This window comes from Rhyacophila brunnea, unplaced genomic scaffold (genome assembly GCF_057557595.1).
Source record: "Rhyacophila brunnea isolate RB1 unplaced genomic scaffold, BYU_Rbru_1.0 scaffold_2, whole genome shotgun sequence".
In the NCBI taxonomy this organism is placed as follows: domain Eukaryota; kingdom Metazoa; phylum Arthropoda; class Insecta; order Trichoptera; family Rhyacophilidae; genus Rhyacophila; species Rhyacophila brunnea.
In genome coordinates, this window is record NW_028232859.1 from 16,587,478 (window position 1) to 16,692,751 (window position 105,274).

The following is a 105,274-nucleotide window of genomic DNA, read 5'->3' on the forward strand; positions in this document are numbered from 1 at the left end:
GTAACCAATGATTGATTATAATCTAAAATGTTATAATGAAAATAACTAGTGGAACTTTTTTATATAATTATATACTTACCATATTATATTGTATACTATTTACGTAGTGGTTATTTTGGTTTCTTTGGCAATTCTTCCAGAATATATTCCTAGAATTGTCAGACTTGAGCAATTATAAAAAGCATTTCTAATCTATGATGCGTTTCAGTATTATACATCTTTTCCTAATATCGTCGCCTTGGAAGTGAATAGAGCTTCACGAATGTCATTTGTGTATTAGATTGTTAAGCAAATTTGATGGAAATACATGTTCCTGTAAAAAAATCAGTTATTTTTCTTCACCATAATAATATTCTTTAGTATTTTAAAAATTGTTTAGTCAAATAAAAAGTTTTTGAATTTTGTGTGGATTAGCTCTATTCACTTCCAAGGTGACGATATTCACCAAGATTTATTTTCAACAAGTCTAGTATTCTCAATACTTTCTATAACCTGAGTCCTAAACCTAAACAATTTTTCACAAACATGTGTTTGGATCCAGCGCGTCTATTCTATACGCAAGAAGCTTCCCGCCGCTATCTAAGGAAGGTTTGTATTGAATTGTTGTAATTGTTACAATAAGTGCTATGTTTTAACAGCACGTTTCTTGGCAAAGCTAAATTTTCGAGCGAGATGACTGTTTAGACCACAGGTTCCCAACCTATCGATCGCAAACCCGAAGGGGGTCGTGACTTGTTTTCTGTGGGGTCGCCAGCTTATACAGTTAACTAAAAAAAATATTCACTATAATACAATTTTTATTTTTAATGGTGTCTTGAAGTTAGAATAATTTCATATATTTTTTTAAAATTAAAATAAGTGGAATCTAGGTACGCTATTCTATCACAGTTGGGTGAAACATGTGTTGAGAGTTTGGGAGTGATGGTGAAAAAAGTAGGCAAGTACTTGTAAAATGGAAAATGTATATGAATTATTATTTGCAACACTGAAGTTTTCAGACAAAATATTTTTTTTACTGACATCTACCAAAGAAGGGCTAAACTTTTTGATGTTGATTTTGGTAAGACTGCATTAAATTTATTAATAGATGGTGTTAACGGTCACATTTCCTCCGTTATTTGAATAAGGACTTCGCCTTAAGGAGCTGGGTGGCATGTATTATTAAACCGACGATTTTTGAGATTAGGTAACTTGTTTCAGCCTTTTTTGAAGTTACAGTGTAGGCACTCGCAATAGGCCAATGTGGGAGTGTGTCATATACCAAGCTAAAATATTGTCAAAAATTTTCTTGATACTTAATGTGGATCGTTTAAAAACATTTCGACCCTAAGCAATAAAATCCGATGGACAGCATGCCGCCGGGTTCGGATTACATTTATGACTTATGATATGATTTATGAGCTCAGTGAACGTACAATATTTTACCTCGATTTGTGCAATGTTCCCCCTGAGAGCTTCCAATCGTGATCGACAGTCAGTTAAGTAAGTTACATCATAAAAATATTAGTGAAAGCCGTGACCTTGGTTAGTAATTAAAGTAGTAGGTACCTACTTTGATTTAATAAAGAAAAACCGATTGCCAAAGTAGCTTGATTTCGAAGAGCGCTGATGAGCAGGTATTAAAAAGGCCAATAGTTAAAATTTGCCACAATTAGTTCGTCGCCTTGTAGCATAGAGGATAATGCGCAGACGGGGCGTAAAACCAGGAGATGCAAGGTTCGATTCCCTGCCGGGGGGGTGTTTTCAAAAAGATTTTTTCTATTGGTAATAATATATTTTCTCAAAATTATGTATGTTATATAATACTTTGTTGAGAAAAGTAATGCAAGTTGTAAGCAAAAGTACTGCTACCATTCGTAACATCATATTTATGCGAAACGGGATTTTCTGCATTAGCTGCAATGAAATCGAAATATCGATACCGTTAAGCAGAAAAAAACAAAAACGTCCATCGCACGAAAAACAAATTAATTTAAAAATGAATACAATATAAGTAGTTTGTTTATTTTTATAATTAACTTTTTTTTCATTTCTATATCAGTACATTTTTAACTATTTAAAACGGTGAAATAAAGGGGGGGGAGGCACCAGGATTAATTTTTTTTTAAAGGGAGGCATAGTAACATAAAGCTTGGAAACCACTGGCTATGTTCTGTGAGTGATATCTAGAACATCATCTTTTTTCTTAAAAACTATTTTTTATCCATGAAAAATTGCTCGGCAAGTCAGAAAGTCGAAAAATAATATTTCGGAAATTTTGACACGCGTACATAAAAAGGTTCGCCATCCCTGGTATATAAGAATTTCTATACGAGTGATATATTATAAACATATTTTTTAAATTTACTTTACAATAGAAGGGTAGTAAAAAATAGGTACCTATTGCATTAGTAATTCTACTAGGGCAGGAGTGTCATAGACGGGATAGGTTTCAAAAAAATGTGTGGGTAATTTATAAAAGTGTTTTTCGTATTAATGGGTGGCATGGCTTGGGGTTATTTTTTAAAATTAGGAACCAAAGAATTTTTAGCTTTGGTCGAGCGGTTTTCCTTTTTTATTAAAAAACCTGTTCAGAGGCTTCAACCGTAATTAATTTTAGGTCTTGAAAAATAATTCAACAAAATATACCTACCAAAAGAATCGCATGGTTCGTATTCTGCCGCTAGATGACCTAATAGGCAAAGAAACCCGCCCGCCCTCAGGAGTGATCATCCTACCTACCTATAGGTAAATAATAATAATATAATACCTATTAATTTTTTTTTTTAACATCGTTAAATCTAAAAATGGTCAGGGCGAGCCTTGGTATAATATTCAAATAACTGACATAAATAAACTGAGGAATCTATTTTGGGGTCATTCATAAAGAATTCCGTATGAAATCAATAAACATCTTCGATGTTTATGGTTAATCCAATCTTTGCAATCTATTTATTGTACGTTTGACTCTAAGATCTCGACCAATAGCATTAGAGGTGTAACACATCAGCCAATGAGAATCGAGAACTTTACTTGTTTAGGTTTGCGAACGACAGAAGAATGAAGCTGATTAAGTTGTCAAAAATTGCTGTTTAGTTAATGTTTGTACTATCAATTTCTATGTCAACGATCAATTTTAACCCTCGTAAATGAACGAGTTTACAATAAAAATAGATGCAATTTGAAGCATAATCGATGATAACTAATACATTTTGAGTGTGAAAATGGCGTCAGGGGGTACAGAGTTATGGAAAGAGTGCGCTTCGTGGTTGACAAGATGTGGTCTGCTGAGGCCTGACCACAAAGCGAACTGGCCCCAGAGCACCATCCAAGATCTTGCCTACACCCTCAGGGACGGGGTGTTGCTGTGCAATTTACTAAATGTTATAGAACCCGGCAGTGTGGACATGAAAGATGTCAACCAAAGGCCGCAGATGGCACAGGTTTGTCAGCTTTTCACTAACTTGTTTTACGTCAAACGAGACCGTATGCAATTCTAATCGTTCCGAAACTTTCTACAATTCATTCTAAAACAATTCTATCATATCGTTTTCGCCAGCTGTACCCCTTTAAAGTTCTCGCTTTTACGATTGTGTTCGTAAGTAGGTACAGTCAAGATTCATTCAATTATATTGTTTGTTGAAAACAGTTCCAAATATTTGGTAACTCTTCGTTTATAAATAAAATAATACAATAGGTAGGTATGTACATTTCATAAATTTTCATTGCGATGTAGTAGGTAGTATGAAAGCAAATTTGACATATTCTATGAAAACATAATCAGTGAAACAGTTACCAAGAAATTGTTGATAAGATTATTGAATATAACATAGGTAATGAAAATTTTTATCTTGACTAGTATATCTCATTCGACCCTACAATCGGGTTATGCGATACTTTCATAAGAAAGGTGTGCATACTATAATATAATAATATAGTACTGCTCTCTATGAGAGCAAAAAAGAATGTGACTTTAATGTTATTTAGTAATGAATTTAATATTACATAAAAGTGGAATATTATTATCGTATAATATTATGTATGTATCACTACTATTAACATACTACATAAGCGTGAAGTTCAATAGTTTCGACAGAAATTATGACCTAGTTAGAATGACGCCGAGCGAGAGAAAAGAGAGAGTAAGAGCATCCGGAAATAATAACGGTAACGATAATTAAATTTACCCTATGTAATTTGTGCTCAGTAGAAGAAATTGCAATTGTGCAATTTCAAGGTTGAGTTGTATTTGACTATATTTGACTATAATAACGAATTTGTAAATAAGTTAATATAATCACTCTCCAAGCAATGTTCAATCTTTGCTGGTTTTGAAAATTTCATCATGGAGTACCTATTACATAGAAATAATTATTTCAAAATTGGAATGTCAGTCAGTGTATGGGTACACAAATTTTTGCAGAATCCAATGTGCCCACAGCGGATCAGAGCTTAAAAATTATATTGTTATGTGTATTATCATTCCAGTCAAGTATACAATATGTTATTTTTTCAAGCAATATAATATCATCGGTGCAAGTGCATTACCGTGAATGAACTATTTATGAAAATCTTGTTACTACCCGAGTTTGTTGTGGCATAATTCTAATATCTAAGGAAACTGATTGAAAATGCAATAGTTACAGCGACTTCTGTGCACGAAGAGTAGGTATCCTCGCTTGTTTATTGTAGACGATTTATAATCATACTTGTATCTTATTTTTAAATATTTCAGTTTCTGTGTCTGCGTAACATCCGCGTGTTTCTGCAAGCGTGTCATGAGCGTCTGCAGATGCGCGAGGTGGATCTCTTCGATCCCTCCATGCTGTTCGAGCTAAGCAACTTCTACCGTGTGCTCTGCACCCTCGCAACACTCAGTCAGTGTCAGAAGGCCTGCGCCAATAATATACAGTGAGATATTGCAATCGCCTTTGTTATTACACTCAGTGATCATTTTTAACTTGATTTAATCATATTTATATTATTTTTAATCTTGTTTAAGAGAGAGCTGAAACAGAACCTCTCAAAGCCATTCATTCTAAACGCATCCCACTATAGCTATGCAGATGATCTGGTAGTGCTTGAGGAATAAGAAGCACGTCATATTATACGGGATATTTTTACTCTTTTTGGAGGATACGGCGAAACGAATAAATTTAAAAGTTAGCATTTAGGATACGAAGGACTTATGAGTGTTGAGAAGAAATATTTTCTTGGGTAATTTAAAATTCGAAAGCATCTCTGTTTTTATCTACTTGGCAGCCCACATCTACGAGATGAACCTCGCTAGCAGATTGAACTGTGAGAATCTAGTGTTCTTTGCACTGAAGAATCTATTTAGGTCTAAGCTGCTGTCCAAGTAGACAAAATTTTGAGTATACAACAAGACTGAAGTTTTGTATGGGTGTGAGACCTGGAGCCTAACGGAAAGACAATAAAGAAAAATCCAAGTACTTGAAAGTAAAATTCTCCGAAGATTACTTGGACCGACCAGTTGAAGAAAACCAAAGGTGACGCATCCGTATAAATGCTGATCCCTGCGAATAATTTAAGCCCAATATAGTTGGGCCGGTCACATTGTTAGATGCGATGACTTTAGAGGTCTGCATGATGTGTATGAAGGAACCTCAGTAGGTACTTGGCCCGGTACGCAGAGAGACTGAGTGACCGACTCTAGAGAGAGAGCTCAGGATAGAGATTTAGCTTAAGTAGTGTGTTTAAATTGGAACTAAAAATAGTGTCAATTATACATTTACCATCTCTTGTTTATTACAAGCCGTTTGCTGTATTTAGCAGAAAGTGGTTTTCTGATAATTAAATAACATTATTATCTTCGGGTAGAGTATCCTCCACGTAACTTTGCAATTATACACGGTGACAAGATTTGTGTGTAATACGCACTGCGTATTAGTGTATTAGTAAATGCCAGGCGCTTGATTGGCTGATTTCATCAAATAATTCAATATAATCTATTCCTAATTGCAAGGTTACGTGGAGGGTAGTAATATAGTCGATGGAAGAAATAAATGTGACCAGTTTCCAAATGTTTCAAATGAAAGTCTCAGATTTTAATGCCCACAGTGGACTAGTGGCAGGGTGTCCATCCACCTCTGAAGCCATGGGTCCCAGATTCGAATCCCACATGTTATTTTTGAAGTTATACTTCTTTTGGCGCGTTTGGGAAAACAGATCCGAGTGTATTTTTGGCGTGTGACCGTTTGCGATGTAACACATAATTTTTATAATTTATATTGCATTTGGGTTGCGTAATACTTTGAAATATTTTTCGTTGTGTTAGGCGGATTCAAATTTGTTTCTGTTAACTTTCTTAACGTGATTCATAAAACTTTATTTATATTGGAGTGTATATTTATTTTTCATTGTGAAGATTGTGTATCAAGATTTGAGGCTATATTTATGTAAGTATTATTTATGAATAAAATTATATATCAATAAATAAATAAATTTTGTGAATGTTGAGTTGGTAAATAATTATTATTATGATTATATTCATTTCGGTCTCAAGGGCACATGTGAAATCAGCGGCGATCCAATAAGCGGCTCTTTTTCTGAGTGTGTAATTTAACAAGATAATTAGAATAGTAATGGTAAATAATATTAATAATTACGGAATGAAACAATAAAATAATTTAAAACCAGCGGCGCTTTTTCTGATTGTGTAACAAGATAATTAAAATAGTAATAATAAATAATATTAATAAATACGGAATGAAGCAACAAGATAATTTTAAACCAGCGGCACTCCATTTCAACTTCCTACCAATAAGAAAAACGAATAATTTGGATAGTTCGATGAACCAAAGAAACACTTTTACTTATTTTGTGAACCTGATTTTAAATCACCACACCAGAGCTAGTCGAAGAATCTAGGTTATCACAAGTTTTGTTTTTGTTTTGTTACGCCAAAGAAGTATAACTTCTAACGCGCATACATAAGTATACACACCGTTTTTTTTTCATTGTATGTTTGATTCAGAGCATGTACCCAATGGGTTGAACGAACGGCAACCATTTCTTATTAAGAAAAAGTCATTATAATAACCTCCAAATCAATGAAAATGTTTTTTTTACCATTTTATTGTTTTGCAATTGAAAATCAATCATACAAAAATACCTATCGAAGTAATTTGATAATTTTTATTTTCATTTAACCTTTTTTGTATGTATTTTTTATATGTTAAATATTTTATTTAAAACTGTATTTTAATTTCAGGAGTTTCTCTGCACATTGTTCACAGTCTCAAGAGGATATCTATAAAGATCTTCAATCTATGTAAGTATTTTTTCTTCATTAAAAGCATTATGTATCCAGGGAACGTAAAAATAACAAGTTTTATACTGAGTGTGGAGTAATATGAGATAAACTAAAAGATATGTTAAAGAATATTACGTTATTTTCAATAGTTTCGTCTGTATCATAGCAATATGTATTAAAGTTTGCGCAGTGTAGTTTGTTTTTTTACCGGCAGGTTCGCCACTATCGTTCTACTGCAAAGCGCAAATATTGCACGGTTCGATTGTCGTGTGAAAATTCAGAAGCTTCTGAATTTTTTTGATCCATGTATGCAATTTTGTAATTTGCACGATAATATGATCATAAATTTACACATGCATTTTTTCGTTATGGCCGCGATACTGACACTACTGCTGACAGTAAGTATTATCGCGGCTATAACAAGAAAATGTATGTGTAAACATGTATTATCCTGCAGTTTCAAGATTGCATGCATGAATCAAAAAAGTTTAGAAGCTTCTGAATTTTCATGTAGCAGTTTTCGATCTGCGCCTGCGCAGTAGAACGATAGTGGCGAACCTGCCGGCAAAAAAAACGAACTACGAACAAATTTTGAGGTTCACTATCTGTCAACTACTACCATAAAATGACAACATCGAGTCTCGCTCACTCTTGAACAATGAGATTGGAGAGACAGTCAGCACTTTTACGTGGAAATAGTTATTGTCACGATAGTTTAAAATACGCACTATTGCTGCCAGTAAATCCATGCACGTGTATAGGCGCTATTACTTTTGAGAAAATTTTAGAAAAAAACAATAAAATTATAAGTAATAAATTATAACTACCAATAATTTTTTTCTCATATATGAAGACAATTAAAATGAAAAATTTATTAGGATTGTCACTAAAAATTTCCACACTTGGGTGCCATACCCAATCCCGATAGCGACTACAGTTTTTATAAACGCTATCAAATGATACTTAATTGAGGTATGAAAACAAAAGTGACGGCGGGGAAGAGGACACGATGGCGCTGTTGCCGACGGAGGAAGATACGTCGGGAAGCGGGGCAAGCGGTGCGGGCGGGGGGTCTTCGGGAAACCTCCCGGGCGACTCGCCCTGGCTGCACTTCAAAATCCCCAACCCTCCCCCCAGCGAGGAGCGAGTGGAAGCCATCTACGAGGACCTGTGCTATGTACATGTGCCCGCCATCCGACCCGAGGTGCCGCCGCCCTCTTATGTCGCTCCCTCATGTAGATTTATGAGTTTCGCAGCTTCACAAATCGAATTGCACTGCTAATTGTCCATCTTGTATTCATTTTATATATTTGTGGTTTTTTATTTTTAATAGAAAGCATGATTTTTTATAAATGTTTAGTAGATTTAAATAGTGTCTGATTAATTGAAGAACCCGCGATAAAATAGTCTCATCTCTCATTTTTGTTAAAATTGAGTTGAGCAATGCCATCTATGAGAATCACCTCTGAGCTATTAGCTATTTGTTAAAAAATCTTGAACATGATTCAAAATTCAGCCGAAATGGATGTTTACGTGTTTATCTTTTTATCCTAAAATATTTTCATGTGTTGATGGCAGTTGATATACCATATAGTGTAGTGTAACAAGATTTGTTAAAGAATCCTACTACTCGTTTTTCAGTTTATCAAATTTGATGGGTTTTGATTCATTAATGAAAAGGAAGTTTAAACTTAATTTTTCTCAAAACCAAGAATGTGAGGGTTGACATTGTTTTTTTACCCGGGCCTTTCAATTATAATTTCTGAACTATGAAACTATCATGTTGTAGCTCATTTGTTAAATGACATTCAAAATGTAGCTATTTCGCTCGTATGAAACGTCTCGCATGTAGTTTTTTTTGCATTCTCATTTGATTTTGTCAGCGGTGCCCCCCCGTTGCGGCCTAAGAAGTGTTCGCTGGCTCGTGGGGCGCACGAGGAGGATGTGGCGGAGTATGCCAGTTACTGCGCGCGCATCCGCGACGAGGAGATCTACCACGACTTGTGTTCCGTGAAGGCATCAGACTCGCGCCAGCCCTCCCACCATCCCCTCTCCCACTCCAAGAGCCGCTTGCGCCAGCGCAACGTCTACCAGCGAGACTCACCCAACGACAACGGTGGCTCCACCTCCGATGTGGTCACTTTTTCCAGCAGGGATGGCGGGGGTCTTCCGGCTGTATGGGTTCTTTTTATTTTACTAATTATATTTTTACTGATTTTTATTGCTATCCATTATTTAAGACTATGTACATTATTTGTACAAAATTTACTGTTCGGATAATTCATAAATTCGGACACAAAAGAAAATTAGAGGGAACATGGTTCCAGACATGAGTCGAAACCGGGAGAAGAACGTTAGTTTTTAATATATTTACCATAACGTAGATGTATGTAGTTTACCATTTGTTAGAGTCCACATTAAAATCATTTTATTTTATGCTTTGTCTGGAGCCGGTTTTAGCTTGGACCATTGAGATATCATATAGAAGACGTTTTTTAGTCAATTTTGCATAGATATTATGTGTTCTTAGTTATTGATAATATATAAAGACATTTTACCGAAGACAATCAGAGCTGGCTATTGTTATGAGGCAATGTGCGGTGAATGAGGTTTTACTGTTTCACTATTGCGCAGCTGACTTTATGTAAGTCTAAACTGGCAGTGGACAATGTACGATTTTTGTGCATAAAGGTGCCTCCATCAGCGGCAGTAAAATCTCTAAAAAAAATCGTAGCCAATTCGTAAAGAAAGCTCAGTCCATAGGTGTCCAGACTTTCGTCTAGTATGATGCAAGTATATTTTTTCAGAGACATGTGAGAGACATGAAATATATGAATAATATACTATATTAATTTAAAGCTTATTTTCCCTTTTTAGAATTGATCCATTTTGATTATTTATTTTATTCAATGTTGCTTCATTTGCTTAACGTGTGTTGATTACAATTAAAATTAGGGATATAATTAAAAAGTAGTAAGACACACTAGGTACAGATACATATTTTCATACGAATTTTTGGTTGTTCCTGCTCAACTATATCATAGGTATCGTTTATTAAATTTTGATGTAGATTGAATGCTTTTATGTTCCTTTATTCGATGTGTAGTGGACATTTGCACAGTATGTACTTACTATTTTATTTGTGGTTATGTATCATCCAGTATTATAATTTTTTAGTTTTATGAATGTATTTTAAATCGTTAAATTGCAACAGTCAATCTGTATTTTTGGAAGAACATTTTCTTTCTAAACAAAGAATTTTGTGAAGGGTTTCTTACTGAAATAAAGTTACAAAGGAATAAGCAAACATCGATCCTTCAGAATAGTAATGACAGAGATATCTTTTCAAGAGATTTAGTGCTCAGTAATTCATGATAATTTATCACTTGGTATTGGTAAAAACATATTATTTTGTTCACATAAACTTTATCAAGCATAATTAAGTACTAACTTTTTTTGTTCGATTTATATAAAGAGAAAGCAAAGCGACAGCTGTTGGTAAATGATATAGATCATAATACAGTGGCACTTATGTGATGCACGGGTGTATTGGAATTGTTTGCTGCAATGCCTGTTTCAATGCTAGCAAACAATGCCTCTACAACTGCAAGCCGCTTTTGCTTTACCAACCAATACGTCATATATATATATTGTATTTTCTACAGCAGTATTCGGGTGCAGTGCAGACGTGAATTTTTTGTATGGTTGTGTGTATGTATGTGTGTATATGTATACCATACCGTGTTCAATTATTATTTTCAATAATACATTTTATAGGAATAAAATGATTCTTCTTCTGTCGTGCTTCTGTGCGAGAGATGTTTGAAGAGAATCTCCATCTGTACATAGATGAATGGCAAACGGGAAAAAGCACTTTTGTTGATATTAATTAGCAAACTGAATGTTTAACAAGATTTATAGATTTTCATTAAAAAGCAGCCGAATACGTATGTTTTTTATTGCTTTTAACAAACGCATCGATGCTGGTAATTTCGAAAATGGATGCATTTTCGCTTATCGCTAGTCACATTTAGATGCACATGCATTTGTTAATAAGCATTTTCTGCCATGGGTTTTAGAAAGACTACATTTTTTTGCGACTGATGAACCTCTGCATGCTTCATGCTGACCTAGATATTAATTGAACCGGTGTTTATTTGGCAGAACTTCATTATAACTTTTTTTGTTATCTCTACGATATTTGAATTATTCATGTTGACTTTTGGTGTTTCGGGTTATAAACTCACCCTATAAACATAATTCCATACATTGGTGATGAAATTTGAATGAAAAATGAACACCAATTCGCAATTTTTAGAAAACTTACTTTTCAGTGTGCAATGATCTATCAGTAAGTCAATATAACAATGAATACTTTCCGACTTTCAATTAGAATTAGACACAATAAAGGTCATTGCGGATACTGTACAACAACAGATCAGGAACACATGGTCTTATTATTATTAAAAACAATACAAAAAATATGTTAACACTAAAGTTCACCTTCAGTTAACATGCCCATCTATTGAAAAATAATAAAGGAGTACCATTATCTTCTATCTAATATTTCAAAAATTTTAAACTTATTGAGTAGGTGTTAAAAGTTTACTATTTAGATAAGATTGATAATTTACTGTACCACTATGCACGCACATCTAGTCAATAATGGCATTGCATTGTATTCTAGCTTTCCTATTGTTAATGCTAATGCGGTTTGATTGCTGTAACAGTTGGCGACAGCAACTCACAGTCTGGAGAAGAGAGACTACGTGATAAGGGAGCTGGTGGACACGGAATCCAACTACGTCGATGTTCTCAGTAAGATCGAGAAATACTTTCTCAACCAGCTGTGCCCCTTCATGAGGCCTCAAGATTTCCAGGCCATATTCTACGGTGTTAAAGTAAGTGGCTGACGATTTTTCTCTCAACCCGCAAAATAAACATATTCCATTTAGATACAAAAAAACATTCTGCATGGCAAGGTCGATTTCGACAAAAACGGATATTCGACAAACCAATCCTATAGCGACATATTGTTACTGTGAATCTTTATAGAACCTTTGATTGAAATTGAGCTAGTGCGATGATGCAATGGTTAGCATTTAGCTGACGGTCACTCGGCCATTCTGTCTGCATTCGTCCTAATATGTAATTAATTGTTAACTAATAAATAATTACCATATGACTTTTTGTGGAACATGAAAAATACTGTAGCCATTTTAGAATAATTATTCATCGCATACATGCAATATGGATATTGGGCAGGTATGCAGCATATGAAATGTTATTACCGATTGAATCATAATCATAGTGTAAATATGGTTATTAAAATGAAGTGACATTGAATCTTGGACATTTTGCAGGAGCTTTGCGAGATCCACTCAGGCTTCTTACTGCTCCTGCGGCAGGCGACCAGCGCGGCCGGCTCCCCTGACGCCCCCCTCGCCCTCAGCGGCCCTCCGCCTCGCTTGGGAGAGGCCTTCCTCGCCTGGCGGGAGAAGTTCCTGGTCTATGGAGACTATTGCAGCAATCTGACAATGGCGCAGGACTGCCTCAAGACGCTCACCAGCCGAGATGACACTTTCGCCGCCAAACTGGCCGTCAGTTTTCCCATATTCAATATTATTCATTAAGAAGTGCATTTCTCAACCGATTCTTCTTATTTTATTTTAATACATATTTGATAACCGATCGATCGTTATGCATGTAAAATTTAAATAATGTGTCATCCTTGTGTGAAACGCATTCAATAAATCCACAGTAATTGATTGTAGGTTTTTATATTATCTATTTAATATGTGAATGGTTTTTGTTATCAATTATAATAACCACAACAATTCACTCAAAATTTTTGCAATAATTATAAACACAAGGTTAGACAAATACATTTGTCTGCTGTTAACACGTTGATCGCCATGGGGGTCACCGGTGACCGGCATCGGATTACGTTCAGGGGGCCATGGGGGTCACCGGTGACCGGCAAAGAAGACCTGCCTTAGAGTTGTTGTACAGCGCCGGCGGGCACGCGCGCAGTGCATTTTTCGATACGCGGTGACCGGCATGGCCCTTCTGTATATTACTGCCACTTGGCCTGAAAATATGTCTTCCCAGTCACAAAATATAGGCTCACTAATGTAAAGAATATACATAATGAAAAAAAAAAGTTTTCCTTTTAAATTGTAAATGTGTTTTTGTTGATATAAAAATAAAAATTAAATAGATGATAAAAATGTAAGTTATAAAAAATATGTAAAAAATAAAAAAATAGAATAAAAAAATGATTATAAGGTATGTATACGTATATTTCCAGTTTATGTGTATCCAGGTATTATACTACCCAATTTGAAAACTTTTATTCCGTATTTGTGCCTTTTCTGTTTATTATACTATCAAAATCTAAATATAATTCGACCGCGAAATGGCACCATGCTCTCGTCAACACATATGGACAGGTGACCGGCGAAGTGGCCGGCCCGGCGCAATAGAATAAATTAACTTGTTGGCGCCGCGACGGACACATGTGGCCGGCACATCATAAAAACCAATATTTACGTAAAAAAATCATCAAAATGAAAAAAAACATTATATTCTTTCATTACCTATCAAATAATACCTTAGAGACAAATAATCATTTTTTAACTATTTTATGTAAAACTAGTTGGCGATCAATGTGTTAATACTTGGTACTTTCTATATAGTAACTTTATAATACACTGATTTTACCTGACAAAATCTGATCAACCGAAAGTACCATGAACATATTTATATTTGAAGGGTTGAATTCTAGCAAACAGAAATGTATGTTTTTATTTAAAACGTTATTAGAAAACCTCTATTAGACAGAGCTAATTATATGAAAGTGGAGCTGAAAAAAGGACTAATGTTTATATTGGCCGCAAGTTATTTTGCATCTGTTAACAAATGCAAGCATTTCAATACAATTTTAGATTCACTCAAAACAGTCTATTCCATACGAGGGGAGTTCCATAAGTTCGCGGAATGGGACAGAAAGAGAAGAATGTATATGTTTTATATTTTAATTTTTCAATATAATCTCCTCGGACATGAATGCACTTCTTAGATCTATCGATTAATTTTTCTAAATCGTGATAAAACTAATTTTCCGATTTGCCTTCAAAATGCTCGTTTACGGCAACCTGTAGGGACTCATCATCATCAAAATGTTTTCCACGTAAGTCTTTCTTAGAAGAACACGCCTTTTGTTTTTTTACCCCTCCTTTTTACTTTAATATAGTACTGTCCTGTGATGTTGGTGCCTTTTGTTTATAATCTATTATTAGGATTCCTTGTGAATCCCAAAACACTGTTGCCATCACCTTCCCAGCCGATGGTACGACCGTAAACTTCTTGGCGACTGAACCACCCTTTTTATGCCACTGCATAGACTCCTGTTTCCTGTCTCAGGGTCATAATGATGAATCTTTCATGAAAGATTCATCTCCTGTAACAATTTTGTTGATAAGTTCTTCTTGATTGACGCCAGACAGTTTTAAAAACTGCCTAAACATTTCACATGGTAACTTTTTTGATGTAGTATACGCATTCGTGGCACCCATCTTGCGGTTACCTTTGACATCCCACGATTTTCATGTATAATTCTGAAAATTGTTGTTTTGGATAGATTGAACCTTTCTGCGATTTCGATTGGTTTTAATTGGAAAATTTTCCATAAGCCATCTTCAATTTTTAATACCATTTCACGTGTAGTGGCGTCACTTGGTCATTCACAAGTCATCTAATGACTCTCTACCTTGTTAAAAAATCGTGACTATTTGTAAATCATGGTTTTACCACAACAAAGAGTGCCATAAACCAATTTCATTTCATTTTGGATGATTTCCACACTTTTTCCCTGTTTTTTGAGAAATTTAATTACTTCACCGAGCTCAATATTTGACATTTTTTAAATTATCATAGACTTGCATTTGTTCTTTTGAATATTGGAAGCGATTTAATGGAACAATCAACTTAAAATTGCACAAGTATACCTAAAAATCTAACAATAAAAAAATAATTTTAACCCCAATACTTGCTACTTTCACCACCATTCCGCGAACCTATGGAACTCTCCTCGTAGATTATTAAATGTGCAGCTGTTGAGAAGAAAGCCAAGATATTATGTATACCCTGAAATGTGAATCTGTTACGAATGGATGTTATTGTTTTATTAATTACCAAACACTACTTCTACGTTGTTTGACTTATGCCGGAATCAAAACATTCACGTTATAATGCTAATCTAGGCTTGTAGCGCGGGACCTCTCACTCACACCGAATACTTTCTCCCTCGCACCGCGGCCGTCGCCTACAGTCCACGCGGGCGCCTCCCATCGAGGCGTTCCCTACCTGCGCGCGCCGGCGTCTCGGCTGGACAGCGAGGAAAGGGTCGCCCGGATGAGAATATAAGGCGCTACGCAGTCCCAAACAAATCAGTTAACCTTGGGCCAGCTTGGCCCTGACTTAGCATAGTAGACTTGCTTACACTGACAACGGTACACACGGCTTTCCGTGACTCTATCAGTGTACAGTGAGCTACTCTTGCAAACTCATCTCAACATAATAGTCTTGCTTATACTGACAACGGTATACACGGCTTTCCGTGACTCTATCAGTGTACAGTGAGCTACTCTTGCAAACTCATCTCAACATAATAGTCTTGCTTATACTGACAACGGTACACACGGCTTTCCGTGACTCTATCAGTGTACAGTGAGCTATTGTGGTGAGGTAGGTACGAGCTCAGGTTTCGCCATAGTTTCGCCTTCATCAACACAACGAACCCTTACGAATTTATTTATTAAAGAAGTACCTACTTATACCCTTATAAATTGGCGCCCAACTAGTGGCTGAAAGTGAAAATGGCGTCCGTAAATCTGACAAGCGATCAGTTTAAGGATTTGATAAAAGAGCTGACAAAAGACGCAAAACATGGAAGTTTTGCGCAGTGTACAGCAAGATATGATGGGACCAACAATAGCAGCCAAGTGGAAGCATTCATCGCAACTGCGACTGTGTTCAGGACGATCGAACACATCAACGAGTATAATTCACTGATTGGATTACAGCTTCTTAAAACTCTTGTACTTAAAAAGGCAACCAAATACACAGTACTATAATTATTTAGAATATTTAGATGAATAACTATAAAAATCGCCTTTCTAAATGTCAACTGCCAAAGTTAGTGGCTATAAACAATGGCCCCATGTTTTAATGCGCCAACTTGGTAAATATAAATTTTTCTATGGCTACCAATTCAACAACACTAAACCATACTCGAAATACTGTCAAGTGCTATAATCCTAAATGTTCGTAAGACTCCTAGGTATAGCCCAAGCACTTTGATGATCACGTCTATTTAAATTGAAGTACATAATACTACAGGTTTATTTTATTTGTGAATAGAAATGCCAAAAGGAGCACAGTGACGGCCGAATACAGCTCCGAGACATCCTCTCCGTTCCGATGCAGCGGATCCTCAAATATCACTTGTTGCTGGAGAAACTTGTCCAGGAAACTCAACCGGTAGGCCTCGCCTTCATTACTATATTATTTACAGGAATGCTTTAATTTAAAAACTGCTGATCTATCTGTATAAATATAAAATTCAAAATATGTTTGTTTGATTTCCTTATTTCCTTTTCTTACTTGGACCCAACTTAACATCTACATATAAAAAGTACAAAGTTTGTTCAAATTACCTTTCTGCCAATTTCAATTTTCAATTTTCACGATAGATAAAATTTGCATATTTTAGATTCGTTTTTAATTTCTCTTGTTTACTTGGCTGTCAGAATTATTTTTATTTTGACATGTAGTATGCCTAGATATAGATATTTTAATATTGATAAATGTATTTATTATTGTTCTATTAAGTAAGTAAGATAAATGTATATCGATTAATGAAGCGAAGTCACATACTTCAGCCAGTATTTTATAAAGTTAGGTTATTACTTGGTATTTACCACATATGTATAAATATGGTTTTTATCTTTAATAATATTATGTGTATACCTGATAGGAGAAGCTGTTTGTTATTTTGTCAATGGTCAGTTAACATGTGAACATATTTGTTTTTCAGAATCATGAGGACTTCCGGAGTTTAGAAAGAGCGAAGGAGGCAATGGTGGATGTAGCACAATACATCAATGAAGTTAAACGAGACAGCGAAGTTCTCGTTTTACTTGGTAATGTACAGGTTGGTGGATTCTACTCCCATTGGAATTATATACATCTTAGGATAATACATATCGTCTCTGTTCTGGCAGAACACACTAACTGGAGAATCCTAGTTTTGAGTAATCTGACTTTGAAGTTGTTAAAATGTTTGAAATAATGGTCTATCATGTGAGTTTATTAAGTAATCGTAAAAAGGATGACTTTAAAATAAAGACTTTTTATTTATTAAGAAGGTTTCCAGACGGTAAAGTTTGAAATAAGGATCATTTTGGTACCAACTCCATTTGTCATTTTTTCGAATTAGTGTTTTCTGCCAGAACAGTGACGATATGCTGTTATCTAATCGTCAGCTGAATGCAGAACTATTCTAACTTCCATTTGATTTTTTTTAGGAGAGTTCTTTGAATCAATTTACTGAAATTATTTATTATTTTTATGGATAAATGTACAAATCATATTTTAGTGGGATTATTGATGAAAAAAAATGTGCATACACTTGTCTATATAAATAATAAATAACTGAAGTAGACTTGTTTCAAAAAACTCTCCTTGAAAATATTTCAAATGTGAGTTAGAATAGTTCTGCATTCAGCTGACGTAATGATTTTATCATAATGGAGTCCATATGCTCCACCCAAAAATGGTAGACAGCTGTGAGGTCTTTGAGTTTTGATATTAAAATAAAATATCCATAATTTATCACTTATAGTATACCTACTAGGTAGGAAAGTATAAGTAGATAAGTACATTGGTTTTTTTAAAGAACCATTACCGAACCTCATTCAATTTTGCCACAGGAACTGAATCTGGAACCGAATTATTAACTTTACCTGTGTTTAGATTGCGCTGATGTGTCATCTTATCTCGCTCGGCGCCCCACCCGTTCTTTCTCGTTTCAACCTTACAGTAATGCAGTTCATTCATATCTATTCTACAGTATAACCATGTTCATTCAAACGTCATTTTCCTCACCCCTTGGTAATCCTGGAGAATTATTTTCTTAACAAAGAGTATTTTATAAATCAATATATTCATCTATATATTTTGGCCAACGATGTGGCGATGTGAGGATCTAAACTCCCCCACTCTTTCATGTAGTGCCACATCCCTCACCTTCATCCTTATACTCTACAATACTCTACATATTTATATAGAAGTCATGCTGTACCTTTTTTTTATTCCACCAAGAATAATGTAAAAGTAATGTGTGCGAATAAAAGAAAATTGATGTTATTAGGAGAGTATCCAAGATTGGGAGCTGCCGGCCGGTGCTCGTCTGGCTGACTACGGCCGTCTTTTGCTGGACGGAGAGTTGCGGGTGAAGGCTCACGAAGATCAGAAAATCAGGAGCAGATACGTCTTCGTCTTCGATAAAGTGATGGTGCTATGCAAAGTTGTCAGGGTGAGATATTTTCTTTTTCATACTTTCATTTGACAGGTATGTAAATCACAATAGCGTTGAAGAAAGTCACCTCTATAATTATATGGATTGAGTCTTAATATTATAATATGATGGTGAAGTTACTAAAAAATTAACTGTTTTATTTGTTAATGCATAGATTTAGTGTCCACAAATTGAACCATAAAGAATTCTGATTGAATCCTCTTTTTTCATAGACGTTTTAACTAGTCTTATTGGCCTATTCCACGGAGATTATACTTCGCATTCCTTCCTTAACTTACGGGATGGCGTTGCCAGTAGAGTTGGTAAATAATAATTAACTACAGTAAAACCTCATAGCTACCTAGTTACATGTTTTCCCAAGCTTTTGCAAATTCTCCCAGAACCCCTGACGCTGACACAGCTCGTGGAACCTAGTTGGGAATCACTTAATTAGAGCATAAGTAAAAAAGAAATTAAATGAATGTATTGCTGCCATTATAGGAGAATCAGTATTCGTTCCGTTCAGTGCTGCGGCTGTGCGAGTGGCGGGTGGAGATGGAGAACAGTGGAAGGCGGAACGAGGGCGTCGGCCGATGGTCGGCGCGCTGGTATCTTGTGCGGCGGATGAGAGACGGAGCACTTACTTTGTACGCACGTACTGATGACGCAAGACGCAGATGGATTGCTGCTGTTGGGGAGGCTTTGTGAGTCAATATTTCAACACTTCACTCAACTTTGAATTTAAAAAATTTATCCTCCAAATTTGTGCCGGAATTGGCGTTTCAACAATATGACTGATCTATATGTTAGGCGAAATTGGTAAGAAAAAAATATCTTAAAACATCAGTGAAATCAAGTCTTTCAGAAGAAATTGCAAGAGAGAAATAAAAAAAAAACACTTTCAATCACTGGAAAGGGTTACCCCCAACCAAATAATAAAATTGAGGTACTGAGGATTAAACGAGTACATAAAGATGAGTAAGGAGCTTTTTTCACATCACCACATACCTATATATGCGAGAAACAGGATCTGAAGGTGTACTTACATAACTTTACTGCTTTGTATGAAAAGTTATAAGCATTTTATTCCCAAACATACCCATGGACATGGTGTATAAAATATCATTAGTATTTTTATGGCAACAGTATATAAGTTGAATATTTTGGCTTGGCTTGTTTTCCTTCAAAATACCAAAAACACTAGAAACTTCAATACACAAGGCACAACGATGATATAAAATTGTGTAAATATAATAAATGTATAATATTAATATTATGTGTATTAAGACAAAGATAACCCACTTTTTGCAGTTTTTGTGTTTACCAGGATGCGTTGGATAAGTGGTTTGGATATATTCTTAGATTGTGATTATAATATCTCTTTACAGAGATAATATGGAACCTGCGGGGTGTCGGAGCACCGATCACAAGTTCATACTGAACACTTTTGATAAACCCGCCTCTTGTCATCACTGCTCCAAATTTCTCAAAGGGAGAATATTTCAAGTGAGATATATTGTCTTTCTATTTTATGATATTGTAATTTTGTATGTATAACCCCCCATTATCCGAGGGTAATTGGTACTGAAAAAATACCTCTTTAAGTGAATCCGCTTAAAAGAGGTTCCAAAATCAAGTAGTAAATGGGGAAACTGGATTTATTTGGGGCACGTTTAGAAAAATGAAATAAATATTTTATTATTCTAGGTTTATTTTTCATTAAAATTATAATATAAACCTATGTTTTTGGTAAAACAAAATAAGAATTGAGAGTTGACTGCTTTTTTTTTGACATTATTTTTGCGTTAAAATTGATTTATAGCATGATTCCACAACCTTAACTTCTCTCTTGACCTTCGCAGAAAGAACGATCACATAGTTTTTCTTGAAATGTTCAAGAGAAGCATTAATTTTTCAACTCATCTTTGTGTTTTCATAATTTTTTTTGCATTATTCTGAAAAAATCATAACTGCGGGGACTCAGATAATGAAGACATCCTGGACTAAAATTTACTCCGGTTAATATTAAAAATATTCGCCCGTAGTTGATTTGGTAAGTTATTAATTTCTACATTAATAAGATTCAAAAATATTCTCTATGAAAATTTATATATCTTGTTGAAAATTCTGCTTACAAATCTTGAATAATCCAAAAAAAAAAAAATACCCTTTTGTGTTTGCCATCCAACTGCAGATACAGATTTGTGACATAAAATGAAGATAAATTTATTCATATAAATTTTATTTTTGAAATAATTTAACATACGGGCCACATATTTTATTGTATGGTGAACCAATCATGGCCTCCACAAAGGGGGCTGACTGGGCTCTAGCCTGGGGGCCCTTCGTGGCGGGTTGAACATTTAACAGGTTCGCTGCCGGCGGCGCCGATCGGAGCCGCGTGACCACTCATAGTCAGTGCTGCCATATCCAATCGGAGCCGCCTGTATAGTAATCACGAAGATGTCATTCTTTCACTGGTACTACCATTGAGTGGCTTATTTCTTAGCTGGCATTGTCGTGGCCTTATTTTACCATTATTATAAAGAAGAAAAAAAAGTAATAAAAGCGATAAAAATTAAAATATAAAAAGAGAACATAATATAAGTTTTGTAACAGTTTTTTTAACGAGAAAAGGATGTTAGCCAAGGGATTCAAACCCAGGAGGAACGACGTAGGCTGACATGTTGCCGCTCGGCCATCGTGGTATTGATTAATTCACACATCCTTAACAGAAGGTGTTAAAAATTAAACTGACAAGTTTGGTATGTTCCTTTTCTGTCATTGATTTTTAAAATTTGAAATCATAGATGATATAGTAATTGCTTTTGCTTATTGTTACAGGGCTACCTGTGTACAGTTTGCGGCAGCAAAGTGCACAAGGCTTGTATCGTGCTGTCAGGCCGCTGCGGCATTCCTCCCCCCGCCCCACCCCACCTGCCGCCCGTCCTTACGCCACTGCCCGACCACGCCCTGCACTACTACATGTGGTAACAATACATTCACATCAAACAACCATTATATAATTGTGATCAGCTTCAAAAATTTGCTTAGCTTGCAGTTTATCCTGCAATTTTATTCATCTAGCTAGCGTCCAAAGCTGTGACATTATCAGGATGGATCTGTGCATCTGTTGAAATATTTGTTGACCACCATGTTTATTAGCAGTTAAACTGTACTTCAAAAGTGGGATCAATACAGGAGGACCTAGACTTTCGCATATAATTGGTTCCTGAAAGTGTGTGCGAATGTTAAATGTTCGAAAGTAGAGGGAAGTAAAAAAATATTTAAATTGTGTGTATTTTAAAATATTTATTTATCAAGTAAATATAAGATGTTTAAGAGGCGTTTAAGAGACATGTTTAACTGGGGTTTGCGGGTGTTTCCCTTAAAAAGTTATCAAGAGTTAACTGTTTGCCACTCTTCTTTTTCTTATTTTAAATGGTAAATTATTAACTTTACAATATTGCTTAACTGCTGGCACGAAATTTAAAGTGAACCAATCTTTAAATATTAACGCAGTAACCCAGGCTTTTTTATTTGATTACCAAATGACTAGAAGAAATTCTTTATCTTTCCCTTTCAATGCTCTGGGATTTTCTGGTTGATAAATTAACATTAGCATCATTTTAAATCACCAGCTAAGTGTCCAATAAGAAGCAATGTCAATCGGTTTTTAGAAGGTTTATGCCCAGGGGCAACTGATTCTTCCTTAGATAAGAATGTACGACTAGGCATTTTTTCCAAAATAAACCTGTCTCATCTACATTAAATATTTGGCTAGAGGAATATTCTCCATCTTCAATAATTTTGGATAATGAGGAAATAAATTATTTTGCAGCATCTTTATCCGCATTAGCTGATTCTCCAGTGAATTTAATATAAACCAACGTGTTAGAATCTTCTTTTAATCTAGCCTTCCAATCTTTGTGCAAACTTAGAGCCTTCGCTTGAATAATTGAAATACTCAGAGGGACATCTTTTTGATGTTGGTTATCGATCCATGATGACAAAGATTTTTCCATTTCATCCATAACTATGCCGTGTCTTTTGGAAACAATCTTTAAATATATATTTCCACAATTATCACAACATATCGTAGACCTGTTTGTATCATACAAACGTCCGATTGATGCAAAAGATTCACCGCTATCAGAACGTCTAATAATTTCCATCTTTGTCTCGATCGTGTGAAGTTTATGAGTCCTTGATTTCTTTTTGTTCGTATCAACACTGCAGTTTTTCCGTTTCTCACTCACTAAACCTATCCTAGCTAGCTCACAAGCAAAGTGACGGGTGTGAGCAGGACGCAAGTGATGCAAGAAATGCACTTGCTTGGGAGCGAGCGAGAGGGGGAATCTATACCCCACAGCGCAACGTTTAAAAAAAAACGATTTTTTAAATGTGCGAAATAGCGAATTGTGCGAAAGTCAAATGTTCAAAAGTCGAGGTCCTCCTGTATAGTTTCTTACCATCTTTGTTTTGTATTCTTTCTTCTTTTCGAGGATGTTCCTTTTCTCTTGAACTGACAATGTTTATCTTTGTTGAGACATTATTTGAATTAGTGTAAACAAAAAAACCCATGAAAATCATTTCATAAAAATTATGTAAAAAATTAGGACAAAAAATGGCAGCAACAAGCCACCATAATATTCAAGCCGAAATGCAGAATGACACACAATAATGTGTATCAATTGGCGATTTTGATCCTTCGATGTCAGATCATTGTGAAGCAGAATTGGAAAGAAGCGTTGGATTATTCATCCATCAGAATTTCCAAGTTATAATTGAGTAGACCTGGAAGTTGGTTATCGTAAATATATCGTAAAATAATTTTTATCTGTCATGTCAATACAAGTTTTAAAAAATTAAAATTATTGTCATTGTTTTATATTATTTTGTGAAGGTTTGTGGGTGAAATGGGGCGAGAGGTGGCCACGTCTCGATTGGAGGGAAGAGTGGACGGAACTTTCTTGTTACGGGTGCGACCACAGCCGACACACGGGCCCCACGACACAAACTATGCTCTCAGTCTCAAGTATGTGAATTGTCATACGTATGTAGTATCTTTCTGGTATCAACAAAAAATGAATGCTTGTAATGTTCGTTTTTATAAATGAGTATAATTCATGTTTGTTTTTTATTTCATTTGTAGAACTGACAATACAGTGAAGCATATGAGACTATGCAGTCGGGCTATAGACGGTCACCAGCACTACTTCCTTTCAGAGTCGAGATTTTTTCGCAGCGTGGTTGAGCTTGTCTCTTATTACGAGAAAACAAGTCTTCAAGAAAACTTTGTCGGGTTAGTGTTCATTACCTATCTTCAATTCACCTGTTATGGTATCTATTTATTTTTTTCAAGTTTCATTAATGTGGTAGTCATTCCACTGCGGAGCGTAATGAATTAACTTTAAACCGGTTTTTATATTTCCCTTGTGTATTTCGCTGTTTTATTTTATGAATATTTCAGATTAAACGTAGTTCTGTTGTTACCTTTCCGTCGAGTGGTCGCCGTAGCCATCCAACAATTTAATCCATCCGACAGCACCCAGCTGGCGCTTCACAGAGGAGACAGGATCCTTGTTCTTAGCAAAGAAGGTGACACCAGAGGATGGTGGAAAGGACGACAACTCAAGGTTGCTTACATGGTTAGTTAGACTTCAATTTACATAGCATGCATTGATTTTTTTCCGTACTTATCTTACAATTAATATTAATATTGTCTAGTGTTTTTTTATCACAACTTATTATTGATCTGATAATACAAAATCAAGAATGACAGTCTTCTGTTGGTGACTAATAAAATACAAGTAACTGTTGATAGCTTGTTGTTGATACATTTTGTACGAGGTCAACAGAGGGTTTGAAAAACAAAATAATTTCAAACAGGCAATTTCCAAGTTTTGTATCTTCTACTTTCTTACAATTCACGATTGAGATAACGCAAAAACGTTCCATGCAGTCGCTCCCTATAATAAATAAAATTTTCAACTACACTTTTTCATGTTTTTGAAGTTATACTTTAGGCGCGTTTGGAAAATCAGATCAGATTGTATTTTTGGCGTGTGACGTGTAACACATAATTTATTTTTTCACACAAAAATAAACGCATTTGATTGGATTCGAACCACCGATTGTTTGGTTATCAGCCGAACGCACTACCTTTACGCCACAGTATGATATTGCAATCGTGACGATTATACACTATAATATTATAGTTTAGAATAATTGTTCCGTTGCCTAGGCAGCGAATTTATTATACGGTATAATATTATAGTTTAGAATTGTTCCGTTGCCTAGGCAGCGAATTTATTATTGTCAGCCATTTGCAATTCCTTACGTAACTATTAAACGTCATAGTGGCAGTTGTTACTTTAAAAATAAAAACAACGATAAATAATTATATAATTTAGTAATATAAGTTAAAGTGTATAGAAATACATCAACGGCGTTCCAATAAGCGGTCCTTTTTCTTAAGTGTGTAATTTAACAAATTAATTGAGAGCTAGTCGAAGAATCTGGGTTATCACAAGTTTTGTTTTTGTTTTGTTACGCCAAAGAAGTATAACTTCTAACGCGTGTACGTAAGTACACATACTGTTTTTTTTTTTACAATGCTGTACTTTTGTACATTCAATATTCGTACACATTTTCAGGAACATATTACATAATATGTACGAAAGTCGAGGATCGCCTGTAGACTCAAGTCATATTTGGACAAAATAACCCCTTACATGGAAATAATAAAGAAATATTTTAATAAGTGGAGACTGTGCAAATCTATAGTGTTAGTGCCCAATAACAACATACCAAAAATTAACACTCGTCATACATGCTACCATTTCTGATTTTTTTGAAACACTATTTTAACCCGATTGCTGCGGATGGGACATAATTTGTTGTTTTAAACATAAGCACTGATACTGGACGGATGTCGCACCACCTGATACCGAAAATTGAAATGTCGGTAAAGTAGGAAATACTTCACGCATAGTATTGATTTTTGTATTGAAAAATGCTCTGATTCGTGTTCGTACCGCCATATCGATAACTTTGTCAAAAATATGTTGTTTTAATTTCATAAACGTCGATCTTTCGAACCCTCTCGATCTATTGAGATTCGCCGGTACGATTGCATCAGTTCAAATCTACGCGGTATTTTACAGCGCCTGCGCACTAGGTATACAAAATATTTTCATTCGAGTTGAGTGTGCGCCGAGTGATTTACCGTGTAAAGTTGAATATTCACCGCGATCTTTACAACACCATGTTTGCGGGAATAAAAGACAACCAAAAAAAAAGAACCGAAAACAGAAATGTGTCGTTGAAATATGTACTTGAACTTGTGTTCTGGATTATGTTATATTACTCATGGTCATATGTCACCCCAATTGTTTGAAAGTCATAAATCGAGCTCATTATTGAAAGTCGTAAATATGTAGTAAAGATGCGTCCACATGGAATGAAAGAATATAATATATTATATTTTAGTTTGGACGATTGCGAGTTTTACCAATAAATTACGAATTACTATGAAGGAATATATAAAACGTATAAATGATTAATTAAAAAAAAACACACACCCCCGTATACCCAATCTATATATATATAAAACAAAGTCGGGTTAGTTACACCATTTATAACTCGAGAACGGCTGGACCGATTTTTATGATCTTTGATTTGTTAGATTTGTCTCCGCCTCGAATAGCAGAATAACTATTAAAATATCGGATAAATCACGGAAAAAATACATTATGAAGACAATTCATTTTCTCATACATTTTGACATTTTGAAAAATGACCTCGCGCATTCGAAAATAAAAGAAAATCACAAAAAATTTAAATCCATATACAACGATACATGACAGAAAGAATAAACAAGAAACAAATGAAAGGCGTTGTGTGCATTATCTATCCTTTGACAGTTGATTCAGTTCAGCCTCAGATAATCCCGAAAGACTTTGTTGTATACTCCGGCGAATTTTAGAGGAAGTTGTCCTGCCTGAATCTTTTTTACTTCTTCGACAGCGTCCAAAAATAAAGCCGAGGATAAAATTACATGATCTCATTGCTGGTATTGCTCATTATTTACCTACCAATTTCAAAAAACCATCATTTGAACTTCATTCGACAATCGATCTACGTGAATAATCGAGCCGATTACCAGCTAGGTGCGCAAATAGCTATTTCGATCGTGATTTTCAAACGGTAAGTTGCCTTCGAAGATGTTCAATTGTGAGATTATCAAATTTGTGATTGTGTGTGCATCGATAACTGCTTCATTATGTAATTTTGAATTATGTGATTAATTTTCCAGTGTTTATCATTTGATGATTCGTCAAAATGCTGACAACTATTTGCTGCGATTTCGTCGATTGCTTAAAATCGAGACGGAGCGCCTCACTTTCATTCGGTTGAACCAAGCCAAACTGCGATCGGAGGAGTATATTCATTTACGCGATGCAATCAGCACCGTAGGAGATGCAGCTAATGTTGGTCGATTGACTATTCTATGTACGGCGATGTACATTGGCAGCCCACGTCATATGCATGAATATGCGCAAGATGCAATGACATTTGTTCGTCATTACGATCGTCCAGATCTATTCATCACCTTTACATGAAATCCGAAATGAATAGAAATTGTTCAACTGCTACTCCCCGGACAAACATCAAGTGATCGGCACGACATCACCGCACGTGTGTTTAAACAAAAAAATCCTGTCGCTGATGAACTACATTATTAATCATCGCGTCTTTGGGGATACTCGATGCTGGATGTATTCGATTGAATGACAAAAACGAAGCTTGCCGCATGCACACATTCTTATTTAGTGAGTCGAAAGAATTCGAACAGACCAAAAAGATGACATCATATGTGCCGAGATTCCTGATCCCGAAACCGATCCAGACCTGCATGATGTTGTAATTACTTACATGATTCATGGACAGTGTGGCGCCATCAACCCCCAATCACCATGCATGGTCGACGGCAAGTGTTCCAAGCGTTATCCATAAAGTTTAACAGCGGAGACTATCACTGCCAATGATGGTTATCCACTGTATCGGCGTTGATCACCCAATGATAACGGTAGAACTATCACAACGAAAATGAAGTGAAATGATATCGTGGTCGACAACACTTGGATTGTTCCGTATTCGTCACTTTTTTCCAAAACATTCAAGGCGCATTGCAACGTGGAGTTTTGCAATTCAGTGAAGTCCATCAAATACATCTGCAAATATGTCACCAAAGGCAGCGATATTGTAGTTTTTGGCGTTCAAACTCCCAATATTAACGATGAAATCACGCACTATCAAGTTGGTCGATATGTGAGCTGCAATGAAGCAATTTGGCGTATTCTCTCATTCTCCATTCATGAACGTCATCTCACTGCTGTACATTTGGCGGTGCATCTGGAGAATGGTCAACAAGTTTATTTTAACGCATCGAATGTTGCCCAACGTGCTGAAATATCTCCAGCGCCAACATTGACCAGTTTCTTTTCGATTTGCCAAAGCGATCCGTTTGCACGAACATTGTTCTACTTTAAGATGCCACGTTATTACACTTGGAACGCTTCATCGAAGAAATTTCAACGTCAGAAGCAAGGCGATGCGGTTCCTGATCATCCGGATGTGCATTCTACTGATGCTCTTGGTCGCATTTACACAGTTCATCCGAAGAATGGCGAATGATTCTACTTGCGGTTGTTGCTGGTAAATGTTCGTGGGCCGACATCATTTGAATCACTTCGAACTGTCAATGGTGTAGTGTGCCCAACATTTTGTGCTGCATGTCAAAAGCTCAATTTGCTTGAAAATGGTACTCATTGGGACATGACAATCACTAAAGCATTTGTTTCTGCATCTCCAAGTCAGATACGCACATTATTTGCTATCATTATTTCGACATGCTTCCCATCAAATCCACCTGAGTTGTGGAACAAGTACAAGGATGACATGTCAGAAGACCGAATTCGTGTCAGTTCAGAGAATCCCGATCTCGAAGTGAATGAGGAAATACATAACCAGGCTTTGCTTTTAAGATCGAAGACATGTGTTATCTCATGTGCGGCAGTTTGTTAGTCAAGTTAGGAATGCCAACGCCTGATCGTGGAATGAATGACGCTTTTAATCGAGAATTGGAACGTGAACGTGAATATGATCAAGATGCATTGAACCTATTGGTTCGATCGAATGTACCAATGTTGAACCCCAAACAGAAGGAAGTGTACGATACGTTAATGAAGGCAATTGATGATGGAAATGGTGGTTTATTTTTCCTCGATGCGCCTGGTGGAACTGGGAAGACATTTCTCATGACATTGATTTTGGCCACTGTTCGTGCGAGATCTGAAATTTCTGTAGTTGCTTCTTCTGGGATAGCGGCCACGTTGTTAGAAGGATGCCGAACGGCTCATTCAGCGTTGAAATTGCCGTTAAACCTTCAAATGACTGAAACACCGACAAGCAGTTTTGCGAAACACTCAGCAATGGCCAAAGTTTTGGTAGCGAGTAAAATCATCACCTGGGATGAATGCACAATGGCGCACAAATGCGCATTGGCAGCACTCAATCGAACTATGAAAGATCTGCGCAATTACTCAAGATGTTTTGGTGGCGCAATGATTCTACTATCTGGCAATTTCTGCCAAACACTACCAGTCATTGCAAGATCGACCGCTGCCGATGAAATGAACGCTTGCCTCAAATCATAGACTCTGTGGCGCTATGTGAAGGAACTTCGGCTGACGACGAACATGCGAGTTGCATTGCTAAACGATCCATCTGCCAACGATTTCTCTAAGCAATTGCTGACTATCGGTAACTGCCGTGTTCCTGTCGACGAATCGAACGGATTGATTTCGTTTCCGCCGAATTTTCGAAATTTCGTCTCAGCGAAGGACGACCTCATCAACAAAGTGTTCCCGAACGTCATTGCTAACCACAAAAATCACAATTGGTTGAGTGAACGAGCAATTTTTGCGGCAAAGAACAAAGATGTGGATCACTTAAACTCCACAATTCAAAATCAAATCGTTGGTCCAATGCATTCCTTCAAATCTATCGACTGTATAATAAACGAAGAAGAAGCAACCAACTATCCAACTGAATTTTTAAACTTATTGGATCTGCCTGGCTTGCCACCGCACAATTTACAACTGAAGATTAACTTGGTAGTTATCATGCTTCGAAATCTGAACCAACCAAAACTATGTAATCTATTTCATTTTGATTTGATTTTTGCACATTTATTGAACTTAATTCATTTTGAGTATTTTAATTCAGCTAATAAGTTAACACAAGATTATTGATTCTGAGGCGGTACGAAGTTCGCCGGGTCAGCTGGTATAATATAAAATATAAATCATGGAATATTGACTTTTCAACTTTATTACATATTATCTTTACATGCAATTTAATGTTTATAAAATTTAAAACCTCACGCAAAAAATGTTTTTATAGCACTTGGAAAAAATTACGTAGATTTTACAAAATATTGTTTTTTTTTTATAAAACATAAAACGACAATCACTAACATAACACAATGCTCAATAAAACTGAAAAGTTTAATCTAGTAAAAATCCAAATTTCACTCAAAAAAGAACAAAAGATATTATTAAAATATTTCAACCAGTGTGGACTCAACTTTACGCGAACCGTAAAACATGTAATAATTAATATGCGACACAATAAAAGCTATTATTTTCAATATTTTTAATGGCATTTTTAAGTGTTTCTAACATGACTAAAATAAAATTAGTCAGTGGTTTATTAATTTTCACGGGCGCACAATCAAAGCGACGCATTTGAACAGAAGTCTACGTCATCAAATATGGCGACATACTTTTTTGATGCGAGGGACTATGGGTGATTTTATTAAAGTAAACACAGCTAAATTCAACAATCGATTCTATTTTTTTTGTGTGGCACTTCGAACCTTATGTATCTAGGTATGATAACAGTTATACTAGCTATTTTTAATTGCCGTATTTATCATAATACAGTGAAGAATAGCATTTAGAAAAACTGTACCGCGGACAAGGCTTCTTACGTATAGAAATGTCCGCGGCAATCGGGTTAATGTTTGTGTGGCATGCAATCGATATTGGTTTATACTTCTTTGAATGGTACATAATATGTCCTCTATTGGATGTCAGCAATCATCCCAGTAATTGAGCTATCTATCGGTTGCCGCCCTGTTCAAGGATGCAGTATTTTCATCCGACCGTCTCTATCGTACTGTTAATATAGTATTTGTAATCTTTTTATAGCATTCAGATTTCCAATCCGGCTACTTTCCCAAGGACTGCGTGCGAGAGGAACCCAGATGCTTTGGGAATTTGGAATGAATTCTCTGAGTCACTTGAAACGAGGCCTAAATACGAAACAACGACAAATTATTTTTCACTTTAAGCGCATCTTTACTGATGCCATTTTGAAGAAGCTTTAAAATTAACTGCCATTTTCCATATGGCAGAATATTGATTGTTGCATTGCATTACCTTTGAAGTTTTATCATCTCCTTTGTTATTATGTATTACAGTTTATAAATAAAAAAAATGAATGTATTCAATTGCATATAGACATTCAATAGATACATATTTATGATTAAAACAATAAGTTCATAATGGTTAATAGTGGGCAGCTCATAATCACCTGTGGGCATTCCTGTTAACAGAGGCAGCAACATAGACATGGATTCTGTGACCGACAATGTATTTGCTTCATTTAAACAAATTTTGTAACGCAGGCCGCTTTTTGTTTATATATTAAATTTTAAATTCTTTTTTTTTTTTAATTAATCAACGGCGGCCGATAAGTATAATGTCAGGAAACTAATTGTATTTTTATTGTATGTATGGAGGTGCTGAAACTGTATATTATTAGGGATTGTATTTACTATTTATTAGAAATGAATTTGAACAGCAAGTAAGAAAACGCTTTCTGTCATTTAACAATGAAATCGATAAATTTATTGACTTGTATTTTTTTATTATCACAATTATTAAGAAAATAATGAGATGAACTACATGATATCAATATCAATATAAAATTAATTGAGAGATTCCAATTTGTTTAGAAATCATGTATCTAATTTTTATTATATTTATATATCAATTTATTGTTATTATTGTGAACAGAAATGTCTATTCTTTTACATTGTTGCATAGGTTTTATTTAGCTTTAAACATAATATTATTTACATTGAAAATATATTTAGGTAATTCTATTTTTGTGTCCGATTTGTCTTTTTCGGGTATAATAACATTCGTTCAATATTAATGTAATATTGCTACACTCATTGACATTAATAATTGTGAATTTATGTATAATAGTTATGTAAACACAAAATTCAATGGTCTTTATTGTTTTTATTAGAATAAAGTTGTGTAGCAATTTTACAGGATTGTACAAAATATTTTTTTAATTAACAATATAGTGACAAATCAGTTATAGTTATATACCCAGTCTTTTGGTTGGTAAATTATTATCGTAATGAAATATCCAGTAGGCATACATTTTAACTGTTTAAAACCGAAAGTGATAAAGCCACCCATTGAAATCAAAAGAATCCCGCCTTTGAATAATGTCGTTCTAGTTTAGATTATTATTGAGATCACTCAACACGTCGACAGTCGATGTTAAGAAAGATATATTTTAGAATTTTGTGTATTTTCGCCGTTTGTGTGCAGTGCGAATAGTATTTATTTATTTTTTATTAATATTTGAATGACTGCAGTGACGCGGTTGCAATGTTAGTTACGCACTGGCGTTGTTAGCGCACATTTTCCTATTGTGCCAGTATCCGTGTGCATTACGTGTATATTTATTCATATTATGATGTGCCAAAAATCGATAAAATATTCTTAACACTCAAACCGGCCAATGATATAATAGGGAGCCGTCTTGTGAAGAATATAAATTAACGTTTTTATTACTCTGCAGCAAAGTCATGTTTCTAATGTTAAAATTTACACTACGCTTGAGGTTATCCTGCTGATAATTTTCTATAAAATAATTATGTCCAGTCTGCTGCAAGTATATTATGAGAAATTCAGTGATAACTCATATTTATTTGTTACTTATACTGGTGTTCTTTTATGTGTCGAGCACATTTCTTTGTTAAGCATACATTTATATTACCATTTTTGATTCAAGGTGGACCATAACCGTCTCCACAGTGTGTATGTTATCTTGGATGATTTTTTGAGAAAGATAGGTTTCAGTCATTCACTCAACATACCATGCTCTATGCTATATCTCTTAAAAACACTTTGAATTTGATCCAGCTGCAAGATTCAAACTCACAACCCATAGGCTTAGGTGCAGGCATTCTGTCCACTACTCCACTGCACTTTGTATTGTTTCCCTTAAACCGGCTGGTACTTTTGCAACAGAATGATGTTTGAAAAATGGTTTCATTTAAATCATATGATGCACATGGAGATATCGATGGCTCATGTCATTAAAATATACAGGGAGTGTCAAATGTTTTTAATGCAAAGAACTGTATAATAAAGGCTTTATAAGACTTAATACCGTGATTGGGAAATATTTTGGACTTGGAAGCTAGGTATGATTTGGAAAATTATCTGTGGGCTAAATCCTTAATCTGTACAGTAAAACCCTGTTAATTCAAAATCGAAAGGACCGAAAATTGAAAATTGAAAAAAAAAAGAATTATGAAATAAACAATGCTTGTCAAGAAAGCAGTAAATCTTTGAAAAAAATTTTTGTTACAATTTTGTAACATTGTTTCCATTTCCGATACAATTTCTTTCAGGTTAATATCAGTGGTGGTGACTATTATGGTTCATTCATCGAAATTAGTGGAAATCGTTATAAATAGATATTATGAATTTTACAAATATTTCGATTTACAGCGAATTTCGAATTAACCGTGTTCGTATTAACGGGGTTTTACTGTATTTGGTATTGATACAGTTTGATACTGATTTAATGAAGAAGAAGATCTTATTATTGATAGATATCAGAGGTGGATATTATGTAATATTAGATGTTATAGCGTCTATTAGGTTACATTCTTACTATGTATGTAGTAATATATCATAAGATGCGCTTTTGATGAGTTTGAATCTGTGAATTGCTTTCACTTTCTATAATATCAATCGTTCTTTTTTTTGCGTGTAGGATAATTTATTTCAAAGATTAAATATTAATGTAAAAGCTTCTATTTCTTGTTAGAATATTGTGTAGATAAATAAAAAAATATAAATTTAAAGAAAAACCTAAACTATGAATTGAAAAACCTGTTAATCAGTCTCGCTTTGTATATTATAAACGTATGCATACCTTATAAAATACTATATGTTGAATTTTGGCTGCCTCACATTATAAACTATGTAATATTGTACTGCATATCCAAGAAATCGTATTTCAAAATAGTGAATAGAGAAAATGTTTATTCTATTCTTAATTTCCACAATGTTGAACAAAAATGAGTGAGGCGATATCCAGTAGGTTGTTTGTGTTTTTGTCCCTTCACTTACCTATTCAATAAAATGTGTTGTGAATTATATATGTATGTATATGTAAGGTTTATTTTACAGTAGGGCAGCCAAATGTAATTTCTATATGTTAAATGTGATATAAAAATTAGGGCTCAGGTATAAAAAAGAAATATATCTAAAAAATATATATTTCGTATATGAAAAGGTTTTATAAATCTTGCATGCTAAAAAGAGTTTTATAATTCTGGACCGTGACTGCTTTAAAATTTAGGAATGTCTGATGAATTAAATCGAATGATTTTTTTGAATACGTCATAATTTTTATATATACAGTCGATGTGCTTTATTAGATTTTTCGTTTTGTTTGGGACTGCTGTCAAATTTTTTAGAATCTCTATGTTTTAGCACTAGATAAAGAATATATTATAAATTAAAGGAACAGTGAATTTAGCCAGAGTTAAGTTAGGTATGTAATTAACTTATAGATAGATAAAAAAAACTTCAAAATCTGTCATGTAGACTTTTCTTGCAGTGTTTAAACTCGAGATGCATAAAAAATTGACTATGTATGACAGGATTTAACTCACAAAATGACATTGTAACAAGAATTTCCTGTTTTATCGTCTGAACTAAATGTGGTCATTGAAATTCCACACTGTTGTATTTTTCATTAAATATTCGTATGTAGGTATACATAAAACAAATTGAGATCTATTTGGCATTAATACGTGGAGTGAGGGTGAGGTAATACTAAATACAACAGAATTTCACAATACAAATAACGAGGTGTATAGTATGTGTAATGTATTTTATTGTAATGATTCTAAATCATTTCAGTCTAACGTGATTAAGCACACAATTGAAATGCATGGTATATTTGCAGTTTTCCAATTTCATCATTTAACGGCCCACATGCTCGTCGTAGGTCAAAATTGAGTTTTTATTCTATTTTCAAACCATGATCCTGGACACTCCTTAAACGTTGTAGATAATCTATTTATATAATTTTGAAGCCTTATTATCCTTAATAGTTATTTTAAACATTTGATGACTGCATAAAGTATTTTTGTTACATAAAATAGTATTCTTTTAAACCTCTCCCTCTAATGTTTTAGAATATAGTCATATTTCGGTACACAACTGTGCAGTGGTGTTAAGATTTTTTACATTTATTAATTTTTAAACGCATTTATAAAACCATTAGTATAATTTATGACGAGATAATTTTTGTAAAATATTCACGATAAACAATTATATTGATAATCTCTGTGATCCCAAATTTGACAAGAATTAGGCATTTTATTATTCAAAAAATCGGCAAGATTAATACATTTGAAGATGATTCTAAAAATATTTATTATAAGCTATGTCTTTTACCATTCAAGTGTGATAGACATCTTATGAATAATGATTGCTTTATAATAATTATTGACCTAAGAATAAGGTAGTGTTTTTTTGAAATATGCCATTTCTTTTGTCATTCCCCAGTGGTTAAGCTACAACATACGGCCGTAGCCATAAATTGACAAACTATAATTGAAGTAGAGAGTAAAATGATATTAATGCACGTGTTTGAACATGTACCGTTTAAAAAAAAAATAAAAAAAAATCGGCTAGGTACATGTTCAAACACGCGTGTTAACATAATTTTACTCCCTACTTTAATTATAGTTTGTCAATTTATGGCTACGGCCGTATGTTGTAGCTTAACCACTGGGGAATGCCAAAAGAAATGGCGTATTTCAAAAAAACACTACCTTATTCTTAGGTCAATAATTATTATAAAGCAATCATTATTCATAGGATGTTTATCACACTTAAATGGTCAAAGACATAGCTTATAATGAGTATCTTTAGAATTATCTTCAAATGTGTTAATCTTGCCGATTTTTGAATAATAAAATGCCTAATTCTTGTCAAATTTGGGATCACAGAGATTATCAATATAATTTTTTATCGTGAATATTTTCCAAAAATTATCTCGTCATAAATTATACTAATGGTTTTATAAATCCGTTTAAAAATTAATAAATGTAAAAAATCTTAACACCACTGCACAGTTATGTACCGAAATATGACTATATTCTAAAACATTAGAGCGAGAGGTTTAAAAGAATACTATTTTATGTAACAAAAATACTTTATGCAGTCATCAAATGTTTAAAATAAATATAAGGGATAATAAGGCTTCAAAATTATATAAATAGATTATCTACAACGTTTAAGGAGTGTCCAGGATCATGGTTTAAAAATACAATAAAAACTCAATTTTGACCTACGACGAGCATGTCCCCCCTTAAGTATGTCTATATGTATGCTCATATTATGCATTATATTATGTTTAAATATAAACTATACTTTATAAAAAATAAACTATATATTGATCAAACCAAATGAATATTGTACTGATTTACAAATTTAACAATAATTTCAAAATCATTCAATACTTCCATAGTAAATAAATACAAAAAGATGTCGAAGTATGCTCAATCGATTCTATTACATATACATACACAATAGCAAAATATTTTTAGATGCACTGTTTTGAGCATAGAGATATTGATTTTTTGGATCTATATTCATTTAATTACACTTTATTGAACCAGTTTTTTTTCTCATTTGTTTTACTGTGTTGTATTCAAGATTTAACAAATTTTAATTAACGTAAATTACCTACCGTATTTTATTTCATGTTTGATTTCTTTGAAATGATTTAAAACATAATTACAATTTCAATATGTATCCGCTTGACATGGTAGATTAGCCGGTCATGTACTGAAAATAGTAGATTTGAAAATCGGGCAATTGCAAAATGTCCTGTCACATTGCCAACTAAAATATCAAATCAACGTTTATATTGTAGAAAAATTTACTAGAAATATGTTCAATCATCCATTAAAGTACAAAGAAGTGAATGATTCATTTGCATGTTGCCGTGCTATCCTTGTATTGATTATGATACTCAAGGAAATTTAAAATGTGAGAAATAGTTTAATATGGCAATTGTGCAAGGGCTCTGCTGCATTATCATTTTATTGAATCCTTAACTAAGGATGACTGATTGCCACATACATGATTTATTTGTACATAATGTTTATTTATATGTATACATTAACATATCTTAGGTAGTTACTTTCCACCAAATGTTTTATTTTAATGTATATTCTTAGATTTATATTAATTTTAAAATTGTACTTCGTGTCTTCCCACTGTTTTTAATTAACGATTATTATATTTTTTTAAAACTATTTACTTACTTTAGTTATTTTACACTAACAAAACATCTATTCGGGATAACTAATTCCAAGTAAAATTTTTAGATAGAGAAAATTTGAATGTAAAAACATGAACATTTGATTAAGAAAATAATAATGTTACATTATTGTTGAATTTGTCTTCACATAATATGTATTACACTGTTGTTTATACATATAAAAATCCATATAATTTAGAAAATTTCTATAATACTGTTTCTAAATATTTCACGTGTTTATAATAAAATAAATTTAATAATTATACATCATTAGATTGCTTTTGCAAAATTCACTGCAACTTTAATCCTTTTTATAGATTTATCTCGATTGAAATTTGAAATTGTAAAATAACAAGGGATGATTGCAAAAAGTTCCTTATTCTTTACGTAAACCATGTTTATTGAAGAAAATAGTTAAAATTCACAGCAAATAGATTGTCTGTTTTGAAAATTGTCATTTCTATTTCAACTTCTTATCTTAGTATGTAACACTCTCATACATTTGGCCCTTAAATTTATTGTTAAAAAATGCTTATTATGAAAATAGTAAAATATACCAAATGATGGATAGCTATGCTTACAAAAAGAAAAATTAAGAATGTTAGATATATTTTGTAATATTTATGGAGGGAGAGTAAATCTAAGAGAGGTGCTATGTATGGTTGACAAGTTAAACATATACGTACATGTAAGAAAAATATTTAACGGAGAAGTGGTAAATGTGTAATTACAATCATGGACAATTTATTTTAAATAATGAAATCACCGTCTTTCTTATGTAATTTTCAATTTACGTCATTTCTTATTTTTTTAATATACCTCTCACCTATCACCGTATTATCGCATGTATGTGTTCATTATATTTACTTTTGTATTGTATTTATATAAAAAAAATAGTATTATAGTTTATTGGGTTACACAATAAATACCCGTTGAAACTGGTTTTTCTTCATGACATCTGTAAAATGGTTGTATATTATGAACAATAATTATCGATAATGATTGTTTTACATTGTAGTAATTTACGCTCTAAAGAATTTATTTAAATTGTACATATTTATGTACTGCATGAATTAATAGAGAGCGGAAAGTATTAACATAGTTAATATTAGAGAGAAGGGTGCTGTGCGGAACTATTAATCAATAAATTCCATGAATTTAATATGATTTTAGTAATGCTGAAGAAAATTGGAATTACCGGTTACTGAAGAATGATATTTTGTATAATTTTACTAAATATATATAGCTTTTCAATGAATTTATTCATTATGTATTTCCACTTGGCACTCATTATTTTTATCAATCTCGACATGTCTGTACTGAGGCGATGTTCAGTTTATAATTTGCACCTGAATATGATTTCAATATTTTGATAATAGAACATTTGGTTTTTAATATTTCAGAAAAAAGATAAGTATACCATTTTTCATAAAACATTAAGTCGGAGACAGACTCAAAGTTGTAATTTTTCAGGAGTCAACATAATTCTACAATTTTACTAAAAGAAATTCAAATCAAATCAGTAATTGAGATGTGTAATTCACAGAACAAACGAAGAATATTGGTAATCGATCATTTTGAATGGCACCTTATGAGGAATTCTCACTTCTTCACATCCTGTGCCAAAACACTTTTTGCATTTGCTCAGTCCAGCTTAATTTTTTTACACTCAGACTAATATTGAGTTTGTGAGAATTGAAGTGGTGAAAAGTCAACTCAGATGAAAATAAAAGATTGTGTGCACATAAAGTTACTTAAACCATTCCTCGTAAAAAAATTCTTATCAAGATAATTTCCACTCACAAAAATGCTAAAATACTTTATTAAACGCTATTTAAGACGAAAGTCACCATAACAATAATGAGAGTAATAGTGCTCAACTGGTTAACCATGACAGCCGGTGTAATAGTTAATTTTTATTACCAACAAAGTAGTGTAAATCTATACTCATCTTCGAGATAAACAAACTTGACACATCATTTCAGTTCTGAATTGCTCAATTATTGTTGTCATCTATGAGAAGTGTTTGTAAGGAATGTTGATAGATTGTGAGTAGGTAAAAAGTAGCCTAAAGTGTGCAGGTGGTTTCCGGTAGAGTTCGCTCGACATGTAAATAAAAATAATCATAGAAATAGATAAATGGCTAAGTCACTGTTAACCCGAGATACGAGTCAATTGTTGGTTCAATGCAGGTAGCGTACTGCTCCTAAAAACGAATCTATGTATTTTTTTAAGTGTAAGATATTATTGAATGTATATCTAATTATTATTGTTGGAGCACCGAAAATCATGTATATGTTAATGTAACTATATGTTTGCACTGTACTGTGCATTCAAAAACAACATTATATTGTGTGTGTGTGGTTTATGGGAGAAATATAAACATTTTCAAACACCTCAAGAGTTTTTTTTTTCATTTTGTATTGAAAACTGTACATTCGTCACAAAGTGATCTGACAATGCCAATGTACGAGCTGTAAAAATACAAGAGAGGTACTATGCTATGTGATTTCTTAATCTTGATTCTTCGATTAAATAGATTCGTATTGTGGTTTTCTGTTACCATTTTTGTGCTGAGATAAATATTCATTGGATTGATTTATGTTCCAAGAATATAGTTTTAAGTCATAATTTTGTGTTTAAAATTATTATCCGGAGCGTGAAAATGACTGACACGGAATCATGGCACTTGACGAAGCGTCGCACAACACATGTTTCGGAGTAATAGTTTAAACTGAAATAGTCACGGCATGTGCAATAATTTATGTTTAGCGATAGAATTTCAAAGTAAATCACAAAATAACTTATCAATAATGAAATATTATTACGGTATAGTAGGTATAATAAATCAGACGATTGCCGCTTTTATTTTTTTTATATTTCGACAAAATCTTTTGATGTTTTCTTTGTGTTCGCTTATAAAATTGGATAAGCGAAAAAATATATACATTTATGTATATAAAAAACTTTATATTTACATTGACATATTATCCACCTTTCGAATGAATTATATATCAAGTTAATTAAAAGTGTCATGAGTCTCAGGTACGAATCCCGGGCCTGGCAAAAATTCACATGTTATTTTTCATGTGTGTTTAGACTCGAGAGTATGGACCTAATAGGTTGAGCAAGTGACTAACATTCATTTCTCGTAAAAGCAAATAATCTGTTGAGAAACCTTTTCGTGAGGCAGCCCAGATCCACATAGGATTGTAAGCCAATAAAAAAAAGTGATATATAAGTAGGTTGAACATATTACATACCACACATACTTTCCTTTATGTAGGGAAAACTAGCGTTATTTAATATATTATGTATTAAGCTGAAGAGATAATTTATACATAAAAACTATACCTACCATAACTAATTAATTTAATTCACTTTTCCAAATAAACCATTGTGTTTATGGGCTGTTATTGTGGTATAAAACAAAATTTCCATGGTAACTAAATAGCCAGCTATCTTGTTTTATCAATATGTATTTTATTTATTAACTTGACATTTTATGTCAGATTGAAAGATTAATAACATTAGAAATTTTTACCACATCAATGTTTATTAATTCATTTGTTGGTCTGTGCATGTTTTGCGTTACATAAAAAAATATTTTTGTTTGTTGTCAAAATGGCAACAACATTTATGCAAGATGACCGGACGAAATTTAAAGCTGCCCGAGAGCATGACTACATTTTCGGTTGAGTATTTGGTCACACTGTGAATATCAAGTATAATATTATTTAACATTGCGTCATGTTCTTTATTGTCAAATTATATTTTTAGATAACTTGTTTGTGGTATCTGGAGAGAAGGATCATTACAAAGCGGCTAGAAAAGCTGCGATGGCCTCCGCCCAAAAGGTTTTATATTTACTGCTAGCTAGTTAAAAGTTTGGGTAAATATACAGTTTTCATTTTATTTTGACGAAACACCAGAAAAACAAAAAAAGTGGCATAAGATAGTTCTGTTGGTCTTTTACAAAGTATTTCTTTGACGAGTACTGTGTATTTACCAAAGAATTTGTACTATAAATAGAAGGAGTCTAATATGTTATTTCTGTTATGACATTTGTATTTATTTTGCAAGCTCATGAAGCATGGTTAAGTTGGTAAACTTCACAAAAATTAAAATCGCTCGGTTGCCATTCTAATTTTCTTACATACGCAATGGCCAGTTTTTAGGTTCATTGTGATTACTTACTTTTGAGGTTTTAAATGGTTTTACACGAAATTTACACGCTTTTTCAATTAACTTATAATGCTGAAGTGAAGTATTATTGACAGCTTATTTCCTTATCGTGACGGATTATCGTTTTATATGCCCTGCAAATTGGCAAATAAATGCCAGCTGTAATCTGAAGTTCTCTGCAAATGAACCTGTAATGCGAAGTCACTTGTAACTTACTTAATCAGTGGACCTTTTTTTGTGCTTCAATTCCAGACATTTAGGCTCCATCTCTATAGAAGAAGGTTTTTTTAACATCTTGTTATCTATTCACCAAAGTTTGACCTACGTAAGTGTTCTGTTCCTGTACTAGAGTTGTATCTTGTCTGTATAATGTCTTATTAATAATATGAAGGTGATGCTGAAAATAAAAATTCTCAATCTGATGATTAAATTGGTTGCTAGTTATTTCATATTACAGATTCATTGCAAACTTTTAAACGCAATTTGAGATTCACTTAACCCATTTTGAATTATCATTACGAATGGATTAATTATTAGATACCAGTAATTCCCAATTTCTTGAAACGCCTACATGGGTGACACTAATTAATGTTCGTAAAACAGTTTCAAGTTGTACTGTTTCCTAAGATTTTGTGAATTTTTGTAGAAATACTTGATAAAGGTCGTAAAACTGTAATCGGTAATTACTGCTACATACATTGACCATTTCAAACACTAAATATAGGTAGTCGAATTATACCAGAATGAAAGTGTGCAGATTATAATACAAATGTAGTTATAACTACCTGTGATAGAACAAACACTCTCAATTCAATATTGTACATAGATATTAGATATACAGCTAGATACACGGAACCATCATGACATTATATAATAATATAATGTCATAATGATGGTTCACATATTATATTATACGTCTTGATTTAACTGTCTTAGGCCCGTTTCAGACGGGACACCGGTGTCGCGCTCGTATATAATATAGGAGGCCTTTGTATTCGAATAAAGGGGCCTTTGTATTATGTTTATGAACGCCCCACATAACATAAACGGGCCTTATGCAGCGCAACAGAGACACACACATTCCTTCTCTGCGTGCGCATTGAGAAGAATGATGACACTGCCACCTGATATATAATATTATTTAGATGAACAAATAGAAAAATCACATAAGTTATAAGTACTATGTAATACTGAAATCCGAAAATAGCTGGAAAAGATGCCTTGGTGACTATACCATATTTAATTACTAAACTTAGATTGAGACTGACAAGTTTAATGTGAGGCTCCGCGCCATACGCAAGCCTAAATTATTAGTAATTATTCAGCAAGGACAGTTGGATCGGTAGCTCAATGGATTTGTCATCACCCAGAAAGTAAAAGATATGAGTTTGAATGTCACTTGGATTTCTCTAGGATATTTTTAGTGAGTATTTAAGTGGGTACTCTAAGGTTGTTACTCCGTCTTATATAGATTAGATATCATTATTATCCAGATGCATTCAACGAAATTTATCTTCATATTTTACCACTGAATATCTCAATCTTCACATTAAATGTTTTTCTTAGTTAAAGGTTGTGGGTTGTCAGCAGGACAGGTAAATAAACCTGTCTTTTGTAGTGCACTGTTAATTTTGATTCTGCCAGTATCTAATATTTTATTTTTATTACATTTTTAGACAGTAGTACCTGTTTTTGACACAATGTTCAGTGAGCTGCAAACGCAAGTCAACGCTCATACAGGTAATCTTTCTAATATTTATCATCACACTCTGGTCCATCCTCCTTCGGTCGATCCACCTTGGGCCACGCCATCCAACTACAGAAAATTGGACTGCTTTGCATCAAAAACTTTCGAAACTGGTCACCTCAAGTCCATTTGTTGATCGTAGGAATTGCAATACCGGAATTTCAAAATCAGTACATATTCCAGTATTTATCGGTACCGAAATACCGGTTTTAAATATACAAAATACCAATATTTTCTTTATTAACGGCCCGCATGCTCGTCGTAGGTCAAAATTGAGTTTTTATTGTATTTTCAAACCATGTTCCTGGACACTCCTTAAACGTTGTAGATAATCTATTTATATACTTTTGAAGCCTTATTATCCTTTATATTTATTTTAAACATTTGATGACTGCATAAAGTATTTTTGTTACATAAAATAGTATTTTTTTAAACCTCTCGCTCTAATGTTTAAGAATATAGTCATATTTCGGTACATGAATGTGCAGTGATGTTAAGATTTTTTACATTTATTAATTTTTAATCGCATTTATAAAACCATTAGTATACTTTATGACGAGATAATTTTAGTAAAATATTTACGATAAAAAATTATATTGATAATCTCTGTGATCCCAAATTTGACAAGAATTAGGCATTTTATTATTCAAAAAATCGGCAAGATTAACTCATTTGAAGATCATTCTAAAGATACTTATTATAAGCTATGTCTTTGACCATTCAAGTGTGATAAACATCCTACGAATAATGATTCCTTTATAATAATTATTGACCTAAGAATAAGGTAGTGTTTTTTTGAAATACGCCATTTCTTTTGTCATTCCCCAGTGGTTAAGCTACAACATACGGCCGTAGCCATAAATTGACAAACTATAATTAAAGTAGGGAGTAAAATTATGTTAACGCGCGTGTTTGAACATGTACCTAACCGATTTTTTTAAATTTTTTTTTTAAACGGTACATGTTCAATCACGCGCGTCAATATCATTTTACTCCCTACTTTAATTATAGTTTGTCAATTTATGGCTACGGCCGTATGTTGTAGCTGTAATGTAGTTGTAGGGTAATAAGGCTTCATAATTATATGAATAGATTATCTACAACGTTTAAGGAGTGTCCAGGATCATGGTTTGAAAATACAATAAAAACTCAATTTTGACCTACGACGAGCATGTCCCCCCTTAAGAAAGGAGATACATTTACTTTTTCGAAAACAAATTTAATGTTACGCAATGTATTTGTAAAAATCAGCAGTTCTATAAATTATTATCTATACATAGTTTCAAAGGTTAACAGAATATTATATAGGTACTTGATACTTTTTCTATATATCTAAAATCAATGTTTTAAAGAGATTTTTATAACTGTATTCATTGATCAATACTTATATTTTTTTTCTACATGTTTTAACGAATACCGGTATTCAACAAGAAATAGGTATTGATATTTTCATTCTGTATTGCAATCTCTAATTTATTGTGACCAGTGGCGGCCTGTGGTCTTCAAAATAGCATTTTCTGGTAGTGCGTAATGGTTTACCTTCTATAAAGAGAAGATCTTCTTCTTTCACCATGTCACGACCCAGCATTGGAGCATAGGGCAAGCGCAAGTTCGTGCCACTTCCCTCGGTCCATCGCCAACTCTTGCGCCTCCCGCCATGTCAGACCTGCAGCACGTAGGTCGCTTTTGTGGCACTGCTGCAGGGTGAGGGAGGGCCGGCCATGGCAATGGAACCCTTGAGGCTGTGCCATAAAGGTATGAAGTATCACACTCTTTGGCGGCATCAGGAACACGTGTCCTAGCCACGTAAAGGTCGTAAAGCGTCTTTTCATGATTACCTTAATCATCGAAGGCCATAAGCTAAGACAATATCTATATATAGTGTAAAATGACTGAAACGTCGAACTTGTCAGAAGGTAAATTAAATGCGTCTTTGTTTATTTATTCTATTGCTTAAAAAAGTTTTTGAACAGTTAGAATGATTTAATATCAATAAAGAAATATAAATGTCACCGTTTATGGTTTTACGCTCCGAACAATGCGTCAGCCAAACGTCTGGATAATTCACTTTGTTAAAAGCGCATAGCGGTATGTTTATTTTTTAAATCTCTCATTATTATTAATTTACGTGAAATCATAAAATGAACTAAGATTACGTGGGTAATATTTATATTGTAAATTAACGTTCATTCGAACTCAGTTTTATTTATGATATATTTCATTTTCTATATGTCATTAAAAGTATGCTTCTCTTATATTATCGTTTTTATTTAATATTCAGCTACGACCTACTACTCATGTAGTGCTGTTGTGCTTTTTTTATTATTTTGGTTGAGATTCATAAGTCATTAAATGTTGCGAATTCCTTTGCCACATTTACTATTAATTTTCTTTGTCATTTCATAAGTTGGCGGTTGGACTGGTTTTTTATTTATTTTTAATCCTATATAATAATTATTATATCCCTTTCATTACTCATTTGTTTAATGATGTAAACGTAAGTACAAAGAATTTTTAGTAAACATTTATATAGTCACATGTAGAAGGCCTGAAGTTTTTTATATTTCATGGTTTAGTGTACATAGCTACATGCCCTAGAAAAGAATTGAGAGGATGTAACAGTAAAAAATAGCAGAGCATATGGGCTTCCACTGTGAAATGGTTGTTAGCCATTCGACTAACCCAATGGATCAAAACACACACTTAAAAAAAACTGGCAAATGAACATTTTTTAGAAGAATATTATTAGTAAATATATGCGTGCCCACTTTAAAGACAATATTAAAGAAAAAGCAATTATAATAAATTACAAAAGTGTTGTCATATGAAGGGTACAGGTGAACTTAATATTTCAAGGTTTAAGAAACAACACCTCGTAAGTGACATAATGTTCAAAATATGTTTTTGCATTATTGAATATATTGGTTGTATCAGCATCTACCGACGAAAACTAAAAATTCTTAAAAAAAATATTTAGCTCCTAAAAAAATTTGAAACCCTGTATTTACTATAAAACTAATGACAACTCGTAAATGCATAATTTTGTTTGCCGCCAGTCACCTGTCAGATGCGTGTAGGTAATCTTCATACTACATACATAAATTCAACATAGAAGACAAATACATTGATTTGTAATATCAAATAGCAAACACATAGTGTACAGGCGAGATTTTTCCCTCTCCTGTAATCTTGTTATTTTGTCACTTACGAGGTGATGTTTCTTAACCCTTGATTTATAGATAGTATAGGTTGAAATGTATAGGTATAGGTACCAACAAGTTTTGTGTTTGTGTTAACGGGCATATATTTGTTACTGTCTCAGGCGTCAAAACAACTTGCTACTCCCTTGTGCATACATACATAGAGCCTAAAGATGCCGAAAGACGAAACGTGGGTCACTGAAACCTTTATTTATGGAAATTTACAAATAGGAAAAAAATATTTCTACATAAAAATGGAATTTTATAATGGCATTTTCCTTGGTTTATGTAATGTTATATTAGGTTTACTTAAAATTATTTATTTTTACAGTTTATCACACTAACTGTCGCCTTCCCTCGCATATGAAAATTTCTTACTCTGCTAAAATACAAGACCAACATAATATACAAGATAAAGATGTTAAAGTCATGGGGAAAGATCGGTTCCGATACTTTGCTACGTAAGTATAATAAGGGTCTTAAATATTAGTCATTGCGATAGAGAAAATAATGACAAGAAGTCAAGTAATATGGAAATATAATAATTAATAAGCAAGTATTTATTCCTGAACTCAAAAGTGTCAGTTCAGCCATTTACTTGGATGGAATTTGAGGAATCTTCTTCACTTTGAAAAATATTCTTTTAGTTTGACTAATAATAATGATATCATTGTTCGTCCAACTATAATTATTTGGTCTTTGAACAGATAATTGTTGGATAAGTCTGGTCTAGTGGTAGGAGATAATAAAGATTTTAAGCATGCCAAAAGCCTCGTTAATTTTGGCAAGGCAAGACTATAGATCGAGAAGGGCGGAGACAGCAAGGAGAGGCTTTCATCCAGGTGTAAATGAATATTATTATTATTCGTGATAGTAGAGGCGAGGCATGCTTATAATTTCGATAATTTTTGACAGGCCTAAAACAGTGGTACCAATCATCACAGCGCCACTTACTCAAGAGACGAACCAGCAGGCTATAGGAACACCTACACTAGTGTCAGCTGCACCCGTTAAAGAGAAACAGAATAAGACTGTGCAGACATTATACAGGTGACAATATAGTTACTGTTATGATATTACTAGGAGTGAACAACGTTGAAATACCTTTCCGATGAAATGAATTAGTGCTGTGTCAATATGATAAGGATAATAATTTCATCATCAATGGTTAATGTCTGGCAAAATGTATCCCAAAGCAACACTCCTTACAAATAAAATACTGTTAAATTATAAGTGGGATAAGATGGACCCTAGGAAGATTTAAATTTTGACACTATCCAATGTGGAGATTCCCACCATCTCACTGTCAGTTTTGACTATCGTGAAGTTAGCTGCACAATATTGACATAAAATCTCATTGGCTGCACACCACCTATTACATTCTACTCTATTTATTAAATGTCTAACTATGAACGCATTAAATATATGGAATTTTATTTATTAAATGTTATGTTATTATAAAATTATAATTTTTGGTTAGGTCTGCTGCTATTTGTTTATAAGCAAATTTGGTATATGTGGTTGTAGCGTTGTTTCCAAAGCGCTGCATTAAGAGCATCAGATGCATCAGAAGATTCAGTATATTGGCAAAAATATCAGTGGATCTACTGAAATTTCAGAAAATATGACAACGCTGATTCAGCGGCCTGTATCTAGTGGGAATTCTCCGAATCGTGTAGCGGTATAGTCAGTTGAAAGCATGGTGAAAGCTTTCGCGGACCAAGCAATAAATTCTTAAGGACTGCTGCCTGTCCTACATAACAAGGGAAACAGGCGAAACAACCTTGTCTAATACTTAATACACAGGCAAGGTAGTAGAAAATAAATAAAACATCAGGAAAACAAGAAATATCTATAAGTTGTCAGAGACATAACAGAGTGGAATAATTGTATGCCTACATGGAGATAAACTAAATAATATAATATTATTTTAGATTATTGATTATTTTTTGTTTTACAGAGAATCTTCAGCACAAACCCTGCCTTACCAGACAGACTATAAAATTGCTAACTGTTGTAAGGAAACTCCCGAAGTATTACACTTGGACAACCTTCAAGTGAATATTGGTTGGTGAATTATTTATTATTGAGATTTATTAGGTGTGGAATAATGGTGAGATGTTGAGGCGTTTCATGGCTAAATTTCAAAGCAAAGTGGTGTATGGATCTAGGGCACCAGTTTTTTGATTTATAATTTCAATTCTTATGAAAAGAGCATGTGCAGGGGTGCACCAAGCGACAGTGTTGGGTAGGCGAAGACCAATATTCACGGGGAATGCAAATAGTCAGAAAAGAATATTTACGGAATTATAATGGGGGGGGGGGGGGGGAGCATCCAGCGCAACCCACACCCCCCCCGTCCTTTCGGAGGTGGTAGTACCTACCTATCTATATAAAAATTTGAGATAACTTAAAAATTAAAACAGACGGAGTGAGTGTGGAGTGACAGATTGGAGTCACAAAATTTGATTTAATCATGAATTTGTTGCGTGGACAATCGGTTTACGAAGATGTGCACTTGTATTTATTATCACACAATACTTGTGTTAGTGATGCAATCTGCACTTGACTGGCAGTTTGTAATTAGATATTGGTTTGTTTTAGTGCGGTAATTAGTGTGTGTAATTAACACCCACGGTGGCCGCGCGGCTTAAGCGTTGGACTATCACGCCGTGGGTCCCAGGTTCGAATCCTGGGTCTGGCAAGTACACATTGTTTTTCAATTTGTGTGTGAGTCAGGGTATGGACCTAATAGGTTGAGCAAGTGGCTGACATCCATTTCTCGTAAAAACAAAATCTGTTAATACAAACCTCTACTCTGTGGAGGCCCATATGATCCTATTAGGATTGGACATGCTCGGAAAAAGTGTGGTTTTACACTCTCTGAACTACACTGAATTAACTGGTGTACAGGCAGCCCTTCGCGAGTGGAGAACTACATGGTTCTAAGTGTTTGTCCTTGACGAAACAAAAGTAACAATGTGGCAGCTTAGAATACTACTTCATTGTTGAGTTTGTTTTTTCAAGGACGAACATTTAGAACCTTGTAGTATTAGGCTCGCGCCTTGACTTTCGCACATAATTGGTTTCTGAAAATGTGTTCGAAAGTAGAAGGATGTAAAAAAAAACATTAGAAAGTGTACCTTAAAATATTTATTTATCAATTGGTATAATAAAGTTCACGAGGTGTATTAGCAATCAGGTGTTTTCTTTATAAGCTTGTCAAGAGATAGTTGAATACCACCCTTTTACGTATTTGAGAATGTGATGGGGAGCAGAGGGGAGAGGAGCATTGCATGGAAGCGTACAGTTTTTGCATTATTTACAAAAATCTAAATTTTAAGAAATAGCGAATTGTGCAAAAGTAGAATGTTCGAAAGTTGAGGGCCGCCGTATATTGAGTTATAGTTGTATATTGTGCCGGAGTTATGAAGGCTGATAGTATATAATTGGCTCATTGTGATTGGCGATTACTAAGAAAATTAGTTTTTACAGAGAATGGGAGAAGCTGTGTGGTGGAGGAAACTGTAGTTGAGGAAGTAATCCGCGGACGCCTTCGGAGGGCTTGGTTAAATGACTTTTCTTTGGCATCAAATCCCACCATCTTTCGTCAACTCGCAGGAGCAGACCAGCTATTCAGAGAACAGGTATTATTATTTAATGTCTTTCCCTCTTTGTGAAAACACTTCAGATTTTTGGTCTAATTACCTCAAATGTAATATAGTTGTCTTGAGTTATCTGTATAGTTAACGCATGAGAGAAAACATGAAAGTGTGTAAGAGAGAGCGAGATAAGGAAAAGACGTATTTTAAACAAACATGTATAGATGCAAATTTTGAATTTGCACAATCGGAGAAATTATTTGTGAAAGAAAACAAATGATAATAGTTTGACAGATGCTTAAAGTGCAATAATAACTTAGTATGTTATCCAATGAAAATTATAATAGGGATAGGGTGCTATAACCTACTGTAAGTTTAGGCAACATACACAATAAATCAAAAAAAAAAATATTATGGAACCACCAGCTAAGTAAGCAGAAGGCAAAGTCAGAATATTCAAAAAGACCCCCGTCAGGCTGATGCAGGAGCTCACAGGCAAATAATTGAGTCTACAATACCAGAACAAAGACAGTAAGACATGTATACACGTAAACGTATGGGAGTGAGGGAGAAAATGCATGAGAATGTTGACAGGTGGTAATGCCACCTGGTAATATTTGCTAGTATTGAAGAATTGTGGCTAATAATAGAAAGTCTTTACAATTAATTATGGTCATTGAATATTTCAGCAAGTAGAGAAGAGTCTGTTGAGTAAATTTGCACTTGAAGTGCCAGCAATATTCCGAGGGTCGAAGAGTGCAGCAGCGAATGGAGAGACCGACCGTATGTGGACGCAAGCTTCGCATCGTCTCCACAAAACTTTGAACACTATTCAGCATAAAAAAGAAAGAGGTATCGCATTATGGTTTCGAACAATCTTACAATAATAGTTATTTTCATTTTCAAAGTGGTTGAGGTACAGTTGACAAAAGGAATAAATATTATTTATTTTAATTTCACCGTGGTAGTTTTAGAAGCTTTAGTGTGTGCTGTGAAGCAACTCCAAAATTCATGTTGTTTCTTTATTGTGTATTTGGACCCAGAGCATAGACTTAATAATATGAATACATGTATTAATAATTAAGGCGCTAAGTACCCAAAAAATAAAAACTGACATTTTTACAGAAAAATGTTCTTCATATCAACGCCAATAACGTCAACTATGGTCTAAGTACCTCAAGCAAGTCAAAAAAAATACAGCAAAATATTTAAATCTGGCAACGTAAGTCCGTTGGCATGTTTTATTTAAAACGGTGTAAGTACCACTGCAGTGGTCAACGGCATTCAATATAAAATGGCTGACGGTGTGTTGACACTTGCGAGTTCTTAATTCCTAAAATTATGGAAGTTGCCGAGATTGCTTCACACTGTGAAACCTCATTTTTCAAAATGTCTGCTTCATGCAATTTTACTGCAATGACTCAGTATTTTGTAACAGGCAATTCTACTTTTTGGTACTTAGAGCCTTAATACACATATTCATATTATGTCATGTGTATTGTTGAAATTAATTTACATAATTATGACACTACTTGTCAGACATATTATGATAAAAATAATATTTATGACATGTCGTAAACTCACATTCCTTAAGATTGATTATGAAATAATAACTGTTATAAAACTCATATACTGAAGTATAATGGCAAATACAAAATTCAAAATGTTGCAATTCCTCCAAAAATACAAGTCAATTACAAACTAACAATGAGAAGGTTACATAATTTATATTTTAGTGTATATTATGTAATGTTATTTTTAATATTAAAACGGAGAATATATTGCACATGTTGATGTACGAAATATGGCTTTATTCTGATGACGTTGACAATAATAGATACCAAATCTTAACGATATATTAATTTACATCTTTCCTACAAAATCTACAGATTATTCAGGATTACACAATTACCCTGAATTAATTAATGTCGATGTTCACACAGCATTCCGGTCCTTAAATGTTGTGTCTTATTATTCTAAATAGGGATGAACGAATGGTTCATAATCAATCCTAGTGAAGATTATTAAGTCACTTCTTACATTGTAACGGTCCATATTAAGGCCCATTTCGTGCAGGTTAGTGAAAAAGAATCCTTTTTTATGTACCTACATCATATATTATAAAATTTCAGAAATGAGGAAGTTAGAAGTGCGATATTCTCCACAAGCCAAAGAATGGAAAAAAGGGAAGAACTTTGTTCCCAAATCATTACACATACGAATCAATCCAGAATTTTTACCAAGTGAAGCAGGTAATACATAGTAAAGTTGTTCTAGATTTTCTTCATTGTCGTTGTAATAATGCCTACCCTAGATGATTTGCATCTCCGCTCACTAGGACAAAATACATTGCACTATGATAGGGGTGGGGTGATGAACCTTTGAATGATGACTGCTTATTTAAGCTCTTACGCATTTGGTTCAAAATCAGTATTGCCAACTGTCGTTGACAAAAACATGCCAGATGAGGTAAGAAAACAAGCTATTTGGCAGGGAAAAACCCTAGATCTTGTGAAAATAAACTTATTCTACTAAGAACGAAGTCAATGCTTTTCCTTTTGCGTATCAAAAAAAGTGAATAAAACTAAAAAAATGTCCGTACGCGTAAAAAACCACACATTTTAACAGAAATATTATTTAAAAATTGACAACAAATGCCTATATTGTGTCAACAGAGTTCAAGTTTCGTGTCATTCTGATAATTGTCAAACTGATGTCACATACTGAGGCATCGAAAAATGGTGGTAAAAATGCCATAGGCCAGATGCGTTTTTTGCAAGATAGATACCTATCAATGCTAGATATGGTAAGAAAAATTCTAAATTGGCAACGCTGGTCGGGAGCTTTTTTTTGTTGCATCTCTGGGTGCGGGACGTTCTGCTTGCCAATGGTTCTAGAATTCGTTCAAGTGCCATTGTAATTCCTCGTTTGCCATAGGTGCCACCACCGCTGCACTATGACAATGATTTCGATTTTTGTTTATACACTACTTACTTATAGGGTCACTTCTAGGCTGCGGCGAAGACTCCATACTAGGTGATTATATAGAGCCTACCTTAATATCTACATAATGTAATACCCCGTTTACACATGCATGGATTTACTGTTGACAGTAATGTTGACATGTAGTGAGATAGTGTAGATCGTATTTACGAGCGGCACACATCTGAATCCGACCTCATTGAGGTGGACTGGAGACTCATAAAGAGTGCGAATGTGTCGTCGGCCCGTACTGTCCGTGGTACCAGAAGGACTGAGCAGCCTAAATGGATGTCTGACGAAACGTGGGATGAATTTGGAAAGCGAGCCAGGCTGAAAGCCCTGAGAGACGAGGAGACAGACCCCGACCGAACCGAGGACCGCCAGTCTGACTACCAGACCCAAGATAGGGTAGTCGAACGATCCGTGCGGATGGACAAGCGCAATTTTATGAACTGGCAAATTGAAGCGACAGAGGAGGCAGCAAGCAGAAATGACACCAGAAAAGTCTTCCGAATCACCTGTGAAGTCTGCGGTAGGAGACCACCGACTCCCGGAGCAATAGAGTCTGTCGCAGAATGCGTCAAGAAGATTTGGAAGAATCATTTCTGCGGAGTGCTGAACCGCCCACCCCCTTTCGATCTCTTCGACATATCTGCGGAAGGTTTACTTTTGGACATTCCCCGAGCGACCGACATTTCCGATTGTCCGCCCACACACACCGAGATAAAATCGGCTGTGAAAAGGCTCAAGAACGGAAAGGCACCGGGGGGAGACGGGATTCATCCAGAATTCCTCAATTATAGCTTGAGCGCAATCCTGCACCCTATGTGTCATCTGATGACAAAGGTGTGGGAAGAAGAGCGCTGTCCAAAGGACTGGGTGAACGGTGAAATCATCACACTTCACAAAAAAGGTGACCATTACCGAGGCATTACGCTACTCAGTGTCCTGGGAAAGATTTTGGCAAACATCCTCTTGATGAGAATAAGAGACCCAATAATGCACGTCCTCAGGAAAAACCAGGCCGGGTTTCTACCTGGACGAGCGTGTGCAGACCAAATCCACAACCTTTGATGTCTTCTCTAGCAGAGCCATGAGCTGAACAGTCCGATGGCCTGCTGCTTTGTGGATTATGAGAAGGCTTTCGACAGTCTGCACTGCCCCTCCCTCTGGAGGATACTGGGAGCATATGGGATCCCTCCAAGATCATTGCTATAATCAAATGTCGGCACGAGAATAGCGAATGCTGTGTCAGAATTGGGGACACTGTCACGGAATGGTTTGGGGTCACGACCGGAGTCAGACAGGGTTTTGTCCTTACTCCGTTTCTCTTCACCATCCTCTTTGACTTCATAGGTACTACGGAAGTCAATACCACCCGACCGAGGCATACCTGTTACCCCCATGGTGAAGCTATGTGATGTAGAATCCGCCGATGACGCTGTCCTATTCGACAACTCAAACGAGTGCATTCAAGAGACAATTGACAGGTTGCATAACAACACATCTCGCGTTGGTTTGAAAATCAACGTGAAGAAAACCAACGTTTTGTGTAATAGCACCGGTCTTGATCCAGATTTCCCTCTGATTAGCGACGGAAAAAACATCGAGAGCGTCGACAGCTTCAAGTACCTAGGGTATACATCACGGGAGATGGCATTTTGCAGAAAGAGCTCGCTATCTGAATGGGAATGGCTGGAGCAATATTCAACTCGATGCGGAATGTCTGCGGATGCCAGAAGAGAATCTCAACCTGGCTTGCCTGTTCTTCAAGCCGACTGGATTCCAGCGTCCTGGAAGGCCGCTAAATACAATCTACAGAGTGTATACGGCGGAGCTACGGGATGCTGGTTTGACCTGGAACGAAGCAAGAAGGCTGGTGAGCGACTTCTTGGAGGCGCCGCGTGGTGTCCATATGCTCCAACTAAGGGACGGATATGGCCGAAGAAGAAGAAGAAACATGTATTATCCTGCAGTTGGCAAGGTTGCATGCATGAATCAATAAAGTTTGGAAGCTTCTGAATTTACATGCGACAGTTGGATTATCTAGATCAGGGCCTGCGCAAAACGAATTTTCAGGTGGACCAATCTTCTCTACCAGCTACCAGCTGCCAAATAGTACGAAACAGTCCATAAAATGACAACATCGCGTCTCGCTTACTCTTGGAGAATGAGATTGGAGAGACAGTCAGCACTTTCATATGTAAACAGTTATTGTTACGATAGTTTAAAATACGCACTATTGCCGCCAGTAAATCCATGCACGTGTACAGGCCCTATTATAATGTTGACTCGTAATTATTACCATGTAATGCTTATTTAACATTTAATGTTTACCTTGACTTATAAAGAAATCAATTTATTAAGAATTTATTAACCACTTAAATCTAATAACGGTAGAAGAAATATTTATTTTTTGTTTGTATTTTACAACGTTTTTATTAGGTCGTATTCTTATTCTTCCTGACTTTCCGACTAGCTAGACATTTGAAACTTTTAGAATATATCAGAACACGAACCCGATGCATTCTTTTAATACTTTTAGCCATCTTTAAGTAGAATTTAATTCATTTTCAGTGAATTCTGTTTTGTATGAAAAGTTATTTCGGAAGAAATCCGTAATCCAATCCACTATTATTGGTTGCTAGGGGTCTGGGGTCCAACTAAATTATTAATATATACGTGCGTTACTATGGAAATCAATATGAAATGTCAAAATGACATTTCAGTATTATTTCTATCAAGTACAAATTTTTTTGATCATTTAAGCTTGTCAAGTCAAGTTTATATGATTCAACAGAAAATTTAAAAACGTTGTTTATAAAAAATTATTTTTATCTTGTAATTATTTTTACATGAAATAAGGCAATGAAACGCAATTCACACGGCCTTTTCACTTATTCAAAGCAAATTCACTGATGACATCACACATAATATTTCAGATTCTATGGGAGGGACAGAACCTGTACCGAATAGTCTTTAGTCTTTTGTCTGGTTTAGGTTAAGTCTATAAAAATATTTATTTTTTGCGTGTTTTGAAAATATCCAATAACTCAGTGGACAAAAAGGCCGCCAAAGGAGCTGAGGCATCGGCCCAGGTTCGATTCCGTGGCTGGTAATATTTTTATTGTAACATTTAGTAGATAGATGGAACAAAATTCAACTTCAAATCCTATAAGTATGATTGTTTTACCACTGTTTTTCAGTTACATATTTACAACCTTCATCGAAAATGCATTATTAGGTGACCAGTGTAGCACAAATCCTTATTGATAATTATTTTTGTTTTGTTTAATATTTTTATAGCAGTATCAAATTAATACAATCAATATAACAAAATAATTAATCCGTTTTCGTGGACTGCGTTATTCAAAATCTGTGCAAGAAGAGTATCGGATGAATTACCCTAGATATTCCTGAAATGACAATCTAGTACCGAACTAAATGTCATAAAAAATTCTGTAAATTTGATATTGATTTATTTTAGAATTCAAAATTCCCCAAAAGTCAGTCGACTTGAAGAGCAATTGGCGAAATGCAGAATACCAATGCAAAAAACGAGCGTTGATGGATGAGAAGATTCTGACAGAAATGCATCACTACTTTAAAGGCAAGAAATCTTTTTAGTGTCTATTACATACTCGGGGTCAATAGAAAACAATTTATTAGGGAGCGCCTTAGAATGTTATCTAATTGTTATTTAACGGATATTTTCATTCCTGTGGGTCTATTTTATACAAAAGGCGGCAATTGGCGGCTATCGCATGTATTTCGGTATTATAATTGTTACAATAAGTTAGCCGTCTAAACTTTCAAAACTGTCTATCTCACTTTAAAAGTTAACACAGCCGAGAGAAGGGCTGTTAAAACATAGCACTTTTTACAGATTAGATGCCGCAAACCTCTGATTTTGATCAATTTATGATGCTTGAGACCTGTAGTGAGGGAATGCATTTTCTCATCGGAGCAATTGTGATGTCAATTTGTGTGTAAAAACTAAACTAGGTAATACAGTAACAAAGAAAATCATTGCTACCCACAAAAATGGCTGTGCCAAATAAGAAACAAAAAGTTGATGGAGCTGGTAGTAGTAATTCTGGCAGACAGTTTCAAAATTAGTGATGACCGCGATCTCTTTGTAATTTTGGTAAAACAAGGAACAAATTATACAAAGAATAAAAGACATGCCTTCGGCTAAAAACACGGTGGTAGAATCTCAAGAACTCAATTGTAATTTTTAAACTTTTTTAATATAATTCTTAAATACCATGATTTACATTTTTTCCTCATGAAAAACTCACGACTGACAGTAAAAAAATAATATTTAGAAAATTTTGGCACGCGCACTTAAAAGGTTCGCCAATCCTGGAATAGACCCACTGGAAAGTTAAAAAATCCATTTTGCAAAAAGTTTGTGCCAATTTACATTTATAAGGTTGACGGATTGTGAAAAATGTGACATTTCTGGTTCTCAATTAGATGAGGAACTATTAAGCTGGAAGCCATTATTGAAAGACCCCGATTCAGAATAAAGTTTTTTAATTTATTAAAAAAAATAATTGGCAACGTATTTTCATGAATATATGGGCTTGCCAGCTGTAACTGTACCTGTCGCTAAAGTTGGACATAGTTTCAGTAAATTGAAATTCTGTAAAACTTACTTTAATTCCACTGTATGTCAGGAAAGGCTATTGGATCTAGAATGTCCATCGAGAGAACATAGGACAAAGATTAAATTATTCGAATTTAATTAATGAGTTTTGCAGAGTTGCTAGTGGTAAGAAAGTGCTCATCATAATAATCGTAAATAATCTTTTTTTAAATAAAAAACGCAATTTGGAGATTCGATTTGAACATTAGAAAAAGTTATAAAAAATGCTAGGGTCACCCTTGACCCTTTATCAAATTTTTGATGCTTAATCTTAAATTTGGTTCCAGCTACGGCCCTGGGAACGAATGAAGCGTGGATACCATTTGAAGTAGACTTGAATAACTATTTATTGCCGGATAGGGTTGACAGAACAAAGACTGTCACTCGGCTGCGGCTGAGTAAAGCAATGCCAATGCCACACATTAGAAGCTCACAAATGAATATCAATGAGGGTGATAACACTGGCCAAGTTTTTGAGGCAGCACTTCTTCTGCAAAGAGTCCTCAAAGGGAGGGCGGTGCAAACTAAGGTAATAGTTTTTTATCATTCTAAATAATTCAAAACGGCTAATTGAATTATTAAGATGTTATTTGAAAACATATTTCTGCATTATAATCTAATCTAATTACACACCGTGAATCTATTTAAAAGTTGTAAATGCTAAACTCCATAAAAATACCGTAGAACCTCGCGTATCTGAATTTCTTTTTAATCATGAGTATGATTATAAGAAAAATGTACAATAAATAATATAAATTGTATAAATAGTAAAAAAAGTCAATTTTTCAAAAATTGATATTGAAAATAAGTAAAATTAATGTTTTATTATTTTTTCGATTATCTGGATTTGTCATTACCCCCACTGTCTTCACCCCAATTAGTCCGAATAATCGAGGTTCTACTGTAATTCAATTTAATATTTAATCAAGTGCAAACCGTCTAGTCCTTTTAGATCTTCATCTCGGAGATAATAACTAGTATTACCAACAGTAAATACCTGTAGGAATGTGTGAATTTTTAGTTATTTAATTTTGTAGATATACGAAGATCTTTCAAGAAAATGTGAACTCATTCATGAACTGGTGAGATCAGATTGCAAGGAAGCAGATAACTCTACGAGTATGCCGGTAAATAAAATAATAATTAATAATAATTGGTAGATGAAAATCATTCTCCCCGACGCCTCATAATAATGTGGGTTCCAGGTCTGACAAAAATTCACATGTTATTTTACAATGTATGTTTGGACCCAGAGTATTGACCTGTAATGGGTTGAGCAAGTGGCTAACATCCATTTCTCATAAAAACAAAAATCTGTTAATACATCCTTTACCCTACGGAAACTGAAATTAGAAAAATGTGTAACTCCGTTTTAATCGAAAATTGACTATGAATTCCATTTAGTGGCCGTTATTATTAATATCTACCCGCTTGCAAATGATGTAGGTAATTAAAAATAATGTAGCACTGTTAAATCATCCATGATTTAACTACATAGCTATAGATTTGAACACGAAACTATAATGTTTTTTGCACTCCTGTAAAGTAGTGTTTTTGGGGTTACACATTTTTCTAGTTTCAACGATGATATTGTGGTCTTCTTGCAGTTGATATATGATATCGCCTTACCCATTAGGTATTTCAGTTCCCATTATTTCTGAGTTTCCTGTGAGATACCCGGGGTTCCAGCGGCTAGTTCAGGTGTCCATCGAACCCCGGATTCACAAAAAAAAAGATATTTTAAATTGAGGAGAAATTAAATGAAACCACGTCTGTCTCGTGCGTAACTTGGTATTATCTTATATTTTAAATTTTCTTTACAGGTTTATATATTTTGTTTTTACAATTAGTTTCGCAGGTCTGTACATGTTGGAAAAGGGACGCTTACTAACTTTCTTTCTTTTCTTTTTAACTTTCCCATACCCACGCCGACTAGTAAAAAGGACTCGTGATTGGCCAAATCTGATCCCATGATCTTTGATTCGGCGAATCACGAGCCTGACCCTGGCGTCGGCGCGCGAGGATTTCACCGTTGCGCAATGTGCGGCAAAATTTATTATATTTGAATACTTATATTTAGTCTTAAAATTATCTCTTTCATCCATCATCATTTACACTTTTTAAATTAAATTAAATTTATCTTAATTACACCTCCGCCCAATATGTGATTTTCACACACCGGGCGAAGGCCTTTACTTATGAATAAAAAATACTTACGTGGTTCAGCAAGGAATCAGATTAGATGTTTTATGAAGCCGTTTCTAGAGGTCAGGGTTACGTTTCGACTTAAGACTACTAAATGATTATTTTACACCGGGAGAAGCCCGCCTGTAACAGGGGTGTATCAGTGACTATAAAATTTTCTTTCATCTAAGCTTACAGGCTAGAAATTTCTGTGTTGTAGTCGATCTGCTCATGTTTGCATGAATCCGCCCAATGATGGTTCAGGCGTCATGGCCTTGGATCCTTTGAGGATGCCATGGTTTAGGCGGTATCAACGTACCCATGGAGCCACTGTAGAATGATTTACCTATACCTATCGATGGCGTGCGGTGGCTTTTGCTTGTAGGGAAGCTTTTGAAAAAATACATATAAATACTAATAATTGTAAATTATTATCTACATAGAGTTTGTGATTAATTGAATCTTGGAGGGCGGCCGATGAAGTGGTATGGTGTATGCCGTAGGATATTGTGAAATAATGGTAGCTCAGCAATATTTTACATAATATCTTCTTCTTCTTCCACGGCGCTACATCCCGGGGTGGGATTTGGCCTCCTCCACAACTGCTCTCCACTCATTCCGGTCTCTCGCCACACTTCTCCAGTTACTGGCTCTTCCTATATGAAGCCAGTCCACTTCTACGGCGTCAGCCCATATCCTTTTTGGACGGCCCCTGGGTCTCTTCCGTTGGGGTAGCCACTTCGTCATGATCCTTGGCGCTCTAACTTCAGGCATTCTCTCCACATGGGATTTACAGTATCTTATGATTGTTTGCTGTTCAATCAGCTCTTCCAACTCATGGTTCATTTTTATTCTGTAGTTCCCATTTTACAACGTGGGTCCAAAGATTTTTCGGAGTAGATTTTACATAATATATTTACCATAAATATATCGAATGTGAACAATAAAAAACCAACTATGAAAGTCTCAAGGAATATAATAATATAGAACCTTTAAAAGAAGATTAGCTACCTGAATTTCGCAATAAATACATTATATTATTATTATTATTATTATTACATACCTAGAGTAATTTATTGAATACGTCATATTTATGGAGATGCTCAGTATCTACAATAATTCTACAGCATCTATTGACTGAACATTACCATTACCTATCTAATTTATTATTTGTATTTTAATTCAAAATATCGCAGCGGAAAATTACTGCCTGCTGCTACAGATAATTTTTATTATTTATGTAATATACATTAGTATTTCATATAGGTACCTACCTACTCATGTGAATTATGTAATAGTGGATCAATCAAAGTGTAGATGCGACGTCTTCTCATGTGCAGGAATTAGGCAGGGCTACTATTGTTATGGTTGCTATTGTCAACTATACTCACATTAAATCCATTGCATAACTTTCCCTTGCTCGGTGCCCCTCCGACTATGTATTACCAAAACTAGTGACCCTCATGATAGTGTAGCATGATTAGAATATTAAATTTATTTATACCTACATGTTGTCACATATTATGTTGAAAATGTAAAGATTAGGTTTTTTGCTTGTCACCAAAAAAAAAATCCGAGACTACTTTTTTAAGGTATACCTCTTTCGACCAATAAAGCAAATAGGTGAAGGCTTTCTTAAAAATTTACGCCCAAAGTAGTATAATTTCGGTACCTAAGTATTATAATAGGTATCTAGTACCTACCATACTATAATTTGGTGGAAAGTTCTATAATATGGTAATGGAGGAAAATAGTTGTTGAAATGGATAAAAAGCCTTAACATCAATTTAAAATGGGTTTTTTAAAATTCTACGGTATTGATTTCTAAATTCCTCAAATTTTCCGTATTTTTTAATGAAAAAAAATCTTTATATTTTTCAACCATAGATAACCGCGTACTTTATATTTATTTGAAGCCGAAATACTTTTTTGTTACAAAAAGATGGCAACATTAGCTATACCGCTATACCCCATCCGTATATATTTTGACTGACGTTTCATGGAAGGAAATAAAATACCAATAGCGTCAAAAGTTTTGATATAAATTATTAAACTAGTTTTGAAGAAGATGGTTGCTGATGCACGATATTTTACAAAAGATTTTTTAGTCGAGTTTATTAATATATACAAAGCTCACCCGGCACTTTGGAAAACGAAATCGAAAGAGTATGCAAACAAACACTTGAAAAGTAAAGGTTATGATGCTCTCGTTGAGCATTACAAGAAAGTAGACTTGGTTGCTAATAAGGATTATGTCATTAAAAAAATTCAAAACATACGAGGATGTTTTCGCAAAGAAGTGAAGAAAGTGGAGGCGTCGCGAATAAGTGGCGTAGGGATAGAAGATTTATATGTACCGAAACTTTGGTATTACGAATTGTTACTCTTCACAAAGGACCAGGACTCTCCCACCAATGGGGTGGAGTATGAATTCTTGGACATAAAAACGTGCGACGAACTTATTTTTAGTGCAAACGAAGATGGTTCGGAAGATGAAAACGAATGTAACAATGTTGCTGTAAGTAATTTTATATTCAGTTTGTACACAAGACAAAATTACAATGTGATTGTTTGCATTCATAGTGACACTATACTCAATCCGAATTAGGATGGCATATAGGTAGCTAGAGTGTATACATCAGCGGTGGAGGCTGGATGTAGGCTATGGAGATCCGACAAATACCTAATGCATAATAAACTTTGTCTAGTGTTTACTAGTAAACTCTAGTTAACCATGTATAGTGTGTACTATTTTTTTTGGATCTCCACAGCCTACCTCCATCCTTTGTCACTGGTATACATGCTGTTCCACTTCGACATTTCTCTTGGTCCAGTGGCCAATAGTATCTAATGTTGAAATTTGTAAAAATAATGTAACATTTTACAAGCGTCATTGGCATTTTAATTTTAACAGTTTATATTTTAAAACCTATTTCCTGTTCTTGAGCTGTGTTCTGATAATGACATCGATTTAGAAAGAAATAAGCTCTTAAACGACCGTCTTGTGAATACACGGCTAAACTACTTGATTTACTGATTTACGGATGTTACATAAGTCAGATACGTAGATACAATGTTACATACATACAGGGACAGCATGTTTCTTTTAGCTATCTAACTTCTAAATAATTTATCTGTTAAAAAGGCATTACTTAAATATTGGTTTTAAATAGTAACTTGTGAAGAACTTGACAAGAAACCATTTTTAAATAGCTTTATCAAATGTTGTTTCAAATACAATAATTTATCATATTTGTCTAGAGAGTTTGGTTGGATGAAAAAAAAAATATTTGGTATCTTTGTTACAGAGCGTACCATTCCCGAGACCTTCAACATCATCATCATCAACATCAATGTGCGATAAGAAAATAACTGCTACTGTTGCTGCACCAATACCATTAAGTGAACCAGTAATACCGCACCCACCCTTAAAGAGAGCACGCACCAATATATCACAACACAGCGGAATGGATGAGTTTGACGCCATCGCTATGAATATTGCTGCCAAAATGAGGAGAATGAACAGTATCCAGCAAATTTTGACAGAAGACTTGATTAACAGAGTTATGTTCAAAGGACTCTTCAATGAATTGTCCCGTGCCACAAATATTACAGATAAATGAAAACACCCAGAATTCATTTTGAGGAAAACTGTTGCCATTTATGAAAATATGACATACTTAAGTTGATTTGGGAGGGTAGAATCTTACGCCATAATCTGTTTGTTTTCATTCTATTAATGGCGAAAAATTAATCTGAAACAAAATATAATATGTTACATTGCATATTATGACTTGGACTGGTGCAAGAGAATTCGGGCATATATTATAATAATGGAGCAATTGAAAAACTTGTAGCAATATGATGATGGGTTAATTGACAATTGTAAAACCGAAGAGATGTAAAGTGGTCACACGCCGAGAAGGATTATTGACAAATCTACCTGTGCAGAGACTTTTAATAAGAATAGGTAATCATCAGGAAAGCCGAAAGCAGTTTTGCCTATGGAGAATATAGACTTTTATATTTTTTAGTTTAGTTTATTAACTTGTTTACCGCGGAGCATTTAGCATTACACTATTTAATTACCGCATTTAAATAACATGCTAATTATATCGAATGGCCAATTAATTAGTGTACAACAGGTGTCCCGTCCGCGTGGAAAGGATTAATCATGTCTGTTTCTAAATTGAATTGTTTAGAGACGCTAAGTTAATAATTAACAAAAGAAGTTGTCAGATAATGATGACAATTCGATGGTTGTTACAATTAAAACTTGTATCTTTGAATAAATAATATTCAAAAAAGTCTTGCGTATTTTTGTCACCTTTACCCTCATAATGTAATAATATTTTATATTGTTACATATGGCAATGGATAATATAATGAATGTTTTGAATGACCTTGAAGTACACAATGATTGCACAAATTTGTTTACCTTTCATTTAGAATTCTGAAACACTGCCACCTGCATATGAAATTTTGAAAAATCAGACGGCAGGCCGAGTTTTGCATCTTCTGAGCAAACAGTTGGACGTGCAGATGGAAGAGGAAAATAATGCTGACATTTTGAGAGCTGCAGGTAACTAAAACAACAGCTGAACCTCCATTAATTATCGGGGATGAGGGTGATCTGGATAATGTAAATCTAGAAATCTTGAAAATTTTACTGTTCATGCTTCTTTCTGATAAAATCTGGATAATCGATGTGTTACTGGCTAACAAAGATGACATTTGTTATTTATTTGAAATGTTTCTTATTCGTTTTTGGGGGGTCTGGCCCTACCACTATATATCTAACCCAGGAGTTCTTAATTGCGTGTCCGCGGGCGCACATGCATGCCATTTTCGTGCGCCCCCGGCAAAGTATTAAATAACTTTTAATAAAATTATTTATTGAAATCGCAACCAAATAACCATATTTTTGTTATTTTACGAATAAGTTTTAATTAGCCAGCGAATTAATTAAGAAAGCATTTCTCTCGGGTGCCGATACGCTGTTTGAAGGATTTTTTGTGAATGGGAATGGTTCTCACTGCAACTAGACGAGTCGACAGATAGATATATCTGATATAGCACAATTGGCAGTATGCATATGGATGGTATTCAGTGATTTTAGTGTAAAAGAAGAACTATTAACCACTTCACGTAGTTTATGAATTATCATTGTATTATTCATCAAGAAGCATTATGTGCCAAAATATCCTTTGAACATGTCATGAATGTTGTTCTGAAAATAAACAACAATATTCGAACAAGTTCTTTATCACACAGAATTTTTAAAGCCCTTGTAGAAAAGTATAATTCCTCACAAGCTGACCTTATTTTACATAGATATAAGATGGTTAAGTAAGGGTAAAGCTCTTCGTCAATTTTTTGATCTTCTGGAAGAGATTAAAAAAATTTTCATTTCAAAAGGTCAAACATTTGAATAATTAGATAACCATCATTGGCTGATGGACTTTTTTTGACTGATACGGATGGGTTTTTGACTGATATTTGTGAAAAATTAAACGATTTAAATCATGAACTACAGGGAAAAAATAAAGATGTGGCAGAAATGATTAGTTCCATAAAAGCCTTCAAAGCTAAAATATAGTTTTGGATAAAAAATATTCTTTCGAAAAATTTTCTTGTACATTTTCTAAGGATGAAAGAAGTGATTGGTGAAAATATTTTTGACGTAAAATTATTTATTACACACCTTAAGATGGTTTTAAAGCAATTTGAAAATAGATTCCAGTAATTTGGTTTTTTTAGAAATCCGATCTGCTCCCATCACTATCTTATCCCAAATCTCAAATGCGCCCGTTACCGCAAAAAAGTTAAGAACCCCTGATCTAACCAATCAAAGTGAAGATGCCGAAATCTGAATTCTGGGTCGCTAGATTTAAATTCCCTCAGTCAATAAGTTATTTTAATGCTTAAAAATAAAGCATGGATGTTGTAGTTTATTTACGGCCCTAGCTAGCTGTTTTTATGACCATGAGCAGCCACTGCTTGTAAATATCAGTGGCGAAGACTCCATACTAGGCGATTATTTAAAGCCTACCTTCTTAAGAAAAATATTTTTTAATTGCATATTGACATATTTATATACTTAATCACTTCATTATTTTATGTTATATAACAATAATTTATTTTGCCAACGAGATCGCATATGTAGGAATGTATTACAGTATTACACAGTTTACAAAACAACTGCAAAGGTATTAAAAAAACCACAGCGCGCCGCGCCGTAAATTAAATAATAAACGCCGCTCCGCGACTTCTCGACGTAAATAAATTTCCGATTATGTTTGGAATAATTCTGAGTTTTTTTCGTATGGACTTTACGTCTCGTAACCTCAGCAAGTCTGCTGATTTGTACGAAATGAGGCAAGCTCCTTTCGCAGAGCCTAAAACATTCGCGCATAATATTGTTGTCACGACTGCGCACTTTGTCCAAAATCATTAATAATTAGATAATTAAAATAATAATTTCAACGGCGCTTAATCGAATATTAATAAATAAGTAAGTACCTATAGATTGTTTTTAAAAATAAAAATAAATTTTATCTAATGATTTTTGATGTGTATACATGTTTTGAAAAATACGTAATTTAAACACATCGCTCATTTTTATGTCGTCAATGAGTTTTTGAAGTTTCATTGAATTAGTGTGTCGTTATCATTTATTAGTGTGTGCCTATTCATTATTAGTAAATATCGTACTATTCTCGTAAGTATACCTGACAAGTGTGCTCTTTTTATCATATCTCCACAGCCTACCTCTTTCCAAAAGTCACCCTTCGCCACTGGTAAATATAATAACAAGCTCTTGATTGTTATATTTTTTTGTAACAGAAAGTGAACGATGTAAACGTGAAGCAGCCGAGGCAGGCAGGAGACAAGTTGAAGAAAGACGTCGCCGTGAACATGATGAAATGTTTTCACAGGTAACCGAGGATGCAACAATGTTACTCAAAAATTTTGAAGCATTAGAATTTATCTAAAATTATATAATATACTTTCTACAATACAACTACTGCAGAAATATGTCTGCTATTGATGCTGCTAGTAAATTATTAGTATGATTGCAACGATTAACACTGTGCATGGGACAGTGAATTGAATTGATGAATGTTTTGAAAAGTTCGTTGATTTCATTATCATTCTATATATTGTTACGCTAAGAGATTTTGAAGAATATAACGTGTAAATGCCATTTTTTTTTATTGACACTTTCACTTTGATTTACAAACGGCCTTGAGATTTTTCAGTTGAATTGTAGAGATTTTTGAAGAAATTGACACTTTTAGAGATATTGAATGTTAGAAATTTACATTTATATGCAACTCTGTATTGATTTGATACAAAGTCACATCGTAGTTAGTCACAAATTTTTAATATATTACATTTATTGACCATTCTAAATAAAATATTCGAATTGATGAACTGATGAACTTACTAATCTAAATCCATTGTTACTAGGCAATCTGTACGATAGGTACATCATTTATACATTTTTGATGAGAATTAATTTTAAATCTGTTCTTAAATGGATCAGACAATGTAATTATATATATAAGTGGCCAATATACTTCGGTATTATTGATTTTAATTCACTTCTTTTGTGAATCTATACAAGGCTCCTATATGCGTGACTAAGAAAAGCCTACCCATGTGGGCTTTTCTTATAGTTAATATTTAGTCTGTATGTATGCTATAATTCCTTTACAGATTATGTTAGTTACCGAGGAAAGCTTAGAGGTAACATTGAAAAAGATTTTCTCCGCCACTGTTGCGAAGGAAGCCAGTTTATTAGCTGAAGGTGAAGTACAAAAACTCGCTGACGCCATGCAGGAAGAAGACTTGCGGCTGAATCAGAAGTATGACATGTTGTATCGTCAATCTATATAATATCTATTGCTCAAATAAATGTACTTATATTACCAAATCGGTCTCCAAAATGTGGAGGTTATCTAGGTGAAATGATTGTCAACCATTTGCTCAATTGACTTATCTAACGCAAAAATGCAATGAAAATTGGCCATACCCAAGATTTTGAACGGTAACCACTTCTGCCTTTACACCATTGGGGACAATCAGAAAAAATATATAATGTCTCATATTGAATTGTACAGTACTGTAGTATGATTATTTAGTTGTTTGAATATTGTCATCAAGATTTTTTAATCATACCTTGCTAACAAGAATAATAAATATAAAGTTTTTTTTCTGTTGCCAAATGTGATTAGTAAATTCATGTCAATTATATTTTACAGAATAGTTAATGAGGGGCCGGGGGGCTTGTATCTGCCATAAAGATATTACGGTAACCTTTTTATTGTAGCTTCAATTCAATGTTTTTTTTTTCAGTGGTAACGAAATGGATAGTGCTGAATTTATTGCAGAGCTCATTCTGAACGTCGTCTTACCTCAAACTCTGAAGAGTTTGCCCAAAGAACAAGATACCGATCAGGCGGAAAGTTGATGCAAAATATAATGAGATTCATTAACATTTTTTCTAGTAATGAAACCAAATATGTGGGAGAACACTGGAAAATGACTTGCCCCCAATACTTCAATAATTCAATCAATTATAAATTAATTTGTATGTAACAATAGATTCACTAATAAAATAAATTCATTACTTATAATTAAAATATGAAGTTTTATTTTTCTTTATTTCTTAAAGTAGTTGAAGGTTTAAAAAAAAACATACAATTGAAAAAATATTAAGTACATTTATTTTTTATTGACAAGAAACCTTACAATTCAAGTATATCTATTTTAAAATGTATTTGGAATCTGTAAATTAGGAACGTATCTATTAATTGATAATAAGAATAAATAAATGACCACTCAAAGGCACAGTTGCAGAATGTGGATAAAAATAACCTCAAATATATTGAAATATATTTTCATATCGATAGCATTTTATCCAAATAATGTGGTTTATTATCAACAGTACTCTCTCGGTAATCCGCCACCCCATAAACCAGACAAGTGTCCAATTAGTGAAAGCGGCGGATTATAGGGCATACATACAAAATATGGTAAAAATTATATATGGTATTTCGTAAAAATAGTTTTTTTGAGAAATTTGTACAGGCGGACCTCGACTTACGAACGTTCGACTTTCGCACAATTCGCTATTTCGCACATTAAAAAAAAAACGTTTTTTTAAAACGTCGCGCTGGCCGTGGGGTTAAGATATCCCCTTCTCGCTCGCTCACAAGCAAGTGCATTTCTTGCGTCACTTGCATCCTGCTCGCACCCGTCACTTTGCTTGTGAGTTAGCTAGGATAGGTGGCTTGCGCAGAAGCGCGTGCGGGGCGTGTCATGTTGTGCGTTTTTCTAATTTTCTTCATTTGAAATATTTCACCCTAAAAATTTATAAACATGAGTGAGAAACGGAAAAACTGCAGTGTTGATACGAACAAAAAGAAATCAAGGACTTATAAACTTCACATGACGTTCTGATTGCGGTGAATCTTTTGCTTCAATCGGACGTTCGTATGATACAAACAGGTCTACTACGATATGTTCAATTTTGGAAAATAAAAATAAAATTAAGGAATACGTTCAAAATTGTGGAAATATATTATCTTTAAAGGTTGTTTCTAAAGGACACGGCATAGTTATGGATGAAATGGAAAAATATTTGTCATCATGGATCGACGACCAACATCAAAAGGGTGTCCCTCTGAATATATCAATTATTCAAGCAAAGGCTCTTAGTTTGTACAAAGATTGAAAGGCTAGAAAAAGAAGATTCTAACACGATTTTTCAAGCAAGTAACAGTTGGTTTATATTAAATTCACTGGAAAATCGGCTGATGCGGATAAAGATACTGCAAAAAAATTTATTTCCTCATTATCCAAAATTATTGAAGATGGAGAATATTCCTCTAGCCAAATATTTAATGCAGATGACACAGGTTTATTTTGGAAAAAAATGCCTAGTCGTACATTCTTATCTAAGGAAGAATCAGTTGCCCTAGGGCATAAACCTTCTAAAAACCGATTGACATTGCTTCTTGGTGGAAAATTGGCTGGTGATTTAAAATTGATGCCAATGTTAATTTATCAACCAGAAAATCCCAGAGCATTGAAAGGGAAGGATAAAGAATTTCCTACAGTAATCAAATAAAAAAGCCTGGGTTTACTGCGTTAATATTAAAAGATTGGTTCACTTTACATTTCGTGCCAGCAGTTAAGCAATATTGTAAAGTTAATGATTTACCATTTAAAATAATTTATTTAAAATAAGAAAAAGAAGAGTGGCAAAGAGTTAACTCTTGATAACTTTTTAAGGGAAACACCCGCAAACCCCACTTAAACATGTCTTTTAAACATCCTATATTTACTTGATAAATAAATATTTCAAAATACACACAATTTAATTTTTTTTACTTCCCTCTACTTTCGAACATTCAACATTCGCACACCTTTTCAGGAACCAATTATGTGCGAAAGTCGAGGTCCTCCTGTACTAGCAAATTATGATTTTATTTATAATCAAAATCAAGTATTTACTAAATTATCCATTAAACTAAGTTTATTAACCAAATAATATACAGTAAATCACTTGACACAACCAGTCAGGCAGATATTCTTGAATGGCTTAGAATTCCTGGCTTTCCCTATGACCAAAAGCTTCCTTTTGTGTGTCCCGGTTACATTGGAGCACGGCATAATTTAGTGATGCGGTCCTTGGGCACTTTCCTCCCTGGCACATTACTTTCTTTGCGATGAATGTATGTTTTACGAAGGAGAAGTTTCCAAAATAAACCCGTCTAATCTGCGTTGTTTGTACGCGGCGGACTACTGAATTTGACAATCGAATACCGGCGATGATTTTGTGCTTTTAACTAGTAAAAATAACGGCGGAATATATTAGTTGTCGGATAATCGAGCGGCGGATTACTGAGAGTGTACTGTATTTGGGATATTCAAACAGTTTTTCTTAAACATACATTACAATTAATTCATAACATAAATATACATTAAATTGGATGATGTATCCATACAACAATAAATAAGTAATAATAATCAATGAATTGATTGGCAATACTTTTGAGTCAGCAGTGAATCTAATGAATAAATTTAATAAACAAAAGTTAATTGATCTTATAAGCATATTAAAATTCAAAATACACAATTTGGAAAAACTTCAGAAACCCTTAGCTATTAGAAAAAATCTTTGCACTATTTGGCTAAATACAGCTGTCTCACTAGGCCATGTTATAAGGAATACTTTGAAATTGAAGTGGTGGAAAATATTGTACATAATTTTATGGTATAAGGATATATAAGAATATTTAAACTTCATTCAATTGTGTGTTAAGATGTAAGTTTTTCCCTCCTCTTTTTTGGTTTTTATCAGGCTGCGTTGTGCTGGGAAGTGATTGTGTTTCACCGACCGTCAGGGTTGTTGAATTTTTATCACCTGCCTCTTCGGTGCTGTTCGATTTCCCGAAGGTGAGTCCCAATAGATTTGAGAAGAATGCGATGCCCTCCTCTGCGGACTCATTGACTGCTTGGATTATCTCTGCAGTGTTGATGCCGCCTACCGTGTCAGGTTCATCCGTCTCTGATTCACTGCATTCAACAAAGTATGAGTTTAAAATACCGATGGAATATAATTCAGTTCATTTAAAATACCTACCGAATACAAGGCATCATTTGATTTATCGCAAAAAGTTGCGTTATTTCTATTGAGAAAGTATATAGGTAGGTACTTAGCTAAAAATAAATAAAAAATGTAAAATTACAAAAAGTTATAATATGATCATGAACTACAATAATATACTTATGCATTGAAAAATTAAAAAGACTAGGTAGGTAGGCACTATCAGTAAAAATGAAGACGGCTTTGATGCAAAATTCTCTCAGTGCCGTCATCACTAATTCACTCTTGATAATAAATTCTGCTTTTTAGGTACCTAATACTATCATCGGTTGATAGGTGATTTAGGTTTAGTAAATCCTCATAAAAGTATTATCATCTTTTTATATTGATTGTAGTAGAGCATCCCAATTAGGTGCCAAAAGGTATTGTGCGTACCAGGCGCGCACACACAATGGTTTGGAAGCAGTCCATTTTGAAAAATATTCATAATAATTTTATATAAATTTTTATTGCCGGGCTTAATAAAATCTAGCAGGTGCCAAGGACTTCCATGTTTACTCTGTCTACTCCTCTTACTGCCCTGCCTAAGTAAAAAGACAGTGTTTTTGGTTTTAGTGAAATGAGAACCCAAGTTTTAAACTACATTTTCTCTTATAGGTACTATGTAAAATTATTGGATTGTTTTGACATAATCCCTAAATATACACTCGTGTAGGTGTAGGTAGTTTAAAACTTGGGTTTTCATTTCTCTAAAACCATTTGTCTTTTTACTTAGGCAGAGCAATATAGCTTCTCGTCGCTTTTACCGTGAAATACTGCATTTTTACAGATATATTCCCCATACTCAGACACTAAGCTTGGCCCGTAGGTATAAATATGGGTGTTCACTTACAAGTTATTGCGAGCTGTCGTCATTCAAGAGTGATTATCGAATGCGCTTAACTTAATTATTAGAATCGTTAGTGTCCGTTTGGGTCTTAACTTTTAGACATGCCGCATCGAAATATTAAAGCAAATATTGGATGCCCTAGATAGTTGCACCAATTTATGAGTGTCACGAGTCTTCCAGTGGCCACATATTTTGCGTGTCGTAGAATGCCGAGACGAGTGGGAAAAACCCGTTCATAGACTGTTCGACAGCCGAATCATCCAGATCATAATTATTTGTCATGAGGTCCTGACGAATAATAAGGACTAATATTCCATTTATCTAAATGATGTGTATTTTTTCCATATATGGATTGGGGGTTGCATACAGTTAAAATCAACCTGAATCTACCTTTTCAAAAAGCCCAAAATGGTGTAGAAATTACTTCTGAAAATAACTAAAACTAGTAGGTATATTTAATTTTCATATATTTTGTTACCTATGGTTGATAACACTTACTGATGTATTATTTAATCTTTTTTTACACAATGAAGTTGTGGACTGTTGATCGTGCATGGTAAAAGACAATAATACCTACCGAAGTCATTATCAGTAGGTTATCTTAATTACACCGCTACTAAATTTCGACTTGGAACATTTATCAGTTTTGTTGCGGGCCCCGCATAATATCACCTTTCATCTACTGCGGTAGTGTTGGACCTGACGGGCTCCATGGTCATGCCTTCAGGGCCAGATCGGAAGCAGCCGAGAGGAAACTCGATCTGAGGATCTCCGAGAAGTGTGGGCTCCAACTGCAAGCATCCCCGAAGGCCATCGGCAGTCGGCGCCAGCTCGGTGAGTCGCGCGCAAAGTTGTGCAACGCGAGATATTACATTCATGCACGTTGGTTCTGGATTCGGTCCTGTAATATATATGAATATTTTTTCTGAGTGTAAAGGTATACATGAAACAATATCATTATGGTTAAAGGGTCCGACAACTACAATTTGTGAGCGAATCGAAAACTATAACAAATATCGAGGAAGTCTGAATTTCAGTTGTCTTTTTTTACAATTTGAACGCGATTTTGCGTAATAAAAAAATACGAATAATATTGAAAAAATAACATTTATTAAAATTACGTCTCAATAAGTGTTGTATTAGCGGAGATGATTTTTAAATGTATAATTTTTATCGAAAATTCTGAGAAACACTGGTCAAAAAAACTAAAAAAATAAATAGGAAAAACGCATATATTTCAATTTCCTGATGAGTGGTATTTCCTTCTAAGCTACCGATATATTAAGTGTTCTTATGGTGAATAATAAAATTCCTAATAACTATTTATGGGTATGTTTTGAAATTTAATTTAAAATAGAATTTCCCCGGTAAAACACAAACTCGTTGATAATCTATCCTGAAAAACATTTTGATCAAATAATATCGATATGTAGGTACATATTATTTTGTGTAGCGTAGTGGTCAGTTCCGGAGCCTGACTCCACCATCCAGTGGCGCACCCAGGATCTAATATTATAAATTAGTCCCATAGGCTCTTTTTCTTCTTCATATATTTATTTTTACATATTTTCACAATACACGGCGGTATATTTGTACAGTTTCTCCTAGTTTGTATTAAATTTGAGGCATACCAGCGGTAACCGTTGAGCGTGTCATCAGCTACTGGCGGATTGGAAGTGACTAACAGCGACCATGCTGGACATGTGCGCCTAGTATGCTAAAACATTACTCAAATATTATCGGCTGTGCTACCGTATAAAATATTGTTGGTTTTGAATCCAGGGTACCGGTGATGGTAATATACTTCCTTCATACAATCCAAAGCGTTGGAGCGGAGCTCGGAGCAGGAGCACGGAGCACTGGAGCAATGAGATTTTAACCGGAGCACCAAAAATTTGTAGTGCTGCACTGCTCCGGTTGTTTTTTTATTATCAATTTTTTGTCCTAAAATCTAATGAATATAGTATATGCCGCAAATTGATTACCAGCCTGCCTCACCATACTTTTTTTATATAACCTGCCAGCTTCACCATACTTTTTTTATATAACCTGCCAGCTTCACCATACTTTCATATAACCTGCCGCCCCTAGGTCCGCTCCAACGCTCTGATAAAATCTTTTCGAACAGTCTTACCTAGACTTTACAGCGTAGAACAAATTGCTGACCAATCCTCGCATTATACTTTCACTTTGGGAAGGTCCACATTACTCCGGCTGGAGTAAGCACCTAAGTGAAACATAGGGCTGTGTTTACATATTCTATTATATACCTTTGACAATCTGACTGTGAAGAAGGTTGTTTCCGTATGAGACGTTGACTGCAAATCCATCGTCTTGTGATAAATATTTCATTCGTACGCAACCTGAAAATAAGATAAAGTATGCTAATTATTATTAGCCAAAAATAATAAATTCAATGCTGAAAACTTAGGTAGGTAGACTGTGATAAGTTTAGGTAGGTACTCGTAGCTTAGCTACCATATTCTTATATTAATAATAAAAACGGGAGTTGAATAACATTTAATTAATATGCATTTTGCGGGGATGACATTGAATAGGTATTAATTTGATATTTTGCTATAGTAAATTAAAGTGAAAGCGGTACCTGGTCCTCCGAGATCTACAAAGGTGAGATTGAAATCCATGCAGCAAATGCAGGAGGGTCCATCGCACAAGCAGTTTCTCTGCCCCCCTGGGGGTGCGTCACCATCACTCTCCGCTCGTAGTTCGGGGCTTTTCTCTCCGATTGTCCATTCTATTAAATCTGTGTCGACAACAAAACAATTAAAAATGTATTAACTTATTATCTTCTATATCAGGGTTAGCGAACCTTTTTACGTACGCGTGCCATATTTTCCCAAAAATATTTGTTTGACTGTCTGTCGTGCTGACATAGGGAATACATGAAAAATAGTTAATATATGAATTCTATTTTAAAAGTTCAAAAATTATAATTGAGTTCTTGAGTATACTATTACTTAGATTGACTCTTTATGCATAAATTAACGCTAGAATATCTCCAATCAGACGTGACATTCTCTCGCTACAGTGGTCTCAAGCATTGTAAAATGATTGTAAATCGATTAAAATCAGAGGTTCGCAGCGCGGCTTTCCCCGCCGCCTGTTGAGGTCCGTGTGATATTATTATGTCTGACGCATTGAACCTATGGGCCGCGACCTATGCAATTTAAATTAAACATTCTTAATGCTTATTCTTGAAGAGTATCTGCCTGCCATTTTTTATAGAATGCGATCTGTCATTTATGGATGAATTCCGTCGTTTCATGAATGAACTAAAAAATATATATTTATTTGTAAAACTTGTGCTAATTTATTTAAATTGTTAAGTAAATAACTATATTTTTTTTCTTCAACATAAAACATTCGCGTGCCATGCAAAATCATCTCGCGTGCCACTAGTGACACACGTGCCATAGGTTCACCATCACTGTTCTATATAGATAAAATACAAAATATGTTTGTTGTACAAAATATAAAAATAATTATAACCATATGGGTAGGTAATATGAAAAATAATAACTATCACTAATACTGACACAAATTGTACATCACTAAAAATAAAAATGTGTGCCTATAGCTTGAAATGCTATTTATTTATATCGAATCTCATTTTAGTATGGTCACGATAATGAAGCTCGATTTGATTTAAACAAAATGTATTATTTTGACATACACTTTATAAATCTTTGTACCAGTTAAGGAATGTCGTGGTCCTGTATAAGCAATTATTATTTCAAACTAAAAGTATTATTAAGTATGTTAGTTAATAATTATCTCATTTATTATGGGTATTATTATTTCATAAACACTTGCATGGCAGCCTGCATCTGTCATCAACTTTCATCTCCCGTGGTGCAACACATTCAGAAAAAGGTCTATGTACAGACCACCTATTACTATCCAAAATATTTCAAATAGCTGTATCAGACGTAGAATACCGGAATGATATATTTATCCAGCTATCCTTTTCAGACGTATCTTACTTCGGTGGGTTAAGACCATACGTAAGTGAAACGGCAAATAATTTTCAACAATAAGATGGTTGAAATTTCGCACTTGTCGCCAATCGGAGAGCGGCAGTCAAGATGTGAGCACGTCAATTTGTTTTATGGTGGCGTCGAAGGAATATATTCTTATATCGTGTAAAGATGACTAAAAAACGTTAAACGTTTCGCATGTACTCGAAAAAGAAAACATTTCAATGAATATATTATTATTATTACGAATATAACAATAAACATAACATTAAATGGGCGCATGTTGAATTTTTATGACAGATTATATTTCGTTCGGTATTTGCACAATCCGCGCGTCGCACAGTCACGATCTTTTTAGACCATGCCTCAAGCTGAAGTATATTAATAAAACGCTCATAATGGCGGATCCCACTTGTGAGCTCGAATGCTTTTCCTCTAGCAACTGGTTTCAAAAATACTTTCTGGAACATAGTTTGGATAAGTTCACACGAATTTAAGATTAGGAGAAATGAGGGTAGCTGTAGTATTGCCACGTCTATACGTCATGTATACCAGAGACTTGAAATAAATTACATGGTGTTGCATTTTGAGCCTAGGGTGGAACTTTGCTTAGGTTCTGTCACTTGGTAGCTGTGTCTAGTTCGATTTACAGACTTGAAAAACTGTGTGGATTATGGCAACCTCACTCATCCCACTAATTAAAATATTTAGGTTGCCGTTAGAAAATATTATTTAGACATGAAAGGTGCCGCGAGACGAACATTTTTGGAAACCACTAGTGTGCGAACCAATGCATATAATATTATAAAAAAAACTGTTAATACATATTTTTTCTGTATTTTTGTTATTGTTTCATGTTGTCAAAGGAGGCCAAGAGTACTTGAACTAACAAAACCACTCAAAAATATCTTGATTTCGACTATCGATTCAACTCAAACTATCCTATAATTTAGAATAATAATAAAAATTAAAGTTATACCTATTAGAGACCTATATGTAGGTACTTACTAGGATTAGATACAAATGTTCTTGTTTTTTGTAGTCTGCCGCGAATGGAAAGTATCTTTAAATAATTACAGGATAAAAAGAACTTTTTATATACAACATTTTTAAATTCTCTGTTCAATTATTATGCTCAATATGCTCAAACTTGTACTTGATATGAAGTAAATAAAAAACAAACAAACAAACAAATATAGAATACTGAAATGTCATTTTGATTTCCATATTAACGCACGTATATATTAATAATTTAGTTGCTAGGATCACCCACTTAGCAACCAATAATAGTGGATTGGATTACGGATTTCTTCCGAAATAACTTTTCATACAAAACAGAATTAATTGAAAATGAGTTCAATTCTACTTAAAGATGGCTAAAAGTATTAAAATAATGCATTGGCATCGTGTTCTGATATATTTTAAAAGTTTCAAATGTCTAGCTAGTCGGGAAGTTAGTTAAAAATCGATTGCAAGATTTGTACTGGACAAACAACCACCGGACAAACAAGAATACGAGCTAATAAAAACGTAATATAACTGCTTATGTGTGAGGGAAAATTTTTAGTGTTTCATCGGAGGTGGTGATGCGTGGTCTCATGGAATGTAAGCTGTTTTGATTAATGCGTGGAAATTAACACGATGAAAACTATCAAATCTACTTTTATTTTGTTTGCAATGTTGATTTTCCATTGAAATAGACTGAGCACGGAAATTTGTTCACAAGCGTCTGTTTTTTGGTGTAGACCAGGACGTATTAGATTACTAGAGCGAATGATGTTATTTATAGCAGTTTTTTAATATTATCTCAAAAGCTATGTTAAGGTTTAATGTGGGTATTAATTATTGTTACTTATATTAACTGGTTAATCAAAATTTAAGATTTTGCGGAAAAACGTTTGAAAGCACTGGATTAGAGAGCTCTCTCTGTGTGTGTAGGAATCAAAATATAAGTGAGTAACCACGAACCGTCATTTGCGTACCGAGAATAAAATTATTGTGACCGCGAAACTTTCTTCGGACGTTTTGTTTATCTCAGGTTTGCCCTACTTATTAATTGCCTACAAAACACAGACTGTTCAAGAAAGTCTCAAAGACTTTATATCATAGTTAAAACATGAGCAGAATAAATAAAATCATTTAGGGCATTTACTACGATCAGGCCCATCTAAGGGGACTTAGCCGCCCCCGTGCGAAACCCAAAATGCTGCTTCCAAAAATCTTTAAAAAATACACAGATTTTTCAAAAAAATATTATGAAAGAAAAAAAAAACAATTTCAACAGGGCGGGTTGGGTTTATCAACGATGAAATTCACTAATATTCATACATAACTTTCATGAGTCACAAATTTAAAAATAGCTCTTTTATTCATTTGCTCTAGAATTCGATTTGGATTTAGGAAGGAAGGATTTATTTTACAAGAAATGCTCGATAGCCATTTGATTAATTAATTAGGTTTATGGTCAGTGTTCAAACATAGTATGTACATGTGAATTTTCCAGATCGAGAAACTCTAACGAGTGACCTACGTTTTCAGAAGCAAGAATTTACTTAGCGAGAAGTTATAAAACAAATAGAAATTGTCTGATCCTAATGCATAAATTAAACGAAATCTTATACGGTAGTTTCGTAGTGATTTTAAAAGGCAATATCCAAATGAATTAAAAAGTGTATATATATATATATATATAATATTCTACACGGGCATCTAAATAAAATGTATATTTACATTATTTTATTTAAATTAATAATTAATAATGGTGCCCAAGTATTTTTGATACTTGTCGCCTCATTTTTCTTCTCATATTGTGATACCAACTTATTTTATTGAAAACGTGACATTGATATCAAACAATTATTTGTTGCGTTTATATAAATTTAAACGCACATACTGATATAAAACGTTTTAGCGTCAATTAAATACTATTCTTGAGTTTTAATAATAAACTGAAATCCCACGTTAATTAAATTTGACCTTATGGAAATCTCTTCAATATTTATAAAATATAAATGGGGTAATCGCAAAAAAAATAATTATCATTGAAACTTTCTCAGTCATCCTACACTTTGCATGTTTTAATGCAGGAGAAAGTTTTTATCAAAATTCAAGGTGACAGTTTTAATACGGCTGCGATTTCGTTTACGATATTTTTATGAAAATAAAAAGCGGTAACGATCGTAAATTTTAGTACATTTTAAGCAAATGAGATATTTAAAAATAATTAACTATTATGTATTAATTTTGGTCATAACCTAAAAAATATAGAAATGTTGTAATTATCTAAAACAATTGAGTACTTACTTAAATATAAGTTTCACTATTGTTATAATATACCTTCTGCATATTATGTAGGTACTAGGTACTACATATACCCAACTATTTTTTAAGGATGATTGTAGGTATGTGTATAGAAACATTCATATTGTAATGTATTAATTATTGTTATCTACTGATGATGATAATACATTCGCTGGAATAATGCAAGTAAGTATAATGAGTCATACCAAAGGAGGATGGGTGACAAAGAAAACCGGATCTACCAGGTATTTTTTTTACCACTTTCAACATTATAAGGATGCCATAGACAAACAAAACTTGTATGGTTCAATAATTCACCGATACATTAATTAGTAATATTAATTTAATCGACACCAACGTACTTCCATGGAAAATCTCACTAAATATGAAGAGTCAGTATTGAGCTTTTAATAATTACATGTTCACTGGAAGCTGCAAATAGCTAGATAAACGAATTTACGTGCATTGATATAGGTTTGAGAATATATTAGTATGTACTATACAATACTAATACTAAAACGTCTTCTTAGTGGGATACTTAGTACATATTTATTTTGACAGAATCACAATGATAAATATAGTTAAATAAACTGAAAAGCTAATGCTTTGCGTATGTATTTACTGATATTATTTTTATTTGGGAAAGTATTAGTGATATATTTTACTATGGACATTGATTGTTACTCACAATACCTATTTAAGGGTTGTAATGTAAAATATTGTTGATGAATAATTGTTTAATTAGTAATGTTCTTGATAACAATGATAACGTTATATGAGTGATTCACATAATAATATAATTATTGTAACTCACCAATGAGATTAGCCGATTCGGCCGATGACACAAAACAGCTGACTACCACAGCTGTTGCAATTAGCACCCGACTGTAATCAAACATTCCGAAGTACTTCGTGTTATAAAAATTCTACACGACACAATCCTAAATGAGAAGCGGCGTGACGATACGTTATTAGTGACGAGTACCGAAGTAGGCACGTCGACCTATTGAGTTGTTGAAACCAGGATGCGATCGAGTCCTCAAAAGGTATCACGCGCCAAAGGAGAACTATAATAAATCGACTGCACTTTAGAAAGTTCAACTTTGTATTCTAGAGTGAACCGAAGAGTGTTAAGCAGACAAATGGTTATCCGCTGAGAGGACTGTTGCAATGTAAGTCCAGTAAGTGACTTGGCGGCAGACTGAGCTCCCCTTTTCCTCACTGGCTGCAGAAATTGTCCTCTTTAAGAGCGTCGGCAGTCAACGGTCGCCGGTCGACAGTCAATACTGACTCTGACATCTTTTCGACTAAAGCAAGCCTCTCACCTCACTTTTATTATGAGTCACACCGAGTGATAGCGCTTTCTGCGTTATTGTGCAGACATGCATAATTAGTAATTTATATAAAAAAATAAGAAAAAATATCTATTGTTTACGAGAGAAAGCTTTGGATAAAAGCATCATTGAAAAAAGCTCACGATATTCATAGTACGATCCGAGATTTTCCTAAAAGTAAAATTATGATTATTTTTTTCCTAATTAATTCTTAATCGCTCTAAAATTAATTTTTAATACAAGATTTAAAAAAGCAACAAACAACCTTCTTACCTGCCTTGTAACCACAGAACAGATAATAAATATAATTCCGATAGGCTATATACCAATACAGTCAATTTTGAAGCAGGGTTTTGAATGTTTGAGTGTCCTACGAAAATGAACCACGCATTATAGACGTGCAATATTGTGTGTAATATACTAATATTAAATGAGCGTATTGACATAAACCGAGAGCAGTTGTCAGTATTCGACGTATTACGTATTCTTGACACGTGTTTAAATTCATCCCGTATTCTTCCTTACTCGAGATCGGTTACCTGCTTCTCCTTACCCGTTAGGTATTAGAGTTCCCATTATTAATGAGTTCCCTGCTTGTAACCCAATGTTCGCGATAATATTATGAATATTTTTCATGGGTTGCATTTTTCCACACAAGTGTACTGCAGCCTTAAAATCGGTCGGTTCATCGAACAACACCGATGAACTAAGAACATCGTTGTGATTGACTGCCTATGGATATAATAAATAATTAAGTGCGTACGTTTATAAAGTATTTACCGATTTATCTTATTTACATACTGAATATATTATATTATAAAACTGCCTTTACCATAATTTTGAAATTAGTTGAGTTTAAATTAATTGAATTGAACTGAAATTAATCAATCAAATATTTTGAAAACGAAAATGAAACATTTACTAATCTTGAAATCATTGATTAAAAAACAGTCAGGTCTTTCCTCCATCAATTATTCAAGTACAAATTTATAATTTTGTTTACATCAGTGGTATTCGAACTGTGTGACGCGGCACCAGGGACTCCACGCGCAATTCCTAGGGGTACCTACGGCAGGCAGTTCCAAATAATAATGCATGACAATTTAAATTCAATGCGCCGATGCACGATCATGAGAGTTGATTCGTATGAATCGGTAGATTTTTTTCTTCCCTTATCTCGGTTCCATAGTCCAATGCGTAGGTCATCATCAAGGTGCCCCGGGCTCGACCCCGGTTGAGATCATAATGCACCTAGGTACGTGATTTTCTCAAATATTGAACATTTATGTGACTGCTTTACCGCTACTACTGTTGTAACATGGTGATAGCAGTTGACCGAATATACCTACAGTTATCGCCCCTGGTATATTCTACATTGATTGGTTGACCTATAAAATGATATACCTATTTATTGGTCAATTGAAAACGAAACGGGTCACGATTTTAATATACAATTGTGAAAATTGTAGAACAAATAAAATATTCGACAGTCTTTAATTTTGTTAGCAGAGCGCATGGATTTATAATATAGCAATAGTGTGAATTTTAAAGTATCGCGATAATAACTGTTCACACGTGAAAGTGCTGACTGTTTCGCCAATCTCATTCTTCAAGAGTACCTAAGCGAGACGCGATGTTTTCATTTCATAGTACCTACTATTTGACAGGTCGTCAAAATCAGTTAACCTCAAAATGAGTCTGCGTGGCGTAGTTCGTTTTAATTCGTAGTAAAAAAAGTTCCCCTCAGATTTACAAGCATTGGCATAATACATGACGTGATAACACCTCTGTATTTATTGTTGCCCTTTATTTAATATTTTCGAAAGTTAAAATATTATTCAAATAATCTTCTGAAAAAAAATTCGTTGATCAGATACACTGGATATGTAATTATCACCAGTTCTCGACAGATGAAAATTGTCAATATTTATTTTTGCACGTTCAACGGAACGCTACTTCTACGCCCCAACATTGGCTGCGTTCCCCGATAGTTTGCTACATCACTGATTCCATTCCATAGCCATAGAGTTACCGTATTCCACAATTTTTAAATGTGTTTTAATAACGGAAATGGAGGGATTCATATTTTGAATATTACTTACAATATCCCCGTTTTTTAATTTTTTTTGTATGAAACTACCGTTTGACTACGGTAGTAGGTTTACTCACTCGACTCCGGAAATATAGCGGGAAAGTTCAATGTCGTGATAATAAAATTATGCTAATGGTGGATTAAGTAGGTACCAAACTATTTCCGATGAAACTTGATTTTGTTAAGAGATTGTAAGTACGATTATTTTTACCGGTATGATTTTAAAGAGTTTAAAACAATCCATAAAGTAATTCTTTAATATCATTTCCATAATACCGTAAAAATAATTGGACCAAAGAACACGTATTGTTAAAAAAAAACGCTTTATTGGATTGGTACCCATAACTTACAAAACATAATTTAATACCACATTTTATTTTAATTATCAATTCTTCCATCTTTTATCTTCATAACGTATATTATAAATCTTTTTAGCAAGGAGTTTGTCTTGGCGGATTGGGGGATTTAGAAGTTCTTCTTCAATTCCTTTAAGACGGTACTTCAGTGAAACGGTAAATAATTTTAAACTATAGGTGCGACGAAATTTTGGACTCGCTGGCAATCGGAGAGCGAACGTCGAGCTGTGAACACGTCAATTTCTTTCGTGATGGCCACGGGGGTATTAATTCTTAAATCGTGTAAAGATGACTAAAAAACGTTACCCATTTACTTGAAAAAAAAAACATGTCAATGAATATATTATTATTGTAACAAATAGAACAATAAATAGAACATTAAATGGACGGATGGTGGATTTATATGACAAATTATATTTCGTTCGGCACGCGTCATTTGCACAATCCGCGCATCGCCTAGCCACGATCTTTTTAGACTATGCCTCAACTGAGGTATAGCCTAACACAATCACTGCTGAAGTTTTAATTACCACATTTAAATAACACGTTAATTATATCTAATGGCCAACTGCTCTAAACGCGCCTGTCGCGGTGTGAGCACTAAATGAGTTAATTATAAAACAATATATTGTATTACACACCGATTGTTTTTTGGTCGGTTGTTTTTCCTTTCTTGATATCGGTTTTTTTGCAAATCGCATAATAGAAAAGCACCGTATGGCCAGATTGATTAATAAAAGAAGAATCAATAACATAATTTATATTTTAATAATTATTATCAGTGACGTCCCGGGGGTTAGGCAGGTCAGGCGTTGCATAGGCGTGGCATATTATAAAGGGCGGCGAATGAAGGAACGAATACAAATATGACTTTTGAGAACTTATGAGAGTAGTTTTCCACGAAGTAGGCCATTAAAAACTATCGACATTTTAGTTTAAAAAATAATCGAAGCATAAAATTCCTGACGAAATATCCGGTTCAGTTCGTAAAATTTTTCATCTCGAGCACTGGATTTTGATAGACATTATAATATACAAGTGATAGTTAACTGAAAAAATATAATATATACCTATCATTAACTTATACGTAAAGGCTAAAAATGAAATGCTATTCTAAAAAAATAGAGACACGTAGGTAGCCCTTAGTAGACGACTATAGTAATTCCATTGAGACCGACACGTAGGTACATTATGTTAATTTGCCACTCACTATTCTTAGAATGAATGGGCTTATACCAGGTGGTCTCTGAATACTTTCTATTTCTTCAGAAAGTTTGAGTCATGTTTCGAAAAATAAAATTCAATAAAGCCTAATGAATAAACAAATACATTTTTAAAAGTAGGTATAATATTATTAAGTCTGCATACGCAACGTTTTAGTAGGATGTAGCGGGGTCTACGACTGAACAAGTTAGTGTCTACGGCGTGACGTATGCCGGCGTAATGCTACTCTGCCACATTACATTTTTATATAGGTACATACTCGGTATGTAATGTAATTGCAGGAGATTTGTATTTTTTCAATCTGTGGTTTAGACGAAATTCTGTGAAATTTTTCCAATTATTACTGTATGTTATAAAACATGTATGTATACTAATAAAAAAAAACAATCACAAAGTTTCATTTATACGGTAAGGTATTTATTACTCTCGTTTTTTTATATTTTATTAACTGAGTTTCCTGTTTAGTAAGAAGATATTTTTTCCCATAAAATGAAGTTATTGTGTATTTTATTATTTAATAATTTATAAACTATTCGTTTTCTTTAAAATTCTTCAAATGTTTGAGTCTTTCACGGTTGTTTTTTATCATAGTAGATTTTTAGGTTTGGGTAACTGGAGAAGTGTGGCGAGAGACCAGAGTGAGTGGAGAGCGGTTGTGGAGGAGGCCAAATCCCACCCCGGGATGTAGCGCCGTAGAAGAAGAAGAAGATTTTTGGGTTTCCACCGTGTGTCCTTCTTCCTTCTTTACTCGACGTTCGTGTATACCAGTTAAACTGTCGCGGATGCCCAAAAAAGTATATAGGCCAAACTTCTAGAACAGTAAAAAAGCGTGTGTGTGAACAGGAGAGGGCATACCGACTTAAACATTACACGATGTCAGCAATTGCCGAGCACTCGATGGATGCAGGACACAATTTTGACTTTGAAACCAAGATATTGGGTCGGAACTCGGAATAAAGGATATTTCGCAGCATTGGTAAAGGAGGCCATTAAAATCCATAGAAACCCTGAAAATATTAATAGGGATGATGGATTACGGTTAAAAACGTCATGGCTTCCGGCACTATCAGCAAAATCCAATATTCGAGCCGGAATCTCTGGTCGTAACGATTGACAGATTACTCTGAGCAACGTTTGCTCTTAGCTAATCGGATCCCTTTTGACATTCCTAGTGCAACTTTAGATTCATATATCTACACTACATTTTCATCATAAAACATATCATCTCTTGATAATGGCCTCTGCAACGAGCCCGAAACGTCGAGTAAAGAAAGACACACGGTGGAAACCCAAAAATCTACTATGATAAAATTCTTCAGTTTTCTTTAAAATTCTAACTTGACTAAACCATAATATTGTGTTGTTCTCAATCATATAAGAATTAAATTAGAAAGTTCCTGATTTTGGCATCAAGAAATCACGTTTGTGTAAATCTAAAAATAAACTTTTAGGTATATTTGCATTAATGCAAATTATTTTTTTGTCTATTGAAACTCGTCGATTAAAAAGAAAGCTTACTGTTCCCTGGTATTTTTAAACCTTTACAAAAAAAATGTATCAGGAAACATTATTTAGATACTTAAATAATTATCGACGTTTAGAGTGTGTCATAATAATTAATAATCAAGTGATTTATGTAAAGCAATTATACAACTTTATGAAAACATCTTTTTACTATGATATTTATTGTTAAGATAATTTTCATATCTACGCGCCCGTAAATATATAAATAAATAAATATTAATATTTAAAACCGTTACCTATTGAATGTACGATAATGTGATAACGCAGTTTAAAATCTTTTTTATATTTTTTTATAAAGTATTTATATTAGGAATATTATAATATGACGCTTACATGAATCATGAGATTATGACCCATCAATTATTATTTATTCATAAGTGCACCAATTTATCACCAAATAGGATATAGGTGCTATCAAAAAGCGGATGTAACGGATTTTAACAAATTTTCCTTAATAAAGAAGACTTTGGTGGCATTCTATTTATCTTTAATATATATATATAAATATTGGAATAGCTACAGCCATCATCCGCTAGAATCTTAATATTATCAACGCGATGGCAGAGGTGCGTACTAGCATGCGCTCCAGCCTCGGAGTCAACCGACAGTTCGATGACCTTTATCAAGGTCAGTGGGTCAACCGTTCCGAAGACTCACTTGGTATGGAATTGATTCTTCTTGAGTACAGAGCACTGATATTTATTATAAAATAAATAATGTGAGGCAGTCGGTATTCATGTATTTATATAATTGGTTATTGGTACATACTCACAAGTTTATTTTATTAAAACCAGAGCAAGTGAGATGGAATATTATATTTGATTGTCACGGTAAATTTAAATATAAATATGGTATGAAATAGGTAATCAAGAAGTTCACGTGTCGAAACTTCAAATTATGGTAATTTGAATATATCCCACTACTTTCATAATTTGACTGATAAAAAGGCATAATAATATGTCAGAAGAGTAGTTATACAATAGAAAGAAAATGACATATTATGCAATCAAAGAAATGAAAATAATATATTTTATCTGACCGGTTAGCGAGAACGTGGGCATATTAACTAATTGATATTTTGTGAAAACTAATAATATATGTTTTGTGAAAAAACATAAAATGATTGTAGAGATTAGATTTTTTGTGATATATACCTACACAATTTGAGGGGGTTAGAAACAAAAAACGGCTGTTTCTATTTTAGAAAAATGTGGGTTTATTAAAAATGTCTCATATCTTTCTTATGTAACCAATAATTTCTGAAAAAAAAGTATTTTTAATAGTTGTTTGCATGCTAATAATATATAACATTTTATAATATATTTTTTAGAAATTATATATATACAAGAGAAATAAGACATTTTTATTAACTTACTCACATTTTTCAATAACGAAAACTGCAATTATTATTTCTAGAGCCCTCACTTAAATGGTTTTAACCGGCAATTGTTGGTGGGAAGGTGGTGAATTAATTAAAATAAACCATATTAGGTAATATTATTTATACAACATAATTAACAGCCAATAATGGTTTTGACTTAACTGAATTCGTCAATTGAGAATGTTCTATTGAAGTATTTATAAGGGTTATCAAATAATTAGTACTAAGTATTGATTTTTAAAATGTCATATTTTTTTCTAATTCCCGCCAAAATTAACATTTGTGTTCAGTATTATTTGAAAAATTACCATGGAAAGATACACAGTTGTACAGCGTATACAAATTGTTAAAATTTATTACAACAGTAATGAATCTATTTGAGCTACGTTTTGGGCATTGCGTGAAATTGATGGTCAAAATAATCGACCTACAGAGCTTACTATTAGTAGTTTGATTGGAAAATTCAAGTCAAATGGTAATTTTCGTGATGTTAAGAATCCAACCCGTCGACAATGTGAACGTACTGCCGACAATATCGATGTTGTGAATCAAAGTTGGAATGAAAATCCAAAACAATCAATTACACGTCATTTTTAAGAACGCGGACTTTCTTATGGAAGTACATACACGGAATCTTCTTCATAAATATTTGCATCTCAACTTGTATAAAATACGGATAATACGAGAAAAAGAAACCGGATGACTGTTTGATGCGTTGACATTTTGCTGATTGGGCTTTAGAGCAACTTGAAGTACAGCCATTATTTTATGAACAAAACCATCTTCAGCGATGAAGCTGATTTTTGGTTACATGACTTTGTAAATAAGCACAAATTGTCGCATTTGGAGTAATTAAAAGCTATTCTTGAAACACCTTTACATTCACAAAAATAAACCGTTCGGTGTGGTTTATGGTCTGGAGGTGTAATTGGACCATATTTTTTGAAAACTAGAATGGCAATGAAGAACACTATATTATAAACATGATTACTGATTTTTTCAGGCATGAATAGGATGATTTTGATCTGGATGATATTATGTGGTTCCAACAATACAGCTCGTGACACAATCGACATATTGAGAGTTAAATTAAAAAAATATATTTCTTATTTGATAACATCGTTTATTAATTGAATGGAATGAGAATTACATACTATTGTGTATATGTGTATACATCAAGGCCTGAACAAAAACGATGCATGAGTGCGAGTGAGAAAGTATTCGGCACCCTTACAATTTCTGCGACACGCGCTAGAGTAAGATAAAAGGTCTACTAGCTACAAGCCAGTTTCCAAAAGTATCGCCATCAAATCGGGGCGAAACGCTTCACATAGCGTCGATAACTTGCGAGCTCGTGTTGCTAAAATTGATATTTTTTGTGTTAAGCATAAAGTCAGTGGTAAATATTTTTGGTTAATTAAGTAGAAAAGATGGTTCTGTGTGTTGTCTTAAAATGTGGTAGCCGTACTGATAAGCAAGAAGATGGTATTACGTTTCATAAGTAAGTTGATACATGTTCGTGATAATTTATTTGTATTTTATTATATATTTTAATATCAGTGACCTATTGTTTCTTTAAAATAACTTAAATTATGGATATCTTTATCTAATGGTTGCATTTTGACCGCTTAAAAATACTATATAACGTAAAAAAATAGAAAATTATATTTTAATTCTGAGCGTCTAGTGCGAGCACTTTGGGCGAGCACTAGCGAAATGGTCTATGGTCTCGAACATTTGTAGACGAATGCGTTCGATCGCTCACAAACCAAACGCAAGGCACGCGGCTTCATTTAGCAATGCAACGGGTGGCGTCTATATTATGTATCTATAGTCTAAGGTATACATACATTTTTTAGTAATTAATACACCAGGTTATGAGGCCCAACAAGGGCTGTAGAAGCAGTGCACTAATCACAGAAACACACAGCCTTTAAGAAAGTCATATGTATTGAGTCCTCACCGACATATACACATATTGTATTAAACTCCATATGTGTGTCTAGTCGACGTCTAGCATAAAAAATAACATAGTTATCAACTAAATCTTAAACAATTTGTAGAATCATAATTATTCATAATAGTTGTAATTTTTGTAATGTAAATATTACTAATCCGCATCTGATGAACCATCTTTTTAAGTAGTCAAGTCCGAGGTGAATCGCTTTCACTTAAGCATATACACTTCCTTCATTCTAGGGCAAGGTGTACACCTACTCACGTATTTATTTAGTTAGTGGTATATCGACACTTTCCAGTGGGCAACTGACGAATTCTTTAACACTTAGCGTAGGTATACAAAATGATGGAATCGAAACCATTTTCGACAATTCAGAACATTTTCTAATCGTATATTTTATCTTTGCCAATACAATTAATAGTTTTACGATGAATTCATTCATTATTAATTTGTCAGTCGCACCAAGTTTTAACTAATCTTTCCGATGAGTAAATCGTATACTTGGCGGATATAATATATCAGTGGTGGTGAACCTATGGCACGCGAGATGATTTTGCATGGCACGCGAATGTTTTATTTTGAAAAGAAAAAATATTCCTATTAAAATAATAATAATAAATGACAGATCGCATTGTATAAAAAAATAGCAGACAAATAATCTTCAATAATAAACATTACCTGCGTTTAATGTGAATATATAATTACATAGGTAGATCCTTTGGCTTTATGCGTCACATATAATATTATCGCACTAACCTCATCAGGCAGCAGGAGAAACTGCGCCGCGAACCTCTGATTTTGATCGATTTATAATGCTTGAGACGCTGTAGCAAAATAATGCTTCATCTGATCGGAGCAATTATGGTGTCCATTTGTGCAAAAAAATCAAAATAAGTAATATAGTAACAGTCAATAATTTCATTTCTACACAAAAAAATGACTGTTCCAAATAAGAAACCAAAACTTGGTGGAGCTTGTAATAGTAATTCTGGCAGACAGTTTCAAAATTGGTGGACCAAAATGTATGGCGTAATAGAAAAAAATCTATATGTGTGCCATGTTCTGTAAGTGATATCTACAACATCATCATTTTTTATAGTATTCTGAAAAACTATTTTTTTCTCCGTGAAAATCTGCTCGACATGTTAGACTGCCGTAAAATAATATTTGGGAAATTTTGGCACGCCTACGTAAAAAGGTTCGCCAACCCTGTAATATATGATATTTAAATCAGATGAGAGGGTATACAAATTCTTCCAATTTTGTCACATTATTCTTCAATGAACGGAGAAAAGAAAATAATGATGATATCGCTGAAACGCCAGAAAAGAAATATTTGTTGTTATCTTGAGGGACCTTTGGGAGTCTGGAAAAGAAAGTTTGAAAACGAAAAAACCTTATAACCAGAGGCCCACAGTGTTACGAAACAGCAACCATTGATAGTATTGCTAGTTATTGCTCATACTTCGAATGAAATATGGTGAACGATTTGTAGAAAATGATGATTTTTGTACATTGAAGTAAATGATTATAATTTTAACGGAATATGCAATCGAAAATCTTCATTTATTGAAAACATGTACCTGTATTGCCTTCGAAGATAATCAATAACTATAACTACCATCGTACTTCGCATCTAGTGCTACGTCCTTGCTTCCAACCAAATAACTCTGGAGTTAGGATGAAATTGAAAATTATTGATCAATAAATCTAGAACAATGATAAATACAAACTTGATGGTATTATATTAAATAATTACAATTGTAACCAACCCGTACATTTTAATAGCGATTTGAAATCAGTTTCGGGTAATTATACTTATTGGTATTTTTCTTGTTTACTATTACGTGGAAACATATTAATATTAATGCATTTGTACCGGATTAGTTTAAGATACTTACATTTAACATTTTGGGTATTTTATAATATTTACTAAATATTACTAAAAATGATCACGCCACTGCTTATGCGCTTGAAATATTTCACCTGCTATAGTCATTGTTAGACAAAAACGCAATGAACTATATTATTAGAATATTAAGGCACATGCCCGGTCGTTAGGCCATTGGACCAATTGCACCCAATCGGGCTTCCGTTCTAATATTCATGAAAATATAATATTTAAACCATGTCAAATATTTTCGAATTGCCATCATGGAAGATGCAGTACAAAATCATAAACACAATGCTTACGGGCCCTTTTAAGTAATTTTGTAATTAACGTGTTAATTTGCATTTGAAAAGTAATTAGCAAAAACACAATTTTGTGCGGCCCGTAAGCTATGGGTTAATAATATTAGGTGACTATAAGCAGCCAAGTATTTCATTCACTTACAACATTTATGAGACGAGATGTCAGGAAAATGTTGAAAAAAACTATGAATGATTTTTCCGACAAACTAGAAAAATTTCACCATGATTAGATAAGTAGTTTCGATATATTATCAAAATGTCCAGTACTGTATTCGTACTGTCGGGGGGGGGGGGGGGGGGTCAATTTATGTGCTACGGCAGCAGTGGCGCACCCAGGATTAATTATTGGGGGGGGGGGGGCCCAAGCAGGAGAATGTAAATTAGTCCCATAGGCTCTTTTTCTTCTACATATAAATATTTTTAGATATTTTCACAATATACGGCGATATATCTGTACAGTTTCTCCTAGTTTTTATTAAATTGGAGGCATAGTGGCGGTAACCGTTGAGCGAGTCATCAGCGACTGGCGGATTGGAAGTGAACAGCGACCATGCTGGACATGTGTACCTAGTATGCTAAAAGATTACTTAAATAATATCGGCTGTGCTACCCGCTTGGTCTAGAGCAGTGTTTCCCAAAGTGTGGTACGCGTACCCCCTGGGGTACAGGAAGAGTTTGGTGGGGGTATGCGCTGCACCGGGTTATGGCTACGCCTGGTGCAACAAGCATTAATACAATATCCATGCTAGAAGGTTTATCGCATGCGGAAGAATAGAAATTGTTGGAATTATTAGCTTCAGACGGATTCTTGCAAAATAAATATAAGGAGTGTACTTAAACATCATTTAGGTTGCAAATGCAACATGTGTATCCAGTTTTAACAGAGACATTCCTGAAAAACATCTTGCCTTTTCCAACTTCATATCTATGTGAAGTTGCTTTTTCAGCATTTGTAGACATTGCGTAAAAAAAAGGAACACCCGTTTAGGTGTGGAACCGCACCTCAGATTAAAATTAATAACCAATGAATGTTATTTTTTATAATATAACTTTTATTTATATTTTATTATGAATGAATTTTATTTTTCGTTTATTATTATTTTGTTTATGTACTACAAAAGGAATATATAAATATATTTTGATTGTTATTAAAGTACTTATATGCATTTTTCTTTGACGAGAAGTACTCAGTGTTACGAAAATTATAGAAGGGGTACACAGATGTCGAAAGTTTGGGGAACACTGGTCTAGAGAGCTACAATATTTATGCCGAATTCCACCGAAAAAAAATGTTATTTTGATTTACACCGCCACCGTAGTGGGTGTAGTCGTTCTTTTCGCCGAATGTTTATCGTAGATTTTTGGTTTTTCAATATTGAGGTTCCAACATATTAATCGAAAATGGACAAAAAAGTATTATTGCATTTAAATTATACACAACCTACTCAATACAGCACAGCCTAATATCTCGTTTATCGGTCTTTTGTCTATTGCACTCGGTGTACTTACACCATGGCCCCCACATCCTGAAACGGGCCCTAAGGCTAGGGCAGTGGTCGGCAAACTGCGGCTTTTTGGCCCTTTGAGTGCGGCTCTGCCACAGATGCTCTCTATGACATGGCTATAAAGAAGAAGCAAAGAAAATGGAAGAGGATAACCGTAAATGTAATGTTGAATAGACCGAGACTAGCGTTTATTCAAAACTTAAATGGCTTACCGACCTGTTTTTATGTATCGGGAAAAATTGGCGCATTGAAATTTAGAAAGATACAACTAAAAACTCGTAATTTTGCGCTAAATATTCTGTCGATGATGCAAGGAAGAAAGCAGCTGAGGAGAGTCAATAAAAATAAAGTTCTGTATTTACTTATTATTTTCCCATTAGTTCTGTACTGAATAAAATCTGTCAACAATGTTAATATTGCAAGTTTTGTGGTTAGTAAAAAGATTTCCAAGAGAAGAAATCAAGAGTAAATTAAGAAATCGATTTATTGATGAGAACCTGTAATCGTGCTTCAAATTAAATCAACAACATACGAACCTAACTTACCCAAACTTTACAAGGAGATGCAAGGCCATTATTCACATTGAGTTTGTCAGTCATTGTCATGATTCAATTTTATCGATACCTGACTTACAATTTAATTTTTATTAATAAATATGATCATTATTACGTATGATATTCAGTTTTATTCAATGTACATACCTATAATTTAATCAGGACTTAATACTTTAACTAAAGTTTATTTAGTAAATTAGCAGTGTACCTACTTACTACCTACGCATATAATTTCAGTTTAAGAAATTTGGCTCTCAAAAGAAATCTCAATCGTTGTACTGTTGATATTTGGCTCTATTGACTAATGAGTTTGCCGACCACTGGGCTAGGGTATTTGACGGGCCCCCTATCCACCGCTTAGATTAAAGACAGTGTGAAACACTACATTAACGTTTTTTAAATTGTGTTTTACTTCAAATTGAGGGTACTTATACAGTGAATTATTGGCGCTTTCAATACATCTACTTTAATAATGGAGCTGTCGAGTATCGACACATAATAATCTGAAAATATATTGGACAATTATATAATTTAAAATGTTCATAGTCATGAAGTGTAATAGCGCCGCAGGCGACTTTTTTTACTATTAAAGATAATTTATGATGTGTGTTTATCTTACTTATCTGGTCAACTCGACACGCCAGGCCCCCCACAGCCCGGGCCCCCAGGTTAGAGCCCTGAACTATACCACTCCGGAATTCGGGTGGACACCGAGAATTTCATTAGGGAACGGGTTTCTAAAAAAACCTGACATTAGTGTTTCGAAATTTTTGTGTTAGAAATTAAAATCTAAGAAATTTTACTAAAAAGGGTGCTGGAGAATTACAAATCATTTTTTGCCGTGTTGTTTGTCTAAGCCCAAGGTATAGTTTATTGGCTTTCGATTTCAATGTGTAAAATCATTCTGATGATTTTCATATTTTGGGGGGGGGGGGGGGGGGGCAAGGCTCCCTGGCCCCCCTCTGGGTGCGCTACTGTACGGCAGTATGTTGTAGTTTAACCACTGGGGAATGCCAATAGAAATGGCGTATTTCAAAAAAATACCATCTTATTCTTAGGTCAATAATTATTATAAAGCAAACATTATTCGTAGAATATTTATCACATTTGAATGGTCAAAAACATGGCTTATAATCAGTATCTTTAGAATTATCTTCAAATGTGTAAATCTTGCCCATTTTTTGAATAATAAAATGCCTAATTCTTGTCAAATTTGGGATCACAGAGATTATCAATATATTTTTTTATCGTAAATATTTCACTATAATAATGTCGAGATAAATTTTACTAATGGTTTTATAAATGCTTTTAAAAATTAATAAATCTTAAAAATCTTAATACCACTGCACATGGATGTACTGAAATATGAATATATTCTAAAACATTAGATCGAGAGGTTTAAAAGAATACTATTTTATGTAATAAAAATACTTTATGCAGTCATCAAATGTTTAAAATAAATATAAAGGATAATAACGCTTCAAAATTATATAAATAGATTATCTACAACATTTAAGTAATGTCCAGGATCATGCTTTGAAAATAGGATAAAACCTCCATTTTGACCTACGCGGCGCACGCCCCCCCCTAAGTAATTTATTTATATTATCACTGCCAGCCAATTTTTATTAGGTGGGCACTTGTAGGCCAGCTATTTTTGGAATAAAATAAATCCATTATGAAGATTAGTTGGAATTAGGTTACCATTGTTATCACTAACAATAATTATATCCAAAATGGTCATCAACCTGTTTCTATCAATTCAGTAAGGCCATCTTCAAAATGTTTGAATGATTCCCGATTCGCACGGACGACTGACATCATTGAATAATATTATTATGTGCGAATGAGCTTCAATTATAATGATAGTATGGCAATGCGGCCAGTTATTTGTGGTACACCCCTGGCCATCTCCATTGTCTGCGTCTCGTTCCCTCTCACCTGTTGTGTTGGTGGAAAACCATCGGCGGTGTGCTACTCTCTCGGCAGGCGAGCAAAGCAATGCTCACTTAACTTTGGTAAAGAAAGAAACGAAGCGCGGCATTTGAGTATCAGACAGTATCCGCGAGCGACCGATCACCGAATAATTTCCCGCGATTCTCATCATTCACTACGCGTTCACAAAAAGCGCGCTTTTTTGATTGATTGACTTTTAATTAATTCCAAGTTTAAAAAAATACATCAAGCGTGAAGTTCGGCCACGTTTTTTTGGAATACGGAAGGCATTGTGTTTGACAGGTGAGAAACGTTGATTATATTATATGGTTTAAAAGTTAATCTGAGTTTTGATAAAAATTGATAATTTTCAAAACTCACTATCGCACAATATAATTGTACATTTTCCAAATTTTGAAGCCTGATATGCACCCAAATCAGTCTATACAGTTCCATTTTCAAAAACATTATTTTTTTGAAATCAAACGATGACATGAGAGATTGACAAAACAAATGAAAATAACGTTGCTGTCATTGGCATTACGCACTGAAAAATGGTTATGAATTAAATTATACGTACATATTATGTATTGCGGTGCTTCCTTAAACTAATGTGGCACATTTTTTAACGCGTGAAAAAGATTTACTGGAAGGTTTTAGCAAACATTCTGGCTATTTGGATGACTTGACTAGTTATTAATTGTGGAAATAATACTTTTACATAACCAAAAAAATTTCCTTGGCAGTGGTAAACAAACGATGTGATTCGGTACCTACCAACTTCATAGGGAGATATTAGAAATTTTTCTGTTATTTTAGATGAGGAGAGTAACATCTAAATTAAAAATGCCAACATAAAGTTACTAACAATAAACAAGCTTTTAGATATTTTTTCGTACATCCTTGGTTGTGATTTACAACTAGTAATAGACGCCAAGACGCTTTACGTATTAACAGTGTTGATAGAATTGTAAACTATTAAAATAAAGTGGCCGGAAAAGGGTGCTAGATTGTATAGATTAATATTACGACCAGTTGATGAACGATTATAATTGCTTTGACCGATATCGATGGGTAATAATTAGTGATTCAAGAGATACCACTATGTACCACGTAATGTCAGTCACACACTGCAGATATTCAAGTTTTTAAATCTACACTTTTAATATTTCCTTCCATCTTGCATTCATCACGATATCGAAACATACCAATGCGTATGAGATATTATCATAATTAATATGTTCTGGTACGTGATGTGAATAATTAATTTGCTTTCGAATTTTTTGTTGAATCGAAATAGTTTTTTTTAATCGTGTATTAATTTAGTAAAAATGAGAAAAAGCACCACGTATACAGCTTTTTCTCAGAGAAGAAAACAATATGACTACAATTAGCAATAAACAATGTTACGTCACTGGGCAAAACTAAATATTGTAGACTTTGTAAGATAGTTGTTGATTTCTAGCTAGATTAATATTTTGAAATACCTATTACTTTCATACATTATTCGCTGAGTCAATTTTATCGCACCTACCTATAATCATTCCAAATTCAAAACGAATTATTTTTATATCCACTTATTTTATACATGATTTAAAAAAAAACAACAAAAGAACAACACTTGGTAAAGATTTTGAGAATTTTTAAAATGTATTATTGCTGACTACCTATAATACATTTTTGTTTCAGTTTATTTCGAGCTTAGTTAGATCGAAGAATTAATTATTGCTCATCTAACAAAATTGCACGTGGAGTGAGGAAAGTAAAGAAGTTGTTTCAAAGAAATTAAAATACACGACAGCAGCATTATAATATGCAATTTTATCAAAGTGATTGGACCTACCTGCAGGCATGTGATGGCATAGAATAGCTCGTGTATCTTCAGACATTTAAAATGTATTTTATTTGTCGACTTATGAAATGGGGAAGCTAAACGTCATTAACTTATTTACAAATATATTTTGAACATCTACCCATCTGTTAACTTCAAATATTCACTATACCAATCTCATTTTTTATCATCGAGTAGCAAATCTCACACCATTTGCTCTCGTGGGGAATTTTTTTTACGGGATTTAGTCGGTGTTTATTCAATAATTACAATACAATTCGTAATAGGTAATTTATTTCTTAATTAAAGAAATGAATTGATATTTTTTATTTTTTTATAGATAATTGCCTGTCAATGTAATAAGTTAGTATGGTGAATATCAAAGATTTTGAAGAAAACCTTCTGGTATAGAGACGGACGCTAAACGTATGAAAGTGAGGCAAAAAAAAAATCCTCTACGAACTCTAATTATCATACAATTTACGAACACGGTACAGTGTTTTTTTTTGTATATAAAAGTGGCACTTGCTTCAGCAATTTTATGGATGAATCACAGAAGGAACTGTTTTCCAATTTTGGCAAGATCAATATCTTAAGCATATACATTATCTACTAGAATTATTATTATGTCTTATTTATTGATAAACAAACCGACAAATGTGTTTAGTAAATATTTAACTAAAAATGTTCATTACAGATAGGTACAAGAGCATTACGCACGTATATACAAAATTATATAGTTGATTGAGTGTTTTCGAATAGAGGTAAAAAATTTTTGCTGTCCGTCACGTTAGCTGTCCTCAAAAAGTTGGTGAAATGGTGCCAAATCGAATTTGTCGAAAGAGGTCACGCGATCGGAGAATGTTTAAGCGGCTTACTATTAAATTTATTGCCTGTAATTATTATGAAAATCGCCCATCGAGTTATTGAGGTTTTGTTGGTAACCAAAACAATAATGTTCTTTGGGAAAAAACCGTCTAAATAATATTGTGCGGTTACAACTGGGTCGGAAAATACTGCTGAAAAACAACATAATAAAGCCTATTATGCCGCGAAATTAACGAGCGCGTCAACGGTCATCATAGGTTTTAAAATGAATTTAGACGCGCGTTCATGTCACTATCGTGTCCACAAACATCTAAGTTCGTGTAGTTACGAATATTATTCATTTAACATTTTTTGGCAACTGCTGCTATGTATGTCAATATAAATTAATTTCAATTAAAGCGTTTTGACAATACCTATTAGGATTCATTTGAACTTTTTGTATTATTGCGTGCAGTTGATTTGGTAGGGATAAAACATAATATTAGATGCGTTGAATTATATCAAAACAACGCTGGCAAATAAATCTCAGCACAAAAGATCCTGTCGTCAGGCATTTTACCAATACAGAATTTATCAATAGTCTGGTATTTTATTAGGATGTACAGTCCGTGATTCATTTTTCTTGTACCTATAGTGGGTCCAAAGATTCTTCGTAAAATTTGTTTTTTAATGTGCTCTATAATCCAATGTGGTCTTGGCCACCGCACGACGAGATTTTCTAACATATGTTTTATGAAAAACAATATTGTGAATTATCTATAAAGACTGGGTGCTGAGTAGAGTCTCGTATACATAACATGAGAGACGTAGTACATTTTGTGATTTGTCTATCTGAGACGATAGTATAGTTATCGAAGATCTCATCGATTGTATAAATCAGTACTATTCAAAGTGTGTGTCGTGCCCCCCTGGGGGACCAGATGCTTATGGGAAAATAAAATTCCAAACAATATTAATTCGATGCGCTGATGCACTATCACTATCACAATCATAATGATATATTCGTATACTTAAATGACTGTTCAGAAATAATAAAATTTCTCTTAAGTTATATTTACTGTGACCACTCGTCATTTATTTTAGAGGAGAGTCTTTTTGTGACGCTGTAACATTTGTCTTTATTTCAAAATTAGAATGTAGATTATTTTTGCTCAAATTTTGAAAAAAATCTTTCGTCTGATTATGATAGATACACTTTAGTGCAGTTCAACAAAGCTAACAAATAGAATTAATCTGATTTTAAAGAGAAAGTTTTTAATTTGCACCCCGGAAGAGCGATAAAATGTTACGTTATGTAATATTGACTGGAACCTTGTCAACCAACAGCTCATAAAAGCTAAAACGAGTTTCTAATCTGATAATGAAGATATTTTTTTCAATTCGCTGCTTATAACGTAGATCCCTACATTTTTTAGGATACCGTTAAATGATCATTAGGTACGTATTAAGGGCGTAGTGGAACGATACTCTTTGTAAACAACTGATATGTCCGACACTGGTCTCCTCCACATGCATTCTAGATTGGCATACTTCTCTCCAAAAAATTTCAAGTTATCCAATAATATATATATTACGATAAGTCAATGACATCGACTGAGTCTATTATTAAATGAACTTTATATTGCCAGAATTTTAACATTTTCTACTTAAAATCATTCTCAGAGTAAATGAAGTAATAAAATAAATGTTGGGAAAATTACTCTTTCTCTTTGTATCTGTGCCTTGACACGTTATTATTTTTAATTGACTCCATTATTTTACTTTAATTAAATTATTCTGTGTAACGTGTTCACGTACTACCAAAAGTAGCACTTTCATATTAGGTAGACGAAGAAAAATCATATTATGAAAAGCTTGATTTATTTGCTTAACCCCCTTGAAAGATTTAAAAGGGAATGAGACAACTGGACGCCAGGACAATTGGACGCCGCACTGTCGTAGACACGTATGCAGAACGTAGACAAGGAATTTTAATCAGTTTCTACCTACCACTTAGTAGTTTTAATTCATTTTACTCTTGACATAATGTTTTTTTTTATTACGGATTGAGAATTACCATGCCTAAGGCTTTATATAAAAATAAAAAACTCTTTTTTTGTTGGAACTTAAACATATGCACGATTAAATCATTATTTACCTGTGCATATTTAAATTCTCACCAACTATTAAATCATAATATAATAATTTAAATATAAATAATATTATTAAATACATTTTTTTAAAGTACTTATAAGTACCTAACGTCTATTTATTTTCGAATTGCGTGGCGTCCAGTTATACCGGCGCCAAATCGTCCTAGACCCATTTAAAAGCAGCCAAGGAGTAGTGAGTGTCAGTGACAAATAATAAACTTTATGCCTATATAACTTTTGATTCTATAATAAGTTTTCAAAAAACCTCGAATAAACCCTAAATTCGATTTAATATGGTGTGTACGTCAGTGTTTTGCAATAAAATGTGGGTAAACCGACAACATTTAAAATAATAAAGAAACATCTTATTTCGTAGAGCTCATAATACTCGCGGTTGATTGCATAAATTGATCGAGTTCCTTCAATATTTTTATATCCTGCTAAAACGAGGTGACACACTCCGGAGGAACGCTTAAGCCGTAATGGGGGGGCGGGAGTTGTCACGTGACAGACATGCGTGAAAGAAGACAGTAGGTACTTACTTACATTTATGGTTGCGAGATGGAGCAGGGGTCATCAACGTGATATTGTCTGTGTCTAGTTTTTTGGGCCCACATTTATTAATTATTGTCTATTGATAAAAATGTGAATATTATTTGTTGATTTCACATAATGTTTCATATTTTAATGTGTTAATCGGACTTTTTCTATGAATAGGTCGTATCCACTCTTTGAGTGAGGTCATGTTTACTCTGAATTACTGTCAAATGTTGAAAAAAAATTTTCCTCTTTTCCCTTATCCTTTGTAAATTGTGGGGCGGATGAAGAAGGTTATCCATTAAATTCTTTAATGTGACCACGTTATCCGTGGTCGCTCTTTGAACCCGTTATTTAATACACTATGCAATATAATTATGGATCTAAAGAAATAACGTTAAAATGTCCACACACTTGAACCAATCTACAAAGATACTCACTATTATGCTCTCATATCATGAAATGAAACCTTATGTAGCGTCATCTGTACGCAAATATGTCACATTTCCAACACAAAATGTTAATCATATCATCATAAATACATATAATTCTTAGGTACATGTTTTATGTGTTATTTTTATAACTATTAGAATGTGGTAAATTAGAGAGCAGGTTAAAAAAGTACGCCATAGTGTAAGCCGTGAGGTGTCAAAACTTTTTATTGGTCATTGGTACTTTATATGTAAATAAAAAAATTAAAAGTACTTAGGTAATTCGTAAAAATGACAATGAGTCAAAAAAGTTTTGGAAACATTGGAGCATCTTCATAATTACATAAAATCTGCTTCACACAATAGGTAGAAATGCAATAGTTCTTCCCATAGAACAGATTAATAAATATAATTCAGATATGTTATACCCCCCCCCCCCTCACCAAACATGGACCCTACTAACAGGGACTAACAGGGATCAAGCCTGGGGGGCCGAGGTCTGGGAGGGCCCGGCGTGGCAGGTCGACGTGATAAATGAGATAAACACACATTTTCTCCAATGGTAAAAAAGTCGCCTGCGGTGCTATTTTACTTTCAGTATATTAACGATTTAAAAAATGTGATTTTGTGGTGCAAATTTTGATTATTGTGTGTTAATATTGGAAAACTCCATAATTCAAATGGGTTTATTAAAAAAAATCGATCAAAATACACTAAATATCCTTAATTTTACCTGGAACACCATTTGGAAAACGCTTCTGTAGAGAGGCACACTGCCTTTAACCCTAGCGATATGTAGGGGGGCCCGTTTCAGGATGTGGGGGCCATGCCCCCAATACACTACATTTTGAAGCAGTGTTTTGAATGTGTGCATGTCCTACGAAAATGAAACACACATTATATACGTGCAATAGTGTGTGTTGCAACCTTCAAATACACGAATATTGAATGAGCGTTAGTGCATAAACCAAGAGCAGTTGTCAGAACGAAGGACAAGTTTAGAATGATGTATTATTGACATTTAAGTTTATCCCATATTCTTCCACACTCGAGATCGGTTGCCTGTTACTCCACAGCCGTTAGGTATTTCAGATCCCATTAATTCTGTGTTCCCTGGTTCTTATGCATTGCCTGGAACCGATTGTGTTTTTTTAATTTTTGAATTTAAATAGGTAACCATTTTCTGGAATACTATGGATGCCAAAGAAGTTATATTAACAGAATTATTACAAGGAATGGTTGTTAGTGATTTGCCAAAGCCATTGAGTCCTTGCTTTGAACCGAACGCACATTAAAAGAAAAACATGGAATTTTTACCAAAGGGGGAATTTGAATCTCGACAATTCTGACTATATACATTCGGCAATAGAGTTTTGTTTTTTTTTAATGTGGCATAATATTTCAACTATATCACCAATATATGGAAAGTACAGGAGATGTTAATGATAATAGATTTACGATTTTCGCCTAAGTGGTACGGGATCGTACGTATATTCGTTTATTAACACCTGAGATATTTACGAATGCGGGTGAGCGGTGTCAGCGAGGTGTGGAGATGGAGTGTGGGTCACGGCCAGCGCTTTCTTTCACCGAGCAGCGGCGGCCATCTATAAGTACATACAGCACTACACCGCATTGCTCGATTGTTACGCTTCGGCGAGCTTCTTCTTTTTCTACAATGACTGTCAGGAGTTATCATTTCGGATATAGAAGATAAACGCGAGAAACAAACACATCATGGCATTTGGGCAAAACGTGATAATTTACTAGTCCCAACTCGTGATATCGAAATTTCTTGTTAATAAACAAATTGCTAGATATTTAATAAACCATTTCTTTTATTCAATGAATAATTCATAAGAATTTGAGAATGTAACATTCCATATATTGAACATACATAACTTGAAAACACCTCAGATATGTACCCACTAGTAAAATCATATTTGAAAACATACGAAAGTCGACGGGAAGGTAATATGTATGTTCAATATATGGAATGTTACATTCTCAAAATCTTGTGAATTACTCCTTGAATAAAGAAATTGTTTAATAAAAATGGTTGTAGACGTTATATAAAATATTTGGCGAGAGCCGGGCGTCGGTTAGTAATTAAGGTAATTAATATTCCTTGATTCAATAGTCAATACACAAAACCGATAGTCAATAATAACGCAATTTGATAAGCACTTCATGTATAACCTACTAGATTAAATTGTCGTAATTATATAGGAGGCTCGTAGCATAATTAATTAATGCACAGATTGGCGCTACACCAATGGTTATACGGGCTCAAATTCCGTCGAGTTTCGTATTTTTTTCAAATATGATTTTCTCTAGTGGGTACATATCTGAGGTGTTTTCAAGTTATGTATGTTCAAATTGCTAGATATTTCGATGTATCAATTTATGTCATAGGTTTCCAGACTTTTTTGGCTTACCGCAAAAGAGACGTAGGGACAAGGGAAGTATATTTATTCAGCGCCCGTCGATTTTTTTAAGATCCTAACGTATAATAAACAATTTCACAAAAATATATTTATGTATGCCATTTCTTAATTTCTAAAATTTCTTCTCTCTAGTTTGGTAATAAAACAATTTTAAAACTGAAATTACAACAAAAAAAACTACCTATCTATTAAGTAAATAGGTAACAGATAAAATTGCACACAAAATTTATTATCAGTCATTTATGTAATAAAACCAAAATAACTAATTAAGGATTTTCCGTGTATTATGCTACTACTATTTTTTTCTACTACACCCTGGCTATATTTTTTATTGCTGACTTTGTCTTACCGTTTCTGGGATCAGCACCGCTTTCCAGAATTCCTTTAAATCCCATAATAGGATGATATGATTTGCGTGATCAATTAATTGGTGTTGCAATTTGAAAATGGAAACTATCAAATTCATATTTAAAGTGGAGTTTTTTTCTGCCTTTAATACCCCCCTTATTATTACAGCCATGTAGCATATACATTACGTAAGATGTTTATTAGATACGAGTACTATCATATTTATATTTATATTAAAAATACTATACAAATAAGCCATCTAAAAGTTATATATTATATTATATACGTTTTGGTGGGCCTAATGATAAAAGACGCAAAAAATTAAGTAGACGTAGACATATTCTGTGGATCAAAAATAAAAGTGTGTAGAGGGAGTATTATTTTTTTCCCGATTGGTTAAATTCTTTTTTTTTGGGGTTGATGCAGGGCGTCAATATTTAAATTACAATACCTAAGTATACTGAGCTCGCACATATCAATCAAAAATAGTTAGTCGATAGATAATAATAATTGTTACGAATTTTCAAAATATACGCGTTTATATTAGTAATAACTTATTTGTTGGGTATAGGATTATTAGTTTAATAAAATTGTAATTTCGTCTTGTTAAATATGAATAAATGTTATATTTTATTTGATGTTTTAGTTATGTTATATCTTATAGTATATTTTTATTAATTTGTATGTTAATGATCTCTTAAATGGAAATAAATGCTTTACATTCTATAAATAA

The 105,274-nt window shown here is 33.9% G+C and overlaps 3 protein-coding genes across 4 annotated transcripts; 2 read left to right on the top strand and 1 right to left on the bottom strand.

Moving 5' to 3' along the window:
• The first annotated feature begins 3,024 nt into the window (after positions 1–3,024).
• Vav (Vav guanine nucleotide exchange factor) lies at positions 3,025–31,394 on the top strand. The gene is made up of 16 exons (XM_085947539.1): positions 3,025–3,422; positions 4,715–4,890; positions 7,214–7,273; positions 9,139–9,430; positions 11,986–12,156; positions 12,619–12,855; positions 16,679–16,798; positions 17,355–17,471; positions 18,690–18,854; positions 19,338–19,540; positions 20,225–20,342; positions 21,681–21,826; positions 23,743–23,874; positions 23,992–24,141; positions 24,310–24,487; positions 31,118–31,394. The coding sequence occupies exons 1-16, from the start codon at positions 3,204–3,206 to the stop codon at positions 31,193–31,195; spliced, it is 2,562 nt and encodes an 853-aa protein (XP_085803665.1). The 5' UTR covers positions 3,025–3,203; the 3' UTR covers positions 31,196–31,394.
• A 30,719-nt stretch (positions 31,395–62,113) lies between these two features.
• Positions 62,114–68,766, top strand: LOC147071963 (cilia- and flagella-associated protein 91-like). Of its 2 annotated transcripts, XM_085947541.1 has the most exons (6): positions 62,114–62,640; positions 63,431–64,092; positions 64,572–64,704; positions 66,969–67,060; positions 67,845–67,993; positions 68,484–68,765. In XM_085947541.1, exons 3-6 carry the CDS (start codon positions 64,665–64,667, stop codon positions 68,596–68,598), a joined length of 396 nt encoding a protein of 131 aa, XP_085803667.1. In that variant the 5' UTR covers positions 62,114–62,640; positions 63,431–64,092; positions 64,572–64,664; the 3' UTR covers positions 68,599–68,765. The 2 variants fall into 2 exon arrangements, with proteins under 2 accessions (XP_085803667.1, XP_085803666.1); XM_085947540.1 differs by lacking the exon at positions 63,431–64,092 and having other exon boundaries at positions 62,114–62,288; positions 68,484–68,766.
• A 2,665-nt stretch (positions 68,767–71,431) lies between these two features.
• LOC147071964 (uncharacterized) lies at positions 71,432–104,588 on the bottom strand. Its single transcript, XM_085946521.1, has 5 exons — positions 104,543–104,588; positions 75,237–75,395; positions 74,902–74,994; positions 73,304–73,532; positions 71,432–71,711 (listed from the first exon to the last, which is right to left on the bottom strand). The coding sequence occupies exons 1-5, from the start codon at positions 104,586–104,588 to the stop codon at positions 71,432–71,434; spliced, it is 807 nt and encodes a 268-aa protein (XP_085802647.1).
• Between the last annotated feature and the right edge of the window lie 686 nt (positions 104,589–105,274).

Excerpts from the sequence above, each read along its gene's own strand:
- Vav (XM_085947539.1), top strand. The coding sequence starts at position 3,204 with ATGGCGTCAGGGGGTACAGAGTTATGGAAAGAGTGCGCTTCGTGGTTG. Across the intron at positions 18,855-19,337 it reads TGCTATGCAAAGTTGTCAGG|GAGAATCAGTATTCGTTCCG; the intron begins GTGAGATATTTT and ends CTGCCATTATAG. Across the intron at positions 19,541-20,224 it reads GCTGCTGTTGGGGAGGCTTT|AGATAATATGGAACCTGCGG; the intron begins GTGAGTCAATAT and ends ATCTCTTTACAG.
- LOC147071963 (XM_085947540.1), top strand. The coding sequence starts at position 64,665 with ATGGAAGAGGAAAATAATGCTGACATTTTGAGAGCTGCAG. Across the intron at positions 67,061-67,844 it reads ATGATGAAATGTTTTCACAG|ATTATGTTAGTTACCGAGGA; the intron begins GTAACCGAGGAT and ends ATTCCTTTACAG. Across the intron at positions 67,994-68,483 it reads GACTTGCGGCTGAATCAGAA|TGGTAACGAAATGGATAGTG; the intron begins GTATGACATGTT and ends TTTTTTTTTCAG.
- LOC147071964 (XM_085946521.1), bottom strand. The coding sequence starts at position 104,588 with ATGGGATTTAAAGGAATTCTGGAAAGCGGTGCTGATCCCAGAAACG. Across the intron at positions 74,995-75,236 it reads TGTAGATCTCGGAGGACCAG|GTTGCGTACGAATGAAATAT; the intron begins GTACCGCTTTCA and ends TCTTATTTTCAG. Across the intron at positions 73,533-74,901 it reads TCACAGTCAGATTGTCAAAG|GACCGAATCCAGAACCAACG; the intron begins GTATATAATAGA and ends TATATATTACAG.